Raw genomic sequence first — 144,179 nt, forward strand, 5'->3', positions numbered from 1 at the left:
GTTACAGAAATTATTTCTTTGAATTCTGTTTCTTAGCTGCTAGCTTTTTTTTTTTTTTGGCCTTATTGCAAAAGCAGTGCATATTCATAAAAAAAATACAAGTAGTGCAAGAGAATAAACAATACCTATCATTCCATGCAACCAGATGACTTGGTATATATGCTGTCAGTCACATTTTTGCTTTCGCATAACTATGTGCATTTCTTTTTTTTTTAATCCCCACCCCAAGCACCTTTTAAATTTTATTTTATTTACTTATTTTTAAATATTTTATCTTTTTAAAAATTTATTTATTTACGTATTAATTTTGGGCTGTGTTGGGTCTTCATTGCTGTTCACGGGCTTTCTCTAGTTGTTGCGAGTAGGGGCTACTCTTTGTTGAGGTGTGCAGGCTTCTCACTGCTGTGGCTTCTCCTGTTGCAGAGCATGGGCTCTAGGTGTGCGGGCTTCAGTAGTTGTGGCATGCAGGCTCAGTAGTTGTGGCACACGGGCTTAGTTGCTCCATGGCATGTGGGATCTTCCTGGACCAGGGCTTGAACCCGTGTCCCCTGCATTGGCAGGTGGATTCTTAACCACTATGCCACCAGGGAAGTCCCCATGCATTTCTTTACAAAGGTCATTCTGAGATAGTTTCCTAATCTGGATTTTTAAATGGATAATCTGTCTTGAAAATATTTTCACACAGTAAATACACTTGCACAGCTTTATTTGTGAAGGTAGCATAGTATTTCATTTCTGGGTTTCCTTCAATGTTTTTTGAACAGTTAGATTAATAGCATTTCTTCTGTTATAAACAGTGCCGTTATAAACTCTTAGAGATAAAACTTTGGCAGAATCTCAATTTTTTTCTTTTTTTTGGCTGCGTTGGTTCTTCATTGATGTGAGTGGGCTTTCTCTAGTTGCAGCAAGCGAGGGCTACTCTTTGTTGTGGTGTGCGGCTTCTCATTGCAGTGTCTCCTCTTGTGAAGCATGGGCTCTAGGATTGTGGGCTTCAGTAGTTGCAGCACTTGGGCTCACTAGTTGCGGCATGTGGGCCTTAGAGTGCGCGGGCTTCAGTAGTTGTGTCGCGTGGGCTCTAGAGCGCAGGCTCAATAGTTGTGGCGCATGGACTTAGTTGCTCCACGGCACGTGGGATCTTCCTGGACCAGAGCTCACACCCCCGTCCCCTGCATTGGCAGGAAGATTCTTAACCACTGCACCACCAGGGAAGTCCTCAATAGAATGTTTTTTCTTTTTTTTTTTTTTCTATTACTTCAGGACATCTGTTATTTGGGCTCATTAAGAATTAAATTCCTGGGACTTCCCTGGCAGTCCAGCGGTTAAGACTTCACCTTCTAACGCAGAGGGTGCGGGTTCAATCCCTGGTCGGGGAGCTAGGATCCCACGTGCCTCGCGGCCAAAAAACCAAAACATAAAACAGAAGCAATATTGTAACAAATTCAATAAAGACTTAAACAAAAATTTTTTTTAAAAAAAGAACTAAATTCCTAAACCTTCTCCATTCTCTTTTCTCCACTGTATTACCTTTGCTCCTTGATCAAAGATCAGCAGACCATATTTATGTGGGTCCTTTTCTAGGCGCTCTATTCTGCTCATTGATTTGTCTATTCTTTCACAGTACCACACCGTCTTGAGAACTGTAGCTTAATAGGAAGTCTTAAAGTAGAGTAGTGTCAATTACCCAATTTTCTTCTTCTCTTATAATACTGTGGTTTCTGTTCCATTGTTGTTTTTTTTTTCCCTTCTCTCTGTATAAACTTTAGAATTAATCTGTTGATATTCATGAAATAACTTGCTGGAAGTTTTACTGAAAATGCATTGAATCTGTAGATCAAGATGGGAAGAACTGTCATCTTGACAATATTTAGTCTTCCTACCTATGAACATAGAATATCTTTATGTTTACTTAGTTCTTTGATTTATCGTATTGGAGTTTTGTAGCTTTCGTCCTATAGATCTTATACATATTTTGTTAGATTTATACCTAGGTATTTCATTTTATGGGATGTTAATGTAAATGGTAATATGTATTTAATTTGAAATTCCACTTATTCATTTCTGTTATGTTAGGAAGGCCACTGACTTTTGAATATTAACCTTAAATCCTACAACCTTGCTATAATTGCTTATTAGTTCAGGAGATTTTTTGTGAGTGTGTCAATTCTTTCATATTTTCTACATAGATGATTTTGTCATTTGTGAACAAAGATAGTTTTATTTTTTCTTCTCAATGAGTATGCATTTAATTTGGTTTGCTTGTTTTTTTGCATTAGCCAGAACTTCTAGTACAATATGACAAGGACTGTGAGAGAGGGCATACTTGCCTTTTTCCTGACCTTAGTGGGAAATCTTTGTTTCTCACCATCAAGTATGACATTAGCTGTAGGGTTTTTTTGTAGTTGTTCTTTATCCAGTTGAGGAAGTCTCCCTTTATTCCTACTGTGCTGAGAGTTTTTATCACAAATGTGTGTTGGATTTTGTAAACTGCTTTTCTGCATTTATTGATATGATCATGTGATTTTTAATTTTTAGCCTGTGTATGTGATGGATTACATTAATTGATTTTTGAATGTTGAACCAGCCTTGCATACCTAGGATAAATCCCACTTAGTTATGGTGCATAATTGTTTTTATACATTGATGGATTTGATTTACTAATATTTTGTGGAGGATTTTTATATCTATTTTCATAACAGATATGGGTCTGTAGTTTTCTTGTAATGCCTTTGTCTGGTTTTAATATTAAGGTAATGGTGGACTCATATAATGAGTTAGAAAGTGTTTCCCGTGTTTCTATCTGCTGGAAGAGATTACAGAGAATTGGTGTAATCTCTTTCTTAAATGCTTAGTTGAATTCACCAGGAACCCATCTCAGCTTTGTGCTTGATGGTTTGGAAGGTTGTTAACTGCTGATTAAATTTCTGTAATAGGGGCTTCCCTGGTGGCACAGTGGTTGAGAGTCCACCTGCCGATGCAGGGGACGCAGGTTCGTGCCCTGGCCCGGGAAGATCCCACATGCCACGGAGCGGCTGGGCCCGTGAGCCATGGACGCTGAGCCTGCGCGTCCGGAGCCTATGCTCCGCAATGGGAGAGGCCACAACAGTGAGAGGCCCGCATACCGCAAAAAAAAAAAAAAGAAATTTCTGTAATAGATATTGGTCGCTAAGATGGTCTATTTCTTATTCTGTGAGTTCTGGTAGATTGTGTTTTTCTAATAATTGGCCCATTTCATTTACGCTAGCAAATTTGTGGGAATAGAGTTGTTTATAGTATTCCTTATTATCCTCTTAATGTGCAAGTGATCTGTTGTGCTGTCTCTTAATTTTGATATTAGTAATTTGTGTCTTCTCTCTTTGTTTCTTAGTTTGATTAGAGGCATTATCAATTTTACTGATTTTTCTCAAAGAACCAGCTTTTGGTTTTGCTGATTTTCTCTATTGATTTTCTGTTTCCAGTTGTATTGATTTCTGCTCTTTTTTTTTTTTTTTTTTACAATTTCTTTTCTTCTGCTTGCTTTGAAATTAATTTGCTCTTCTTTTATTGGTTTTCTAAGGTGGAAATTTAGACGATTGATTTTGGAGCTTTCTTCTTCTCTAATATATGCATTCAATGCTATAAATTTCCCTCTGGGCACTGCTTTCACTGCATCCCACAAATTTTGATAAGATGTACTCTCATTTTTATTTTGTTCAATATATTTTTAAATTTCTCTTGAGATTTCTTCTTTGACCCATGTGTTATTTAGAAATATGTTGTTTATCTCCAAGTATTTTGGGATTTTCTAGCTATCTTTCTGCTATTGATTTCTAGTTTAATTCCATTGTGGTCTGAGTGTATACAGTGAATGACTTCTATGCTTTTAAATTTGTGAAGGGGTGCTTTATGGCCCAGAATGTGGTCTATCTTGGTAAATGTTCCAGGTAAGCTTGAGAAGAATGTGTATTCTACTGTTGTTGGATGAAGTAGTTGATAGATATCCATTATATCCAGTTGATTGATGATACTGTTGAGTTCAACTATGTCTTTATTGATTTTCTGGCTACTGGACCTGTCTGCTCCTGATAGAGTCACGTTGGAGTTTTCAACTGTAAGAGTGGATTCATCTATTTCTTCTTACAACAATATCAGTTTTTGCCTCATGTGTTTTGATGCTCTGTCAAATTAACAATTAAGGATTGTTATGTCTTCTTGGATAATTGGCCCTTTTATCATTATGAAATGCTCCTCTTTAATCCCGATAATTTTCCTTGCTTTGAAGTCTGCTCTATTTGAAATTAATATAGTTACTTCAACTTCCTTCTGGATTGCGTTAGCATGGCATATCTTTCTCCATCCCTTTACTTTTAATCTTTATGTATCTTTATATTTAAAATGGGGTTCTTGTAGACAACATACAGTTGGGTCTTGTTTTTTCATCCACTGACTTTTAATTTGTCTTTTAATTGGTATATTGAAACAATTTACTTTTCAAGTGATTTTTGATATTACTGGATTAATATCTACCATGTTTATTACTGTTTTCTATCCATTGCCCTTGTCCTTTTTCCCTATTTTTGTCTTCCCCTCTTTTTCTGCCTTTTGTGGTTTTAACTGAACAGGATTCAATTTTTTCTTCTTTCTTAGTGTATCAATTATACTTTTTTTTTTACTTTGTGTTTGCCCTAGAGTTTGCAATATACATCTACAACTAATCCAAGCCCATTTTCAAATAACATCAACACCACTTCATGAATAGTTCAAGTGCCATATAATAATGGAATATTCCTAGTTTCTTCCTGTTGTCCCTTGTATCATTCCTGTCGTTATTTCTACTTTTATTTAAGTTATAATAATTAACTACATTGTTGCTATTATTTTGAACAAACAGCAACTGTTATGTGTTAGATCAATTAAGGATAAGAAAAATAAGTTTTCATTTTGCCTTCACTTATCCTTTCTCTCATGTTCTTTCTTTCTTTATGTAGATCCAAGTTTCTGACCTATATCATTTTCCTTCTCTCTAAAAATTTTTTTCACATTTCTTGAAAGGCAGGTCTAGTGGCAACCTAATCGCTCAGTTTTTGTTTGTCCAAAAAAGTCTATGTCTCCTTCACTTTAGAAGGATAATTTCTCAGGATATAGAATCCTGGTTAGTTCGTTTTTCTTTTTTCTCTCAAAACTTTAAATATTTCACTCTGCTTCCTTCTTGCTTACATGGTTTCTGAGAATAAGTCAGAGGTAATTCTTATCTTTCCTACTCTGTAGGTGAGGTTTTAAATTTTCCCCCTCTGACTTCTTTTAGGATTCTTTCTTTATTTTTGATTTTTCAGTTTGAATAGGATATGCCTAGGTGTCGTTTTTTTTTTTTTTCTTGTATTTATCTTTTTTAATGTTCTCTGAATTTCCTGTATCTGTGGTTTGGTGTCTGACATTAATTTGGGGAAAATGCTCAGTCATTATTGCTTCAAATGTTTCTTCTGTTTTTTGTTTCCCCCTGGTATTCCCATTATGCATATGTCATATCTTGCATACTTGTCCCACAGTTCTTTGATATTCTGGCTTTTTTTTTCAATCTTTTTCTCTTTGCATTTTAATTTTGGAAGTTTCTATTGACATATTCTCAAGCTCAGAAATCTTTCCACAGCCATGCCCAAGTCTACTAATAAGCCCATGAAAGGCATTCTTGTTTCTATTAGTGTTTTTGATCTTTAGTGTTTCTTTTTGATTCCTCCTTAACATGTCCATCTCCCTGCTTACATTGCCCACCCCCCTCCTTTGTTCTTCCATGTTGTCTACTTTATTCATTAGAGCTCTTAGCATATTAACCGTTAGAGCTCTTAGCATATTAATCACAGTTGTTTTAAATTCCTGGTCTGATAATTTCATCATCCTTGTCATATGAGTCTGGTTCTGATGCTTGCTCTGTCTCTTTAAACTGTGTGGTTTTTTTTTTTTTTATCTTTTAGTATACCTAATTTTTTCCTGATAGCTGGACACGATGTATTATATCAGCTAAAAGGAACTGTGGTAAGCAGCCTTTAGTAATGCGGTAGCAATGTGTGCAGGGGAGGGAAGCAGTCTTTAGTTCTGTAGTACTCACTGAAGCATTGTTTAGTGAGCGTATGCCTCAGGACTGTGAACTTCACATGTGCTTTTCACACATTTTCTCCTCTTAGGTGGGACAAGATGGCTAGCATGGGCTGGAGTTGGGATTTTCTCTTTTCCCGCAAGGAAGGTTAGAGGGAGTTCTTCCCTAAGCCAATTAGGCTCTGAAAAAGCCCCAATAATTGAGGCTCTGGTAAAATAGTTTCTCTTGAAGGCAGGCCTTGTTAAGAAGCATAGAATACTTTGCAGTATTTCATACTCATGCGTAAGTCTCCCCCATCCCCCCATGACTGGATCACTTGGGAGTTTTTGCTCTAGACTTGCCCACACTAAGCCTCCAGCTATTCACCACTTACAGGTTAGGTTTTCCTAGCCCAGCACTGGTTCTCATGCTTTCTGCTCTGGTTAGTTGTGACTCTCTGTATTTGCTTGTCTGTCTCTCCAATTTTGGGGCCAGTGGTTTGCCCCAAATGAAAATGCTATAGGTCAGAAACTTGGATCTACATAAAGAAAGAAAGAACATGAGAGAAAGGATAAGTGAGTGACCTCATTTCTGTGACAAATTTAAGAAGAGGTCATGATTTTTTTCAGTTTGTTCAGCTTTTAAGTTGTTGTGAAGACAGTGATGACTTCTAAGCTCCTTACATGTTGGACCTGAAACCAGAAATTCAGGCCAGTATATTTTTATGTAAGAAAGTTTTATCAATCACTCCATCATATCTCTTTGCAAAAAAATTTGTGAATATATATATATACACATATACACATTATACATATATGTAAATTGAATTAATTTTTTCCTTCTTCTGACTGTAAGGCTTTACGTGTTAAATGTTTATTCTGGATTAAGTAATCATCACAGTTATTACAAGGTAATGGATCAAATAAGATAAACATATTGCACATTTTGATAAATAATTATTAATCATATAAAGTAAAATTTTCTGACTTAACATTTGTTAACCCAGTCATTTATCATTAATCTTCTTAATTTCCAGGAGGTACACCAAAAAGTCTTTACTGAGTCTTATCAAATGGTATTAATTTTACTAGGTACTCTTGTACTGACAGTCACCTTTTATTAAAGCTAAAATTAAAGCTGAACTAAAACGTGAAATCTCACATTTTTGTATTTTATTATAGTAGGCTGTGAATAATGAGTGGTTTATTCATCTCGAAGTTTAATTTTTCATGTTATCTCAAAATATCTTTTTAAATGACAGTCAGACACTTGAGAATTTATACACATAACACATACACACTATCGAGTTCATTTCATGGTTGAAAATGATTTGACAGAATTAGAGTAATATATAAAATTTGAGGAGGAGGAAGTAATTCAGATTAAACAAAGGTGTTTTCTAAACTGTAGGGCCCCAATGGATGCATGTGCATCATTTCGATTGCATGTTGGAACGTGTTGCCTACACATCCATTCATTAGTAGTTGTTCTCACTTTGAAGGAGGAGTTGAATGTACTTGTGGAAATAAACTGCAAATAGAGAAGAGAAGATCTGAGGCCACTAGTTAGCTAGCAAGTGAGGAGCTTATAACAGGCACATGAATGGTTGTTGTGAAGCGCTATGTTATATTCCAATTATGCTAATACAGACCTGAGAAGCGTGTAGTCAAAAGAAAGAAATGAGCAGGTGTTGGAAAACGCAGTTAGCAAAAGACACGTTGCCAAGTAAAAAGTAAATATAGATTTACAGCAGCCAATTGGTAAAAGTTAATGAAATTATTTCTTCCGTGGGCTGAGTAAATAATCAAGAAGATATAATAACATTCTATCTTACTTCTGATCTATTCTCAGTTTACTCAAAGCTACAACATGATCTGTTGGAAGAAACTGAAAGTTTTTACTTCCTCCTACTTGAAATGGTACAAAATATGCACCTGACACTCACTCAGCTTTTTGTGTTTCCCGAGAATGGTGAAAATGCAGAGAAGATGTGCCTGCAGCAGACGGTTTTTCCCGATGCACGTGTGTGTGTATGTGTATATAAACCCCGACTATCACACGTGTGTGTATGTGTATATAAACCCCGACTATCACACGTGTGTGTATGTGAATATAAATCCCGACTATCCTAATAGTATGACGGAGAGATAAAGAGATAAGGCATGGATCCTTGCCCTCAGTTTGTGGCCTTGTGAAGGTAAAATTCCACTGCCTACAGTATTTCACACTGACAGTTTCTTTGCTTTGCTCTCACCAAACTCTCCCTAAGGAGTGATAACTATAGGACTACAGTCAGGGAGTAGAAGAGGTAAAGTCATTAAGTACCAATATCCATCCCTCCTGCTGCCTCAATCTACAATATGTCTGGATTTAGAATGTCTCAACATAGGCCAAAGCACCATGCTTTGACCTTAATAGAAGTGTTACAAATGTAGGAAACGACTCATCCCTCTGAGTGAGTTTATGGTGGCTTGATTAAAAGAAGTGTCTCAGACACTGACATTTAGAATGGTCTGTCCCCTGGGGTATTTTCACACTCTGGGGCACTGTAGTACAGTAAGATTCGGGATGGAGGAGAGGTACAGCTTTCTTTTAAAAAGTGGGTGGGGCTTCCCTGGTGGCACAATGGTTGAGAATCTGCCTGCCAATGCAGGGGACACGGGTTCGAGCCCTGGTCTGGGAGGGTCCCACATGCCGCGGAGCAACTGGGCCCATGAGCCACAACTACTGAGCCTGTGTGTCTGGAGCCTGTGCTCCGCAACAAGAGAGGCTGCAACAGTGAGAGGCCCGCGCACCGCAATAAAGAGTGGCCCCCGCTCGCCGCAACTAGAGAAAGCCCTCGCACAGAAACGAAGACCCAACACAGCCAAAAATAAATAAATTTTAAAAAAAATTTAAAAAAAAAAGTGGGTGAAGGTGACACTGAAAGGGAAAGAGATAAAAGAGATCCACTTGCCAGCTCTACCAGAGGACGTTTTTAGGCAGACCAATTTCTGGGAAGAGTCCTAGTGTAAAAGAGCTACTTTATTGTACCTTATATTAGTTTCCCGTGGCTGCTTTAAACAAATTTCCCCACACTTGATGGCTTAAAGTAACAGAATTATACTCTACCATGGTTTTGGAGGCCAGAAGTTGGAAATCTGTTTCACTTGGCCAAAATCAAGGTGTCAACAGGGCTGTATACCCTCCAGATGCTCTAGGAGAGAATCCATTTCTAGCCTCTTCCAGCTTCTGGAAGTTACTGGCATTCCATGGCACAGGGCAGCACCACTCCTGTCTGTCTCTGTCGTCACAATGCTTTCGCCTCTTCTGCTGTGTCAAATCTCCCTCTGCCTCTGTCTTATAAGGACACTTCTGACTGCATTTAGGGCCCATCCAGATAATCCAGGATAATCTCACCAACTCATGATCCTTTACTTAATCACACCTGCAAAGACCCTTTTTTCATATCAGGTAACATTTACAGGTTCCAGGGATTAGGACCTGGTATCTCTGAGAGGCATTATTCAGCCTACTCCAGTACTCAGTAAATATTTTCCATCTACTTTAAGGAATTTTCTGCTGTAGGTTTAGCACATAAATGGCTAGCTTCTTAAATTCCAACAGTGGTGAATTCTCTTGGGTTCTATAAAAATGTTGCTTGTTTGTCTTCATTTTCACAGTAGTTATGAATTTTAGTGTATGTGTGTGTGCACAGCATGTTCCTAGGGTACACTGGCCAATGCAACATTAGGATATCAGGTGCTCTGTAAAATTTTGGAGAGCAAAATCAAGTGGGACATCCCAGTAAGAGAGACAAAACCCATCAAATTGATCTGCCAGTTTCCAATTTCCACAGAAACTTGAACACTAAATTATATCTCCTGGTGCCTCGGCTCCTTTCATAGACTCCCCGACTCACTCCTCCCTCCATAATCTAGCAAATCCCAATAAATATCAATGACCCCAGATGCCTTGGGATCAATGCCTAGTTTTTCCTTGGGTTATTGTAAACATAGACACTTGGCACCATCTGGCCCTAAATCTGGGGGGGTTCAGAGCCATTTACCACATAAAGATCATGTAGTCCAAAGAAACCAAACTCTCTTGTACATAGCAATGATAAAAACAAAATGAAAGCATTATTTGGGCAGGAGAGGCCTCTGATTAGCTAAGTAGGCCCACTGCATGGCAGATAAAGCACAGTAATGGTTATCTCCAGCCCACAGGCCCAAGATCAACTATAAATGATCCATTCAAGTCCCCCTGGGTGCATGTGGTAAAGGACTTCCAGATGTCCTCAAAGGCAGGCCCTCTGTTCTATGATCTGGGTCTCATCCACCATATGGTGCTAATTTGGTTGTCCTGATACAGCAATGTGGGATGAAACACTGGCTGCTCCACAAGCTACAAAAGAGTTGGTAAATTGTTTAAGGCCTCATCATTCATCAGGTTGGAGCTCCCTATGGCAAACACTTCCTGATTTCCGTGGGATAAGGAGGTGTGTAGGCATACTCTAAGGACAGGTTGTTCGTGAAACATATAAATGATTATGTCAGTGCCCTGGAATGACCCCACATATTTTGGGATCTTATCAAAATGCTCAGTCCATGGCCAGAAGCTTGGAGCTAAACTGGAGTTGTAAAATGCAAAGCAGGGGTCAGAATATTCTGCATGCTCTCATCCTTAGGGCTTTACTTCATTACTGAAGGTGCCTACTCCTCTTGGTTATAGCCGATGGCCACTCCCATGGCAGCCTTTCAGTGACACTTGGAGAACCAGAGAGAATTAGGATCAAACGAGGGTGTTTAGGGCTTCCCTGGTGGCGCAGTGGTTGAGAGTCCGCCTGCCGATGCAGGGGACACGGGTTCGTGCCCCGGTCCGGGAAGATCCCACATGCCGCGGAGCGGCTGGGCCCGTGAGCCATGGCCGCTGAGCCTGTGCGTCCGGAGCCTGTGCTCCGCAACGGGAGAGGCCACGACAGTGAGAGGCCCGCGTACCGCAAAAAAAAAAAACAAAAAAAAAACAAAAAACGAAGGTGTTTAGAGAACATCTATTTCGACACTCCTTTTTTTCCAAATAAGAAAAAGGCATAGAAGAGGGTATGTAGTTCATCCCCAATTGACATATTAGGGTCTCTGCCTCCCAATTTCTGATCCAGTGCCCTTTTTACTCCCATGGATGGCCTCTCTGTCATGGGTGTCATCTTAAACAAGGTCATCTTGACCTGAAAGCCAAAGGGAAGCCCACTGCATTGAAATGCTCGGATCCGGAGCTGCAGGCAGGTTGAGCTGGATGTGAGTGCTGGGAGGGAAAACCAGAGCCACCTGTAGCCAAAATCTTGTCTGCTTTGCTAACTTTCCTGTAATAGTCGTCCTCATCAAATTTCACTGTCAGTTTCTCAGAGGAGAGTCAGAACAAAATTTCAAAAGGGATCAAAGATAGTAAACAAAAGCCTGAAGAGAAGTTTAAAAGGGACAAAAAATACCCAATAAAAGGCGGAAGAAGAGTTTCCTGAATTCTTTTTTATAGGAGAATTGAGACTATTTGGAATTAAAATATGACACATGTGAAACTTACATCCATGCAGATAGATGCAAAACACAATCAAGCTTCATATGCATACTCAGAGATAAGATACACAAAGATAAATTGGTACCCAGCGTCATGAAATAGAGATGTTTTGGCAAATATGAGGATGTACTGTGGCTTAATCTTTACTTCATTTCCTCCTTTCCTGGTTATCAGCCATCAAAGACAGTAAATAATGTTCTGACCCATCTGCCTGCCTCCAGTCAGTGACTCCTCCAGCCTTTTTTCCACATTTCTACCCAAAGGAATGTCCTCTGTATATCAGTCTTCCCCCTCAAAAGCCATCAATGGTTTCCTGTGGCCTGTTGAGTAATGACCAAGCTTCGTCTTATGGTATTCTAAGTCCAGCACCAAAACTGGCGAGTAGGTTTCAATTAGGGCACCCACCCTGATGGATTTTGTCCTCCCTGCCTGGAGCCTTGTGTTGAAAAGGGATCTAAAGCTACATCTGAATTCAATGAGAAGCCTGTGTCTTGATTGATAGGGGATGCCTGCCACGATGTGGTATCTGGGAGTGAAAGTCCAAGGCTACATATTTCCCAGCCCTGCCAGACAGCGTCCGATCTCATCTGTCACTCCATCTCCAACCCAATTCTTTGCTTCAGCAACTCCAGATTGTCTTATGTTCAGTTAAGGGAGGATTTAAAAAAGTGCAGCAATGTCTTCCTCATTAGATTGGCAGATGTTTAGAAATATCCAGTCTATTCCACCTCTTAAAATCTTTTGAATCCATCCCCTCTGTACCATCCTCACTGCCTCTGCCTTAGTTCAGATCCCCCTCCCCAGCTCTCCCCTGGCCTATTTCATTACTCTCCTATCTGATCATTTTATGGTACATTAAACCCTTCAGTGGCTCCCATTTCAATCTCTTTAGCTCGGCTTAGAAGGCCCACCAACCCACCCCTCCCCCCACCCCCCACACACAATGTTTTAGCTAATGCTAACCCTTCCAACAGTATCTCTGCCATACCTGCAAATGTGACCTGTGATTACGATCAACTTTACCAGTAAGCTCCTTGAGGCCACGTCTTATTCATCTTTGTAACCCACATCACCTATTATATTGCTTACAATACTGCTGACATTAAATCAACATTTGTTTGAATGAACTGATTAATGAGTGAATAAAGACTTGAGGATTTGGATTCTAGTTGACCTGTTGTGAGTGTGAAAAAAGTGCTGAAAATATCCTAGAACCTCAGAGACTTGGGAGTGGAGGGGATTTTGAGAACTGTGACCCACAGAGACCCTCTCATCAGGGTGGAGTGAAGTTCTTGGAAAACTACCTGGCTACGGAATCCAGCCCCAGATCTGGCAGCCTGGTTAGAGGAGCTCTAACCCCTGGGAGGAAGGCTCAGCTTTCAGACTTTTGCAAGGCCAGCTTCTTCCCTTCAACCATCTCTTGGGTCAAATGTCACCTCCCTTCACCCATTGCATCACCTTATTTATTTTCTTCAAGGAACTTTTTATTTACCTTTCTTCTATTTTTTACTATTGATGCATTTTCCTTCTTTCTCAATAGCATATGAGCTACATGAGAGCACAGTTATTTTGTTTATTGGGGTGTCCTTGGCTCCTAAAACAGGGTCTGCTACTGTTCAATTTGTTGAATAATCGAATCGATGAATTCTCAGTACTGGTATCCACTCAGATAAGAGAGAGGGGCAAAAGAGGTGATGTAGGTGGAGGCCCAAAACTTGGGGTGGGTAGCAAGAAAATGATAGTCAAGGGAATGAGTCAATGTGCACTTGACCTTATCCTCAGAGAAGAGGGTTGGCAGTAATTAGGGCAACTACCTATCAACTTTAGAGTTTGGGGAAGGGCAAGGATTGGAATGCTATGAAGAGAAAGCGGTAAGAACTCCAATGGGTAAGCAACCATGTCGGGCTAGGGAATGCTCCTGGGTCAAGTCGATGGTCTAGAAGAATTCCAGGGATGGATCCTGGCTCTGGTACGGTGAGTTCATTCCAAAACAATGAGGCTGATGGGGGACTTTAAAGTGGGTGAGGCTATGATATATATCTCTATATATCTCTATCTATCCTGATGTTGATGGTCTTAAATCAGGAATTGAGGGAAGCCTTAGCCCACAAATGGAGGCATTTGTATTCAAGCTTAAAAACTTGGGGAAGGCTTGGAAGGAGAAAAAGAGAGAGGGGATGAGGTTCGGGGAAGAAAACAGGTTGTTTTTAAAGGCCTATTAATGTGCCAGTCACTGTAACTGGTTGCTTGCATGAGCCATCCCATTAAATCCAATCCAACCCTACAAGGTCATTATGATCAATGTCATTTTATAGACGAAGAAACTAGGGCTCAGTGAAAGTAAGGAACCTCCCAAAGTTTACACAGGCCATGGAGAAGCCAGGGTTAAAACCCAGACTAGATGACCCCCTAATTCTTGCATTTTCCCATTCTGCCACAGTAGTTTCCTATAAAGCACTGGTTCCCTCTTTCTTCTGGGATATGTAAGACAGATGATCACACAGTGACCCACTTCTATACAAACATATATACAAACACTGACAATTTTGAGGTGTCATGTATAACTCTCTCTCTTTTTTCCCACTTAGACAGCATATCAGAATGTGAGTGTATTGCTATCATGGGGATAACATGAATTTTGGATTAAAAAGCAAATGATTATTAGATTTCTAAACTTCAGTAAAAAATGTTTGTGAGACACCAGGGCAGGGATGGAACCAAGGCCGGAAGTGGGATACTGAATTTGTTCGTATCTTCTTGGGTTCCCCTACTTGGTATGGAGTTAAATTTTCAGAAGGAGGTTGGAAAGTGCGCTTTACTATCATTAAACTCTGTTTAAAAAGGCTCCGTGAAAAGGGAAATTAATCTGAATTTGGAACTCAGCCTGATAAAGCTGTTGTCCTGGATCAATAATTGGGAAATTAGCTGGACTGAATCCACAGTTTGGAAGGTTAGTGGAATATATCATGGACTTAGAAGAAAAGTCAGGATTCGTTTTGATGTAAAAATGTAAAGACAGACTCATATTGACTCTCCCAGTCTAACTTAGAACAGCTCTAGCTGATAGGAATTGAACTTAGTTCTGAGTGCAAAAGTCTAGAGATTAGTTGATTTTGTAGACGGCAACAGCAGAAATGGCATTTAATCAGCTTCCTAGGACTGCCGTAACAAATTCTCACAAACTTGGTGACTTCAAAGAACAGAAATTTATTCTCTCATACTCCTGGAGGCCAAAAGTCCAAAGTCAAGCTGTCGGCAGGGCCATGTTCCCTCTGAAGGCTCAAGAGGGAGAATCTTTCCTTGTGTCTTCTAGATTCTGGTGGCTCCAGACATTCCTTGGCTTGTGGCTGCCTAACCCCAATCTTTGCCTACATCTTCATATGGCATTCACTTCTGCGTTTGTGTCTTCTCATTTTCTGTCTGTCTCTTATAAGGACCCATGTCATTGATTTGACTCATCCTAGTAGGTGTGAAATGGTATGTCACTGGGGTGTTGATTTACATTTCCCTGATGACTAATTACACTGAGCATCTTTTCATGTACTTATTGGCCATTTTTATATCTTCTCTGGAGAAATGTCTATCCACATCCTTTGCAAATTTTTACACATCCAAGAAATTTAAACCTAAGAATGCTCTCAAAAACAGGAGAGACTGTGGTGAAGGAAATTGGGAAGAGATTCATGAATCTAATGAAGGTATATCCTAGATTATGGGACAGCTAGTGTGCAGGAGAGAACCAAAAAATAAGACACCTGGGAGGAGTACCCTAAGACCAGGACAACTATAGATTCTTTGAAAATTAAATTGAACATAAACAGAATAAGCATTTTGAAACATATTTATATGATCAGTTTTTTAGCCATCTCTTGCTCTATATCTTGTCACTGGTATTTCCCTGGAGAATGTATTTTTCAATGTAACTTTTTTTTTTTTGTGGTACACGGGCCTCTCAATGTTGTGGCCTCTCCCGTTGCGGAGCACAGGCTCAGGACGCGCAGGCCCAGCAGCCATGGCTCACATGCCCAGCCGCTCCGCGGCATGTGGGATCTTCCCGGACCGGGGCACGAACCTGTGTCTCCTGCATTGGCAGGCGGACTCTCAACCACTGTGCCCCCAGGGAAGCCCTAAATCTCTTTTTTGAAGTAAAAGAAATGCCCATTTATTCTGAGTTAAGATTTATTTTAAGTCGGGAATGAATATGGAGTTTTATCAAATGTTAAACCTGTATTATAACATTGTGGACAATCTTTAAGTGAATCCCCTACAGTGATACATAAATACTCAGTTTTTATAAAGATATGGAGCAGAAAGCCAGAAAATCTTTGGTATATTGTTGCTAAAGTAGGAGCGGAAGGAATACCTATGATCTTGGATCTATTCTCAAGGCTCTAAGGAAACAAACTCTCATGGCTTTTGGTGGAAGTGTCATCTTGAACAATTTTAATAGATGGCAATCAGGAGATACCTGTCAGAATTATGAATACAAGCACCCATTGACTAAGCAAATTCTGTTTTATGAATTTATCCTGTCAACATATTCTCAAACGTCTAATGTGACACATATACGAGATTATTCATTTCGGCACACTGAGTGATAGCAAAAGGTCAGGAAACAATCTAAATATCCATCAGTATAAGACGGGTTAAATAAATTATGGTAACATTCATACAGTGGAATAAAGTACAATCCTAAGAAGAATGAGAAAACTCTTCATTTACTCAAGGGGAAAAATTGGCCAAGATACATTATGAAACCCAAAAGGCTGTTTTAGAACAATATACCTAGTATGCCACATATGTGGATTAGAAAGGGACGGGGGAATAAGTACGTAGCTGCTCTACATTCAAAATATATCTGGGATTCGACTTATTGTTACCAACCTCACTGCCACCACGTGGGTCCACATCACCCTCATCTCTTGTGGGGTGACCGAGATAGCTCTCCAGATGGGTCATTGCTTCTGCACTTGCTTCTGGGTTGTCTGTTGTCAACACAGTCAGGGTTGTTATTCTTAAAAGGGGCCTCTTCTGCCCTTCAAAGATTTCCCATCCTCTTCAGAGTCCTTAGGGTGACCTGCAGGACCAGGGCTCCCCTACTCTTACTCTCATCCACTCTACTCCAGCCATACTAGTCTTCATGGGCATCTTCTCTCTTCCAGGCTTTTCCGCCATTAGTCCCTTCCTGGATGGCTCCCCCCGTTTCTTCAAGTCTTGACTCAAAAGCCATTTTCTCAGTGAGGTCTCTCCTTACCTCCATTTCTAATATTTCAAACCATCCCGTATCATTATTTCATATCCATTTCTTTGCTTTACTTTTTTTTCTTTGTAACACTTGTTATTATTTACATTTTTTACATCTTATTCCCCCTGTCTCCCCAACTAGAATGAAAATTCTATGACGGCAAAATTACTTTGAGGAAACCTCTCTCTGCTACTAAATCCTCAGTACCTTGCTCATAGTAGGTGCTCACCAAATGTTTTTTAAATGAGTAACAGAAATGACTAAATGACTGAATGACTATAATTAAAATATTTCTGGAAGATTACTTGGAAACTGATAACATAGTTATCTTTGGGGAAGGGAATTGAGTGGTCAGGGTTAGGCGGAAGACTTTTCATGGTACGTCCTTTTATAATATATTAAAATTTTTGAATATTTTGCCTAATAAAAATATATAAATTAATTCAAGATTTAAAAAAATATATATATTCCTTTAATTGGTAATCACCATTACTCATGCAGCCAGCCTAACTGGCTTTTGTATTGCCAGTCTAGTTATGAATAATGTTCTTTGATTCTAGTTCTAATTTACATTTCTATTGTGAGTGAGGTTAAGGGTATATGAATACATTTCAGAGTCATATGTATTTTCTGTGAAGTGTGTGCACATACTTTGCTCAATTTTCTGTTAGGTTATTGTCTTTTCTTATTGACTTGGAGAAAATTTTAAACATTAGTGACAGGAGTTGGAAATGTGTCTTCCCATTTATTGTTTGTCTTTTGACTTTGCCTACAGTAGTTTTTTTTAAATTCATCCATTTATGATTGTATGTAGTTCAGTGTATCTTTTTTATTTTTCTAAAAATGGTTCAAATTTTTCCTGGGAATAGTTTAAATAAAACAGCAGTTATCTGTCCTTTAAAGATTTGGAAGGTTTCCTCCTTGAAGCTAACCATGTTTAGGTGTTTTGTGGGCTATAGCTCGAGACAACTGTCTCTGATTCTTCTGCCATAATTGATGTGTTTAGACTTTTCATATCATCTGGTGTCAATCTGAATAAAGATTATTTTCCTAGGAAAGTATTTCATTCAAGTTTTCAAGTTTATTTTCACAAAGTACAGGAAAGTGGTTACTTGTAATTCTTCTAATTTTTCTCTGCATTTGTGATTATTTCCTCTTATTTCTTGTTTTTTGAGCTTACTTTTAAATTATAAGTTAGATGAAAATTAATTTATTATTTTTTGCTGTACGCGTGCCTCTCACTGTTTTGGCCTCTCCCATTGCGGAGCAGGGGCTCCGGACGCACAGGCTCAGCGGCCATGGCTCATGGGCCCAGCCGCTCCACGGCATGTGGGATCTTCCTGGACCGGGGCACGAACCCGTGTCCCCTGTATCGGCAGGTGGACTCTCAACCACTGTGCCACCAGGGAAGCCCGAAAGTTAATTTATTTTTATTTTATTTTTCAAAGAACCAGGTCTTGAAATTATTTTTTAATTCTTTAATTTTCTGTTTTCTAATTTATTTTCTTTTTTATCTTAATTCATTCTTTTTTTATTGTATTTGCTTTTTTGTGATTATTCTGATTTCTTGAGTTGAATGCTTAACTCATTATCATTCTTTCATTTAAAATGTTGATTGAAGACAAAAGTTTTCTCTGAGTAATGCTTTAGCTCTATTTCGTAGGGTCTAATATATAACATTTTCATTGTTGTTAATTTTCGGAAGTTTTACAGATTGTTAGATTTCCTCTTTGATTTAAGAACTGATTAGGAAAGGTTTTAAAATGTATGAATGGTAGGGCCTTTTGTTTTATGGTTTGGTATTAATTTATACTTTTCTTTTTGAAATGTATTGATTCAGGGGCATGGAAACAGAAGTGGGATCAGGCACAATACATAAACTCATTTAATCTTCAAAAATAGTGTTAGGCCCATTTTATAGATGAGAATACAAAATTAAGGAATAGTAGAGTGATACACACACACATATTTAGCTAAGAACTCATTGCCAGAATAATAATAAATAAATCCTGTAAATCAAAACCAAACAATCCAGTTAAAAATATGCAAAAAACTCAACCTAACCCTACACAAAGAAGGTACCCAAATTGTCAAACAGCATTTGAAAGGTTGGTGCCCAGCATCACTATTCATTAGTGAAATTAAAACCCAAATGAGATATCGCTGTACCTGCCCACCACACCTGAATGGCTGAAATTAAAAGATCTGACAAGGCCAAGGATCTTTAAGGATGTTAACCAGCTGAAATTCTCATACATTGTTATTTGGAGAGTAAAGTGGTTCAGCCTCTTCAGAAAACTGTTCTTTTTTTTTTTTTTTTTTTTTTTTTTTAGGTTAAGCATTTTCCTACTGAGTCTGACCTAGCAATTCTACCCAAGAGAAATCAGTGCATATGTTTCCAAAGATATTCGCACAAAAACAAGTTTAAAGCAACTCTATTATAGTAGCCTAAACTCAACAACCCAAATGTTCATCAACAGAAGAATAGACAAACTGTTTCATATTTGTACAAAATAATATTACTCGTTAATACAAAAAGAATGAACTACTGTTACACTCAACAACATGGATGAATCTTAGTCAGTTACATTGAGTAAAAGAAGCCCAAGCATGGAAGAATGTATGTTGTGTGATGTCAGCAGAGGCATAACTAACCCATGGTGATCAAACTCCGAATAGTGGTTGGTTTTGGGGGTGGATCGATGAAAAAGGATTCAAGGAACTTTCTGGGGAGATGGAAATGTTTTCTATCTTGCTCTGTGTTGTGGTAACATGTGCATGTTACTGTTTGTTAATTATCCCAATTAAAAACAAAAAGACCAAAGGAGAAAAGAAAAGCAAGTTATCAAGTTATGTGCCAAGCCTATAAGGCACCTGGTAGACCTTGCCTTCCCATCACAGCTTATAGCTTATAGAGATCACTGCAGACTCTGGGGCTTGTTCCCTGGCACTGCTGGTGGGTGTCACAGCACCATAAATCTACCAAATATAGGTGCACATCACTGCTTCTTGGTCTGCAAGAGGCTGAGGCTCATGATGGTTGCCATCCAGCCGTGTCACTGCCTGAGGAGCTGACCTGCTTCCCCGGTAGGGGGACAGAGTGGTGCATCAAAACATCACTGCGATGCACTTTACCCAAAATTAAGTGCTAAGGGATGATAATGGGGCTTTTATGCTACGTGTATGTTTTCCTTTCCATTAAATCTCAGATATGCTGTTTGCTTTAGTATCCTTAGTTCAGGCTGCTTTGAAATGCATAGGGAGAAAGAAACCCTTCATTAAGTTCAGCAGCCCAGCCCAGCAATGCAGCAGTGCTCCTATTTGGTTTTCCTTCTGTAAATATTTGTGCTCTCTCAGGCTAAGGAGTGGCCTGTGCCAGAGACTAAAATATTCCCATTTATAAATCCTCCAGGTGCAGCAGGGAAAGCCTGACCCCTCACCCTGCCCCTGCAATGACCCCAGCCTCACTCATGCGGACCACCCTCTAGGCTGTCCCCAATGCAGACCCATGATCACCTCTCCAGGTTGAATGCAGAAGAGCAGGAGAGGATGAGGCTGAAATTGAACGGTTATTGCAACCCAATTTTTTCAGTCGAAAGGTGAAGGTTACTTTGCTTTTTGTTGCTGCTGTTAAGCTTGTTAATGGAAAGATGGAAAAACAATATTGATAACAGTGAAGTCCAATTTATCCAGAAATGAAGGCTGATTTATTATAGAAGTGAAACAGAAGACGAATAGAAAAGTGAGATATGTAGTAAGACCAATAATAGAAAGAAAACTGTAAAAGTCTTAGAGAAATATTTCTTTTTCTACTGGGCCTATTCATCTGGGTTTTCAAATTTCTGCTTTTCACAAGAGGCTCATGATATGAATGCTAATCCCATATAAGAGGTCAGACTGAGGCTTAATTATCTTCCACTGCTAACTCCAACTGACTTGCAGCTAAGGGAATTTTGTTCATTCATTCAATAAACATTTATTGAATAGCATAGCATTCCAGATGTTGGGCTTATTCATTTACTTTTTAAAGTGTCAATTTTACGTCTCTATAAATTCACTTCCTTTTTCATTTTCCTAAATTCTTATCATGCTAATTCATGTCAAAGCTGTGATATTCCATGCATTTCTAAGTTTTATCTTACATAAATTGCCCCGTCTGGCTTATAAGTCCATGATAAGGAGCAAATGAAGTAATCTTGATAAAAGCATATGAAAATATTTTCCATCTTAAATACATTTCAAAGTATAATCTAAGTCTTAGACTTTTGTTGGAAAAGAAAAACATCAAAGAAGTTAATTCATCTTTGTAATTTTAATAACCTTATAAAAAATGGAAACAGAACAAAAAACAGGGAATGGAAACTGACATGAGATCAGAAATTTTTCTAGTAAAAAATATGATTGCTGAATTTAAAAATGCAGTAGAGAAAAAATATTTATGGAAAGAAACCAAACGTCTACCCTCTTTAAAAAAGGACTAACCACAAACAGTCTTACAGGTCAGTTCTTCACTTTTGTGAAACGTTTATGTTATGAAATATGCGAAATCTTTAGAAAGAAATGAAAAAATTTCATATCTCTGATCCTAGAGCCTAACATATATATTATAGGATAAAAAGTGGAACATAAGGACTGATTCATATGTAAAATCAAATATCCTAAATAAAATGCCAACAAATCAAATATACCAGTATATATACCTGCATATATACATACATATATGAAATAGAGTTCATATTTTATGGCGAGACAAGAAAAATTTAAAAATAAGACATTTTTCTCTTCCCTTTGGCTTCCTTTCTCCCCTTCACTGTGCACTGTGTATCTGCATTAGGCATCGACCAAACCTCCGCCATGGGCAGAAATACCTGCTCAACCACAGAGAACAACATTCTCATCGCACCAATAAGACAACTTAAAAGATAACACTCCTTCTTGATCTTGTAAGGGGTCACGATGACCAACCACTTTATCCTTGCAGATCTGAATCATGTAAACTGTCAATAATACGTCATTTAATGTACAACCATCTGTCTCAAAAACGTATATAACTGTGCCTAGACTCCTAATGGGCGAAAGAGTTCTTTTTTTTTTGCGGTATGCGGGCCTCTCACTGCTGTGGCCTCTCCTGTTGCGGAGCACAGGCTCCAGACGCGCAGGCCCAGCGGCCATGGCTCACGGGCCCAGCCGCTCCGCGGCATGTGGGATCTTCCCAGACCGGGGCATGAACCCACGTCCCCTGCATTGGCAGGTGGACTCTCAACCACTGTGCCACCAGGGAAGCCCCAGAAGAGTTCTTGAAGCTTTTCTGAGATGCTCTTCCCAGGTTACAGTCCTCAATTTGGCTTGAATAAAATTTTCCACTTCTTTCTTAGACTGACTGATTAATTTTTCATCACCATATATTTACTAGTATATACGTGTTTCTGTTGGTAGCAGGGTGGCAGGATTTAGCATGTGACAGGTTTTTATGGTAGCCACTGGCTTGTCTAAAAGCATAGCCTGAAACTGAATCAACTTTCTGGGGGATAGCCATTCTGTTCCCTCAGAACTTACTAAAGCCTGGACCCGGTGTGGAGTCCATATAGTGATCAGTGATTGGCTGAGCAAATGTTCACTTTCCAGCCTCCTAAGCAGAGTTGAAGTAGCTGTTACTGCCAATAGGTAAGGAGGCCATCCCTTAGCAGTTTGATCTGACCGTCGAGATAAATAAGCAACCACACGAGTTAGGGTCTCCAGTTTCTGAGCTAATACCCCAAGGGCTGTGCCCCTTCTCTCATGAATGTAAAGGTCAGAGGGTTTAGCTCAATCTGGGAGGGTCAGGGCAGGGCCTGACATAATTGCTTTTTCAATTCTCGAAAGGCCCCTTTGCATTCTGAGTTCCATTCAAAAGGGTCATCATCCTTTCCTTTCAACTTTTCATATAGAGGCCCAGCTATTAGACCATAGTTAGGGATCCAGATGCTCAAGACCTGGCCACTCCCAGGAAACCCCTAAGCTGTCTTCCAGCTTTAAGAGGGGTGAGGTTGCAAATGAATTTGTTCTTTTCCTGGGGTGGGCTTCCCTGACTTTCTGTGAGAAAGAAGCCTAGGTGGGTCACCTTAGTTTGTGACCCATTGCCGGGCCCACCTTCCCTGTCTCCTAGCTGCTCTGGGGCCCAGGTTGTACCACACAGGACGATGAGATGCTTCTGCAGGATGCACCCTAACGGGCTACCCTTCAGCTCAGTGGACGTTTGGTTCTCCATCCCTTAGACCAGGGGTCCCCAACCCCCGAGCCGTGGACTGGTACTGGTCCGAGGCCTGTTAGGAATCTGGTTGCCCAGCTGGAGGTGAGGGGCGGGCGAGCAAGGAAGCCTTCATCTGCTGCTCTCCGTCGCTCCCTGTCGCGCTCGCACTTCCGCCTGAGCCATCCCCGCCCCCTGCCACCCCGCGCATACACACCGCCCCATCTGTGAAAAAATTGTCTTCCACGAAACGGGTCCCTGGTGCCAAAAAGGCTGGGGGCCGCTGGCTTAGATGCTCTGTTTTGGATTTGTTTCTAACTACTCAGGGGGCGGTTGGCACCCAAATGTCATAAGATTTGACTCAAAGAAGATTTCTGGTTTGGGAAATTCGGACCCAGCAGCAAACTGTTAATAGATTCCTTAAAAGACCCAAATAGGAGGCATCCAAATGGCATGGACTCTGATATAACTGGGGTCCCCCTTGAATTTGTAATGGCCCAAGCTTGAGATAGTCAGTCCCTTCTTAGCCAGAACAACCTGGCCGGAGCAGGTTGGTCCCTTGGGGGGTGGTGCTGCTGTCTGAGGGAGCGGGGGAGGGGGTCTTCTCTTTCCTCCTTTAGGCCGAAAAGGAGGAGTTTTTCAGACTTCCTGCTGGGTGAGAGTTAAAGGCATGAGGGGTTCCCCAGGGTACTCACCCGTTCACTGGAACAGCGAGGATCCTGTGCGGACCCTGGGAGGAGAGCCTGGGAAGTTTGGTCGATGGGTGTTTCCTGTTCTCTGATCTCGCCAGCAGCTCACAGGGCTTCGCTCCCGAGAATGGGGTTCCTGGTCTTGCGAGGGGGCTCTCAGGGCTCCCCAGCTTACCTCCGAGAAACCAGTGCTGCCCAGATGAGGCCACATCACAGGTCGTGTGGCAACCTTGGGACGCTTTTGCCCCCGGGCATCCCTGGAATTCTTTCCTGAACTTGGATCGAGAGTCCTCGTTCTATTTTCTTAGGCATCCTCATTACCTGGGCCTTTCCCAAGTCTCATCCTTTGGCTCACTGGGCTGCCCCCTGACCTCCACCAAACCAGAAGTGACCGTGGAGGATGCTATGGTTGACCCCTGGAGGTGGACGAGGAGGGCCAGACGCCCTGGTGCGGCTGCTATGCCTTGTACTGGGGTCGAGGGGACCGCACTACTGGCGACATGCCGTGGCTCCCTCTTATCCACAGGTCCCCGCCACCCCCGGGGTCGGCACCGCGGGAAGGCCAGCCGGAGGCAGCGGCAGGCACGCGTCACTTTCAGTCTCCGACCCCTAATGATGCCACAGTGTGGTCCCCTCGAGGGGGCGTGGTCCTGATGACTCTGGGGGCCAAGCTGGGTGCGCTCCACACCCGGGTGTCGGGTTGCTGGGCAGAGTTGTTCTGAATTCGGCCCAAGGCTGCCGCGTTCTACCCGGTCAGAGAGTCCTCAGAGATCAGAGTCCCTCAGGCTCACGAACCTCCCAAAGCCTCTACCGTCCTCCCGTTGGAGCCGGGACGAGCCCGGAGCCTAGAGGAGGGTGCAGGTGAGAAAGGCCACAGTCTGTCCCATCTGGGGTGTCAAAATTTTGTTACCGAGCCTCCTGAGTTGGTCTCCAGCAAGGGTCCTTCTGCCGGTGTCATTGGAGCCAAGAGAACGAGACCGAGTTCGGTTCATAAGCAAAGGAAAGTTTTGTTCTGGGATCTGAGAATGCAGAAGCCAAGCTCCTGCTCTAGAAGACACGCTTCCCGACAAGCCGGGGGCAGGGCTGCTTTATAGGGTCTCGTCAGAGGGGAGGGTGGTGGGGTTCTCGCGAGATCTCAGGGTGGGACGCAGCGTCTCTGCGCACGGCCCGCAGCCGCCATCTTGGACCGTCGTGCACTGCACGTCTGCGCACAGCCCCGAGCTGAGCTGTAGGTGCGGGTGTTTTGCGCCAGGAGTTCCGGGTTGAAGGGCCCGTGTGAGGCCTCTGCATGCAGACCCCTGTGAGCAAGAGAGACTGGACTCAGCACAGAGGAAAAAAAAGGTTAGACTTTATTTTATTACCCAGGTTCTATGTTTATTTCTGTGTTTATTTCCCGGGAATTGTTCATGGGCTTTGCCGGTGACAAGGTCGAAGGAGGAGCTCCCCTGTGAGATCATAGAAGCCAAGAGGTGGAACGTTTTCAAGGAGCGAGGGGTCGACTGCTGGGAGGCCAGAAATGAGGAGGCTAGAGAAGCTTCTGGCTTTCACAGCAGGGAGGTTTTTGATGTCCTTCCAGGAATCGTTGTGGAGGACCATCGCGAGAAGTATCTCGGAGTTTTTTGTTTGTTTTGTTTAGTTTGCGTTACGCGGGCCTCTCACTGTTGTGGCCCCTCCCGTTGCGGAGCACAGGCTCCGGACGCGCAGGCTCAGTGGCCATGGCTCACGGGCCCAGCCGCTCCGCGGCATGTGGGATCTTCCCGGACCGGGGCACGAACCCGCGTCCCCTGCATCGGCAGGCGGACTCTCAACCACTGCGCCACCAGGGAAGCCCTCGGAGTTATTTTGTTTTTACTTTTTTTTTTTTACTGTTTTAAAATTGAAGTATAGTTGATTTACAATGTTGTATTAGTTTCAGGTGTAAACAGGTGATTCGGTTGAGAAGCACCTCCTTTTAAGTAGGTTAAATAGTGAATGAAAGGTGAGTTAGTGTAATTAGTAATTGCAGACAGTTGTTCCCAAAGGTTTTAATGTGCAGGGAAAGAGAAATATGAGGATGTGGGGTTTGGGATAATTTTTGTTCCCCCAAGGAAGATACAAAGTAGATCATATTTATTTGCTGATTAAAATAATCTAGGAAGGAATCAATTACTTATGCTGGAGAGAGATCATTGTTGGAGGAAAATATTTGATGATGGAGAAGAGATCCTTCATAAATGGTTAGAAAACTTATTCTTAGATAACAAGATATGTAAATATGCATTGTCATCTCCAAATGAACCTCTGCAGTTAAAAAGTAGTTTTCAATTAAAATCTTAACATTTAAAATATTGTATTTGACCACATTAAATGCCTGAGAAGAAGTGGGATGGTTTTGAAAAATAACAGTCTTGAGGAGAGAGTTGCTTGATCATACAAAGTTTCCGTAATTTTTTATGATGAGGAATAAGCACACTGGCCAGTGGAATAGAATATGATATCTGGGAGTAAGCCTAAAAAAATAAATTGGAAGTTAGTATATGTCAAACCAGTGGAGAAAACATCCTTCATCTCACAGCTTGCTGACTCACAACTACTGAGCCATTTGAAAAAAGAAAATAGCTCATGTTGCCAAATCATATATTAAAATAAATTCCAGGTAGATTAATGCTCTAACAGACACCATAAAATACTAAAAGAAAACTTAATGGATTTCTAAGCATACTTTCAAAGGTAAATAGATATGTAAATGGACTGATAGATGGATTATCTAAAAATTAAAATCCTTATTGTCAGATCCAAAGATGAAAAACTCTATGTGGTCATGAAAACATGCTTTAGGTGAGTATTTAATGAGAAGGGAAAATAATCACAAAAATGTCACATTATTAAGCCCCAAATGAAAAGATTATAAAAGATCTTGTATCGTGCAATCCCTACTTTGCAATAAAAATATTTATATATGCACAGAGCAAAGAGTGGAGGAAAAAATTAATGATGTATATTTCATGACAGGAAATCACCTACAGTTTCAATTTTTTTGGAGCTTTTCTGCAGTTCTCAGTACATCTTTTGTGATAGAAAAGAATTGTACTTTTTCATAATGTTTGAGTCAGTGGTGGCTATTTTAGATAATTTATATTAAAGTTACAATCTTAACTAGCAAATTGCCTTTATAAGATTATGTTTGCTGTCTATTTGCAAAAATTGGGGAAAAACCCCTCAGTAATGTAAGTTAAGTACCAGGTATTTAAACATATATTTCTTTTCATGGCTAGAATTGAATAACCCTGCCCTTGGACAACACACAGGTACTGGATAACTTTGTATTTGTTCTGCTGGATGCATGGGTGGGGAGGGGATTTCTCTTGAAGGGGGTTCGTGCTATTTCTGTGTCAGTCACTGTATTAGCTTCCTGAGGCTGCTGTAACAAATCACCACAAACTTACTGTCTGAAAACAACAGAAATTTATTCTCTCACTGATTCGGAAGCCAGAAGTCTGAAGTCAGTATCTCTGAGCTGAAATCAAGGTGTCAGCAGGGCCACCCTCCCTCCAGAGGCTCCAAGGAAGAATCTGTTTCTTGCCTCTTCCAGCTTCTGGTGTTGTTGGTGCTTGTTCCTTGGCTTGCAGGTGCATCTCTCCTACCTCTGCCTCTGTGATCGCATGGCCTCCTCTCTGCTGTGGTGTAATCTCCTTCTGGCCCCCTCTTTAAAGGGCGTATGTATTGTTTTTAGGGCCCACTCTCATAATCCAGGATAATCTCCCCATGTCAAGAGCTTTCATAACATTTGCAAATCTTTTTTTTTTTGCCATATGAAGTAACATTCCCAGGTTCCAGGGATTAGGATGTGGGTATCTTTTGGGGGTAGAGGGCATTATTCAGTTGATCCACAGTCACCCTAAAATGTGCTCAGTCCTGGGGCAAGACCTTTCATCTGGGACGAGGAGTGGTTTCATAGTCTAGGTGAGACCCCGTCTTTCACTCTCTGCTAGAAGCCGAGGGAGGTGTGTGTGTCAGTCAACAACATCTACTCCCAGAAGCAGTTTCTGGGCAGCTCGCTCTCTCCAGGAGCATGAACTCTGAGTTGCACCTCCACTGGTGGGTGGCCTAGGCAACCAGAACGCAAGTTTGGACTCAAGGAAACAGTTCTGTCCATGAGGACAAAATGGGGCATCCTCCATGGTCTCTGGCAGGTGACAGGCTCATCAGAGGGTCATTCTCCCATGGTGGTCATCAGCCTAGAGTAGGCAGTGAAGTTAGTGAGAAGAAAGCAAAAGTGAAGAAATCCAAAAGCTTTGTTTTGAAGTCCTTGACAGCAAAAGATCAGAAAATAGCTAGGGTTCAATTTGAATGGGGTTAATTTTACCTAATTGACTGGCAGGAGCCCATGCCTTCTAATATAATCCTATTTTTACATGGAGGAAGTTGAGGGTATAGACTTACTGCTTATCTCTCTTTTCTGATGACTTTATGTTTTGTTGCTTTTCATATATAATGTTTTATTACTTTTTTTGGGGGGGTGGGTACGCGGGCCTCTCACTGTCGCGGCCTCTCCCGTTGTGGAGCACAGGCTCCGGACGCTCAGGCTCAGTGGCCATGGCTCATGGGCCCAGCCGCTCTGCGGCATGTGGGATCTTCCCAGACCGGGGCACGAACCCGTGTCCCCTGCATTGGCAGGTGGACTCTCAACCACTGCGCCACCAGGGAAGCCCTATTACTTTTAATATAAAATTTTCGTGTCTTAGGTTTGGATCTTGGAAGACAAACACTGGATTTAAGTATCTTGGAAATGATTGTCTGAAACACTTTCTGTGTCTACTTATCAGCTTCAGTAAGAATAAAAAATGACATGAAGCCAGCATAGAGAAAGGAGATGTCTCAGGGAGCAGGACTCTTCCTGAGAATGTGTGCACCCAGGGCAGTCGTGACAGTTGGCCGACCACTCAGCTAATAGATCCGGAGGAAGTTGAACAAAGGGACTCCTAGATTTTTATTATCTACCCTGTTGGAATAGCCACACCAGCACCCAGAAATAGTTTGTTACCGTGGTGATTTTGCTGCTCAGAGCATGATGTCACCCAAGCCTTATTTCTGCATTCTGAGTTGTTAAATACTTGGTGATTCATATTAATGGAACTACAATTCTCTGTGCCTGTACCACAAGTTATGATATTTCCCTTTTGTCTGTGCCTGTTTCAGGACCTAGGAATTTCTCATCTGTATCACTTGGGGGGTCTTTCCATGTGCAGACATGGCCATGGGTTACCAGAGTCTGATCTCTAGCCTCAAGCTACCATTTAACTCCGTTTGCATAGTTCCTGACTTTGACGTTTATGGATCGCTGTTTTACCACTACTCCAATCTTGACATGTTATTCCCCAACATGATTATTTACACATCTCAATTTTTCTGTTTTCATCAAAGCTTTCTATTGTTCCTTTTGCAACAAGGCTCAATATCTTGGCATCACATTTGATTCTTTATTCTATTTGTTGTCCCTTATTTCCAAGCAGTTGCCGGTTGCAGTTATTTAAAGTATCTCTCCCCTTTGCCTCCCACTGCTCCCTAAAGTTTAGTCTAGAATCTCACTAAGTACCCATAAATAATATTAAAATACTTTGTACTTCTATTTTCCTTATTCCTCAAACCAGCGCTGTGTGTACTCAGGTAGACACATTTTAAGGGCACAGAGGAAGACTCCAGAATCTCTAGCTCAGTTGGCTAGAAAGGTTATCATTGAGGGTCCATTCCCTTGGCTGTAAAATCACCTGTGTGATCACCATTAACTAAAAAAGTTACAAGGTGACTATGTACTCTGGAGAGCTCAGCATGAAGAAATACTCAAATAGAAAAATAGGATGAATTGAGGAACTGAGAACTTCACCTTACGTGGTTTGGGACTGTCATGGTCAGAAAATCACAGATTTCATGCTTTATTCCAACTTCCAAAGCCTTAACACACTTAACTTTATCAGTCATTTACATTTTAGAGTAAGTGGTTGCCTTAGCTTCTTTGAAGGAACTAGTTATGATAAGGGGGAGGAAAAGATAATTATAATTTAGTGTTGGAGAGTAGGAGTTGCAGACAAAAAAAAAGAGTTTGAAGAAAGAGGAAGCATGAAAAAACAGGCTTTTCCTTCTTAAGAATTCTGAATACCTTCAGTAAATCCTGAATGCCATTACGGTTCATTCAACAAGTATCCGATGAGGACACACAGATATTATGTGTCCATCTCTGTGTTTGAAACTGGACACAGAGAAGTAAGCAAAATGGACCACATTTTACTTGCTTGACGTTTATATCCTAGTAAGAGAGAAAGACACTAGACAGGTAAACAAACAAACAATACACAAACTAAGTCAAGAGAGTGATATTGATATGAAGGAAATAGAACAGGGTGCTCTTATAGTGATTGAAAGTGGCTGCCATTCAGATTGGATGGTCAAGGAAGACCTCTTGGTGGAGCTTATTCTTGACCTGAGACCCAAATTATAAGAAGATACCAGCCAATGGAAGATCTGAGAGAAAAGTGTTCGAAAGAGAGAGAAAATAGTCTGCAGAGACCCAAAGGTGAAAAGAAGCTCATTGTGTTCAAGGAACAGCCACTGTGGCTGGAGAATAAGAAAGAACCATGCAAGATAAAATCTGAGGTGGTCAAGCCATTCAGAGTTTTGAGGGTGATGATGGGGGTCTGTATATTATTTTAAAGGAGCTGGGAAGCTCCATTGAAGGGCTTGAAGTACAGGTGTAACACAATATGCTTTATACTCTATAGAGAGTACTTGAGCTGCTGTGGGAGAATAAACAGATTGTGGAGGGAAAGAAGACACCTCCTGAGTAGACTATCAGTGAATTTAAGTGAGAGATGATGGCTTGGACTAGGATTGTGGCAGTGGGGTTGACTGGATATGGTCAAATTTAAGACAAAATTTGGATTTGGGGTGTTACTGCTGCTGGATAAGGTAGATGTTGATTGAGAGAGGAAGATGGATAAAGATGGCTTGATGTTTTTGCCTGAGCAACTGGGTCACTCATGGTGCCATATTGAGATGAGAGGTGGATGGGACAAGGCTTTGGATACACCAAAGCCTTTCGTGTGTGCTGAGCTTTCTTTTTGATGCTGACAGGGCAGTGTGGGGACTGGGATGGTGAGTGAGTTCCCTATATCAAACCCTTTGGTGGGCACAAGACTGAGTGCTTGAGTTTAGGTTTATTTTTTTATGAATGTCCAGATCTGTTTCCCCCTGCCCTCTCAGACTTGTGTGGCCAGTTGGAAGTGTCTGGTTTGTGTTAATCTCTCCCTCATTTCTGGAGCAGGGGCTGAGACCCCGCCACATCTCCTGTGCTCTGCATCCACGCCTTTGGGCATCTTGAGATGCCCATTTGGCATCCCAGTGGAAGTTTCAGATCAGCTGTAGGTCCTATGAGTCTAGAGCTCCAGATAGAATTCGAGTCTAGACGTGTAAATTAGAGCACTGCCGACTTATTTGCCAACAAGAGACTGAGAGACTGGATCTGATTTCCTAGGAAGAGAGTGGGAAGAGAGAGAGGGAAAAGCAGAGTTCATAATCACTTTAGTCTTCTAAAAATACTCTTTTAATGTGCATTTTCCTGCTTTCTTACTCCATGATTCTAAAGCTTTTCCATTTCTCACTAGAATGTAATTCACTTTAATGTTTAAAGTGCTGAATGAAAATCCCATATCCTTTCTAATTACTCCAGTCCACCCTGATCTTTCCATATTCTGCATTTCTGTACCCTTCTGGCTAATGAAGAATTAACCTTATCCAAAGGGCTGCCTGGCCTTCGTCTTCAGCTATTGGGAGGTGATCTCTGGGCATCTGGGATATCCTGCCTCATAGAAGTGTCTTTGTTTGCCTGGGGGCTTTGGCCACTGGACAGTCTTAACAGTGTGATTCATGTTGGGGCCTTCGGTCCATGTGGTGTCAGTTCTGGTCCTTGGAGGGACTGGAGACCAAAGGAAGTGACCCCACCTCAGGGAGAAGCTGGACAATAAAGGTCAGTCATGCAGGCGGTATGGGATGGAGTCCCAATAAAAACTCTGGACACCGAAGGCTGAGGTGAACTTCCGTGGTTGGTAATACACCCTGCATATTGTCACACATAGCAACTGGGAGGAGTTAACTCCTTCCACGTATCCACAGGGAGAGGATAACTGAAAGCTCTGCATTTGGAAATTTCCTGGACTCTGCCCTCTGTGTGTCCCTTCCCTTGGCTGATTTTAATCTGTGTTTTTTCCCTGTAATTAACCATAACTGTGAGTATAACAGCTTTCAATGAGTCCAGTGAGTCCTTTCAGTGAATTATCAAACCTAAGTGATTTTAGAAACCCCCTGTTATGGACTGAATGTTTTTATCCACCCCCCCACCCCCTGCCAATCCATATGTTAAGATCCTAACCCCTGATGTGATGGCATTTGGAGGTGGGGCATTTGGAGATTAGGTCATGAAGGTGGAGTTGTCATGAATGGGATTAGTGCCCTTATGAAAGAGACCCCAGGGACCTCCTTCACCCCTTCTACCATGTGAGGCCACAGAGAGAAGACAGCGGTCTATGAACCAGGAAGTGGGCTCTCACCAGACACTGAATCTGCTGGTGCCTTGATCTTGGACTTTTCAGCCTCCAGAACTGTGAGAAATAAATGTTTGTTGTTTAAGTCACCCAGTCTGTGACATTCTTATTACAGCAGTCTGAACTGACTAAGACACCCCCCGAATTTGCAGTTGGTATCCTGTGTGGTCTGTTCCCTCTAACTTGGTCGTTGGCCCTCCTCTTCCCACCTTCATTTTGGTGGTTAATAACATTCTTATTTCCTTGTTATTCAGATATTTCATGTGTTTCTGTGTCTTTTTCCCCCAAGAGTGGATCTCCTAGAGAGCTTTCATTTCTTTTGTATCCTTCTTAACACTTAGCAGAATTTGGGGGCTCTTAATAGGTTCTCAATATAAGTGTTAAATTTAATTGTCATGTTAAGTCATTTTCTTTCTTTTTTAATAATTATTATATTACTTAAAATCCTTGTCATGAAATTTGGACTTTATGTAATTTTTCTTCTTTGTACTTATTAAAATGAGGAGGTGCTGTATATATGTGTATATGTATTTAAGGGGGTGGCCAGAAAGAAGATGTAAGAGGAAGCAGTTTTTCTGAATGTGATTTTCTGTACTGTTTGAATTCCAGCCAGTAAATGGTGCAGCTGTATCTTCCTCAGGCATAGGGCAGAGATTTGGGGGAGAGGAGGAAACATGCATTACCGATTTTGGGGCGATGTGTCAAGGAGAAAGCTTGTGTCCCTGGTTCTCTGCTTAGCATACTTGCACTTGCCCTGTAAATCGACACTTCCCAATATGGTAGCTACTACCCCCATGTGGCTATTGAACACAGGAAATGTGGCTCATCCAACTTGAGGTGTGCTGTGAGTATAAAATACACACTGGATTTCGAAGATGTAGTACCCAAACAAGTAAACTATTTCTTTAATGATTTTTATAAACTGACCACATGTTGCTATGATAACACTTTGAATATATTGGGTTAAATAAAAAATATTATTAAAATGAACATTACCAGCTTGTTTCTACTTTTATAAAAAATGGGGCTGCTAGAAAAGGTAAAAGCACATATGTGGCTCACATTTGTGTGTCGCATCACATTTCTGCTAGGCAGTGCTGCTCTGATGCCTGGAACAGTCACCTCCTGTCTGTCTCCATCACTGGTATGCGCATCCTTACTTCTGGGTGACAAAGTCTGCAGGAAGCAGGTTTCCTCTTGCCTTGTTTTAGTGCTGGAGAAGAACCCATGGTTTCCCTCCCTCCTTTTTATTTCTGATAGTCATTTTCTTTCATTTTTAAGAGGTGAGGAGGTTGAAGGGAAAGAATGAGATGTTACTCTCAGCTGTCATCTTTCCAGATGTTCTTGACAAAGCTTCCTTAGAAACAAATTTTGGGAAGCAGAGAAATACCTTAGGATAACCAGTCAAGAACTCATCTTCAACACATCAACTCCAATAGTTATTAAAGACAGAAACTTCAAAAGTGTTGGATTTTTTTTCCGTTTTAAATTTTTCTAAAAATGTTTCAGAGCCAAGGAGAAATTGTGTGTGCCAGGATTTGGTGAAAAGGACTGTTTTTTTTCCTTAATATGATTTTTAAAATTTATTTAATTTATTTATTTATTTTTGGCTGTGTTGGGTCTTCCTTGCTGTGTGCGTGCTTTCTCTAGTTGCAGCGAGCAGGGGCTACTACTCTGTTGAGGTGCGTGGGCTTCTCATTGCGGTGGCTTCTCTTGTTGCGGAGCACGGGCTCTAGGCACGCGGGCTTCCGTAGTTGTGGCTCGCGGGCTCTAGAGCGCAGGGTCATTAGTTGTGGTGCACGGGCTTAGTTGCTCCATGGCATGTGGGATCTTCCCAGACCAGGGCTCGAACCCGTGTCCCCTGCATTGGCAGGCGGATTCTTAACCACTGTGCCACCAGGGAAGCCCAAAAAGGACGTTTTATTGCAAAGTTACCAGCTCTGAGAATTTGGTTGTCATAAAGGATCTCCATAACCTTTCATGAAACATCAGGAAGGTGATAGTTTAGTAATGACCGTACATGTGTTCTAGGGCAGGGGTCCTCAACTCCAGGGACCTAAGGCCTGATGATCTGAGGTGGAGCTAATGTAATAATGATAGAAATACAGTGCACAATAACTGTAATGCACTTGAATCATCCCGAAACCATCCCCCACCCCCACCCTGGTCCTTGGAAAAATTGTCTTCCACGAACACGGTCCCTGGTGCCAAAAAGGTTGGGGAACCGCTGTTCTAGGGCACAACTAATGAGAATCTCTGTAACAGAGGAAAGAAAACAATTGAGAATTTACAGTTAAATCTCCTGGGATTAATGTATGAATTGTATTAATGACTTCTTCAAAGCAGAATCTAGCTCCTTGTTTTATCAGAAACTCTTAAAGTGGTTGTCAGTTTTATAAAGGGAAGTAGCTATTCTATTTTTCTGAAAGTATTAGAAAATGTAGAGACAGTGCCATCTTTTTTTTCATAACTGCAATGACTGTCTTTGTGCAATAAGTCTAAAATTCATTACCAGATAACCAGAAGATGGTATACTAGACACAGGTAGCCTTGGATGCTCTGCACAGATCTCTCATGCCGTGCAAATCATTACTTCTTTTTGGGTGGTTATCAAGGGTGAGAGGTCCTGACCCTATCAAACACAGCTAGTTTAATTATATCCCCTTCGAAAAGCAGTTTAATCATTCAAAATACATTTTTAAAGGCTTCCAGTGAAAGGCATAAAAAGAAAAAAATATCTTTTAATCATAATTTAGTGATTCTCCAACCTTGACTTTTGGCTTTCCTTGCTGCCTAAGTGGTCATATATTTTATAAGCCTTGCTAATTTGCTGTTAAATTTGCTATTTATATGATCCTAGATGATTTGTTGGACTTCACTGAACAGAAAAGATTTTTATTAGCAGCCAGTACTTTAAAAGAGGTGGGTTTTTTTCACACCATCAAGGCCACTTTCTCAGCTTATTGACAGCTTTATGAGTGTAGCTGGATAAAGAACAGTTTCCTGTGTCCAAAGCCATTTTGCATTCCATGGGGCAAAAGCTCGGACTTTTAATTAGTATATAAGGGCCTTCCTTTCTCTCCTGGCGTTCCCTGGGGGCACAGGGCCGTTACACTTGCATTTAGATAGTTAATCACTTTTCCAGACTTCAGTCCACTAAAATTAGGGAGGTCTTTAGGGCCCATGTTTACCTGGATCTGGGCCAGCCCAAGATGGTATTTATTTCTGCACATCTGCATTTTGTATATGTATACCCATGGTTTTGCCTTTCTAATTAATTGAAGGTATTTTGCCTACTGCAAAAAACTGTCAAATGAGTTCTGTTTAGAATCTTGTTTGAGTGCCTATTGGATATTTTTCACAAGAGAATGAAATATGCTGTAGACTTTTCCCAGATGAGTTTGCTCTCTGCATCAAGTACCAGGCAAATTCTCCTCATTCCTTTCTCTCTTGTCCTGTCCTCACTATCCAGCAGATTTATAGGAGTTTTCAGGTTTTGTGTTTCTGTTAAAATTTTCCTGATTGTTATAATCCTACCCAGCGAATTCTTTCTCTTTTCAAGATGGTGTTAAGGCTTTGATTATGAAAATGAGATGCCGAAGAGTAAATGAATATTTGGGGGCTCAAAGCGGTAGCTTGGTTGTTGCTAGTATTTGGTGTCTTTTGACCCTTTAGGGGAGGCGTGTGCTTTCAGAATACTCTGGTTGGCTGGCTCTGGTCCCTTGCTCCGTCTTCGCAGACACACGTGGTCAGCAGTCAGAGTAAATGGGCTTCTGCCAAAGGGCGGAATTATTGTTATCCAATAATAGTGATACTAGGACCACCTGAAGCCTATTCACTTATTTAAGTAAAGAGCAGGCTTTTTTTTCTTTTATTGGTGGTACGCGGGCCTCTCACTGCTGTGGCCTCTCCCGCTGCGGAGCACAGGCTCCGGACGCGCAGGCCCAGCGGCCATGGCTCATGGGCCCAGCCGCTCCTTGGCACGTGGGATCCCCCCGGACCGGGGCATGAACCCACGTCCCCCGCATCGGCAGGTGGACTCCCAACCACTGCGCCACCAGGGAAGCCCAAGAGCAGGCTTTTTTTTTAATTTTTTTTTTATTTTTAAGAGCAGGCTTTTGATATGAAGATGCTCCTCAGGAAATTTTTCTGCATTGCCCATTTTTGTTTATTTTGTAACCATGTCAAGAAGATCTATTTCTTGACTCAAAAATGAACATACAACAAACAAAACAAAAAACCCATGGATTTTTATCCATGACCCAGAAATCTGGCAGCTTAGAGATGCTGCTGGTAAACTTCAACCAAATCTCATTGTTTGGGACTGCAAAATAGAAGGCTATCATAGTGATCGCAGGTTCAAGATCTGACTGCATCTGAGCATCCGCAAGTTTCCTCATTCTTCTTAATCTCCATCTTGTCCTCAAGGAACTCATACACATACAAGCGTTTGCAAACATCTACACAATTTACAATTAGCAGCCTAACCCAAACTAATTCTGAATGTGCTGCCCTGTGAGCCATTTGCTTAGAATGTGCTGACCACTCCCTTGAAGTAATGAACAAAGTCACAGAATGCATTAAGCACCCAGCACACATTCCAATTTGGGGCTTTGCTGTATCAGTCATTTGCAGATGGTTTCTAGAATATCAGTATTGGTAGCCGATGGAAACTAGCGCTGAAATTTAATCTGTTCGTTTCTTTGACAGATTGCAGTGAAAACCAGTTCTCTTCTAATTTGTGCAAAATGAATATTTACTTTATGGGCTACTTTATACTAGTAACTACATAGCCTGAACTCCAGCATCTCTGGGGAAACCTATCCTGCTGCTATATTCTTGCTTGAATCCATAGGTTAGCAAAATTGAGTTTTAATATCTTCTATTTCCACCCTCATGATTCTGGCAATTGTATTTATTTTCTCTTCCTAGTCTAGGCAGTCACTCTGCTTGCCCATTTTTAGGAAGTAGTCTCCGATGTTCCCTTTGCTGCTCAAGATTTCTTTTCTCACAAATCAGTGATCCTGATCTAGTGATTCTGTGAAAAGTAAGTCAGCCTGGGAGCTAGGGAGCCTCTACTCTAGCTCGTCCCCTCATAGCGGTGAGAACTTGGGCATAGCACTTCACCTCTCAAAATCTTTGCTCATCCAATGAATAAGATGAGATGTTTCCCCAAGGCACTTCCCAGTTATCTGATTTTGCTGTCCTCAAGAGGCAGCTTTATCCACTAGCATTCTTGGTGTAGAAATATGCCTCAAGGAACAAAACGTTTAGTCTAGTTTCAATGCTTCCCTTTCCACCTTTTTGCTGACAGTGCCCTAGGAGATTGTGGTACCAATCGAATGCATGTGATTTATGGAATATTCTAGAAAATGTCTTCAAGTTCCATGTATGCGTTTCACCTCAGCTCTTGAGCGTTGTGGTCTTCATTATCAAACAGGGTACAGTTTTCTTTCTTCCTTCCCTCCCTCCCCTTTTTCTCCCTCCCTTCTCCTGCGGCAGGACAAGCAATGCTCCTTCTCTGTTTATTCCACAGAAAGATGTTCCTGAGCTCACTGTCCATTGCCCACGCTCCTATACTCAGCCACGTTCTCCAGCTGACCTGCATGCCCTATGGATTATATGGGCACACATGACCCGTGGATTTTCCTAAGGCACCAGAGTGAATGATAGAATCAAAACTGTACTCAGTAGACAAGAGTGCGCTTCTTATATGGGTCCATTTGCCCCATATTTTCTCCTCTTTGTGGTTTTATATCAGTCACACCCATTTTTAGTTAAGAAGTAAGTAATTTTCTTAACTAGAAGCTACCTAGGTTTCCTTAGTGGTTTTTTTTATGTTTATTTATTTTTTTCTTATTAGTCATCCATTTTATACACATCAGTGTATACATGTTAATGCCAATCTCCCACTTCATCCCACCACCACCACCACACCCCCCTGCTGCATTCCCCCCTTGGTGTCCATACATTTGTTCCCTACATCTGTGTCTCAATTTCTGCTCTGCAAACCGGTTCATCTGTACCATTTTCTAGGTTCCACATATACGCATTAATATACGATATTTGTTTTTCTCTTTCTCACTTCACTATGTATGACAGTCTCTAGATCCATCCACGTCTCTACAAATAACCCAAGTTTGTTCCTTTTTATGGCTGAGTAATACTCCATTGTATATATGTACCACAACTTCTTTATCCATTCGTCTGTCGATGGGCATTTAGGGTGCTTCCATGGTCTGGCTATTGTAAATAGTGCTGCAGTGAACATTGGGGTCCATGTGTCTTTTTGAATTATGGTTTTCTCTGGGTATATGCCCAGTAGTGGGATTGCTGGGTCATATGGTAGTTCTATTTTTAGTTTTTTAAGGAACCTCCATACTGTTCTCCATAGTGGCTGTATCAATTTACATTCCCATCAACAGTGCAAGAGGATTCCCTTTTCTCCACACCCTCTCCAGCATTTGTTGTTGGTAGATTTTCTGATGATGCCCATTCTAACTGGTGTGAGGTGATACCTCATTGTAGTTTTGATTTGCATTTCTCTAATAATTAGTGATGTTGAACAGCTTTTCATGTGCTTCTTGGCCATCTGTAGGTCTTCTTTGGAGAAAGGTCTATTTAGGTCTGCCCATTTTTGGATTGGGTTTTTTTTTTTAATATTGAGCTGCATGAGCTGTTTACATATTTTGGAGATTAATCCTTTGTCCAATGATTCATTTGCAAATATTTTCTCCCATTCTGAGGGTTTTCTTTTCGTCTTATTTATGGTTTCCTTGGCAGTGCAAAAGCTTTTAAGTTTCATTAAGTCCCATTTGTTTATTTTTGTTTTTATTTCCATTACTCTAGGAGGTGGATCAAAGAATATCTTCCTGTGATTTATGTCAAAGAGTGTTCTTCCTATGTTTTCCTCTAAGAGTTTTAGAGTGCCCAGTCTTACATTTAGGTCTCTAATCGATTTTGAGTTTATTTTTGTGTATGGTGTTAGGGAGTGTTCTAATTTATTTCTTTTACATGTAGCTGTCCAGTTTTCCCAGCACCACTTATTGAAGAGACTGTCTTTTCTCCATTGTATATCCTTGCCTCCTTTGTCATAGATTAGTTGACCATAGGTGTGTGGGTTTATCTCTGGACTTTCTATCCTGTTCCATGGATCTATGTTTCTGTTTTTGTGCCAGTACCATATTGTCGTGATTACCGTAGCTTTGTAGTATAGTCTGAAGTCAGGGAGTCTGATTCCTCCAGCTCCGTTTTTTTCCCTCAAGACTGCTTTGGCTATTCGGGGTCTTTTGTGTCTCCATACAAATTTTAAGACTTTTTGTTCTAGTTCTGTAAAAATTGCCATTGGTAATTTGATAGGGATTGCATTGAATATGTAGATTGCTTTGGGTAGTACAGTCATTTTCACAATATTGATTCTTCCAATCCAAGAACATGGTATATCTCTCCATCTGTTGGTATCATCTTTAATTTCTTTCATCAGTGTCTTACAGTTTTCTGCATACAGGTCTTTTGTCTCCTTAGGTAGGTTTATTCCTAGGTATTTTATTCTTTTTGTTGCAATGGTAAGTGGGAGTGTTTCCTTAATTTCTCCTTCAGATTTTTCATCATTAGTGTATAGGAATGCAAGAGATTTCTGTGCATTAATTTTGTATCCTGCAACTTTATCAGATTCATTGATTAGCTTTAGTAGTTTTCTGGTGGCATCTTTAGGATTCTCTATGTATAGTATCATGTCATCTGCAAACAGTAACAGTTTTACTTCTTCTTTTCTGATTTGTATTCCTTTTGTTTCTTTTTCTACTCTGATTGCCATGGCTAGGACTTCCAAAACTATGTTGCATAACAGTGGTGAGAGTGGACATCCTTGTATTGTTCCTGATCTTAGAGGAAATGCTTTCATTTTTTCACCATTGAGAATGATGGTGGCTGTGGGTTTGTCATATATGGCCTTTATTATGTTGAAGTAGGTTCCCTCTGTGCCCACTTTCAGGAGAGTTTTTTTTATCATAAATGGGTGTTGAATTTTGTCAGAAGCTTTTTCTGCATCTATTGAGATGATCATATGGTTTTTATTCTTCAATTTGTTAATATGGTGTGTCACATTGATTGATTTGCATATATTGAAGAATCCTTGCATATCTGGGATAAATCTCACTTGATCATGGTGTATGATCCTTTTAATGTGTTGTTGGATTCTGTTTGCTAGTATTTTGTTGAGGATTTTTGCATCTATATTCATTAGGGATATTGGTCTGTAATTTTCTTTTTTCGTAGAATCTTTGTCTGGTTTTGGTATCAGGGTGATGGTGGCCTCATAGAATGAGTTTGGGAGTTTTCTTAATTTTGAGGCGTTTGTTTTTGTAGGTCGTTTTCTTCTCTCCTATTTCCCATTTAGAGAAGTTCCTTTAGCATTTGTTGCAGAGCTGGTTTGGTGGTGCTGAATTCTCTTAGCTTTTGCTTGTCTGTAAAGCTTTTGATTTCTCCATCGAATCTGAATGAGATCCTTGCTGGGTAGAGTAATCTTGGTTGTAGTTTCTCCCCTTTCATCACTTTAAGTATATCATGCCACTCCCTTCTGGCTTGTAGAGTTTCTGCTGAGAAATCAGCTGTTAACCTTATGCGAGTCCCTTTGTATGTTATTTGTCATTTTTCTCTTGCTGCTTTCAATAATTTTTCTTTGCCTTTAATTTTTGCCAATTTGATTACTATGTGTCTTGGCGTTTTTCTCCTTGGGTTTATCCTGTATGGGACTCTCTACACTTCCTGGACTTGGGTGGATATTTCCTTTTTCATGTTAGGGAAGTTTTCAATTATGATCTCTTCAAATATTTTCTCAGGTCCTTTCTCTGTCTCTTCTCCTTCTGGGACCCCCTATTATGTGAATGTTGTTGTGTTTAATGTTGTCCCAGAGGTCTCTTAGGCTGTTTTCATTTCTTTTTATTCTTTTCTCTTTATTCTGTCCCGCAGAAGTGAATTCCACCATTCTGTCTTCCAGGTCACGTATCCATTCTTCTGCCTCAGTTATTCTGCTATTGATTCTTTCTAGTGTATTTTTCATTTCAGTTATTGTGTTGTTCATCTCTGTTTGTTTGTTCTTTAATTCTTCTAGGTCTTTGTTAAACATTTCTTCCGTCTTCTCAGTCTTTGCCTCCATTGTTTTTCTGAGGTCCTGGATCATCTTCAGTATCATTATTCTGAATTCTTTTTCTGGAAGGTTGCCCATCTCTATTTCATTTAGTTATTTTTCTGGGGTTTTATTTTGTTCCTTCATCTGGTACACAGTCTCTGCCTTTTCATCTTGTCTGTCTTTCTGTGACTGGTTTTGTTCCACAGGCTGCAGGATTGTAGTTCTTCTTGCTTCTGCTGTCTGCCCTCTGGTGGATGAAGCTCTTTCTTAGTGTTTATTCCTCCCACCCTTCTTTCTTTTCCATTTCTTTTTCTCTCTTTCCTTCTTTCTCTTTTCCTTTGTTCCTCCTTCCCTCCCTCTCTTTTTCTTTCTTTCTTTCTTTCCTTCTTCCTCCCTCCCTCCCTCCTTCCCTCCCTCCCTCCCTCCCTCCCTCCTTACCTCCCTCCCTCCCTCCTTACCTCCTCCCTCCCTCCCTCTCTTCCTTCCTTCCTTCCTCTCTCTCTCTCTTTCTCTGCCTGAGCTCTTTCCTCCTTCAGTATATCCCATTAAGCTATGTATTTCTATTCAACAGGGTAAGTGTTATGTCCCCAGGCATTTCTTTAAGAATAGAATGTCATGGGGGTGGTGTGGGGTGTAGTAAAATCACAGCTACTTGACCCGCTAGTTATTCAGGCCCTTTATCTTCAAGTACTGCTCAGAAACTCCTCCTGAAATGCACCTGGTTTAGTTCTGTTTCGTTCTACACTGCCTTTCTCACAGCCAGAGCCTCGCTCTTCATTCATTGCACAAGTGTTAATGGAGCACCTACTATACGTAGGTACTGGCACTAAGAGAGTTCTGAGCTCTGCTCTCAGGGAGTTTGGAGTCTACTGAGGGAAACATGAAAATAAAACTGAGAACAGATATAACATTGATGAATGTGATAAATGTTTGACGCCTGAGGGAAACGCATTGTGGGAAAGAACACTGAGGAATGTGCTGCTTATAGATGGGTTCATTGGGGAAGGTCTGAATGAGGGCACGAGTGTGAGGGAAGGAAAGCCAAGCCGAGGGTGTCACGTGCACAACCGGATGCCGCGTTGGAAGAGGTGCTGCATTTGCTAACTCTAGCAGGTTGGTGTCTGGAATATAGAAGCAAACTGGGAGAGTAGTGAGAGTTAAAAGTCGAATGGATGACAGAGTATGATCATGAGGTCATTAGATATTATGCTGAGGAAACTGGATCTTTGTCCTGGAGGTAAGAGGGATGACTTAACCAAATTTATATTTGGTTTTGCGGGGCCTGATGCATATACAGTTTGGCGGGGGTTTCTCTTTTTTTAAAAAAAATGTTGGTATATTATTGTAGCACTGTATTCCAGAAGGTATATAGAATCTATTTAAGATGAAGACATCTGACTTAACAGAAATATTGAACTCATCATCTTTTTTCTCTAACTTTTTATTTTAGGTTGGAGTATAGTGGATTAACAATGTTGTGTTAGTTTCAGGTGTACAGCAAAGTGATTCAGTGATACATATACATGTGTCTATTCTTTTTCAAATTCTTTTCCCATTTAGGTAGTTATGTAATATTGGGCAGAGTTCCCTGTGCTGTATAGTAGGTCTTTGTTGGTTATCCCTTTTAAATGTAGCCGTGCGTACATGTCAGTCCCAAACTCCCTATCCCTACCCCCATCCCTTCCCCCTCAGTAACCATAAGTTTGTTCTCTAATGGGGGGGGGTCTCTCTTTAAGAAATAAATAATATGAATTTAAAAATCCAAAATTAGGTACAAAAGTGAATATTTGTTTAGAATGAGAAAAGAAAGCACAACAAATTACAAATTTAAAAATGCTGAGAAAAATCCGGAAAAATAACATATTTTATTAATTTACTGCCAACATACTTCTGTAAAAGATTTCCTCCTATGTTTGCAGTACTCAACCTTTGGTTCAACTCTTCACATGCATTTTCTTATATCACTTTCTATTGACGGAGTAGGAAGATAGTTTAGTTTATCCTCTAGCATGGTTAATGGAAATTTTATTTATTATTAAGAGTTTAAATGTTTCTTTCATCTTTACAGTTTATTGGTGGTTTATGTAAGTTTTTAGGTTTGTTTACCATATTTGAGAAAACCTCTCAAGGTTATTTCATGTGTTATGAGCCATACGATTTTGACACAGTATATCAAATTTTCTTGTATGGTTACTAATATAAATACTCTTTGAATGGATAACTAATTATTCAGCTTTTCTTTGATGGCTTTATGTCATGATGCTAAGACAGTGGGCACAGAGATAATTAGTAGTATTTCTGAAAGTCATTCTTATATGGGAACAATAAACAATAACTTACCTCTATGTGGAGATGACTACAAACCATGTATGTATATCCTACTAAATTCCAAGTGTAATCCCGGCCTAATTTCTCCTTGGCTCAATGCCCCCAAAGTACCTGACACAAGAGGAAGAGGGGAAGCATCTTACCTTTGCAAATTTTACAAAACACATGGCCATATGGACATACTACTAGGGCTCTTTCCAAGTCTTGGCAGGGGCCTGTGCAAGTGAGGGACCATGAAACAAACTTTATCAGCCTCAGAGAACATCTGCTGCAAGGTAGCCGAGGTGAAGATGGGCCGAAGGGATCCTGCCTGGAAGCACAGAAACCTCAGTGGGGCTGTGACCCAAGGTGGGTCCCTGAGAATGAAAACAAAGGCATATTTGATTTTTATATCTCTTAGTTTTTTAATTAAAAATTTTTTTATTGAAGTATAGTTGATTTACAATGTTGTGTTTCAGGTGTACAGCAAAGTGATTCAGATACATATATATATAAAATATAATTCTTTTTCAGATTCTTTTCCATTATAGGTTGAGCATGGTTCCCTGTGCTATACAGTAGGTCCATTTTGGTTATATATTTTATATATAGTAGTTAAGAGTTTGGGATTAATATATCCATAGTACTTTATATCTCTTCTTTAAGGGGGAATATAATTGATAGGTTTTGGGTGATTTGTTTTTTGGGGAAGGGGGAAAGGGAAGAAACAAGGATGATTCAACTTTCTGGCTCGAGTAACTGGGGGAGGTTATGTCATTGAGACAGGAAGCATGATTAGGAGATAAGATTTGTGAACATGACTGATTTGAGGGGCCTAATGATAACTGAGTTGGCAACATTGGTCTGAAGAGTGAGCTGGGAGGTGATGGTGGGAGCGATGGGGTTGGGAGGTTGGTGGTGCTGTCAGTCAGTGCAGGGCTGGAGCTGGAACCAGGGAGTGGCTACTGCCTCAGCCAGAGCAGCCCTAGAACAGGGTGGTAAAGCAGGTCAATGGCCCTAGCAGTTTGCTACAAGTTTGGCTTGGACCAAACCCTTCTCTTCCAAATGCACTGGCTAAGGTGTCTCACTCACTGTTTCCACCAAGCCTCTCATTCAACTTAATTTGGCATGTTTCATGACAAAAATTCCTGGGCCCAAACTTTATAGGTCTTTAGTTGAATAGCTCTCTCAGTTAACAATCAAGTAATGAATCAGGACTTTTTTTTCCCCCACTCATAAGTTCTAGCTGATTCTTTTTATTATGCTTCATCAGGTCATTGTTGTTAATCTTTTGCTTCTTACTCATGCTTTTTAAAATTCTGTTTTATTTTCACAGTCATTTAAAATATTCTTATTTATAGCTAATAAAAACAACCTCAGAAGTCTTTTCTTAAAAAAAAGAGTTTTATTTTGCATTTAAATAAAATTTAACCACACCTTGAATTTGAAAATATATTTTAATGCAATCGTAATTTTAATTAATTTTCTTCCAGTTCTACTGAGGTATAATCAGCATACAGCACTGTATAAGTTTAAGGTGTACAGCTTCATAACTTGACATATATACGTATTGCAAAATGATCACCACAGTAAGTTTAGTTAATAGCCATCATCTCATACAGTTACCATTGTTTTTCTTGTGATGAGAACTTTTAGAATTTGCTCTCTTAGCAGCTTTCAGATATACCACATAGCAACACCGTCATCATGCTATACATTACGTCCCCAGTACTTACTTATCTTAAAATTGGAAGTTTGTGCTTTTTGGCCACCTTCACCCAATTCCCCCATCTGAAGTCTTTTCAGTTCTGATTCTATGCTTTGTTATATTGCCTTATTCTCACTCATGATGTCTTTTTCCTTATATGCTCTGTCTTTATGTTTCAGTTTATTTTGTTTTTATCTTGAACCTGTATTCACTGAAAATTTATCAGCAGGAAGGTAGGGATTCTTTGAGGTCTACATTAAGGGCAGTTTCTTTGAAAAAGATTGTGCTTGATCCTGCCTGGAGGCATTGTAAATTCCTGGAGTCAATTTAAACCAACTTCTTAGTTTATTGTTTACTTTGCTGGTTTTTAGAATATTCCCACAACATGAATTCGGACCTCTAATCCATGTAAAAGCCAGCTCATAGTTGCAAATTATGAAGAAAGATTTCTGTTTTCTCTTCACCCAAAGACAAGGTAATGATAGGAAATTTTCTTTGGTGTCTGCTTTTGTGAGGCGTTATTTTCCCACCCGCCAATTCTCTCTTTCACTGAAGATGTCCTATATTCACAGGAATTTTTGTATCTAATTCTTTACTTTGTCAGGCAAGGGATGTTTTGTGGGAAGGAGACACTTTCCTAGACTTTGTCTCCTTTCCCTGGGCAATTGTTAAAAGCGAATATTTTAGTAACAGAGTAATGCAGATGCCCTTTGGTTAGTCAGGATCTTCAAAGCTCACGTTGCTGGATTCATGCATTTGCTCTGCAATTGGCCTTTAAGGATTTTCCCTATTTTCTTACCAGTTCAGGCACACGTGTTAAATGACCATTTTTAGATATTCTGTTGCTAGATGGTTATTCAGTTTATTGCTGGAGCTAGAAGCCAACCATGACTTTCTTATCCAGTTCCCAGCCCTGCAACAGAGTTTCTAATTTGCCTTTCTTTCCTCTTGTTGACAAGAGAATGGTGTGGACTTACATATTCTCAAATTTTCTAGCCTATCCATCATATCTTTATGGAATCTACATCCGTCACAGCAATTCCCTGGAGATTGCTTGAACCTTCTGCTCCATCACAGACCACTGACTCATCACCTGTCATCCTGAGATCTCCCATCTCTGCTTGCTAGGGTAAACCTACTATTTCCTAGATCCAATGACTTCCAATATTTTGTTTATTTCTGTACTTTCTCTATCATCTCATTAAAGAACTCTTCCAATTATTGGACATTTCTCAGTTGACGTATGTCTAAAAATGTCTTTAGCTCTCAAACTTGATTGATGGTTTGCTTAGGTATTGAATATAGCTTCAAAATAAATGACCTGGACTTCTGGTTTCAGTTCCAAAATTTAAAGAGCTCAGAACTCATCACTCTTGTCCTTGCAACAGGAAAAGAGCTGAACACACTGAAAATCATGACTTTGCTTGGGCCCATTAGAGAATTGAGGTCTCAGGGCAAATTGCTACTCCCAGATCTGGAGAGAATGGTGAATCCAGAGAGCTAAAATCTGTTTCCATAGAGCAGGAGCCACTAGAGCCTTAAACTGGTAGAAACTATTACATAGTAATTTTGATGAGTTGCTAGAGATTGAATGTAGAATAATAGCATGGAAGTGAAAATCACCTAGAGGCTGCAGTTTTAGCATGTTCTCCACAATCATGGATTTTACTTCCAGCCACCATACCAGGTGCTCATCGTGAAGATCTAAGAAAGATCCCTTGGTGACTGGCAGGGGGAAGGAAAAGTAATCTTTTGAAAATGCCCAAAGCACTCTCTATCACAAAGACTTACTATCCAAGGGGAAAGATGTCACCAGGAGCCTTATAAAGCCTAGGGGAAAGGCATTTACCCACTCCTGGCCCAACTAGTCTTCCGGTCTCATGTAAGGGGGTGGGAGGAAATATTAAGAAACATTTGTGAAAGTCACAACCCAGGGACATAGACCACTGGAAGACAGATTTAATCATAAGATTATAAAATTCTTCTGCTACCCCACACCTGACCACCACCTCAGTAGGGCTCTAGTATAATAACAGTATATTAGAGCTGAAAGACCTGCAAGGTACCGAAGGTACCTTTATTTAAGGAGGAGTGCCTAGGGAAACCCCAGGACAACAGGGGAGATGAAAACAAGGACACCAGATGAATTCAGAGTCTCTGGTGCCTACAGCTAGGGTAAGCAGTAAGCAGTCCAACTCCAAGTTAGAGTAACATAAAACCTCATACTAACAGATTTTATCTCAGTTCTGATCCATCATGCCTGGCTTTCATCAAAAAATTACAAGGCCTGCTAAAAAGCAAAAAAATGACACAGTCTGAATATAGAAAGTGCTATGGTCTGAATGCTGATGTCCTCCCAAATTTGTATGTTGAAATCTTAACCCCCAAAGGTAATGGTATTAGTAGATGGAGATTTTGGGAGGTGATTAGGTCATGAGGATGGAGTCTTCATGACTGGCATGAGTGTTCTTATAAAAGTGATCCCTCAGAGCTCCCTGGCCCCTTCCACCATGTGAAGATACAATAAGAAGTCTACAGCCTGGAAGGGGGCCCTTGCCCAAGCATGATGGCACCCTGAACTTGGACTTTTAGCCTCCCAGAACTGTGGGAAATAAATTTCTGTTGTTCATAGGCACCTGTTCTATTGTATCTTGTTATAGCAGCCTGAACAGACTAAGACAGAAAGCAAGCATCAGAACCAGACTCTAATATGACACATATTTTGGAATTATCAGACTAGGAATTTAAAATAATCTATGATTAATCTGTTAGGAGGCTTGCATTAGTCAGGGTTCTACAGAGAAATGGAACAAATGGGATAAGTGTATATAGAAAAGCAAAAGACCTAGAATAGTCAGACTAATGGTGAATAAAGAACACAGCTAGGACTCACATTATCCAATCTCAAGACTTACTATAAAACCACAGTAATTAAGACAGCATCTCTTTGGTGAGAGAATAGACACAGAGAACAATGGAACAGAACAGAGAGCCCAGAAATGGAACCACTCACATATATTCAGCTGAGCTCTGACAAAGGAGCAAAGGCAATTCAATGGAGAAAGGAGTCTTTCCAACAAAGGATACTGATACTGGAACATTAGATGCCATATGTAGGAAAAAAAAGGGAAGGTAGACACAGACCTTACAACTTTCACAAAAATTAACTCAGAATGGATCATAAGCTTAAATGTGAAATGCAAACTATAAATCCTGTAGTAGAAAACATAGGAGAAAATCTATATGTCCTTGGATTTGTCAATGCGTTTTAAGATACAACACCAAAAGAATAATCTATGAAAGAAAAATTTGGTAAGTTGGACTCTATTACAATTAAAAACTTCCGCTCTGCAAAAGGCACTGTTAAGAGAATGAAAAGACAAGCTACAGACGGGGAGAAAACACTTGTAAAACACATATCTGGTAAAGTACTTGTATTTAAAGTATATGAAGAACTCTCAGAACTCAATAAGAAAACAAACCAATTAATAAATGAGCAAGAGCTGAACAGATACCTTATCAAAGAAGAAACATATAAATGTATGAAAAGATGCTGGATAAAATTTGTCAATAGGGAATTGCAAATTAAAACAATAATTTGGTAACAGTATACACCTATTAGAATGACTAAAATCCAAAACACCGATAATACAAATTCTGGAAAGGATACAGAGAAACACTGCTGGTGGAAATGCAAAATGATGCAGCCACTTTGGAAGACAGTTTGGCAGTTTCTTACAAAGTTACAGTTTTACCATATAATCCAGCAATACACACAAATGTTTATAGCAGTTTTTTTTAATCTATAAAAACTAGAAGTAATTAAGATGTCCTTCAGTAGGTGAATGGATGAAGAAACTGTGTTACATCCATACAGCAAAATATTATTTAGTATATTTACTGAATAATTAAAAAGAAATGATCTATCATTTTCTTTCATTAAAAAGAAATGCTTGATTAAGCTACAAAAACACATTGTGGAATCTTAATGACATATTGCTAAGTAGAAACAAATCAGTCTGAAAAGACTATACACTGTATGATTTCAATTACATGACATACTGGAAATTGCAAAACTATAGAGATAGTAAACAGATTACTGGTTGCCAGATGTTTAGGGGGAAGTGAGGAGGGTTGAATAGGTGAAGAACAGGGGATTTTTTTTAGGGTAGGTGAAACTATTTTGTATGCTCCTGTAATGGTGGGTATAAGACATTACGCATTTGTCAAAACCATAGGATGTTACAGTACAGAATGAACGTTTATGTAGGCACATGAAAAAACAATCCAACCGGAGGAGAAGGTGTTGCTCTAAGTAACTCTGGAAATGAGTGGAGTCTGTAAAATTAAAGGGAAAAGGAACTGCACGTATTATATTCTAATTGATAAAGTTCTTTCCCATGGCTGTATGAGTGAACAATTCTGATACTGTATACATGTGCATATACTGGAATTGAACAATTAAGTGGATGAATGGAAGATGGGGGGAGCCAGGTTTCTTACTGTGAGAGTGGTAGTTTGCGGACAAGCGAGGGAAGGAGGAGCTGAAAGACCTGCAAGGTACCAGTCCTTCTGTTGACATTTTTTATTATTCTGTGGCATAGAATAATCCATGTGGTAATGGATTATGTTTGGAGACATCAGTGTGAACTCATGTTCAGTGTAATATAGACCCAGATGTCTACATATAGAACTATTTATAGATATGTATATATACATGTTTTAGTAAACACATATATATTTCCTCGCATCATCAGCTCGGAGAGCCAAGAAGCGGTGACACCTCAGTAGATATGAACACACCTCACACTCAGATTTTGGTTTCTAATCCCATTTCCAATAAAAGGGGCTCCTTGGAGAAATGGCTGATTCTAGGACTAGGGCAGGACAAAGATGAGCCTGGAGCATCTTGCAGTGACAGAAAGTTAGGAAGAACTCAAAAAATACAAAAATAAAACTACAACCCATCCACATTATGTCGAAGGTACACAGTAGCTAACTGAAAGAACTTCTGTGCCCAAAGGTGGAACAATCTGGGCCACAAAATAAAGTCACATTGAATTATAACCCAAAGTATAAAATAAACATCCATGAATCCATAGTGATATAAAGAAACGATTGATTGATGGGGTAAAAGAGACAAAACCCCCATACAGAAATATTCCAAAAAAAATCTAGATATTCTGGTTTCATAAAGGTGGATCGTAAGTCCCCACTCCCGAAGTGTGGGCTGTGCATAGGACAGTATGGAAAGGGGGAGCTTTACACTAGAAAAAAGTGGCAATCATAACCTCAGCCATATGATCAAGGTCAACATCAGTGGTGATAAATCACATTGATGGTATTTACCCTTGATATGATGTGATGAGAATGGCACTTTGCTTCTGTGATCTTCCTCCCCTGAACCCCTAACCCCAGTCTAGCAGAATAACAGAAAAGAAGTTCCAATAGAGGAACACTCTACAAAATACCAATCAGTACTCCTCAGAACTGTTCCCATCAGCAAAAACAAGAGAAGTCTGAGAAACTGTCACAGTCAAAAGTTGCCTAAAGAGACGGGACAGCTACATGTAATGTTGTACCCTGGGTGGGATCCTGGAACAGAAGAGGGACATTAGGTAGAAACTAAGCAAATCTGAATCAGTATATATCAAGCCTGGTTCATTAATTATAACAAGTGTACCATATTAATGTAAAGTGATTTATGAGAACTGCTTATACTACTTTCTCAGTTCTGTAAATCTACAAGAATTCTGAAATATACCGTGTATTTTTAAAAAAATTAGCCCCAGGGCTTCCCTTGTGGCGCAGTGGTTGAGAGTTCGCCTGCCGATGCAGGGGACACGGGTTCGTGCCCCGGTCCGGGAAGATCCCACATGCCGCGGAGCGGCTGGGCCCGTGAGCCATGGCCGCTGGGCCTGCGCGTCCGGAGCCTGTGCTCCGCGACGGGAGAGGCCACAACAGTGAGAGGCCCGTGTACCGCAAAAAAAAAACACACACAAAAATTAGCCCCAGAAGCTGGAAGGCAGTATCTTATAGCCAGCCAGTGGTCTTCGTGAGAAATCAGATTGTTGTTCCTTTGTGGGAGATAAGATTTTTTTTCCACTCCTCTGGAAGCTTTCAGACTTTATTTATTTTGTTAAATCCAGAATGTTCTTAAGTTTCATGGCAATCTTTTAGATGTGGTTTTCTGTCATGTATCTTGATCATCACACCATTGCCTTTTTATTCTGAAGAATGTTGTGTTTTTTCATGTCTGAGTTTCTTTCATTCTATATTTGTTACTTTTTTATGCATTCTCTGATCTCCTTTTTAGTGACTTCCATCAGTAAGGTGCTGAACCACATGGAAACTACTTGTATCTGTTTTCTTCATTCTGTCTACCTTTATCATTCTGCTCTATGTTTAGGAGAGGTATCCTACTCTTTCTTCCAGTCCTTCTATTGACATTTTTTATTTTGGCAATCTTATTCTTAATTTCTAAGAACTCTTATATTTTCTGATTAACCTACTTTTCAACATCCTACTTCTTAATGGATAAATTTCCTCTCAAATTTTGCGGTTAAAAAAATATGTCTATCTTATTTGTTATCGTTTTACTCACCTGATTCATTGGTTGCTTTTTCTTTTTTCCATGCTTCTGGTTTTTTATCATATCTTTTTTTTTAAATAAATTTGTTTATTTTATTTATTTTTGGCTGCATTGGGTCTTTGTTGCTGCGCGCAGGCTTTCTCTAGTTGTGGTGAGTGGGGACTACTCTTCGTTGTGGTGTGTGGGCTTCTCATTGCGGTGGCTTCTCTTGTTCCAGAGTGCGGGCTCTAGGTGCATGGACTTCAGCAGTTGTGCCACACAGGCTCAATAGTTGTGGCTCGTGGGCTCTAGAACACAGGCTCAGTAGTTGTGGCGCATGGGCTTAGGTGCTCTGCAGCATGTGGGATCTTGCTGGGCCAGGACTTGAACCCCTGTCCCCTGCATTGGCAGGCGGATTCTAACCACTGCGCCGCCAGGGAAGTCCTGTCTCTTATAATTCTTGGTTGCCTATTTATATTTAAGAATGAAGGTCATGTTGGTCATTGTATGGAGCTGATGGGAGATTCCTGTGTACTTTTGCAGGCTCTGAGAAGCAGCAGCCTGGTTTTCCTTCAGGGTGTCTTAGAAGAGGACTGATTACCTGTGAGATTAAGATCATCCAAATACAGAATCAGAAGGGCTTTATTCTGTACCAGGAGCACCGAGTAATGCAAACACTTCCTAGGCAATTTGCTTTACTTATTTGGAGGAGAGCCGGAGAGGCTTTTATGCTTTTTACTATGGGAGGAAACTAGGCTTCCTAGGCTCAGGGCGAGGGTGGGGCAGGTGGCACTGCCAATCTTGCTTAAACTTCCCAGTTGTCCCCATCTATCTCTTCTGTGTCTGACTCTAGCCTTCCAGACCTGCCTCCTCGACACTGGGAGCCTGTCATGCATCTGTCTGTCGGATGGACTCTCACTTACCTTGAAGCTTTTTCCCTAGCACGCTCCCATCAGTTTCCGACATCTGAAACTATCCTGGATGTCCCTCGATGACTTCCATTCTCTTTCTCTATGTGGTTATGAATTTATTTCCTTGTAGTATAATTCTACCCACATTGTCCCAAGCTTTGAGAGAGAAGCGGGGGAAGAGGCACATGACAGGTCTGCTACTTTGAAATGAAAGCCTCGAGTTACTTTTTAATTAAGAAGACTTTATAAATTACAAACGTATATTTTCTGATTCAGAGATAGTTGGGAAATCACTTGAGGATTGCATTTTATAATTAATTAATCTCCTCATGTTTTGTAGAAAGCCTTTTGTCAATTGTTCTTCTTCATACATGAGGGGACCAGGGCTCTGAGCAGAGAGCCCCTAAATGACTCAGGTATTTAGGTTTAGGAATGAGATGGGTCCAGTTTGGATTTCAGCTTTCCCACTGGCTAGGAGGTTCTTAGCAGGTACTGAATTTCTCTAAGACCCAATTCTCTCATCTATAAAATTAGAACAACAGAACGTGATTCGTGGAGTTGATGTGAGGATAGAATGAGATTTTATACGTAAAGTGCTCAGCACAGTGCTATAAATGGTCTAACCTAATAAATATTGCCATTATCATTAATTATTACCATCATCCAGGTTGACACTACTTGTACACCCAGTAAACATTTGTTTTTGTGGTTAATAATGATCATCTAATTTGATACCCTTTCACTTTGTGACATTTTAAGTGATGTTAAGGTATAAAAGGAAAGGGAGAAAGGAGTTTAACTTTGTTAGGAAGAAAGATTAAGAGGGAAAATTACTGCTGCAACAAGACAGATGTAGAAAAAGAAATTATGAGAAGGCCCTGGGAGCAGCCCTCACGATCCATATACGTTTTGTTTGTTTTGCCTCAGAAGTTGGTTTGTAAATGACTTTTGTAAATGACAGTTAAGAAGAATAACATTCTAATGTTTGAGGACAGCAGAATCTGGAACTGGACTTAGAAGGGACCAGACCGAAGCAGATACACTGGTCTTTGGAGCAGTTGGATGGGAGGAAGAGAAATATTAGGAGGCATTTTACTTTTCATTATGGGTTTCGATAATAGTGTAATTCCACAAACAGCCTTCTGAGCACAAACAGCCTTCCCACTTCTGCGTGGGAAACAAAAGAAGCTTTAGGGCAAACATAAATGAAATAATCCGGTGAGATGGGAGAAGAAGCCATCAGAGCCAGGATGGAAAGTGGGGTCTTGGGAAAGGACACATTTAACCCCAGTATCCAAACCTGGAGATTAATTCTGTGGTTATGATTCAGGGGTTGTGGGAGTGGTGTGGGAAGAAGACACCGGATTCCCTGTTCTCAGTGCTGTATTAATTTTAGAAGGTCTTTCTACTGAGTGTGCGCTTTTCTCATTTGTTTGACCAACACAGGCGGGGAGTGAGGAAGCTCCTCCTGGCATATATTTCCCCACTTACCGGGGTCCATGTTTACATTAATCACACCCGGCCCTATACGAGCTGCTCTGTGTGTTAACCCCACACGACTGCTAATTAGCAGGTCACTTGCAGGTTAGAGGTGTGCCTGTGTTGTGCTTCTTGGCTGGCTGTTGTGTTATTATAAGAACTGTAAATGCCATATGCAGCTGCCATACGGGTTGTGCTCAGAAGGCTGTTTGTATAATTATAGGCATTAGCCAGAGACAGAGCCTGCCAGCTGACATTCAAGAGGCAATAATAACTTAATTTCCCTCACAACAAATTGGCTCTCTAATAGGGAATTTAGTTACACTTCGAACTCAGGGATGGCTTGAGAATTCCAGCAAGCACACTTCTGTCCAGTTATTATCATCAGGGGTGGGGTAAGCACACCTAGACACGTCCATCTCCTCGGCTGCCTGAGGATAAACCAAGGGGTGATATTACTCCATACCTTTTCATTTCCAAAGGAAAGATGTCTCGTCAGAGGAGCCAACTGGCCTCAATGAAGGATTTGTCACAATATGTAGTCTTAAGTGCGTCGTGAAAGGTTTTTGCCCACCTGGTGTCTCTTACTGAGCACAGTTCAGGAACCTCTTTGCTTTGTCATGGTGTTTGGAACTAAATCAACCAAAGACGTCATCTGGGAACTAGTTCCCTGGGACTCTAACTTCACCGTGTCTTTGCTCATGCGTTCCTTCAGCCCAAATATTTTTCCTCTCATTTTCTGCCCACCAAACATTTGTGCAAAGCCGTTTCCTCTGTGATAACTTTCTTGATCCTTCTCTCTACCTCCAGAGGATATGGTCGCTTTCTTCTTGTGGTTTTTCTAGCATTTGGTTTAATAATTATAACATTTTATCTCTAAAAAGTCTTTGTGCCCACACCTGTCTCAGAGTTGACTGGGAGACCCTAGCAGCATCTGTTTCTGATCCATCTTGGTAACACCTATAATGTCTTTTACCCAGCAGGTGCCAAAAGCAGTTGTTAAATGGATTTAAAATATATTCTAAAAGGCATAATCATTCTGTACTTTAAAATACACAAAGAACTTTGATCACAATGGCAAACAGACATTATAAAAGATTAATGGTTTGATTATTTAAAAATAAAGTATTTTTACACAGTATATATAAGAGATTTGTCTATATATGCATATGTTAGGTAATATTTATATTTTGTACCTATATATTTATACATATATGTCTTCATATACACATACATGAAGATCTCTGCACCCATACCTCAATCTATTATTTTGGTATTCTGTGCCGTTTAAATGTGATTGCAAACTTTTAATGACCTGGAAAGACTTGATACCCTCTGAAATGATAAAAGAAGGTTACAAAATGTTGTATATATTAGGAATGTAGATTTGTGTAAGATAATCTAATGATAAATATTTATTCACCTGAGGTCCAGAAAGATATGCATACACAATAATATTGAGTGTTTGTACATGACAGGATTTGGATTACTTTTGCTTTCTTTATTTTGCTAATCTGTATTTCCTAGAATGTTTACAATGTATATGGAAAGCTTTTGTATTCAGGAGGAAATGGTTATTAATAGATAATTTTATTAGTGTATTTTCAAAGTTTTTTTTTTGGCGGTATGCGGCCCTCTCACTGTTGTGGCCTCTCCCGTCGCGGAGCAGGGGCTCCGGATGCGCAGGCTCAGTGGCCATGGCTCACGGGCCCAGCCGCTCTGCGGCATGTGGGATCCTCCCGGACCGGGGCACGAACCCGTGTCCCCTGCATCGGCAGGCGGACTCACAACCACTGCGCCACCAGGGAAGCCCTCAAAGTTTTTTAAGAGGAAGGATTTTAGCCTCTCCAAATTCTCATTAAGTAATATGCATAAGTGATGTCTGGAAGTTGTTTTCTTATGCTTAGTGAGTAGGCATAATTTATTTTGTATGAATTAAATGTTTCAGGGTTAAGGTATATAATGTGCTTCTGGGTTCACTTGTGCAATGGGGGTGGGAAAGGAAATTAAGACGTTTTGAAGTGAGAAACACCAGTGCTGGGGCTGAGACGATATTAAATTCAGCACACAATTTATTTAGTTATTTGTTTATTTTGTGTTTATTTTATAAGAAGTTTTAACTTAGTTGGATTAGGCAGCAGCAAAGGAACAATTAGCTAAATCTTGCTGAGCTTCTATCAAATTCAGCTAATATGCTGTTTATATTGATACACAGTCTCTTTTAATCCTTACAGCTATCGTATAAGCTAGGATTTAAAAAAATAATTATATCCATTTTATAGAAGAGATAATTTAGCCTTAGGTTAGATCATTTTCCCACATCAGCGTGGCTGAGCTGGAACTCAAAACCAGTCTATATGACTCGATAGCCCAGACTCTGACTGCCTTCCAAATAGCAAACATGTGTGACTAAAGTGCCTAAGTGTGTCTTAGACTTATAGTTCTTTAATTTTTGCTCTAACGCTTTATTTTCTATATAATGTAATGAGCAAAGGCTGTACTTAGTGCAGTGGAAGCACTTGGTGCCCTATCCAGAACCCTTCTCAAGGACAGCAGTACCCTGTCTTTATCCCCTGTGGGTGGAGGCTCCTAATGGCTCACATCAGTCGTTTCTCCAGGGACATCCTTCAGTGAAGGGGAGCTCCCTTGATCAGGAGATTGCATCCTCCTTCCCGGGGGCGGGGGGTGGGGGCGGTGGGCAGAGAGGAGAGGCAGCCAGAAGTAAAAGACTGGCTGACACAGGGACATGAAGAAGGGGGACCACCTCCTTGCCTTGGGGTGGGATCAAACCATTGTGTGACTTGTGCTCCAGGGTTCTCGGATCAGGCAGAAGCCAGTCTAGGGCTGAGACCACATCCTTGCTCAGTTTGCTTTCTCTGCCCCATTCTCCTCCCCACACTCCTTCTCCTGAGAGCACTTCCTGCCCAAATCACTATCATGAGAATCTCCCCGTCTCAGGCTCTGCTTCTGGATGCCCTACACGAAACATTTAGATATGTAAATAATTGAATGGAAATTGTTTATGATGTTTTAAATTCCACTTCTATGAATAAGGTTGAACATCTTTTCATGTGTCCAAGAGTCATTTGTATTTCCTATTCTGTAAGCAGTCTGTTCATAAACTTTGCTAATATAAAATACTATATTCAATACTGAAGCTTATAATATGTTTTTATATCTAGTATGGCCAAAACTCCTTTCCCCGCTGCCTACTGCGTGTCTGCTGCATCACTCTTCTTTTTCAGAATTTTGTCCACTATCCTTGCTTGTTTATTTGCATATATTAACTTTAGAATCAGATTGTCTGTTTTTCTCATAAGATCCTGTTGCTGTTTGTGTTGGGACTGTAGTAAATATATAGATAAACTAGAATGAATTAACAGTCATTCTGTTGGGTCTTCCTAGCTAAAACATGGAATGACTTCATTTGTTCAAGACTCCCTTTGCATTCCTCAGGATTGTATTAAGGTTTTTCTTCATAGAGAGGTTGTATTTTCTTTTTTAAAAAATTTTTATTGGAGTATAGTTGATTTACAATGTTGTGTTAGTTTCAGGTGTACAGCAAAGTGAATTGGTTATACATATGCATATATCCCCTCTTTTTTAGCTTCTTTTCCCATATAGGTCGTTACAGAGTATTGAGTAGAGCTCCCTGTGCTATACTGTAGGACCTTACTAGTTACCTATTTTATATATATTAGTGTATATATGTTAATCCCAATCTCCCAATTTATCCTTCCCCCTGTTTTCCCCTCTGGAACCATAAGTTTGTTTTCTACATCTGTGACTCTATTTCTGTTTTGTAAATAAGTTCATTTGTACCATTTTTTTAGATTCCACATATAAGCGATATCATATGATATTTGTCTTTGAGAGACTGCATTTTCTTAAGTTTCTTCCTATGTACTTTATTTATTTTTGTTTTTATAAATGGAACATTTTATTCCAGAGGGACGACTGTCATATCTGCGTCTGGGTGACAGGAGGGTGGAACATAGATGGAATGCAGCCAAACTCCAGGCTCCAGCATATCTATGTCCTACCCTGGGCGTTAAGCCAAACTATACTTTTTAGGGAAATCAAATTTTATGACTTAAATGACTTTCGAAAACTGATTTATGAAAGATGCAATATTAATATGGCCTCACCACTGGTCCCCGTGCTTCTGGGGCACTGGAGCTCACACTGAGCAAGGTTTCTCTGGCACTGATCTGTCCACTGGAGACTGAGAATCTGGCTCTGCCTTAGGATCACTCAGGAGAATCAGTGGAAAACCCAGCTTCCTGGGCCCCACTCCAGAACCACCGGATGAGAAGATTTGGGAGCAAGGCCCACAAATGCATATTTTCAAAAAAATCTCTCCAAGGGATTCTTCTATAACCAGCCCACAAACTGGCATTTTGGAGCACTAATTTACTTTATAGAAACACAGTTCTGGGGCAGAGAGCAAGGCAGTAGCGAGGAAGGACTGGAGTGAATAAGGATGGATAGTAGGAGCAACTCCTTCCCAGTGACCAGAAACAAACCTCAGAAATGTTGCAAAGTGATTCAGCATCTTTTCAAGCGTCCTCGGTACCTTTCCCAGGCTCAGCTCTGATCTGCACCATGCAAGCTTCGTGCTGGGTTCTTCTAACTGCGTACATTCTAACGTAAGAACGATATTTCCAAGACTGCTTTGTTGCACTCCTGGGTGCTGGGATTTTAACTGGGAATAAGAATGTTAAAGCAAAGACTTTATTTTTCAATTATGGATCTTCAGATGTAGCATGAAGGTGGGGACAGAGGGGAGCAGACAACTCAGGGACCTTCTCTGAGATGTTAAAATCATACTTTATAAATTGTCTTCTGTGAATAAAATGCACCTTTCCTAATACTAAGGGAGGTTAGGTAAAGACTGAATAACATAGTGAAGATGCTTTTTCCTCTTATTTCCAGGAGACCAAAGTTTCCCCTCATTCTTATTTCATTGAATGAGATACAGTTTGTTGAATATCCAGGCCTGTTCCTTGCACTCAGGACAGGAGAATTCCCTTCCCATTCCCTGTGAATCCAGTGAACACTCAGACAACATAAACAGTTTGCAGTAGCTTAAAGAACAAAATTAATCTGGGGATGTAAGTATGCAACCTAATTCACAGTTGAACTGTGTTTCCAATCCAGAGGTGGACTGTACAGTTGAGTTCTTAACTTTAAAAACAATGGAGGATCTCACTGAAGTACTCAGAGTAGGTGAGGGGGCTCTTTCCACATTTGGCTTCAGTTTTAATATTACTGGAAAATAATGTAGAGAATTGTGGTTAAGAGCACAAATTTCAGAATCAGAGAGCGCTGGATTTGAGTCTTGAGGCATTGTGGTCTTAGTCAAGTTACTTAACCTCTCTGAGCCTTAGTTTCCTTGCTTTATAAGATTGGTATGTGTGTGCGTGTGTGTGTGTGTGTGTGTGTGTGTGTGTGTGTGTGCACAGGCATGTGGGTGCATGTGTGCACGCTTGTGTATGCCTATATATATTGGCATATATATGCATATATATTGGTGTGTGTGTGTATATATGTGTGTGTATATGACTTCACAGAGCTGTTGTAAGTAATACGTAATCTCATTCAAGAAGAGTTCTTAGTACTGTTCGTCAGTAAAAAGAATTGCTGCTTATGTTTTATTGCTTTCTGAGTATACACTTAGTAAACCTCTACCATCCATAGATTAGCAACAAGACAGGTAGATCCTTATGAACTTATTTTGAGCTCCAGATGATTGAAGGCTGTTAACCAAAAACTGATGGTTTTCTTCTTTCTCTGCAGTGTTATATTATTCATTAGAAAATTATGTCCTCATATTATTTAATTGATGATTGTATGCTTGTGAGTGCGTGTGTGTGTGTGTGTGTGTGTGTGTGCGCGCGCGTGTGCGTGAGTGCGCGTGCATGAGTGCACGTATGTATCACCTGAAAAACTCAGAGGCTTGAATTTCCTGTGTCCCTTCTCTGTAAGGGGAAACACTGCAGAGAAACTGTAATTTTAGCAGGCCTCCTTGGAGATATTTTACATGATGTTTCAGAATCACTCTGAACCCAGTTCCTTTATGTATTCATTCATTTGACCACTATTTATTGAGTGCCAACTCTGTCCCAAAGGTCAGAAGGGTTAAATATTACAGAGAGGGTCCAAGTTCGTGGAGACGGTTCCCTAACCCTCACGCATCTTGAGTTTATTGCTCTGGAGGTAAATCCTAGGTCCACCGCAGCATTCTCTGCAGCAGGCCTGTCTGCTGGGAACAATGACCATCTCAGTGTACATGGACAGTAAGATGTGCTGGGCTGGGCCTTAGGGGAGGGACAGAGTCTTGAGAAAGGAGCCTGGAGAAGTTGGGTCGGGCAGGCTGTAAATAATGGTCTGATTTAGACAGTGCCCACTCTCTGGCACTTTGCTTTACAAATGTTATTTTATTTAATCAGCATAACAGATAGGTATTATTCTAACCTGACATTAGCACATCAAGCATCTACTTTTAATTCCAGCTGGGGCAAAGAAGCTTGGAAAACAGAAGCGTTCCCAGCAGGCAGCCACACCGGTCAGCAGAAAACTGTACAAAAGCAAAATGCAGATTCCAAGTCTGAAGTGTCAATTATATTTCTAACAATTGCATATGGACTTCATTAGCCAGCTAAATGGTACCTATTTTAGCATCCCGCCAGCTGGAGGGGTTTCCAGTAGGAAATGTGAGAAGGGAAAATGTCTAGGAATCTCAGATTCCCCAGGGCCTTCTGGAATTCGTACAGATTAAGCAAGATAAGGTCAGCTCTAACCTCTTTCTCTTCTTCCTGCACCCCTCTGCGCACTCACCTCACGGGTGAATAAGACCAGAGCACCTGTATCTGTCCAGAGGGGGCCGGGGCTGTTTTATTTGCATCCCTTCGGGCCTCTGAAGCTGTGTCCCCCCTCAGGGATGGTAGGCAGAGCAGAAAGAATTCATTCAGCAGCAGCTCTCTGTGGGAAATCTGTATCTCTTTGACACGAGGCCTCTTTATTATATGCTTTCTATTACATCTTTAGCACAGCTTTGTGTTGGCTTTTCCCATAGGTTAAATATAATGGTGGGTAACCTAATCCTGAAGGTAACAGAATAATCTTCGAAGACACAAGGCTCTATTTAATTCTTGCCAAATGACAGAATATACCCAGACTTTGAACAGACCTCTGCAGAACTCCAATAAGTTTTTGTGTCTTGCTGAGCTTGGAGCCAGATCGTCCCTTTCTATTCTTTTTCCTGCTCCCAGGCTGGATCTGATTTCACACCAATCGATCCATAAGAGGATAATGGTATCACAGTTCAAGACAGGCAACCATGGAGAATTGTTTTATATGCTTCTGATACTCAAGAAGTTTCAGTGGCCTGGGATACGTCTCAGTTTTCAAGGAGAGTCAATTCCAGGGCAGAAGCAGTGTGGCAAAGACAAAAAGAAAAAACAAAAAAATACCAACATGGACTTTGGAATCAGGTTGACATGGGTGGAAAGCACAGCTCTGTTTCTTATTAGTGATTATCTTAGTCAATGCCTGGGCCTCAGTTTCCTAATTAGTAAAATGATGATAAACCCATACCCATCTTGGAGAAATTTTACAGGAGCAGAATTAAAGAAATAAGTGGAATGCCATTGAGAGGGATGTATGTGTGTGGCAGGAGGATATTTTCTCACTTGCCTCATTTTGAAGGTCATTTGAAAACACTGTAGAGTGTTGTCCAATTAATTCTCCCCCTAGCCAGGAGTGGGTGCCATGCTGTCCTCTGCACAGCCCACAATTATAGTGCTTGATGTTGGGTTGTAGCTGGCATTAATGTTGGTGGACATCTAGATTCTCTACCTGCACTCTGTTTATATATGTAAAAAGCACTACTAAGGACCTTTTATATACTGAAATAGGTATTGTTTTAGGTGCTGAGGATTAAGTAAAGAAACACATGCTCCCTGTCTCCATGGGAGACAGTAGGAGAGGTAGGTACCACCGCAGGGCCTGACAGATGCTTGAGTTGCAGGGAGTTCACAAAGAAGGTTCAAGTCAATTCTATCAGGGATAAGGAAAAAATCAGGAGAGGCATCTAAGAGGAAGTGACCTTTGAGCTTAGATTTGAGGCTGAGTAGGTGTTTTCTAAAGGAAAAATGGACTTGGGCATTATGCTCAGTGAAATAAGTGAGACAGAGACAAATACTGTATGATCTCACTTATGTGTAGAATCTAAAAAATACAACAGACTAGTGAATATTACAGAAAAGAGGCAGACTCACAGATACAGAGAACAAACGAGTGGTTACCAGTGGGGAGAAGTTGGGGGAGGGGAAATACAGGGGTAGGGGAGTAAGAGGTACAAACTATTAGGTATAAAATAAGCTACGAGGATGTATATTGTACAACATGGGGAATATAGTTAATATTTTATAGTAACTATTAATGGAGTATAACCTTTAAAAATTATGAATCACTGTGTTGTACAGCTGTCACGTAATATAGTACAGCAACTATACTTCAATTAAAAAAAAACAAAAAACCAGTGGCAGCAAATTCCAGACAGAGGGAGCTATTTGGGCAAATCAATGAAACTACCTGGGGTGGATTAAGAAATGATTAAAAGTTAGGTGGCTGGAGCGCAGAGCCGGGGAGAGTGGACAGAGGGGTGTGGAGAGATGATTGGGTCCAGGTTCTGAAGGACGCTATAAGGCATGTTAAGGAGTCTGGCTAAGCTTCTGAGTATTTTTTATGGAACCAGTGAAGGCTTCTCCATAAGGAGGTGCCATGATTAGATTTGCACTTTAGAACATTACTCTGCTACAGCGAGGAGGATGTCTTAAGGTGACTTGTCTTATTTGTATCTCCTGCTTGGGGTTTGTAGTATCTCTTTGAGTCTTTGGCTTGAAGTTTTCCATCCATTTTGGAAAATTCTTAGCCATTACTCTTCAAATATTGCTTCTGCTTCATTCTCGCTCTGTTCTTTTTCTGTCACTTTTTATCATGGGCCGTAGGTCTCTTAGAATCCTTCCTAAAATTTCCATTCTTGTTTCTTTCTGTGCTTAGGTAATCTGTTTTATAAATAAAGCTTTATTAGAACATGGCTATGCCCACTCATTTGTGTATTGCCTATGGCAGCTTTTGTACTCCAGTGGCGGAGCTGGGTAGTTTTAACAAGCCTATTGGCCTGCAAAGCCTAAAATATTTACTATCTGGACCTTTACAGAGAAAATTTGCTGATCCCTGGGCTAATTTATTGTTAAACATATCTACTGAGTTCTTTACCATTATTTCAGTTACACAATTTCTCACTGATTCTTTTTAATAGGTTTCAGATCTCTGCTTAAATTCCCCATAAATGGATTTTTGAATGTGCCAGTCACAGTTATTTAAACTCCATGTCTGAGCGACAGCAGTATCTGGGTCTCTTGGTTTTTATTGTCTTTCTCCCCACCCCACCCTTAGTCTTTGGCCTTTTGCGTCTGGTCTTCGGGTACAATAATGTTTACTGAATGGTGGCTGGTTTATGATATATTGTAGAGACATTTAGAAGCTTTTGTCTAGATGGGGTTTCTTCACTCCAGATAGAATTAACTATTGTTTCCAGCAAACAACTAGCTCAGGGGCAGATCAGCTTAAACCAGTCAGGGGTTGAGCAGATAGGAAGCTGTTTTTCAGTCTTTGTGAAGATTGGTATATTTCTTATTTACCCATAATTTGGGGGAAGGTCTCTGTGTGAGTTGCAGTGAAATCCAGAGTGTTCCCCAGACCTCCTCTTCCTTGGTGGGCTCTGAAATCTATTTCCCGTTACCCATCCACAGTAGATTAAGTTCTACTCAGCTTCTGAACCATTGCTTTCCACTTCTCAGCTGCCACCTTTGAATCAGCAAGTACTCTGAAAGGAAAATAATGCTTCATATTAGGCCCATATCTTTGCTTTTCCCTTCTTTCCAAGATCAAGGTTCTTCAGGACCTCTTGACTGAGTAACTCTCTCAAGACTTCCAACAGGTTTCTTTGTGTATTTCAGGGGGGCTTTTATGATTATTATTGGAAGGGGGATTTATCTACAGCTAGCTATTTTGCCATTACTGGAAGTAGATTTATGGATTTTAGGTAATCTGGAACAAGACACAGAAAAGTGGGACTGGTTCAGGAGAAGTTGTATCCAGTTAGGAAATAATGGTGATTTGAACTAAAGGCTGCAGGATATGCAGATGGCAAATGAATATGTGAAATATGTTCATAAGCCATCAGGGAAATGCACACTAAAGCCATATGGCTAAAATAGAACAGTGACAACATCAAATACGCGTTAGTGTGTAGAGAAACTATCACTCATACATCACTGGTAAGCACGTAAAATGGTGTTGCCACTCTGGCAAACAGTTGGGCAGTTTCTTATAAAACTAAACATAGAATTATCATCCAACCCAGCAATTATACTCTTGAGCATTTATCCCAGAAGAATGAAAACTGATGTTTATGTACAAAACCATGCACATTGAATGATCATAGCAGCTTTATCTGTAATATTCCCAAACTGGAAACAACCCAGATGTCCTTCAGTAGGTGAATGATTAAGTAAATTGTGGTCCATCTATACCATGAAATACTACTCAGCAGTATAAAGGAGAGACTATTGATTTCTTCAAATCAATGAGTATCTGGGGCATTATGCTTAGTGAAGAAAATCAATACCAAAGGTTACATGCTGTATGATTGTTAGTATCCTGGTTGTGATATTGTACTGCAGCTTTGAAGATGCTATCTTTAGGGGAAATTGGGTGAAGAGTAGAAGAGATCTGTCTGTATTATTTCTTACAGCCCTATGTGAACCTATAATTATCCAAATAAAATTTTAATGAAAACCAGCAAAACAACAACAAAATCATATCACTCAGAATTCTACAAGCTTTTAAAAATTTTCATTTTTCGCATATTTTGTTGCACACACATTTAAAAAAAATAAAAAATCACAGTGTTAAGCAACTGTTGTACATTCTGCTCATATAGTGCATAACCAAGTATAATATATACAGTTCAGGTCTTCTATTTGTAGATGAAATAATCCTCTATGTTTCGTTTAAGCAGACGTGTATATTAAAGGATTTTAAGTAGCTTTTAGAATCTCCAGGAGAGCCAGAGTCCCTTTTAAGTGAAAATACATAACTCCAGGCTGAATGCCAGGAGCTCTGAGACTGCTGCCCTGAGGAACTAGACACCTCTGCCATCATGCCTGCTAGGAGAGGGCTGCATGGGCATGAGTTTTGACTTTTCTTGATATTTGCTTTGGGGTCCAAATGTCTTCTGGATGATTCTAATTGGTAAACCTAGATACCCCCATCTCTGTCCTTGCTACAAGAGAATGTGAGGATGCAAGTTGTCTGGCTTCTACCTTAGGAAGGCGCATCACTTAATGTGGAAAATGAGCAAAAGCTAGCATGCATGTTCAAAGATGCAAGATGGACGTAAGTTACATATGCCCACTACAGTCAACCCCTTGGCTTACATTTCCAAATAAGATGAACAATGCTCTTTTCTAAAATAATCCAACGGTTATTCTTCATATCAGTAAAAATACAATCAATTGTCTTTCCCAAAGGGGGAAAGGTCATAGACTTTCTGGGTGATGGTCATTCTTCCTCTGGCTCCATCACTTTTCTTTATTAATCGTTTGTAACCAATGTACTAAGTTGTGAAATTCACCACCACCAGGCTATGCTGTAGGAAATGGCAAAGATTAGGGACAATGATCACGAAACCACAGTTTGTATTTTTTGCTTCCTTCGTTATCCATTTCATGCTTCTTTTCCCTTCTTCTGTTCACTGTGATTCAGCAAACCCCAGAATTAGACTCTGTATTTGTATTTTGGCTACATTCATCCTGTATTACCAGGGTTGAAATTCTTTTTGACTAGTTAATGAAAATCCCTGCTAAGGTTCTCATGGATGCATTTGTATGCTTATACCTTACGTTTAGGTTGTCTGAGGTTGTAAAATCTTGCCTCTATTTTGGGAAATGTTCAAAGCAGAGGGAAAGAGGAATGTGCGTCTGATTTGTTTTGACTCTATGTAGCACTTAGCCCATAGTGCTACAGCTAACAAGCTAGAACTTCTGATGCGTTTTGTACTTCAGTGCAAAGGGAAGGAAGAAGAGGCATAAGAGGTGAATAGGGAATAAAGAAAGATTGGAGTCCAGGAGATTATTCTTGATAAAGAAGTTTCCCTTGGGTGGTACCTTCATAAAAACAATCTGAGGCTTCATAAACAGCGAAAATGGCATTTGCTTAACAAGAATTCACTTAGTTTCATTGTAGGGGGCTGTCCAAGACTTTGGTAGGGAGTTAATGCCTTTCACCCTAGCAGCAATACCCACTTATTCTCTTATCAGTTATCTTCTAGACCCTGAGAGTTTCAAGTTTTTTTGAGGCTTGTAGGGCTGGTTTTCTTCTAGCAATTAGACATTTGTGTTATTATCAAATTTTCAAAACTCAGATTTAGTGACTGAAAAAATCTTGATGTGGCTGAATAAAACTGCCTACAGAATAACATCACTCTCCATAATGTGACGTCCACAACCCATGTTATCTCTCCTCCATCCTTCTACAGACCTATACTGCAGACAAATCAGATTTTCCTCCCTGAACAGTTTACTTTTAAAAATCGACATGTTTTCGTCAATGCACTTTCCTTCTCCACCCTGCCATTATCCACTTTCTCCTGATTAACATTCTTTAAATCTATAAGATCTCAGAAAACAATGCCCTTTAGTAAATGTGTTAATGCCTATGAAAATATGTAGCATAGATTCTTGCACATACTCAGTAAAATTGAGTTACTTCAGCTCTTCCATTCCTTAGTTATTGCATGAAACTTTTCTTGATCCTTCCAGTTGAAATTAATTAGTCTTTCTTCTCTTATACCATAGTAACAGCTATTGTGAATCTGTCCAGTCCGTTTTACTGGATATATATGTACATTTAAGTGATATATTATTTTTTAATATTTTGCAAATGTACCTAAATCCTTTCCCCTAGTCATTTATTTCCAAATTCACTCAAATATATGTTTTTGAAATCTGATTTGATTTCTAGTTTTCTATGCTAGGTATATTTATTTTTTCTCTCTTCAAGGACATTTCTTCATTTTTCTTCTCTTCTCTTCCTCCCTCCCTCCGTTCCTCCCTCCCACTACCTCTTTCTTTCTTTCATTCTTTTTCTTTCTTTCTTTCTTTCATTCCTTCTTTAACTAGGCTGAAATTAAAACGTATATATTGTATCTGTCAGGATTAAACCAGAAAAACAAAACCAGTAGGGGATTGGTTGTAAAACATTGGCTTACATGATTGTGTGGCTAGTTAGGCAGGTCGCCAGGAAAGGCAGAGACTAGAACACTCAGCTATAGGGTGACACTGCTGTCCACAGGCAAGGGTGACACTGCTGTCCACAGGCAAGGGTGGCACTGCTGTCCACAGGCTAGGGTGACACTGCTGTCCATAGGCAAGTTTTCTTGCTTTTGAGGGAAGCCTCAACTTTGCAACTGATTGAGTCAATCCCACCCATATTATCTAGGATAATCTCCTTTACTTAAAATCAACTGATTATGGATTTTAATCATATCTACAAAATATCATCATAGCAACACTAGATTGCTCACAAGAGCCTTCATAGTGTCTCAGGACATTTAGAGCCACCTCCTCTGGTTATGCAGGAGTCAAGGAATCCAATACATCTCTCACATACATTTCTGCATGGCATGCCCACTATCTACTCTAAAAACACAGTTCTACAGTAGGAGGAGTGCTCTTCAAATACAATGAGTAAAAGTCACTGCCAGATAAGGTAGGAGGAGGGGACAAACCAGCCCCCAAATAATTTCTCCATTAGTTCTTAGCCACTTGTCGAACTTCTAAAGATGATGAGAAGAAAAAAGGCTGAAGCTTGCAAGAGGCAGCAGACAGAGGTCCTCCCCTCACACTCACTACCTATAGCTCCATCACAAATGTGTCTAGGCTATCTCCCAGATTGGGGTGGAGGCCATCCATAGCCAGGTCCCATTTGCAGATAAGAGACCCAGAAGGACTGGCTCTTTTAGGAGCCCAATTACAAAGACAGTGGTCCCCGACGCGGTAGAGAGGTGGACATTTTTCCTAAAGCCATGGAGGGAAGTGACACGAGGCCATCATGGAAACAGCAGAGGGTGATGAGCAGCTGGAGATGACCAGTGCCATATCTGAGCCCAAGGAGACAGTCACCTTTGAAGTCTATTAAATAGGAACCAGAACAGGAAGTTGCCATGGGGACATGGCTCAGGGAAATACCCCTTGAGAACCATCATGACTAATGCAGTAATAAAGAAAACCATACAGTCTCAGAATGAAATGCTATCTTCTTCTTGAATTTCCATGTCACAGGACCTAGTAGTAATCTCATTGTGTCTTCTGTGGTGTCAGCTGCTGCAGCCTGAGACCCCTTCTCACATCGAGCTCAACACGAGTGCTCCTACTTGCCTGCACCCCTTGCTGCTTTGGTTGTCCACGGCTATGGCTGAAAGTCATAAATTGCCATCTGTGTTTCTGCTGGAAAGCACCAACACCATCATCGTCCTCTCTTCTTCCTCCTCTTTTCCTGAAGATCCTTGAACATAGTGAATGTTCAGTCCTGCCCACAGGGAAAGCAAGGACAGGACCTGTGTCGCATGGGAGTATTCAGGGGAGAGAGAAGAGGTGCAGTTGCTTTTGCATTGGAATAGGAAAGTCTATATCATATTATACATTTAACGTATAGTTTATTTCCCCCCACATATTTGGATTCTCCTGCTTAAGAATTCTTAAGTGTATTTTGTGTGTGTGTGTGTGTGTGTGTGTGTGTATGTTGGGTAGGTTGGGGTGGGGAAAGGACAAGTGATTTCATCACCACCTAATGAGCCAGAAGGGGCGTGGTTGTCACATTCTTTCTAACCAACACATAAGTCCAGAGAGCTGTCACTTACTACTATCAAGGGCTACTTGAACATCCAGCTTGAGCATGATAAAATTTTCCAAATAATGATTTAAGAAAATAATTGTTCACTTGGTAACTATAAAATTACATTAAGTTTTCCTGTGTTAAAGAAAAACATATAGCTCTAAGGAAACGCAAAACTCAGAAGCCAAATAAAGATCGAAGTGGAGGTCCAGAACTGATTTCCACTGGGGATGATTAAACTGTAGAATATCAAGAGTACCTATATATATAGGTATTCTTGACATATATATATATTACCAACATTTGGTATGATCAGTCTATTTAATTTTAGTAATTCTAATAGGTTTGTAGTGGTTTTTCATTGTGTGTTTACTTTTTTTTATATCTCTTTAATTAATGATGTTGAGCATTTTTTCAGTTGCTTATTTTCTACCTGTATTTCTTCTTTGGTGAAATGTCTGTTTAAATGTTTTGCTCAATTTTACCGGACTGTTTATTTTCTTATTACTGAGCTTTGAGAGTTCTTTATATAGTCCAGATACAAATCTTTGATCACATATGTGATATGTAAATGATTTCTCCCAGTCTGTGGCTTGACTCTTCATTCATTTAACAACACCTTTCAAGGAGCAGAAGTTTTCAGTTTTGATGAAGTCCAATTTATCAATTTGTTCTATTATGGATTGTGCTTTTGATATCTTATCTAAGAAATCTTTGTCTAACTCAGAGTCTCAAATATTTTCTTCTAGAAGTTTTGTAGTTTTAGATCTATGATCTATTTGGAGTTAATTTCTGATTATAGTGTGACACATTTTCATAGAAGCATATATGTTATGTATTTGTGTATATTTAAACAGTTTTTCATTATATACATTACCAATGTCTAATTGTTTTGAAAAATGTATTTTTTTAGCTCCCACTTGATTACTCTACTCTCAGTTTTGAAGCTAAAGATTTTATCAGTTACCAGGATGACACCTGGTATGTTTACCTCAGTAAACCCACCAAAAAAAGAATTCCCCAGTTGCCCCAGAGATCTCATCAAACTGTTGTGCTTTTTACCACAGAAATTATTCCCCTTATCTTCATGGCTGCTGGAGGCAATCATGGATTTTCTTTAAGCTGGAAAGCAAACTAGTATAATATTACAACTCAGTGTTCTTTTGATTTTGTCTACGTTTTTTAAAATGATGTCCCCAACTTTTGGTGAGAATCAGCTTCTATAACCCTAACATGGCCCTTGTAGGTAGTTGCACAAACTCCATTTTTCATTACAGCAATATCCAAACACAGAATTTGAAGTATTTCGTAACAGTGCCAAATTCTTGATGTATCTTCCATTTCCACAAAGGTACATTTGCAAATGGCATTTCAGAGATTGCCTTAGGGAACTACTCACTGGTCTCCAACGTAAATGTAAAAATGTAGCTCTCCAAACAATGATTTGTGGCATGTGTTTGGAAAACGAAGCATTTAGGCACTCGCCCAAATATTAAGTGGGAATCAGTGCTGCGAGGCAGATGTTTACCATCTCTAAACAAATGGACCACAGGACTTCATGGGTCTCCCAGCTGTTAATTTGCTCTAGTTTCAGCAAGAAGAGAGTCATTTAAAATGAAATCCCTTTGCCTTTGTAAAAACACAGTTGTGGGTGAAAATGATGTTTTATTTTAGAAACATAATCTGCTGATGACTTGTTTAGAAATACATGGAGTTCGTACAGGATGGATGCAGGCAGTGGGACAGGATAAACGTGGTGACCAATAGTGCAAAAATCTCAAAAAGTAAAACCCACTTGATAGAGGGATGGCCACCTGGTCTTCTGATTGGTATGGCCCTGGATTTACCGTCTGTTTGCAGGAGGTCTGCGCTTCATGTGGAAAAGCCAGGATTTGTCTTTCTCAACCCAGTTCTTCATAGTGAGGGAATAATCCTTCAAGTTCCAGGCATCATGTTGCCTAGAGCTTTCAGGCATCCTGTTGACTATCATTTCTGCTGTGGTTGCAAGTATTTTTTACTTCCGAATTTTCAGTTATTTTGGGGGGCTGCCTTAGGGATATTATTTCAAATTGGAAATCTCCTCAAGAAATATTTATTGAATACTGATTCTAAAAGTGACATATTACTAACCTCTTTTCATCAAAAATGTAAATCAGGGGAGTTCTCTGGTGGTCCAGTGGTCAGGACTTGACACTTTCGCCGCCGCGGCCTCGGTTTAATCCTTGGTCGGGGAACCGAGAGCAAGCAAGCTGCGTGGCGTGGCCAAAAAAAAAAGAAAAGAAAAAGAGTAAATCAGAAAAGAGGGGGAGAAAAGAGAGGCACAAAGCTGATTTTATATTAGAAAATTATTTTGAATAATATGGTAACTTCTTTCTTTGTCTTGGAGTTGTTACCAAAGGCGCGGGGGGAGGGGAGTGAATTAATTTCCTCTAAAATATCTCTTACTTTGATTTTTCAAGTACCAATGAACCGCCTACAAATTCATTCCACCAGCATTCAGAGCTTTTTGCTCTCACAACTGTCCTGCTGGAATCAATAAGCTGTTGATTAAAAACCTTGTTACTTAATACATTTGGTAAGCTTAATCTGTTTTTTAGAAACCTAATCACTTTCATGTCACTAGCTGCAGGGGTAGAGACAAAAGCTGTGGCTAATTATTAACAACTTTACAAAGCTGATATTGAATTTCTAATGTATCCCAAATGCCCCTTTTTTCTGATTAGTTCCTGTGTCCCACTAGCTAGCACATTGTTAGCTTGGCAATGGCTTTCAGTTTAAGATCCTAAGGTTTCAGAAAAACTTGAAACAGTAACAGATTCTCTGGTCATTTTGAAACAGTCCTGTACTGCAGCAACATCTGGATACAAAGGGGAATAATTGCTGGCTGGGAGAGCGCCAATAGCATCCTTCCATTCCACCTGCTTCAAGATGCTGACTCCCAGCTGCTGAGTAAAGAGAAGGAAGGTGGTCAGAATTGCCTTGTAAAACAGGCCAACCTGGTTTAGATGTGTTTTAACTCTCAGATCTCTGTCCCTTTCCCTGCAATCTCTCCTGAGCTTCAGAATTATATTTCTCCCTGCCAAATATACAAATATTTCCTAAATTGCAGAAGACAATAACTATCTGTCTGAAAGACTGTACCTGAAAGTTGGGGACCAGAGACTGAGATTTTGAACCAAAAACTAGTCCTTGATCTGTCCCTGGGGGTGTGTCCTGGGAGGGAAGGTGACATAATTAAGGCATCCAATTAAGCTGGCATTTATTGGTGAAAGCTCCGACTTCTGAGTAGCTCGCCCCATGTGCCATATAATGTTATACTCAGAAAGAACATGCTGGAATCATTATGCTTCAGACATGAGTCTCACTGGTAGAACAAGGTCTAAGGCCAGGACAAAAAGATCATTTTCCCCTGAAATCTGCCTATCTCATTAGCCTTTTCATGGGTGATATAACTTCTCCTTCCCTCCAAACTTGCAGGGGTCCCCTGGCTATCACTGCTAAGCATGCCATTTCCATTATTGTTATAAATTATGTGCCAAGCCCCCAGAGGCCCTTGTCCCAAATTACAGATACTTATTGAAGATGAACTATTATATGACAGCACAAGGAAAAATGAACTTTAGGAAGTAAAACTAACAGATTTTTTATAAACCATTAATCCATCCAGCATGTGTGATATAGGTATTTCCCATAAAGTGGAGTATATAGTTCACATGGATTTTTCCTGAACTTAGAACACACACACACACACACACATACGCACACACACACACGCACACACTTTTCAAATAAACAAGGCCATCAGTTTAATATTCTAATTTTTATTAATGATTTAATTCAGTTTTTCTTACCTTTTCTAATTTTTCCAATTGAATTTCTGAGTTATATTTACTTTTATTATTATTAGGTTTTGGGTTTCTCTTGTTTAGGATCTGAAATGCAAACAGAGCTAAGAGGGGACCCTGTTGGTTATATAACGAAGATATTGTGAAATTATGTTCTCATATTATCTGTACGTATTTCTAAATGTAGAATGTCTCTGAGGTACCTGGTTGAAATTTGATTAAGTTGCCACCAGATGAGATTGGTGCCTGAAAGTTTCTGAAAAATCACGTTTTGGTCAAATAACTAAGTCAGCTTTGCGATTTTACACAAAATATTCATTTCAGAATACTTATGTACATAACTAATCTCTGTCACCATTTACTGTATTGGAAGTGTTTTGTACAGAACACTGTATTGGAAGTGTTTTGTATAAATATTGGTATAAATTAAACTAATACATAGATAAAGTTAATTTCTTTCCTAACTAAAAATTAGCCATTGCAGAGACTAGTTTTCTTTCCTTCTATGTAATTTTAAGAAGAGAAGCAATATTCCTTGACAAACAGTGAATGAAGGAATTTGTTGCTAGCAGACCTGCCTTAGAAGCAATACTAATCCTTCCAGCTGAAAGAAAACAATATCAGATGGTAATTGAAATCTGTATGAAAAAAGGAATAGGGCTAAAGGAGGTTAACATAAAAGACTGTATAAATATACATTTTACTCTTTTTTCTCTTCTTTAAAATTTATATTAACTTGTATAAAACAGTAATTATGACATTGTACCTTTGAGTTTATAACATAGATGTAATATATATACAATAACAATAACACAAAAGAGGGGGCAAGCTATATTGAGGCAAAATTTCTGTATTTTACCTGAAATAATATTAATCTGAAGTAGATTATGATAAACTAAGATGCATGTATAATTCCTAAAGAAACTACTAAGAAAATAATTAAAACTGTATATAGTTAAAAAAAGACAAAAGAATAAAATGATACACTAAAATGTAGCTATTTAACAACAACAAAAAAAGGAAACAAAAAGGAAGGTAATTCTTTTAACATGTAAATTAAACAATCCTACCAAAAGGCAGGGATTATCACACTTGAACAGGAAAAAATCCGAGATCCAAATATATGCTCTCTATAAGAGATACCTTTTAGATTTAAGTAAGGTGAAAGTAAAATGATGGGAAAAAGATATACCATGCAAATACCAACAATAAGGGATCTGAAATGGCTTTAATAATAGCATACAAAATAGACCTAAAGATTAGAAATATGACTAGCGACAATCAGGGCCATATTTGATGGATGAAAGGATCAGTTCATCAGAAAGATAAAGCAATTTTAAGTTCATGCACATCTAAAGCAGAGCCCCAAAATAATTTAAACAAAAATTAACAGAATTGAAAGGAGCAATAGACAATTCAACAATAATAGACTTCAAACATCCCACTCTCAATAGTTAATAGAACAGCTAAACAAAAAATTAGCAAGGATATAGGAGATTTGAACAATGCTGTCAATTACCTTGACTTAACAGACATCTATAGAAAATTCCACCCAACGAAAGAAGAATACACATTCTTCTCAAGTGCAAATGGAGCATTCTCTAGGATAGATCATATGCTAGGTCATAAAATTATTAATAAATCTAAAAGAATTCAAATAATAAAAGGTGTGTTCTCTGACCACAATGTATTAAATAGCAATGGAAAACAATAATGGAAAGAAAACCGGGAAATTCTCAAACACTTTAAAGTAACACATGCATAAAGAAGAAATCACAATGAAAATTAGAAAATGTTTTGAACTGAATGGAAACTAAAGCACAATATATCAAAACTTAGAGTTTTGATTTGCACTATCCTGATGATTGAAAACATGTTGAGCATGTTTTTATGTGTCTGTTGGCCCTCTGTATGTCTTCTTTGGAAAAATGTCTATTCAGATCTTCTGCCCATTTTCTAATCAGATTGTTTATTGTTGTTTGTTTTGTTGTTATTGTGGTTTTTTGTTTTTGTTTTGCTGAGTTGTATGAGTTCTTTATATATTTTGGATATTAACCTCTTATCAGGTATACAATTTGTAAATATTTTCTCTTATTTATTAGGTTGTCTTTTTAGTTTGTTGGTTTACTTTGCTGTGCAGAAGCTTTTTAATTTGATGTAGTCTCACTTGTTTATTTTTGTCTTTGTTGCTTTTTCTTTTGGTGTCAGACTCAAAAAATCATCTCCAAGACCTATGTCAAGGAACTTACTGCCTTTTTTTCTTCTAGGAGTTATATGGTTTCAGGTCTTATGTTCAAGTCTTTAATCCATTTTGTATTAATTTTTGTGTATGGTATAAGATAGGGGTCCAGTTTCATTCTTTTGCATGTGGCTGTTCAGTTTTCCCAACACAATTTACTGAAGAGATTGTTCTTTCCCAATTATATATTCTTGACAACTTTGTGGTAAATTAGTGGACCATATACGTGTTGGTTTATTTCTGGGCTCTTTATTTTGTTCCATTGATCTATGTGTCTGTTTTTATGCCAGTAACATAGTGGTTTAATTAATATAGCTTTGTAATAAAGTTTGAAATCAGGAAGCATGATGCTTCCAGGTTTGTTTTTCCTTCTCAAGATTGTTTTGACTATACAGGGTCTTTTGTGTTTCCATACAAATTTTAGAGTAGATTTATTTCTGTGAAAAATGCCATTGGAATATTGACAGTGCTTGCACTGAATCTGTAAATTGCTTTGGGTAGTATGGACATTTTAATAATATTAATTCTTTCAGTCTATGAGCATGGACTATCTTTCCATTTATTTGTGTCTTCTTCAGTGTCTTTCCTTAATATCTTGTAATTTTCAGTATGCACATCTTTCACTTTCTTGGTTAGATTTACTTCTAGATATTTTATTACCTTTGACGCAATTGTAAATAGGATTGTATTCTTAATTTCTCTTTCTGAGTATATGCTGGCAGCCATCTTTCGTCAACAGCAAAACTGAAGCCAGTTTGTCTGAGAGCAAACCTGATATAGAGACATTCAGAGAAACAGCACCAGGGGTCCTGATCAACCTATACCTGAAGCCAAATCTATCTTTGGACATTTCCTTACCATGAGTAAATATATACCCTTTGTCATTTAAGAGCATTTTCTGTTACTTGCAGTTATAAGTACTCTACCTGGTAAAATGGCTATGCCTTAATATCTAAGCCCTGGGTTATTAGAATCTTAGATCCGAAAGGGTGAGGAGAGGAACTTGTTTTTCCAAACCTTGTTATTGGGTTTGGCTCTCTTAAGTGTGACTGCAAAATGGTGGGCTGGGTGAACTTCCTCAGAGCTAAAACCAAATATTTTGGACATATTTTTAGATGACAGACTCTAGAAGATGGTAGGGATTTTACACATATTTATTACCTTACAGATGATGAATAGTTTTTAAACCCTATTTAGTACCTGACTGGCTGGCACCTGGTTCACTGGAATATTAATAAATATTTGTTGAATCAGTGAATGAATGGATGAAAGGAGACAGCACAAGAGAATGGGGGAATGGAGGAGAGCGTATTTCAGTATGGTAACTGTATCGATGCGGCAATTTTGTAATGTAAAAGTGTGCCACACTAACCTGGACATTCTCCAGAAATCCACTGCCACCTCCAGCATTTGTAAATCTGAGACTTCCATCTTCAAAAACAAGCTACACACATTATGAAGTGCTAGCCAGTGGAACAACCTGATTACAAAAATTAGGAGAGGGAAAATTTGGACTAGTTAGTCTTTCATGATGTATTATTCAGGTAATTCTGCAGTGAGCCCTCCACCCCGGCACACATTGCATTCCCATGAGATTGTATCACACGACGGAGCGCCTTCATCCAAACGCCCACCTCGGTTTCCACTGCAACTCTTAGCATGATTCATTCAAGAGCTCGAGGTCTGTTTGCTGACTCTGATCCTCTCCTCTTATAAACAAAAGGCCCATTTGCTTCAGAAATTTCCCATTTGGTTCTCTAGCAATATGTACGCTGTGAACTCACAAATGCGAAACGCAACTTTTAAACTGTATTTTAAAAAGAAGACCACATGGGTGCCACTGGATATGAAGATAAAGTTACAGTTTTAAAGGACATGACAACGATTTGCCAAAACACCAGGCCCTAAATTTAAAATCTCAGGAGGAGGAGAGGGATATAAATGAATTATACACATTAATGGAAACTTTGGTATTGCTGAAATAAAACTGAAGAACATTTTAGAGCATTTGATCCTATTTTTCTTCACAGAAGCTATGTCCTGAGATATCTGGAACCTATAATTTTCATTTTGTCATTCAGGAAGAGAAACACAATGCTTCAGTATCCATTCTTGCCAAGGGTTCAAATGAAGTGTTTTTTGAAATGTTAAAAAAAATGAGTCCAATGTAAACTTGGTATTCATACAAATAATTTCTTTCCTTGGAATGACCCTTTAACCTACATCATCTCATCTTACTTTACAGCATTGCATGATAGGATATCGTGTAATAAGGCTGTAAAGCTCAGAAGAATCACATTTCAGCTAAAAATGGAAGTTGGTAATAAACAAAGCTGGCTGCTTTCACTGGGAATGGAGCAATATACTAAAATGTAAACACACTGTAAACTGAGCCTGGGGAGAAGGGTTGGAAATTTTCTCAACACGAAGACAGTGAATCTCCCACCCTTCCACTGGAAAGAGAGCGAAGCCTCCGATTTGCTGATGATACTTGATATCCCCAGAATTAGTATCACTATCACCATCATTGCCACTCACCTTGGAATGACAAGACTTGGCCAACTGGCTTCTATAGAATGAGCCAAACACCATTTTGGAGTTTTATTTTGCAGCTGCTATAAACCCAGGGGAAGATGCCAATCCCAACTGAAATCCAAGAAGAAGGAAGAGAAGAAACGAGATCTCGGCTATAAACGATTCATCATCCGTTCCGGAGGGGAGATGCTGGCAGAGGTCACTCGGGTCAACAGAGCGCGAATCCTTCATCCCTTAGGAGAAGTCTGCTGGCTGGCATTGCGTTAGCTCGCTGCAAATGCAAAGCCTTAAGCCTTCCATCAGTAGCACCTGGTCTGCTCCTGATGGATGAGCAGAAATAATTAAAGGTGTCAGAAGTTTCTGGAAGAAATCCAGGTGACAAAATTCTCTGGGGTGAATACAGAGTGAAAAGAGCTTAGGAACTTGCTTTCACTTTACGTCTCTCTCCGCATCTCCCCAGGAATATGGAGTCCTTCGCAAATCACTTGCCATGGCAGGAATGGGACTGAGCTGAAAGCCTAGGGAACAGAACTGTGTGGATATGGCCTGCTACACACAGCCCCTGCTCTTTCTACATCTGAACGGCATGCATCCCCTCAAATAAGACACAGTATATACAAGCTGTGAGAGGGGATGGGCAGGGCCAGGTAGGTCATCGCTAAACCAAACCTACCTTATGCCTGAAATTGAAAGCAACCAGCATTACCAGGCTCGATTTAGAACCACCAATTCTTAAACTCTACAGATATCTGGAGATGAGGAGAGATTGTACTCTTCTGACCCTTTAAGGAGACTACCCTCTGTGGACAGAGGGAATACTTCATAAGTGGTGAGGGGGCACATGCCTGAGGGCATGCTCTGTGAACTGCAGAATTGACTGAATCTACTAAGCAGCAGCAGGAGACGTTTCTCAGCAGGTAGATCCTACCAGCCTTTCCCGCAACGCAGTGCCCAGCCTCTTCTCCAAATAAATGTTGAACAAATAGTAAATGCTATTGGCTTGAAGTGGTGCTACATTGGTGGTCCTGAGTACCCACGTCTCTCTCTCTGATGGTACTTGATATCATCCTCAACCCAGAAGGAAGGGTGTGTGTCTCTTAGCATGGGAGGACACAGCATGAGAACAAACAAACAAGCACATTTAACAACCAAAAATGGTGTGGGGCTTTAAAAAGGCCTTGAGAACATTCTGGCCCCGGAGAGTCTCTCTTCACATGAAAGGACCAGAAGGTAGAGAAAGTCCTACTTCAGACAGACTTGAAAATCTAGACTCATCCAACAGTAGAGCAGGAAGAGACCAGAAAGTCTTCAATCTGGTGTTTTGGAAACATTTTTTTAATAGAGCCCCTTTTTTAAAATTTTGTTTTTCAAACTAATCCTGGAACAGAGGACTTGAAATGCCTCTAGTGGGAGTTAGCCTGGAGTCTGGGGTCTTGCCTGCAGAGCCCTCCTGGGTGACCCTCAATAGTGGAATTCTTTTGTAACACATTGTTAATAACTTTAAACTGTTAATTATTGGGCTTCCCTGGTGGCGCAGTGGTTGAGAGTCCGCCTGCCGAGGCAGGGGACACGGGTTCGTGCCCCGGTCCGGGAGGATCCCACATGCCGCGGAGCGGCTGGGCCCATGAGCGATGGCCACTGAGCCTGTGCGTCCGGAGCCTGTGCTCCGCAACGGGAGAGGCCACAACAGTGAGAGGCCCGCGTACTGCAAAAATAAATAAACTGTTAATTATTTTCAACTGTGTTCTTAGAGGTCTCAAAGTCATCTAGAAAGTTTTTTTCTTTTTAACAAGAAACTGTATTTAGTAAAATTTTAAAGAGAACATATTTTCAGATTTTATGGAAATGTTTTGTATATTGCAGACATCAAAGTAGAAAAAAAAGCAAAAAGCAAAAAAAATTTAAAAACCAATAAGGTGGAATTCCACAAGACTGGAGCTTTGGAGAAGCACAATTTGAGCACATTATTAGACGAGGAAAAAGTGCCTCAGGACATTATTTATAAAAGGTCATCAATTTGTTAAATAAAAATAAACAGAAAAAAACAAATCCTATTTAGTTTGTTGAGATTTTTCAAGAGACATCATATGTGGATCCTGGCCTCGAGAAGCTTTTCAGGGAGGGAAAGATGCATATGGAAACATAATACGAGCTATGTGGTGATATCAACCATGAGAGAAGCAGATAAAATGTTCTGGGGGCTTATACTAAAGAGGTTTTTCATTCCACCATGGAGATTCTCAAGGTGACCCTTAAACAAGTTCTGATATCTTGGGACAGTTGGGGGTATAGGGACGTTTGGAAGCCAGGTGGAGAAGGACCTAGCAGAAGAATCAAGAAACAGAAACTCAAAGTGTGTACAGCCTCCAGGAAGCAGTTGGAACTTATATTTTGTGTACAGGAATTCTCAGGAGGTGAGAAAGTTGGTTCTAGATAATACTAAACCTTGAGTCAGTTTAAAGATTTAGACTTTTTTAAAATTAATTTTTATTGGAGCATAGTTGCTTTACAGTGTTGTGTTTCTGCTGTACAGCAAAGTGAATCAGTTGTATGTATACATATATCCCCTCTTTTTTCGATTTCCTTCCCATTTGGGTCACCACAGAGCACTGAGTAGAGTTCCCTGAGCTATATAGTAGGTCCTCATTTGTTATCTATATTTTACTTAGTGGTGTATGTATGTCATTATCTGTTTTGTACATAGTGGTGTATATATGTCAATCCCAATCTCCCAATTCGTCCCACCCCCTCTTACCCCCTTGGCAACCATAAGTTTGTTCTCTACGTCAGTGTCTCTATTTCTGCTTTGCAAATAAGTTCATCTGTATCATCTTTCTAGATTCCACATATAAGCAATATTATGCGATATTTGTTTTTCTCTTTCTGGCTTACTTCACTCTGTATGACAGTCTCTAGATCTATCCACATCTCTGCAAATGGCATTATTTCATTCTATTTTATGGCTGAGTAATATTCCATTGTATATATGTACCACATCTTCTTTATCCGTTCCTCTGCTGATGGACATTTAGGTTGCTTCCTTGTCTTGGCTATTGTAAATAGTGCTGCAGTGAACATTGAGGTGCGTGTATCTTTTTGAATTATGGTTTTCTCCGGGTAAGATTTAGAGTTTTATTCTATCAGTGAATTATTGTTTCGAGGTGGGAAGGGACAACAATCCGAGATGAGCATAAGGAAAATTAGTTTGGTAGATGTTTTTAGAACAGCTGATGGTAGGGACAGAACATTAAGTAGTGACAGAATGAAAAGGAAGGGGCACATGTGAGATTAACAACCATTGAGTACAGTCCATACAATGTGATTGTGATCCAGTGAGATGCCACATGAGAAAAAGCTCCATCAACTCTTAGTGTTAATCAAAGTGCAGGTTGCCATTAAGGGAAAGGGCACAATTTCAACTCTGAGACCCTAAGTGGGTACAAGCAACAGTTTTCTCATATGGTTAAGAGGTAAGACAGTATCTATCCCTCAGGGTGCTTGGGAGGAATTCAGATAATAACACAGTATACCCTGAGTTTCCCAGAAACTCAGACTGGATACAAATGAAGTCTGAGTTGTACTGACACCAAAATAAAAACCCCTTCAAGGCCTCAAGGCTGAGTCCCCAAGTGCAAGACTATTGGGCCTCCACTCCTTCTGAAGTCAACCCCAATTATCCCTGGCACTTTTCAGGTAGAATTGCCAGATTTAGCAAAAAAAAAAAAAGAAAAAAAAAAAAAAATTACAAGATGCCCAGGTAAATTTGAATTTCAGAGAGACAATGCACAATCTTTTTAGAATAAGTGTATTCCCGGTAGGACATCTGTTTGTTTGTTTGTTTGTTTATTTATTTATTTATTTATTTATTTATGTCTGCATTGGGTCTTCGTTGTGGTGTGCAGGCTTCTCATTGCAGTGGCTTCTCGTTGCGGAACACAGTCTCTAGGCATGCAGGATTCAGTAGTTGTGGCGCGGGCTTCAGTAGTTGTGGCTCGTGGGCTCTAGAGTGCAGGCTCAGTAGTTGTGGTGCACAGGCTTTGTTGCTCCGCGGCATGTGGGATCTTCCCGGACCATGGCTCAAACCCGTGTCCCCTGCATTGGCAGGTGGATTCTTAACCACTGCACCACCAGGGAAGTTCTGGGACATCTGTTTTGATTGTCTCTTCTCCACTGTGTTGGGGAGGGAGAGATGCCCATTCTAGGGGTATGAGCATGGCCAGACACTTGGCATCTTAACACTGGACAGTTGAGCTTGGCAGTAGTTTATTAGTCATATATACTCATAGCCTGGGGCAGGAGGACATCACACACCATGCAGGGCCACATGGGGGTTGAACTCGGGAACAGAGTGCACAGAACAGGGGCTATAGGAGACAGGCTTTGTAGTATTAAGAGGTGGTGGTGGCCCCTGGTTCCTGGGGGAAGATGGATGGGCTTGTTGAAGCCCCTGAATGGTCAGCCCCTGTGGTCAAGGAGCTGAAGCCCATTACTGGTCCCCATGGTAAGGAGTGTTGTTTGACTAGAGAATGTTACCTGCAGGAGCCTAATGGGGAGGGGGATTTGCAGGTAGGTCATTTGAGACCCTCTCAGTTTTAAATGTCCAGGCAGCACATAATATTGATTTGGGACCTTTGTACCACAATATCATTCATTGTTTATCTGAAATTGAAATTTAAGTGGGTGTCCTATATTTTATTGGGCAACCTTATTTCCAGAGGTTGCTTCACCTGAATATCCATCAACCTCAGTCTCTTTGGGGACAGTTGGCCACTTGTAAGTCTATGCTCCTTGTGCTGCCCGTGCAAATCTGCTCCGGCCCTGCTCTTTCCCACCACGAACCACAGCTTCTCTGCACGTGTGAGCCTTCTGCTGGCATGAGTTTGTTGAAGAGGCACACGGACTTTTCTGTACTGTTCCAGATGGTAGAACTAGGAACTGTGAGTAGCAATTACATAATAGAAGCTCTCAGCTTAATGTAAAGAGCTTTGCAATGAAAATCCCTCGGGGCTTCAGTGTGTTACATCACAAAGTAATTAGTTCCTTGTTATTGACAAACATCTAAGCAGAGACTGGGCCATAATTTGGTAAAGATATGGAAGAAGGGTTTCCTCAGATCCAGCAAAATCATTTTGCGGGGCCCAGTGCAAAGTGAAAATGTGGGGCTCCTGCCAGGTCAGGGAAGTCCATCTTCCACAGCCCTGGCCCACTGCACTTGAGTGACCCCCAGGGGGTTGCAACCTCCAGGCCAGGACATGCCCGATGTCTGGACAGGGGGTGAATGAGAGACTCCTAAGTGTCACCGGGGTTGGGGCCCGCTGTCACCTTGCCCCTTCTCCAGGAACAGCAGGGCACAAGCATGACCCCAACTCTTTCCCGGGGGCAGAGGGTCATGGCAGATGCGGGCCTCCCTCTGCTGATGTGACCCAGCTGCCATTTGGGTGGCAGTGATCCATGGGTGGAGGGGTAGGCAAGGGGGCAGGGCAGGAACCCATCCTGGGGAGACTGGGAGGTGGAAGGAGTTGAGACCGGGTATGAATTGAAGCTCAAAGTCCCTGGAGCATGTCCCGAGGTCCCATCAGACTTCACTTACAAAATACCAATTTTGCGATAGACTTATTAAGAATGTCAGTATGACCACCGCAGAGCTCAAAATGGCAGGCGAGCCCTTCTGAGCATGGCAGGCTGCCTAATGAGCCCAATGGCTGTTGGCATGAAGTTCTTTCAGGAAAAGCAAAGGGGGTGGCTTCTTCTTGGGTCATTGGCCAGTCTGGCTTGGAACCAAACACAGAGCTAGGAGGATGAAGATGACAATGAGAGGACAGTGTCAGCTGCAGCAGAGAAAAGACTTCCTGCTCAGACAGGTGACCAGGCGCTCCAGGGAAAGGGATGGAGGCCCTGCTGTGTGAATGATGAGAGCATGAGAGCAGTCCAGCGCAGCCCAGACACACGAGGCCGGGAAGAGGGGAACCGTCTTCCACTGAGCTGCGAACCAGCAGGTGAGGTGTCACCTGATCCTGGACCTCGATGTCATCTCCAGTGACATGGACTCCTCACATTTGTGAGATCGGCTTCGTCCCTAACAGCACCTGAGCACCCAAAATACTTTTCTTTGTGCCCAAATCAAGTCTTTTGTGCTCCTGCTTTCTTTTCCTCTAACTTCTCCGTGGTCTCTCAAGTATTTGCCCTTTGATTATTGAAGAATTACTTTACGTTCATTCTCCTGGGAACACGAAAAAAAAAATCACACGAGATTCTGTTGTCTGAACTTAAGTTATAGTCATTGAAAACAGAAATGTCTTAAAAGGCAACCAGCATCACCTCTATTTGGTCATTGTGATATAGAGCAAATAGCTCTCTCCAAACTAGCTCTGACATGCTTATACACTGTTACTTGTTTCTATTTATTATTAAAATATTTTTCTGCTATCTCATATGGAACAGCTTTTGAAGATTCCTGTGAGCCACAGCTGGGAAATTCCTTCTTTGAAGTGCTCCATTTATTCATCTTTTGTCAGTGGCAGGCTCTTTATGCTCCGACATTTTATACTTTTCGCAGTTATTTCAAAATCTATTTCATTTGACGTAGAGTCAATTTATCATTCTGCACACAGTCCCATTTCTTTTTTCGCTCATTTCTCTCATTTTGGCATTCTGCTAAGTTCATCAGAGCACTTTTTCCCCCTTCTTCTTTCCGTTTCAAGCTGAATTGTGGAGCCTAGAAAGACACTGAAAGCCCACTGCCTTAGAAGGTTCATACCTCCAATTTTTCCCTGGACCCCCAGCTAGGCCCAGTGTTTACAAAAGTTGGAGGCTGTAACTTATCAATCTGCCTAATAATAAGACCAACGGCTCTCAGACATAAATCTGAAAGTGGTTCATTGGAGAATATTGGCTTGACTCCATTTAGAATCAAAAAGAGCTTCCGTGGTTGGTCCATATGGTTGCTAAATATTGTTCTCCCAAGGTTTTCTCAGTGGGCCAGTTCTGCACATGGACGTGATTTGTATGGAGTTGTCTAGGTGTGGAAGAAAACAAGGTGATGATCCCATGGTTCTGAGACTGTTTCAGTTTCAGCAGAGTATTCCCTTGAAGCAGTACACAAAAGGGCTTTCCCCCCACCCCAAACTCATTTTAGCTGAGTATTACCACTTTTATTTGACTTAATCAGGAAAAAAGGCAACTTGGCACGATGGAAATCCAGATAGTTGATATCTTGGGATCCTTCTCTTGGTATGATAGCAGACATAATGTAACTAGCAAAAATTGCTTACCTACTCACTGACTTATGGCTACTAGCAATGGAAATGACACCAAAGTTGCATGAATATTAGGAGGTGATCTTCATTGTGATTTGTGCACATCAGAACTCCTTTGGGCTTTTTCTTTTCATTTTGGAAATCTTGTAAGAGACTCATTGGCCAAAAAGAAAGAGAGAGAGGGAGGGGGAGGGGGAGGGGGAGGGGAAGGGGAAAGGGAAGGAAGGAAAGAGGGAAGAAAGCAAAGAAGGAAGAAAAGACCATTTTAATAAATTAGATAGCAAAATAATATCACGTAGATTTTAATTTATTTCTAATGAGTCCATTTCCCATTTTCTCCATTAAATTTTCTGGAGAATCTTAGGCTAATCAACCTTCTATGCTTTTTATATTCTAATTTACAAAATTCAATGTTTATCTTTAATTTTCTTTCTCTGCTAAGTTTAGAATTTTTTTCTGGTGTTTGAGTACTCAATCTGTCCATGCTGATTTTTCTTGTTTAACTGTGAAACCATCTAATATTTTGACCTGGCCTTTGAATACCTTTTTGACCCCATGCTGTAAATTTTAATAAGTACTATTTCCATTCTCTATAGGTTCTATATTAATGTTTTCTTTTAATTTTTTTCTCTTATTCAGTAATTATTTAGGATTTTAATCCTTCATTGGTTGCAGCAAATGTAATTAAACCTTTGTTATGAATTTATATTTCTGTTGTATTTAAAGGAATCTATTTTCACTTTTTGGAATTCATGAAGCTCCTATTAATGTTCTCATAGATTATCAATCTTTATAAATGTTCTACAGATGTCTAAGAACAAGTTATAATCTTTACGTGTAGTGCAGAAAATTAAATATATTAAAAAATGTGATAATCCTTAAATTATTAAAATCCTTTATTGTGTTCATTTTTTGTCTAATTCATCTGTCAAGTCTAAAAAAATATAAAAAGCCTCATTAGAATTGTGTTTCTGTTAATTTCTCAGTGTTTGCTTTATATTTATAGTGATTGTAACTTGCCATCTAAATACTCATAACTCATATCTTCATTGTGGGTTATGTTTTGATCGATATTGTAAAATCAGCCTCTTTCTTTCACTTAACGTTTTCTACTTTGTTGGGCCACATCAAAATGTAGCTCCTGTGCTTGAGGTAAAAGAGTAGTTACATTGACTCTTGGTTGTAGTCAATGTTGGGAAAAACAGTGGTGTAAGGTGTCACTACTAGCCACACTCGTGTCACCTCTGATTTATTAGAAAGACACTTGGTGGCCCTTGAAATGAATCTTAGTATCTTTTGCTCAAGCCAGCTCCATTGATTTTATTTTTAGAGCTTTACTTTTTCTAAAAATTGAAGTATAGTTGATTGACAATGTTGTGTTAGTTTCAGGTGTACAGCAAAGTGATTCAGTTTTATACATAATATATTATCTATATATACTTTTTCAGATTCTTTTCCATTATAGGTTATTACAAGATATTGAATATGGTTCCCTGTGCTATACAATAGGCCCTTGTTATTTAATTATTTTATATATAGTAGTGTGTATCCGTTAATCCCAAACTCCTAATTTATCCCTCCCCCCATCCTTTTCCCCTTTTGGTAACCATAATTTTGTTTTCTGTGTCTGTGAGTCTATTTCTGTTTTCTAAATAAGTTGATTTGTGCATTTTTTTAGATTCCACATATAAGTGATATCATGTGATATTTGTCTTTCTCTGTCTGACTCACTTAGTATGATAATCTCCAGATCCCTCCATGGTGCTGCAAATGGCATTGTTTCATTCTTTTTTTTTTGGCTGAGTAATATTCTATTGTATATATGTACCACATCTTTATCCATTTATCTGTCAATGGACATTATAATTTGCTTCCATGTCTTGGCTATTGTAAGTAGTGCTGCTATGAACCCTGGGGTGCATGTATCTTTTCAAATAAGAGTCTTTGCCTTTTCTGGTTATATGCCCAGGAGTGGAATTGCTGGATCATATGGTAGCTCTATTTTTAGGTTTTTAAGGAACCTCCATGTGTTCTCTATAATGGCTGCACCAATTTACATTCCCACCAACTGTGTGGGAGGGCTCCCTGTTCTCCACACCCTCTCCAACGTGTGTTATTTGTAGACTTCTTGATGATGGCCGTTCTGACCTGTGTGAGGTGGTACCTCATTGCAGTTTTGATTTGCATTGCTCCACTGATCTTAAACTTGGTAGAAACTTCTCTAGAAGTGCTTTTCAGACACAGTTTCCGGTGTTGTGATTTTTCTTGGTTCGCTATAAAAGGAAATAAATATATGTTCGATAGGATGAAGTATGCCTTCGGGATCCAGGAATGAGAATAATCGTATCAGGTGGCAGGATGTTATATGGAAGCAGCAACTAGACCTAAATGTAGGAAATAAAATCCTCTTAGTGGGACTTCCCTGGCAGTCCAGTGGTTAAGATTCCACGCTTCCACTTCAGGGGGCACCGGTTCGATTCCTGGTGGGGGAACTAAGATCCCACATGCCATGGGGTGCGGCCACAAAAACAAAAAAACAAAAAACAAAATTACCTTTTTATCTTAAGAATGGGGAAAATAATTCATTTAGTCTGTACATGGAACAAGTTGGAATTTAAAAGCTAGGTAGGCTGGCTAAGCTTCCCTCAGCAGTACTCTGTAATTATGAAAGTCCAAATTTCTAATTGGTATGAAGGTGAAACCCTGATGCCCCACAATAACTAAAAAGAGTTTTGCTTTTAAGATATGGGTCACAGTATTTGGGGAGAAAATAAAGTGGTCAGGCAGTGTCCCCGGGAGTGAGCATCAGAGTGGTACATGGCACTTGAGTTACATGAGTGGCATTTTAATCACCTACAGCAACAAATGCATAATTCTGACTTCCACAAATTGCTTTTCCTTGGACAGAAACACCTTAAAAATTCCCTATCAACACCATAAGCCTATTGCCATTACTTTCTAGAAATACTCTAATTTCTTTTTTCTAACCCAGAACTTTTCCAAAGTAACAGATCTATCAAAAGAACACCTGAGAGTAGAAAGGCAATCATCTATCAAAGGAGAATCAACTAAAATTGAGAAGAAATGAAACATGAGTCCACCTCCTTTCTGATGCAGTCAGATCTGGAGACCATCTTAGCCTTGGTATTTGAGATATTTGGGCAATTCCTCCTCCTTATCTTCATCCTTTGTACAGTCAGGTTAGAGGTCTGCTTGGTGCATGCAGCATCTACCATCCACACTAAGGAAACCCAGTTCTTTGCAGTACTATGAGGAGAAAGCCATCATCTTGACATGCTATTTGTTACAATGAAAAGCCTTCATACAACCATCTGTTTCTTATAAATGTGTTTATTTGTTCACCCTGGAGGAGCAGGGTCTTGGCTAAGCGGTCCCCAGTCACATAAGGAGAGTTGTGATTAACATCAGTATCCTCAAGAGCTGATAATGAAAGTCATGCTGTTTAGTTTCTTCACTGTATAAATCAAGACACGTACATCTCGCTAAATGTTTGTTCAATGACTCATGTCCATGTATTCAATGTCTTCGATTTTTTGTTCAGTCTCGTAAAGTTCCAAAGATGAAAACACGAATATTTTTTAGTGTAGTGTACATCTATGCATTGTCAAAATAACTGATTTAAAAGTGAAAATTATAAACATCTACTAAAGGCCAGGGCACAAGAGAATGATATTTTCAAACATTGTCTTGGGGACAGTGAATTGGTTTGGCAGTGGAGGAAAGTAATCTATTAATATCAACAGCAGAAAAATACACATCCATTGACACAGCTTTCTACCTATGCACATTTATTCCACAGGAATAAGAGATTTAGGATTTAAAAATATTTAGCAGAGTGGTATGGGGGGCTGAGTAATTTTTTCTAAAGATTAAAACTGAGTTGAGATAAAAGGGGCTAAGTACTCCCACTTTCTCAGTTCAATGTTGGCATTTCACTAGAGACACCAATATTCTCAGTATTGGGGCCTGGGGGTGGGGAGGGGAGGAAGCAGAGCTTCGACACAAACATAAAATTCAAGTTTTGAAACAAATGAGATTGAATCTTCTGAACTCAAATGAGGCTATTTTTTCAAATAAAAGCTACCAAATTGTGATGGGGTTTTTATGGAAAGGGGGATTTGACAGAGCATAGTTGGAATCAGTTATTGGAAAAATAAAGTTCTTTCATGTTTATTTATCTATTTTTAAAAATTATTTTTATTTATTTGGCAGCATCAGGTCTTAGTTGCAGCACTCGGGATCTTCCTCGTGGTGCGTGGGCTTCTCTCTAGTTGTGGCACACGGGCTCCAGAGTGCATGGGCTCAGTAGTTGTGGCACGTGAGCTTAGTTGCTCCACGACATGTGGGATCTTAGTTCCCCAACCAGGAATGGAACCCGCGTCCCCTGCATTGGAAGGCAGATTCTTAACCACTGGACCACCAGGGAAGTCCCTTCTTTCATGTTTATATCTCAACAAGTTGATATACCGCATTTATGATTATTATACCAAAATGCACATGCATATTTTGGGGAAGAAAGTATTTTTCTTTATGTATTTTAATCATTTCCATGGTTGCAGTACATTGGTAATTTTTTTTTTACTTTGGAATAAAAATTAAGCAAAAAATGATATACTAAATTTCGCAAAAAAAGATATACAAAATTAGTCAAAAATACGGAGAACATAAATATAAAAATCAAAAGGAGAGCTGGAAAGAGGCAGAAAATACTGCTTCATTAATTTGAGGTATTTATTTGTAAAAGGTTTAAGTAAATGTCTATGGAACATTTGTTATGTGCCACAAACATGAGATGGCTACTTTCACGTTTATCTCATTTAATATATCTGGTGCAGTCAGAGACGCGTTACTTGATTTCATGGCTCTTTGTAGACAAAGTTTTCAGTGATTGCAAACAAGAGAATTTGGAATATGTGATATCCTGAGACTTTAAAACTGGTTTCTGTGAATTTCACAGAACAGAGCTCAGAAAAATGTGGACAGGAAGGAGGAAAAATAAGTCAAAGAAAACTGGGAACTGAGAAACCAGAGTCGGTTCTGCCTAAAGACACATTTAAAATTTTTTTAACATATTTTTAATAAAATCTCTGAACAGGGCTGTTTGCGTCATATTGCCAATAGTCAGTTATATCACTTGAAGATTATCCAAATTCTTTACCACCTTTTCCTCTCCCTGTCCTTGCGTGCTCACCTCAAAGTGAGGTTCTTTCCCTTAAAAAAAAAAAAAACTAACTAAAAAATAGCTTATCAGTCACGATCATACAGTTTGAATTCACATGGGCCCATTAATAAATTATCTACTTTAGAACATAAATGTCCTTGTTTGTCCACAGTATTGAGTCTCTACAGAGGCCAAGGCTGGTTGTATTGCCAACTAGCTTTGTTTATTGAGGGGTCCAGTTTTAACATCCCTGGCAAGGATGGACCATGATCACAGGTCACGGAGTTCCCGAATCTAATGAGATGGACCCAGACTGGGGGCTGAGAATGCCACATCTCTCGTCTCGCCCTGGCCGGGGACTCCCTTCAGTGTGAGTCTTTTTTCTGCACCGTGATCATCAAGTCCACCCTTTGCCCGATAGCCTTGGGTAACCCGAATATTTGTTGTCTGGATATTCTCAAGCTTCAGCTTTCTCTTGTCATCCTTTAAATGCTAAAGCATTTGAAGTATAGATGGCTTGGTATATGTCAGCATTTCCCCCAAATCTCTAGAGTTAGGCAGATGGGGGTGGAGGTTGTCATATTTTCAGATCTACTTCCTGAGTCCCCAGCCCTCTGAATTTCCAGGTGCCCTGCCTCAATCACAGCCCGTACACTGAGGCCCCACGTCTGCACTGCTCCGCCCCCCGCTCTCCTGCAGAGCCCCACTCACATGGGGCTACCGTGTGAGTGAACATGGGAGAGTTTTAATGACGTTTAGAGTGGGAGACTTGAAATTCAATTATATTACAGAGAAGAAAACAATTTCCAATCAAATGCCAGACATGCTAGTTCTATAAATGCATTGGCTGCTTCCTAAAACAGGGACACTCTTATTGGCTGTGTCCCTCTGTAGAGCCTCCTGTTACCGTCTTCCTATACCAGTGGTTCTCCATCTTGACTCTACATTAGAATCGCCTAAAGATCTTTTAAGAATCCCAATGCCCAGGCTTTACTCCAGACCAAATTAAATAAGCCTCTCTTGGGGTGAGGTCACGTTTAAGGCTCCCCAATTGATTCTAGCATTCAGCAAATTTTGAGAACCACTGCTCTAGATATTTTTTATAATTCCGTCTTACATTTTGTCAGACTTCTAAAGTCTTCTCAAGGTCCCAAAGAAACCACAAATTTCTCTCATTTCATTAGGAGCAATTCAGATATTGTATGTATGTATGTGTGCGTGTATGTGAGCATGTATGTGAGCATGTATGTGTGTATGTAAGTATGTGTGTACGTATGTATATGTAAGTTATGTATGTATGTGTGTATGGACATCTATACTTTTTGTCTCCTACTAACTCATCTATGCTGTACCTATGGGTCTTCATTTTTTCCTCCATAGGGTGCCCCAAAATAGGCTGAAACAAAAGAACCATTTCACCCAAAGACAAATTATGTCACTGGCTGAGAAAGTGGACACATCTGCAGTCAGTTTTTGTTTAAATGGCATTTTTTTTCCTTAACAGTATACATGGGAAATTTTCTTTGAGCCCCTTGAAAATAAAAGGGCTTTGCACATCTAAAACTCTTCCTCTTTGTACAGTGCCCACCTCTCCTTACTTGGGAGATCAGAATTTCCTTCTGCCTAAGCAATGCGATCTCAGAGAAAGCTGTTCTCACCCCAAACTCACAAAACCAGACCCTCCAAAGTGAGACCCAGGGCATGCCAGCCTTGGTGTCTGGGGCTGGATCCAATGAGCTGTGAAGTCTTTTTGATCTTTAACTCCTAAGAGTCTGATTTCCCTGCACGTGGAAGGAGAACCCGGAGTGAGCTGACCTACAGGTGTTAACTTGACTAACCTCTGCTCTCCACATCTGTTCTCTTTGCATTGGTGTTATTTGGTGTTTTAATAGAGACTTTTATTGAGGATTGGATGAGAAGAGATGCCAATGAGAAAGTATGCTTTTCTATAGCTTCATCTATCCAAACTTGTTCCGTCACCCAAGATTTGGCCTTTCCAGAACAAAGAATATCTTCAGCTTCTACACCCAGGGGCTTTGGAGGTCTCGTAAAGATGCCAGAGAGCGGCTGTGGTTGTGGTTTGGGGAGGCTAATTACTAAAGCAGCTAGGAGCTATCCAAGACGCAGGATTCCTCAGTCAGTGGGACAGCCTGTGCCTTCCATGTTGGCAGTATAGGTGGTCTTCTAAAATCTCAGGAGGAAAGCTAGTTTCTTTTTTGTAAACCACCAGTTCTCAGCTCTGGAGTTGCAAAACACTGTTGCCTTCATCACCTGTTACATGTGTCGCTAATAATAGCACTTTAATGTTAATATGTGGGATCATTTACTTTTTAAAATATACTGGGTTGGCCAAAAAGTTCATTCAGTTTTCTCCATAAGATCTTACGGAAAAGCCCAACGAAGTTTTGGCCAACCCAGTATTTGAGTAGATTGGAGGTTCTCTCTATATTAAAACAAAATCCATCTCTCACTTGGATTCCAATACGCTTCCCTGAGCCTGACAAAGTCATGGAGTTACAGCGCATGCTTGGGAGTCCTGCATGACTCAGAGCCTGCCCGCGGTAATGGATCACACATGACATCCGTCATGTGTGGGAGCTGTTGGGAGCTGTTGAGATAATTAATGGAGTAATAGGCGGTTAAGTTCAAGAAGACTTCAGTGGAAATTACATGAGTGATCACCTTCTTCCCACCACAAGCTGTTTCCTTGCTTGGGTTAGAATTTCTGTACCTAGGAAATTGTACGCTTTGTCTTCTCCATTTAATAGTCATTTACCCACCATCCTTTCAGATGTTTATTTACTTTGGGGCACAGTAAGTTTATTTACTTATTGTGGAGCTTGGGCATGGCTCTAAAACAAAACCACCGATGAGAATTTCACAGAGCTTAATTGATGATCAGGTAAATCTTTCCCAGTCAGAACCGTACAGCCAATAGGAAAGGGTTTTGCACAATTCGGACTTAAATATTTGTTGATGAAATAGCTAAGTGAAATCACCTGTGGCATATAACATAAAATGTGACATGAGTAGGTTACCATTTTCTGAAAGCAGTGTATTCTTTTTTCCTTTTCATCTTCCCCACCTCCCACCTCAACCCCTTGGGTCAGTTTTCTTACATTTCTCCTACTCTCAGAGAAGAAAGAGAGATGCTTTGATAAACTGCTAGGCTACATGGTAAGGGCAAGTCTCTGCAGTCAACCTGAGAAAAGCTGCCTTGCCATTGCAGGCATGGAGTGAGCGCCCCCAGCCCAGCACTGCATGGGTGTAGGTCAGCCAGGCTGCCTGTGTGTGCCAGTTCCTGCGTGCCAGGGCACCCCTGGCCTGCACAGTGGCTGCTTTTGCAGAGTCAAGTGTTGGTCCTCTCCCGTGCACTGCAGATTCCGTTCCTTGACCGCTCTGAGTCTTCGAGGCTACCAAGCCTTTCCTCCTTAATCTCACCTCCACTGCTTTCACGACACTTGCTCCCCTAAACGGGCACCCCATCTCTGACTTGTCCTGTGTCCCACACTGATGTCTGTCTCCCTGCTTCTTGCTATGGAAAGTCCCCAGGGTTGTGTTCTCAGCCTTCTGCTGTTCTGCCTTTTCTCTCACAAGACCCATGGCTCTTTGCTCATCCTTATTCTTTTTTTTTTTTTTTTTTTTTTTTTTTTTTGCGGTACGCGGGCCTCTCACTGCTGTGGCCTCTCCCGCTGCGGAGCACAGGCTCTGGACGCGCAGGCTCAGCGGCCATGGCTCACGGGCCCAGCTGCTCCGCGGCATGTGGGATCTTCCCGGACCGGGGAACGAACCTGTGTCCCCTGCATCGGCAGGCGGGCCCTCAACCACTGCGCCACCAGGGAAGCCCTCATCCTTATTCTTTATGTCGGTGCCTAAGAAGCCTAAATCAGTACGAAGAGCTCTTACATCCTGGAGTCTCAGCCTGCCATGTCCAAATGGACAATTCACCTGGAAGAATCACTGTGATTTTAAAATTAATATACCATGATCAGAGGTTACCACCTGCTACTGCAGCAATCAGTCTGAGTGCGTTATCCAGGCTCTGTCAGAGGGGCAGAGGCACTAGGCGGGGATAGAAGAAGGTGTTCATTATGGGGATTTGACTTCACACGGTGAAAGCTGGGTAAGCAGTCTGCGGACGTCTGTTGCTTCTGTCTCTGGTGTTGGAGCTTGAATTCAGTAGAGCAAGCAGTTGGGAAGGAATGATGGATGGTGAAGTATGAGGAAGAGGGGGCAATGATTGACATGCTGGAGCCCTGTGCCATGATCTAAACACACAGCTGGTCCAGCAGTTACAGAAGCTGCAGGAGGAGACGTAGACATGTGCGTTCAGCTGCCACAAGCCCCTGAAGCAGCCAGTCATAAACACGGGTGCTTCATCATTTCTACCTTCCAAATCTCACCCAGGACTCTCTCATTGCATTGCACTGGGAAGAGAATTCTGAGAAACATAGTTCTAGCTTAGTCTTGTTGACACAGTGCAAACACTTCCCCCTGTCCCCCAAGGGCTATTACTGTCCCGTCTACATCATGAGTCACCCTTCTACCAAGTTGACTTTTTGGAATGTTGAGTATTTAACCACCATGCTATTTAAGAACTTGTAATGGCTTGGCACTGCCCAGAGTGGTGGTGTTTTTCCTTTTTGAGGGATTTTAGGTGTTCTGGGGTAGGCACACTGGGAGTCTCAGCAGAGTAAGCTCTGGGTTCTCATCCCGGCTTCAACCAGAGCAGTTTTGCCTTTATCTGCCGTAAGTATTGGACTTCTAAGTGAGATTTCATTTGTAGAAAACCTACCTGTTGGTGTTAAAGAAAAAGAAAAAAAAAGGAGAGAGAGACAGAGAGAGAAGGAAGGAAAGAAGGAAGGAATGAAGGAAGAATGATCGATGGAAGGAATGAAGGAAGAATGATCAAGTTTTGACCCTCCAACTGCAATTCTTATTTACCCAACTTTTACTACCGCCAGTGGGAACCATCTTCGGTAGTGTGACTGGGTCCCTTAGCCATCTCTCAAAAGACTGTGTTCATTACCAATTTTGTGCATTGACTCGTACTTTTTTTTTTTTTGGCTAGATTGACCCAGATCCCTTGGTTTTTCCTTAAGCAGCTGTAGACCAATGTTGTCTCTGAGTCAAGATAGAGATGTGCAGACTTGTCTCCTAGGAAAAAGGGGAGGATGCTGGTGGTGGTGTCATTTCACTTAAACACACACACATATGCACTATGCATCAGTATAAATAATATAAATAATTTTATTTTAAGAATTTTGTGTAAATGACTGTATCTGTAAATTTATATGTAAATGACTATGTCATCAAAGAAGATAAAGATACATATATGTGAAAAACCATTTAGAAGAAAAGAGTAATGTTAGTAACATCTATTAAGTGCCTCCTATGTACTAGGTCTCATAATTTTTCCCTCATTTAATTTTCAAAGTGATCGTAAGATGTAGGAGTCGTGAGCCTCATATAACCGGTTTCTTGAGGACTCTAAACTTTGTGGGACAAGCATGAGACAGTTTTATTTTTTCTAATAACCTCCCCAACCACATTCTCTATTCTGGGCAGCGAGGATGTTTAATGACATCTCAGTTAGATTCCGTGCTTTTCAGCCTCTTGGGTTTTGAAGTGTCTCATTTGAGCTCTGAAGAATCAGTCCTGTTTATTTAAAGCCTTCAATCTAATGCCTACTAACCTCTGTCTTTTGCCTCCTGCCTGGGTGGGCTAAGCCTGTGGGCTGCAGGGGCTTAGGCCGGAGAAGGGATGGGCCGAGCGGTCTGCTCTCACACAGCTCCCCTTCCCTCTCTTTCCCCTGCCCTCCTCCTTCCTCTCCACTTGTGGTTGGAAGGAAAGAGAGAGAAAAGACAGGAGTCTTTTTTACTGAATGCTCTTAATGAGCTCAGAGTCCCTGTCTTGGAGAATTATATATGCTGTTTTTTAAAATTTTTTATTTTTAATTAATTTATTTTTGGCTGCACTGGATCTTTGTTGCTGTGCGCGGCGAGCGGGGGCTGCTCTTTGTTGTGGTGCGCGGGCTCTAGGTGCGTGGGCTTCAGTAATTGTCGCACATGTTCTTAGTAGTTGTGGCTTGCAGGCTCTAGAGCGCAGGCTCAGTAGTTGTGGCGCACGGGCTTAGTTGCTCTGCAGCATGTGGCATCTTCCCAGACCAGGGCTCGAATCCATGTCCCCTGCATTGACAGGTGGATTCTTAACCACTGTGCTACCAGGGAAGCCCATTATATATGCTGTTTTAACACTTTTCTTTAGACTCTACATTTATGAGTGGTGGCTCCAACATGCCTATTTGACAAGGAACTCATCCCAGGCAATTCTCTTATGTATTTATGGTTGCTTCTAATGAGAAAAAGGGGGATGGGATGAGATGTTGGCATTTACTGCCCTCTATAATGGTATACCACTGGGTCAGCGATGGAGTTTGCTGAGTCATTTAACAAATATTTATTAAACATGTATATAGGATGTATATCATTCTGATATCGGGTGTTAAATAATGCCGAAAATAAAAACCTTACCGGTATGCAGAGAGGTAGAAAATTTGAAAACCCCACGACTCAGATTTCAGATATACAAAAAAGGGTAGCTGTTTTTGATTTCTATAACGGATAGAATTTTCTAATAAGCCCCTACCTGCTATCTTCTGGCTGGAGCCAGAGAGTGGTATCTAAACTTACCAATTAATATTTCAGTATTTGGGGGCTTAACGTCTTTTTATACTTATCAGATCTTTTGGGGGTAAATGCTTAGTCTGTCAGTTTCATCTCCCCTCCCCCACTTCTGTCCATACATATGGGGACACTTACATGACCTCCTGGCAATGACAGGGGAGCCTGAGAGCTGTGTGCTGACCTCGCACCAGGCTGGTCTAATCTATTGATGAGGACTGACCATTTGTGGTACCTCGTGGGGACCCATAGCTGCAGCACATGATCTTGGTTCTTAACCTCTGGTAACTAATTTCCGATGTTCTGTGTCTGCATTTCATATCCAATGGACCTCAGTCCCCTGATGCTTTTGGCATGTTGGCATCATCGTTGGGGATGCAGAAACATCCGGATTCCCTGCCCACCATGTCTAGAACATGGGCTCCTTTCAATAGTGGTAGCTCAAGTCCATTTTTCTAATTGTTTCCATCCATCAATGCTGCACCTTTGATGATGGCTCCCCTAGAAGCTTATGGTCCTCCGCAGAGCACAGTGGGAAAAGCAGGGCCCTAATCTTGACCTTCCAGGGTTCCCTACACTTTTTTCTTTTTGACCACATCACATGGCATGCAGGATCTTAGTTCCCTGACCAGGGGTGGAACCCGCACCCCCTGCAGTGGAAGCGTGGTGTCTTAACTGCTGGACTGCTAGGGAGGTCCCTCGCCACACTTATATGGACATTTCTACAACCTCCCCTCCTTATGAATCAGCCCCAAGCGAGTGGAGGACTGGCTTTATGTCTCATTTCCTCCCCCTACCTCATTGGTCTTTTACTTCCCATACTCCTACCTCACATCCTTCTTATTCCTGGGGACAGTGGGCTCCGTGACTCAGCGGGATGATGTGGTACAGGAAAAGAGACCAGCTGACTGATAAAAAGGGACAGGTTAGCTGAGACTTTTTAAAATGTTGCTCTTCTTTCTCATTATAAAGAACTTCTCATGTATGATCTCATTTGCAGGTCTTCAAGACTTCAAGAAAATATCAGTGAGTTTAATAAAAGGAATTTTGGAAAGGAAGACAGATTTAAGTTTTTGTAAATTCTGTTGTTCTAACACTTCAGCCAACTCTGGAGAGGACCTAATATCTCAAACCAATGAAGCACTAAGTTAGATGTGTTGCTTCTTCCTGATACCCAGACACAGATGCATATACACTCTTAGTGCAGAAATCTATCCCGAGGTGCGTTTGAACCTTCCTTTTTGAAATTAAAATTTACAGGTGGTTCAATAAGCATTCCAATGAAGAACAAATTCAAGAGGTTGTATAAACAGGAATTCAAAGTATATCCTTAGGTAGTAAATGGTTAAATAAAGGCACAGTTTTCTTTCTGTGTGTGAGATAGAGACAGAAATCCATTATTAACAGTGTATGCTGCTCCTGTTATACAACAGCTAAGATTATGGATTAAAACGGAGGGATGGAAACTTCATATTTAAAGGTTTACACTATTCACAGGACTAGGATTAAGAGATTGATAATGACCCAGGTTTAACAAATCCCAGAAAATTGATGTTACAGTGAATTTACATGCTTGAAAGACTAAACTTACTCCTTTTAAGTATCCGTTACTTACAAAGGTGTGGTTTGCTTATGGCTGGTAGGAATTTAGTTAAATTCTGAGACCAGCTTCCTTACCAACATTGGAAATATAAATACAAATGCTTCTGTGTAGTTTTATTATGTAATAGTATTTGCTATGTGTTGCCATAGTTTCCTGTCCTGGAAGAATTTCCAAACTTAAGGAAGAGACAAGTCGTTCAACCAAGAAACTGTTAAATCACATATTTTGACTATTGCATGTCTTATGCTGGTTTCTGAGGATTCTATGGGGCTGGGTCATCAAGGGCTTCCAAGAGTGTGGCATCTTAGATTCACTAAGAGCAAGGTTTGTTTGGGAGACATTATTCTAGATTGCTATTTTAATAATGGAGATAAAACTACCTGCTAAAAACGGGAGAGGGTGGAACTGAGTGCCAATATTTTGTGTCAGTGAATGAGAGGAGAGGCAGATGTGAAGACCCTGTCCTGTGATTAAGACCCAGGATAGGAATAGGGAGAAAGTTTCAAAGAACACACTGCAATGGACAGTGTGATGGGCCAGTGTGGAGAAGCTCTGAAGTACAGGTCAGTATCTATTGTAGTGTCTGCTTGACATATCAAAGGCATTCCAAAAGAAAAACAAAACTCTGGAAAGATGCCAGCATTTTTCATTTAGGGTTTGTCACAGATTCTGCCAATTTTCATGCAAACATTTTTTGACCTAAATTTTATTCTATTCTGGCTACTACTAACTTCAATAAAAAGCACACTAGTTCAAAGCTATAAAAATCTAACTAGAAATGTCATGCGATTCTTAGCAGGACACTGGACTAGTGTGGGGAGAGTTTGGTTGTAACTGAGGTGAGCAAAGGGGTAAATTGGGAGGCGTTTCAAAGGCAAAGTGTCGGGTCTTAGAGGACAGAGAGCATATAGGGAATAAAGAAAGCATATTGAGTTTTCGAATAACACTACGACTCCAAAGCTGTGTGAAAGGCATAAGAGAAAGAAAATTTGGGTTGTGGGACAGATTTAGGGGGAAGAGAAGATGAGCTCGTCTGGGACTTTTCATATGAAGTGATGTCAGCGTCAACTTGGGATGTATGGTTGATGACATGAACTGGGAAGTGAGGGGTCAGGACTCAAAAAACAGATTTGGGTCCTAAGGCTCTGCGGTAGGCTGAATAATGACCCTTAAGGTGTTTACATCCTCATCCTGGGAACCTGAGAATATTACCTTATGTAGCAAAAGGGACTTTGCAGGTGGGATTAACTTAGGGGTCTTGAGATGCTTTATCCTAGTGCGCTCAGTATCATCATAGGGGTCCTACGAGGGGGATAAAGGAGATCAGAGGGAAGTAAGAGATAAATGATGGAAGCAGAAGATTGAGTCACGTGAGGAAGGGGTCAGAAGACAAAGAATGCAGGCAGCCTCCAGAAGCTGACAAAGGTGAGGGAGCAGATTGCCCCGTAAAGCCCTGGGCGGGGGAACCAGCCTTGGTAATGTCTCGACTTCAGCTCAGTGAGACTGACTTCAGTCTTCTGGCCTCTGGGACCGTAAAATAATAGATGTGTGTTGTTTTAAGCCGCCAAGTTAGTGGCCATTTGTTACAGCAGCCACAGGAAACTCATGTAAGACCCTAGTTAACCGCAGAGGGGGAAGACCCTACACTTGAAAAATGTCCTTTCCAAGACTTGGAGAATCCTTTGGTTTCTGTTTCAAGACCCACAATGAAGTGGGGAACCATGTAATCCCACTAAGGTGACCCAAATGCAAAACCATACACAGGCTTCATAAGAACACCGAAGACCTTCTGTGATCCTCTTTCTCTTTTTGGAGACCAGGGCAGTCCTTAAAGAGCTTTGTAGGCCCAGGGCCTGTTATGGTATCTGTTACATAGAGAGCATTTAATACAACAGCAGTTTCTCAAACTAAAGAGACTTTTTAACATTTTGTGTTGTCCATTTTATTAAAATATTAGAAAATATTTTTACCCCTTTAAAAATGAAAGTTATTTCTATTTTGCATTGATTATTCTGCATTATAAGATATTTTCATAGAATCACATTTTAAGTTCTTAAGTCAGTGTTTCCCAAACTTGTCCATGTATATCCCTGGATGTGTCTGTGGATATATTCTTGGGAGTTTTAAAGAGGTTTATACATTATTCAGGTTTGAAGGACATTGAAATATGTACACATTAAATGAACAAAGGGATGAGGAATACGTGTTTCGGAAACAACAATCAGGTAGTGAATTCAGTGGGAAAAAATGTACAGCAGGTTGCCTGGTGATGTGGAAATCAAAGACTTAATGGGCATATTTAATTTTCTCCATCTCAAACTGTGGCAATTATGTGGCCATGGCCTTGTAACACTTTTTTTTCTTTTCTCTTCTGAGTCTCTTTGATTATACAAAGTGCAGGGCAGCCGCGAGGACTAATATCCCAGCACCAGACGACATCTTGCACCTATTATCTGTCCTGGCTGACAGCAAGGAGTGAATGGCGGCATCCCCCTTCAGGCCCCTAATAGATAGCACAGTGCTGTTTGAGAACACCTGAAAGAATGCCTGGGTGCCTCTCCCCGCACCTGACAAGGCAGGGGTGGAGGGCCCAAGAATAATTGCCTTGTCACTGGCATGTGATTTATTGCAATGCTTAATTATGTCTACAGGGCACCATCTGGAGACCCAATTTGGGTTCTTTATGAACAAAAATTAAAGTCAAAATGTTTCTTCTTCTGAACTCAACTGAGTCCCACTTTGGACTTCTCACACCTGGAGAATATTACCCTATGCTTAGTCCCCAAACCACATCCTGACTTTTCCAGTCTAGAGGGTCCCAGCCACACACAGCAACTCTCACTGTGGAGACCATGGGTTTCCCTTTCTTAGACCATGCTATCCAAGGGATAAACATGTGGAATGTTCTGTATTATACCAAAAACTCAACAGTAGAGTGAAATCACCTTCAGTGTGTTTCTGAATGGTTATTGGCCATCGGCCAAAAGCAGTATTGCATTTATTGCCATTTGATTGTTTTTTTTTCTAATTACCAGTTGGCTGGTAATTGTCCCCAAAATATTTGTTGAAAAAGGATGCTACCGCATTACACGGGGAGATCAGCTCGGTGCTTTGTGACCAACTAGAGGGGTGGGATAGGGAGGGTGGGAGGGAGATGCAAGAGGGAGGAGATATGGGGATATATGTATACGTATAGCTGATTCACTTTGTTATAAAACAGAAACTAACACACCATTGTAAAGCAATTATACTCCAATAGAGATGTTAAAATAAATAAAAAGCATGCTAGCAAATCAGTACTCAGTGATGAAGATTGGTTTTTAATATTACTCAGTTTTCAAATAAATGTTTAATCTACTCTAGGAATATTTTTTTAAAAAAACATATTACTATGAAGAGTTGATTTAAGAAATGCTTATTCCTTTCAATTAAAACCCAGAGCATTAATCAAATGTTTGACACTGTAAATGTTTCCAATTAACATCTAGCTTAAAACCACATGTGTTCCAAGTGAAATTCAAAAGATCTATCTGTACAGGTGACCTCAGAGAAACCATTAACACATGGCTAGAGATAGCAAGAAATATTCTCCATTTGTGAGACTGAGATAAAAAATCAGTTTATGACTGATTATTACTTCAAACATCCCTTTCAGATGTGGGCTTCCTCACTAGAAGTTGGGTATTTCTCACGGTGTTAAAAAGAAGAAGGAAGTAAAAAAAAAACTGTGTGTGTGTATACAGAGAGAGAGAGACAGAGACAGAGACAGAGAGAAATGGGATTAGAAACAAACAGTCCCATCTGGATGAATAGCTAGTATCTAAGACAGTGGTCGGTCACAACATGAACCTCATCGATAATCTTACAGCCAAGAGAAATTTTCCAAGCAGTTCTTTGTCGCTTTCTGCTGCAGAGGTAGCAAACTCAAATATTTCCAGGGCCCAAGCAGATAGCAGAAATGGAAGAAATGGGGTGTCAGGTTGTAGTGGCGATCCCAGTAACCTGGAGGGCATGCCTCCTGTCTACACGTGAGAGCTACCACCCAGCTCCAGCTAGATACTGTCTGTGCAAATGGAAGCCAGGTTGGACCAAACATACTGATATTTCAAGAGAAGCCAGAACTGAAGCTTTTAAATATGATCACGTGAATTTTACATGATGGCTATTAATTCAATTGAAAACAATAACATAGACCTCTTTGCAGCCAATTCGTAACCTTCGTGTCTGCTGCATACAGCATGGTCAGAGACAGTAAAGGGCACAATTGAGAGGAAAGCGAATCCCTTTCAGAAATACGTCAGCACATCACCAGCCTTGGAGAGTGGGTTCTGGCTTGCTCACTGTTGAATCCACCAGGTCCTGGCAGAAGAAGAGAGAGTGCATACTTTCCCAATAATTTCTCAACTAATCGGTCAGACTTAGATAAATTATTCCAGGTGTACTATGCAGGGGGTTATTATGACCATAAGGAAAATGGTAACATTAAGACATGCCCATTTGCCCAGGGTCCTGATGAATTGCATTCTCTCTCTCTTGTCTTTCCTGCAGCCTATCAACAGCTGGGGTTGTCAATCGAACTGTGAGGGCTGCCAGCAAACACCTAGGGCTGGTCTGCGGTGGATGGAAAGGTACATATTTCTCTCTCTTTTTTGTTCTTCAAATATGTTTCCAAAAGAAAAAAATCAGAAGGCAGAAGATGACCATAATAAGATAAATGCCTGGCAGGTTACAGAGTGAAATATTTGACATTCAGAAACAATTGCAAGATCCAAAGAGCCATTACATTCACGCTTGTGCAATGATTTATTTTTTCCTATAAAACACAAAACCAAGGTTTGTCTGTCTTTGGGGGAAACTGTTCAATGGCTTTAGAAATAAGAAAAGATGATAATTTTAGCTTATCAAAGAGAGAGTTCAGTTCGTAACTAGAGCCAGAAGGCGTGGATTCTAGTTCTTTGTTTTGCTTCCTAACTAGCTATGTGACTGTTGAGGAAATTGCATTGAAAGGATCCAGAATAAGCCACTGTGGCACGATTATTTTGAACTGAAGGCGTTTGAGTTCCTGAAATCCCTTATCTGCCTGAGAGCAGAGACCCCCAGAAGAACTCAGTTGTCATAAATCCCCTTTTTTGGGAGCAAGTCTGATTTTCTCTTCTCTGCGAGAAGAAGTCAGTATCACACCCAAACAGACATTGTTACAAAACTAACATGTCTCCCACCTATTCTCCTAAGGGCTCCTTTATTTTCCCAGTAAGTCATTTGTTTTCTCAGAAGTGCCCTTCTTACCCTCTTCCTAACCTACTGCGATGGTATACAAGCCCCCAGTTCTAACTGTCCTTTTGAGTCACATTTTTCTGTGAATTCCTGCGTTTATACACATGTGAATAAAAGTGTCCTTTCCCTTGCCAATCTGTCTTTTGTCAGTTTAATTTGCAGGACATCAGAGACCAATCTAAGAAACAGCATCCTTTTTCTCATTGTGTTTTTTTTGTTTGTTTGTTTTTAGCATCTTTATTGGAGTATAATTGCTTTACAATGTTGTGTTAGTTTCTGCTGTATAACAAAGTGAATCAGCTATACGTACACATATATCCCCATATCTCCTCCCTCTTGCGGCTCCCTCCCACCCTCCCTATCCCACCTCTCCAGGTGGTCACAAAGCACGGAGCTGATCTCCCTGTGCTATGCAGCTGCTTCTCACTACCTATTTTACTACTCTCAATGCTACTCTCTCTTTGTCCCAGCTTCCCCTTCCCCCTCCCTGTGTCCTCAAGTCAATTCTCTATGTCTGCGTCTTTATTCCTGTCCTGCCCCTAGGTTCATCAGAAACATTTTCTTTTAGATTGCATATATATTTGTTAGCATACGGTATTTGTTTTTCTCTTTCTGACTTACTTCATTCTGTATGAGAGACTCTAGGTCCATCCATCTAACTACAAATAACTCAATTTTGTTTCTTTTTATGGCTGAATAATACTCCATTCTCATTGTGGTTTTGATATGCATTTTCCTAACGATTAATAATGTTAAACACCTTTTCCCTTGGCTCATTGGCCATTGCCTGTCTTCTTTGGAGAAATATTTATTTAAATACTTGGCTCATTTTTAATGGGGTTATTTGTCTTTTTTTTTTTTTTTTTTTTTTTGCGGTACGCGGGCCTCTCACTGTTGTGGCCTCTCCCGTTGCGGAGCATAGGCTCCGGACGCGCAGGCTCAGTGGCCATGGCTCATGGGCCCAGCCGCTCCTTGGCACGTGGGATCTTCCCAGACCGGGGCACGAACCCGTGTCCCCTGTATCAGCAGGCAGACTCTCAACCACTGCGCCACCAGGGAAGCCCCTGTTATTTGTCTTTTTATTGTAAGAGTTCTTTATACATTCTGGATATGAGACCCTTATTAGATACATTATTTGCAAATATTTTGTCCTATTATTTGGGTTGTTTTTTCACTTTCTTGATAGTGTCCTCTGAAGCATGAAAGTTTTTATTTTGGATGAAATTGTTGGGAGGAAAACTTTTCCTCTTACAACTTGGGCCCAGTGGTCTGGGGTATGCAAATTAGCTAACAATAGATTAGCAGGAGGAAAATCAAGGTTTTTTTAATGCTCTCTGTGGAGAGTAACTCCCTCAATAGCCAGAGGTAAAAGTGTTGTATGCAGAAGTTAACAAAGGTTTGTTTGTTTGTTTGTTCTTGTATTTGCTTTTAGGACTTCAGTGGGAAGGTATGAAAGGTTCTATTGGACTTTTAAGTGCTAATGAAATGGGGTAGTCTGTCTGCATCTCAGCTGAACTCACAGGAAATGCCCTAAGAGTCGGGCAAATGGCAGCTGAATTTTCTGGAGGCTCTGCTTCAGTCAGATAAGGTAAGTTCAGATCAAATTTCTTTCTGCGTCTTCTTAGCTCAAATGCTTTCACTTACAAATAATTTTTATACTCTGAGTGGGTCCCCATGAGGTTCAATTTATCTTTTTTTATTTTTTATGATTTGGTTGTTTGTGCTTTTGACGTGATGCTTTTGATGTGATATTGTTACCGAACCAAACTGGGGTCTGCTCTCCCAGTCTGCACAGTAAAGCCAATGTACTGACAGTGGGTTGTGGTGAAGGAAAGTGCAGTGTTTATTGCTGGCTCCAAGGAAGAAGGAGTGTAGGCAGCTAATGCTCGAAAGACCTGGCATTGACCCACGGTGCTTTTGACTTTTGTGGTAAAGGAAACAATGCACTTGCATTGGCAAGTTGAGACCTCTCTGGTAAGTAACAGAGCTCATATGTGACACCAGGGTATTCTTCCCTATTGCACTGGCTTTGCCTATGGCAGACCATTGGTTGGGGTTTTCCCTTTTGGACTCAAGCTTGGTCATTTGGCTTTGTCTGTGATGGGGCATTGTTTGGAAATTTCCCTTTTGGGGACTAGGGCACTGTGACCCTGGGAGATGATTTTGCATTGCATTGGTTTGTTTTCTAGGTATTTGACAGCATGGGCTGTGAATAATTAAGTATGGGTGATCAGAGGTCTGTTCTATCTGGTAGTCCCCTATGGTATATTTTATAAAATTGGTAAATTTTCAGCTGTGTTCCTATGAAAAGAAAGAAAGATGGATTTGAGATGAGTATATGTCTCCCATCTTCTCGGTGGGCACCTCCTTGACTGATAAACCTTTCTCTGCTCCAAACTCTGATGTTTCGGTGTGTCTGGGCTCACTGTGTGTTGGGCACATGAACTTGGGTTTGACAACAATATCTATGAAGACATTGCTTAATCCAAGACTTTCACCTGTTTTCTTACAAGAGTTTTTACGATTTTAGCTCTTACCGCTAAGTCTTTGATCTATTTTTAGTTAATTTTTGCATATAGCATGAAGTAGGGGTTCAGCTTCATTCTTTTATTGTGAAGTCTATTCTCTCCTCGTTGAATTACCTTAAGGCCATTGTTAAAACCAAGTGACCATAAATGCATGAGTTTATTTCTGGACTGTCAATTCTACTCCATTGATCTCTAGGTCAGGCTTTATGCCAGTACCACACAGTATTGATTACTCTCTTTTTCTATTTATATTTTTCAAATACTGCCACAGTGAACATTTGCAATAAAAATTCTAAAAGTCATTATAGTAATACAGTGAATCTCTTGAAATATGTTAGTTCAGAAAGAAGTAGCGTAACAGGGCTTTCCTTTCCAAAAGGCTACCAGCTGGGAAAATCATCATGTAAGTTATTTCACACAACATGCTTCAGTCTGAGAAGGAAGCAAATCCTGAGAAGCCCTTTATGTTCATGGACAGTGATGTTCACTCAGGGATCCTTTTCTTAGTCTTTCTTCACCTGAGCCAAGCACATCCACCTTCTGCTTGAGTAGAATGATTTCTCAGCTGGGAGCACATAGGTATATTTAAAAGATGACAGCAGTACTTAGAATGAGACTTGGACGGATTTTCAGAGAACGGGTAATCATTATTCTATAGCTAGTGGCATTTGAATGGATCATAGCTTATAAGGGATGAGGGACCCTTCAACGTTCTGGCTACACAAATGACAATAATTCTGATGAGAAGGAAAACAGAAGGGTGTCTAAAGAAACCAGTGGTTGTCCAAGCATCGTTTTCAGTTTTGTAAAGATGTTGACCAAATTTGTCTTACCTATCACTATATTTACATGGCTAGCAGAGACCCTGGCATAGAAGGCATAGAATTAGTGCTGATAAGTATTTTTTAAACAATGAGCCTACATTTTAATATAGTAATATACATATATATATAATCAAATGGAAAGAAATGACTATAAAATAGAAGGGGAAAGGGAGGGGAGGCATTGAATAATTGGAAGAAAATAACTCAGAACAAGATACTAGAAAATATTAAATGAAAATTAAATTAATATTTGTTGGAAACAGAAGACTATCACAAAAGAAGTAGTCCCACTCATACTACCCGTTGGTCATGGGTCGATAGGCATTTTGCTCCACAGTCACTCAGGGAGCCAGGCTGATGGAGGCTTGGCATCGTACACCTGCATCGTCTGGACCACGCAGCCTCATCAGTCACTGTGGCTGTAAGAGATAACTTGGGAAGTACATGCAGGCTCCTGAAGGCTTCTGCTTAGCAGTGACACGTGACCCCACTGCACTGCAAGGAGCTGGGAAATAGGAGCAGGCACCCACAGCCTAATCAATGTTTTATTTAATCTTTTATACATTGTAAATTTTTCAGCCGTACATTGCTTTATCTTCAACCTAAAGGATAATATCTAGGAAATCATGGGTTTGGTCTGCTATAACATTTTCTGTAATACATATTAAAATGAATGACTTTTAGAAATATGGAAGTTCATTCACCTAAAATTATTTCACGTATTACAAAATGTGTCACTTTTAGAGACAGATGAGCTTGTTGCATGCAATCAAGTACAGTAAAGGGAAGAAGGGAACACAGCCTGTATGGGGGGGACAGTGCACAGTGGCTGTGAAATGCTACAGGATTCCTGAGTGATCAAACTGAAGAACAACTATAACAATGGTGCCCCCGGACTAGGACTATTATTCTGACTTGGAAATATTGAACAAGATGGAAATGCATAAGAATTAAGCCATAGGAGATTAATAATAATAGTAGTAAAGAAATGCAACATAAAAATGAGTTATAGGGGCTTCCCTGGTGGCGCAGTGGTTGGGAGTCCGCCTGCCGATGCAGGGGACACGGGTTCGTGCCCTGGTCCGGGAAGATCCCACATGCCGCGGAGCGACTGGGCCCGTGAGCCATGGCCGCTGGGCCTGCCCGTCCGGAGCCTGTGCTCCGCAGCGGGAGAGGCCACAACAGTGAGAGGCCTGCGTACCGCAAAAAAAAATAAAAAATAAAAAGCTTAAAGAAAAAAAAAAGAGTTATAAAAATTGAGTTTTGACTTTCCACACTTGCTTTTTTTTTTGGTGACTTGTATTAGTCATTTAATGACTTATTTGAAGGAAAAGTAAACTGGTTCCCTTAAAAATCACTTTGCTTTGATCATTACAATCACTGGTATTGTTACCGCCTGCTGTGCTAAATGCTTTCCTCACCTTATCTCACTTAATCTTTTCAATGCAGCTATACACATTGGATTCTATTAATATTCCCGTTTTTAAGACATCTGAGGCTAATTTACATTAAGATGCTTGCCCCAGATCACAGAGCCGAAACTGAAACCCAGGTCTTCATCTAAAATCCAAACCTTCGAAATCAATTCTCATTTTCCATCTTGTCTTAGGGTCCTTCTTTTTAATTCTTCCGTCATTTCTTTGTCTCTTACTATTCTTCTTAGAGGTAGGCAAGGTGTAAAAAACAATAGTTCAAAGAGGACTGTTAGATAGATTTTCTGAGTAGTTATTCTGTCTCATTTCATTTTCTTATTTTCATATTTCTTTTTTCATCCTTCTTCTTCTTTTTAACAACTTTCCCAGTCCAAAGGCCAGAATCAACAGGATCAAAAACCAAACAAAAATCTTGAGCTTCCCTAAGGACACACATGGGGGATTTGGGAATCTCAGCTGTGCAAATATGACGCCATCTTTAGACAAACTGTCTGGAAGGATAGGGGGGACCAGTCCCTGTGTGTTGCATGCAGATGTCATGTAGCCATGCCTCTAGCCAGCTTTATTATCTGACAGATAGGGAGCACAAATATTGACTTTTGCTATTTTTACTGTAACTGCAGCCATAAACGTTGATTACTGCAGGAGAGAGCAGACTGGGAAGAAAGCAGCAGTGTCTTCACAGCCCAAGAGAGCTTTTGTCTTTGCCCCAGGACAGAAAAAAGTAGGAGATGAATAAGGTCCTCATGGAACGATTCAATACAGGAATAATAAAATGGTGATGATGTGAAAGATCCCACAGCTTTGACGGACTTGGAAAAAAAAATCCCTATTGATTCTGCACTGTCATCTGTGTTCGTTTAGCCCAGGCAAATTCTGAAAATAGGAAGGACAGGAACTTAAGAGAACTCAGCCAGCCCCCCGCCCATGCTATACACTCTTATCTAGTGGGACTTCTTCTTCCCATGGCAACACACAGTCACTGATGACTACGTTTTCCAGTCTCTTCCCATCCATATCCCAGTACGGCACTCGGCAAGGGAAATGACCAACACAAACCATTTCCTTGGTCTTTTGTAGGAAATGAAGAGATTCCTCTTTTGGTGGCAATGTGTTCATTTGGCAAATGCGCAAGAGCAAGGGGATTTTCTGATTTAGGGCTTGTTGTTGTTGTTTTTTAGATCCATATGTAAAACTTAGCTCGCCAGTGTACAGTAACTCAGATTTCCTGTGTGATTAGATTTATGTGCTTTGCATGAGCTTCGGGAACCAGCAAGATCAGAGCACTCATTAAAGTCATTGACACAATGGAGGCACAGGCTGCCCTAAACCTGGGAGTGGGTACAGATGACTGGCTTCCAGATGCAAGAAAGCGGGACTCGGCAGCTCAGCCAGGCACTCAAAGGCGTGGCGTAGTTCAAGGCTGCAGAATCTCCACCTCAAGGTACATCTATCTCATGCCAGCCTCTCACCCCAGGCACAGATCAGCCCCGACCGAGCAAACAGATCTGTGCCTTCTTGAGAGTTTCAGGGATGTAGGAATAAAATCCACCGAGTCACTGTCAGGGGTCAAAAATCACTCAAACAGATGCAGAGGAGCAAAGTAATGAACGTGGTCTGGAGGTGGAGGGGTGCCTGTGTGTTGAAGGTGGGAGTCTATGTTTGTGCATGCTAAGGACAGACCAAATCCTATTTTCCCTTTAGAGTCACCGTCAGGAGACATAACGCCTTAGTCCATCGCAGCAGCGCCTTCCATGGTCAAAGGTTGCTGGTATCTCCCTTGAAAAGAGTCATTCATGAATTGTTCTAATGAGCTTGACTGAGGGGTTTCTACGCATGAGGGGTGGGGCAGAACATATGAACATGTCACATCCAGGAAAGAACGTGGTTTTCAGAGTCAAACAGAGTTGGATGCAATTCTGGGTCCCAGACACATACGCTTTGTGTGATTCTGTGAAAGTTTCTTGGGTGTTTCTGAGCTTTCTTTTCATTTTCTATTAAACAGAAACATGGCCTGGTTATTGGGAGGCTGGAAATAAATGACATCTGCGCAGTGTTTAGCATATAAGCTGACCCCTCTTTGTTACCATCCCCCACCCCTGTAAGAAACACCAGTCAGGAGACTATAGGGTGGTCTCTATCAGGCAGCTTATAGTATAATGCAGAACTGAGCATCAATTCAAGGGAATTCAGTGGAACCAGTATCTTAGAAAACTGGCTGATATGTCCTATCTGGAGAGCAGGCTGCAGAAGTACATTTGTCTAAAATTCACATAAAATATTAATCTCCTGTCCACCTTTGTATGTACCTTATAGAGCACCTTTTCTTTCAAGCTTTTGTAAAAAGAGTGAGGAGTGCCATTGATTTAGAGTCCTTCTCCACCACCCAGTTGTTTAAGCCATTATAATGGGGAGGTCTTTGCAAATCCCCAGCCTTTAGAGGTCTTCTCTAATTTCACACTTGGTGACATGAGCTTGTTCTCTGATCATCAGTTAAATTTTTTTTTTTTAACGAATTGTAATCTCTAGGATTTTCAGGTGAGATTGCATAACACCATTAATCATCCTAGATCTACATTTTATGTCTCCACTTAGAATCATGAAGTTCTTGAAGACCAAAACACGTAAATCCCCATTCATTGTTATAAATACAAAGCAAGCCTCTCATTTTTCTTTACCAACATCCACCAAACTCTCTCATTTTGGATAATTATTATCCGATGACAATAAAACCATTTTTGTGTTCACATTATATTTTATTTATGTATTCATTTTGATGATGAAACAACAAAAATGATGGCTGTTTTTAGTGAGTTTGTGGAGTAACGTTGACATCAATCATTAAGTCAATTGGTTGTAGTGAAAATACGTTTTTTTCTAGTCCTGCTCTTGGCAAAATCAAAGTAACATAACATGGTATCCTTCGATTAGATGGGCAGATGGAGGGGCCAGGCCAGTGCCAGGATATATAATAAACTTATATAAGCTCGGCCAGTAAGGAACCAGGACAAGGGCCCACCCTAGCAGGGAACATGCTGGCATAGGACAGTCATGTGGGCTGCTTGGACGTGCAGTTCATAGGATTCTTGGGCCTAAGTTCATGTTCAGCTTTATAGAATAGGCAACGATTTGTAGACCCTTTCGCTCCCGCGGGGAAAGAGGTATTGTTTGTATTATTTCAGGGTCTAGCAGGCAAATATAACCCTATTATGGTGGCTTGACTAGGATAGTTGTGTCCTAACACTAATACAGGGCTATTTAAATAATCAGGGAATAAACACTGCATTTGAAATCACAATATCTGCCTCTATGTCATGTTCAACTATTTGAGCGACCTCAGCCAAGTCACAGCTCACTCAGCTTTGGTTCACTTATCCATAAAGTGGGGAAGGACATTTCCGCTTCACAATGTCGATAGGATTAGGTTAAATTATGTATGGGAATATTACAAATTAATAGTACAACAAAACATCCGCTTCTCTGTTCTCACCCTTCTTACCTTCACCCACTTTTACTAAACATTCAGAAGTCTTTGATGACTTTCTGGTGAAGCCAAAGACATGAGCCTGCCATTTAGGGTCTCAACCTGCCTGCTGTAATTCCCCAGTATTTCCTTATACACATTTTTAGCCCACAAGAGCAGATCTGTTTTCCCCTACGTGAGTCCATTGTAGTTGCAAGATCTCACTGGGACATCCACTTGTCCAATTTAGCAGGACATCACATCTGGTAGCATTACTGCCGTGGAAGAGAGGATTATTGGTTTTTAGGCATGGAAACTTCATGGTCAGAATCCCGGCCCAATCCCTGGGCTTGGGGTCGTGCTCAGAAGTTCACAAGAGCCAGAATGCCAGCTTATTAATTACCAAGTATTAATTGCCAACTGTTTATATTATGCTAGAACAACATCTTCATAGAATGTCATATTATAGTCATACGTTTGCTGGATGACTGTGAAATCAGAGCAGGAGGAATTCATTTGATTAAATTATTAATGAGAGTGTCATTAATGCAAAGAGGTCCAGGTCCCAGTGAAAAATAAGGTTGTGGGCACCCCGGAGAGGCTTGGGCTCTCCTGCAGACCTCATGGAGGTGCACGGTTGTGGCTGGGTGATGGGGCATGAATTCTTGGGACCTGGACCTGTTCTCAGAGGCAGGGTCTGGTGGACAAGGGAAATGCCTGAAATTTAGTGAGTGTGTCTGCAGAGGCTCTTACTAACCCAACCGGCGGCGGACTTGTATTGGAGAGAGATCAGCGTTATACTTAGTGGGTAATTATAGAAATGGAGGCTGGGAGAAATCCATGCAAACCTTTCCTCAGTTAGCTCATGAGTCATTTCCCCCCAATAAACAAGAACCCCATCTAAAATAAATTAGATCAGCTTGCTTTTCTTAGCATCATGTCGTATGTTTTCTTCCCCTCTTGCCCATGTTCTGTCAACGATGAGAAATGGTCTTGCAGGGTCCCTGACAAAGCAGAGCTCACAGTAGAACCAGCCTGACCCAATAAGCTGACCCAGAAACCTCGTGGGAGGTTCTTCTTGAAACATCCCAGTCCCATTTCAGGGCCTCTTTGGTTAATCTTCAGATAACAGGCCCAGCTCCTTACAGCATGTCCATCACCTCATCTGTAGTGTTTGCCATTCTTAGTTTGTGTCAAACTCTAAAGAGTTGGGGGAAAAGAAACATTTTCGGGCAAGCCGTTCAAAAGTCAAGGTGATTGGTGACTTCCGCTCTTTCCCACATGGCACACCAGAGAACTCAACGCAAAACAGCAACGTGCACAAAAAGAAAATCACACCATCCCAGCTCCCTTACTGCGCTGAGCAACCATGGGGAATCTTGTAGGGTTTTCCCGTTAATTCTCGGGAATGGCCCACTCTAGCCTTCCTGATGAGTTTATCAGTCTGTGTTGTATTAGCGGTTCTGTTATGTGTGCTCCAGTACTCTAAAATGCAGCTGTGTGACTATCAGTGTATGTGGAGTATAAATGCCTAGTCACCTCTGAGCCAGAGACTAGAATATTCCCCAGGCATGTCTCGCTGCTGGGTAAAAGGGGCATCCCTACGTGGAGGGAGAGCTGTCTGCTATGTCCAACAAGCAGGGGCCGGGGAGGAGCAGTGTAGGGGGGTGTGGGGAGTGTAGTCTGAATGGTGTATTTCGTGCTGCAATTGCTTATTTGTTTTCATTTGTAGCAATTATTTTGAAATCTCAAATAACACTAAAAAAGAACTCAGTGTCTTATATTTCCAAAGGAAGGCAGAAATTAAAATGGCTGGGAAATACAAGTCTAAACTAGTCTCAGAGCAAATACAGAGACAAGTCTTATACAAGTGCTTTACCAATAAACAGCCCTAAAACAGAGAGAGTATAATGATAATAAGATACAGAACATGGAGTTTTACACAGGAAAAGCTCACTGATATGCTCAAGGTCCTTTTTAATTTTTTTAACTTTATTGAGGAATAATTGACAAATCTAATTGTATATATTTAAAGTGTACAATGTGATGCTTTGGTATACATATTCATTGTGGAATGATTACTAAGATCAGGATAATAAACATATTCAAGGTACTTTTTATTTTGACCATTTTTGTATTAATGCCCCACAAAGGAGTACTCTAGATTTTTAAATACGCCTAAGAAGGAGCCTGAAACTTCCACTGTATTTAAAAAAATTCTTTCTTTATTTTTTATTTTATTTATTTTTGGCTGCATTGGGTCTTTCTTGTTGTGCGCGGGCTTTCTCTACTTGCGGTGGCTTCTTTTGTTGCGGAGCTTGGGCTCTAGGTGCACGGGCTTCATTGTTGTGGCACATGGGCTCGGTCGTTGTGGCACGCGGGCTCAGTAGTTCTGGTACCTGGGCTCAGTAGTTGTGGGACGCGGGCTCTAGAGCACAGGCTCAGTAGTTGTGGCAAACGGGCTTTGTTGCTCTGTGGCATGTGGGATCTTCCCAGACCAAGGCTCAAACCCGTGTCCCCTGCATTGGCAGGCGGATTCTTGCCCACTGCGCCACACCAGGGAAACCCCCTCCCACTGTATTAACAGTAGTTTCCTCCGTGGAGGAGGCAGAAGACTTAAGAGGAAGTATATTTTTAGACTGTTGGACTATTTGTTAAATATTATCCTGTTAGAATGTATTCATGTGTTGCTTGCAGAAATTGAATATTAATAAAAGTTTAAAAAACTGTACAATAATCAGATGACCTCGCGGTAGGGCTCAGCCTGCCTTAGTTGAATACTTGAGGGCATTTCCTCAAGGTTTCTGGAGGTAGTTTCTCGTCAGAAGGAGATGGTGCTTGGTCAAGATGAAGGAATTCCTCTCAGGGTCTGTGGTTTCCCCGGGCTGTCAGCCGAGACTCAGTGTCTGGGAATAGAGGGACAAGGAGGTACAGGAAGCCTAGAGAGGAAACTGAGTGTGTGCGTGTGCGCGTGTGCGTGTGTGTGTGTGTGGTGGTCCGAGACCCCAGCCCCGTTCAAATCCTTCCCAAGGGGGATTCCTGGATGTCCTTCTACATTAAGCCAAGTTTGAAAAATGCAGAGCTAAATAATTCTCTACTGATAATTCTAGTTCTACAAAAAGCCCAAACCAAACCAGATAGCCAGTAGGAGGAGCTTCTAGATCCACAAGTCGTGTGATCTGAGCTGGAAGGTGCGTGGAAGCACTCAGCTCGCATCTGGGCCACGTTCTGCCTGTTGAAGCAGGTGGCAAAGAAAGTGAAGGGAACCTCCGTGTCCAGCCACCTTCTCCCTGGTTCCTCACGCCACCAGGCTGTGGGGCCTGTGCAGGTCTCACCCCGACGTGTTGTGATTCTTTAGTTTTAAAATTCAAACTTAGCACTTTTTTTTAGCAGTTGGAACTCTTCCCGTGACAAATGATAGAAAACCCAAGGAACTTTAAAAAGAATAAAAAGGATGGTGTTTTTTCATGTACCTGAGAAGCTGAAGGTTTTAGGCTTAGATGGGTCTGGTGCCTCAGGTGATACAACTGGTTTCGTCTCATCTCCGTGCTCCCTGTTGTCCTGTTCTCAGGTTCCAGGTGGTGACCAGGTGGTTGCCTCTCAGGTTCAATGCAGCATAAGACAGATCATCATCCCTTTCTGGTCTTCTCTCTCTGGTCACACCCATGAAAGTCCAGGATTTACTGATTGGGCCAGCTTTAGTCGGTGGTCCTCTAGTTCCCAGTCTCTAGGGAGGGGAGATTTGGTGCTCTGACTTAGGGCACTATTTCCTGACGTGTAGAAAAAAACAGTAGGTCCGCTGGTAACATCCCTGCTAGCTCCTCTGACTACTTATACACAAAGTTCTGAAGACAGTAGGAAATACGGTGCCTTGGGTGACCCCTCCTGCAGCCTCCTCTGTCCTTTGTGAGTCTAAAGAAAGAATCAGGGACAAATGTCACCTCTCTGCAGCTTAAGTTTTCTAACATAACTTAATTGTAATCAAGGGTTTTTTTTAAAGCAATACACCTTTTTATTTAAATGTCAGATATTTCAAATCATGCAGAAATATATCAATACTGTCTTTAGGAAACCCACATAAGCAAGCCCTGAAGATGGCAGAGGCTGCAGATTGAATCTCAAGTAGAATAAGAAGAGAATCAGAGACTCAGGGAGTTACTGCATGAAAAATCATAACTATGCCAGTTCACACAATGGAAACCTCTAAGCATGTTATCCTTAACAAAGTGATTTTATTAAGCAAAGTCCATCTCTATTTAGCACAAGGAACGCATTATTTTAGTTCGTTAATAATCCCAAACATGTCTTTTTAATATTTTGACAGTAATTTCAAATAGAAACACTTTCATATTCATACATAGAAATGACTATTTCAAAAGGTATATATATATAGATATACACACACAGACACACACACACAGACACACTCACTTGTACACACATAATTATTATTACTAGTTGAATCATAGCCCGAGGTAATGAGGAAAGAAAAGGTCAGTCTTCAAAACACAAGACACATGCATGTTGAGAGCACCATAAGCTGAAAGGAAAAAACAAATTGATTCTCATATTTTTCATCAAGTTTTTTAGAGTCACGAATAGCAGAAACCCTTGTGATTGATTAAATTTCATAATTCTGAATTTGATTCAATCATAAAACACCAGTCAGACTGTAGTTTTTATAACCATTATAGATAATGAGGGAAAGATGGATTTAATAAGAGTTCACTAAGAGTATTAAATTATCCCATCTTTATCTTGTTAAGAAAAATTAGAAATTGTGCATGCATGTGTGTGTTTTCAATCACAAAGAAGCCTTTCTTCTTCTAAACTCGCAGAAGCCGTTTCCCAGCAATCTGAGGCAGCATAGTTACAGGCGAGAAGGATATACTCTCTTTTCCATGTGTTATGGAAACACATGTGTTATGCCCTCCTGGAGGACAGGGCTGTGTTTCCCTATTGACTCTTTGAAGAGTCCAGACCAAGCCAAGACCTTCATCACATCCTTGGGCTCAGACCTGAAGAGTTTCCCTGAAGTGGTACTCAAATTCCTGCTGGCAGTCTCCTAAGAAATGCTAAAATCTTCTTAGGAATTTAAATTAACCAGCTCTTAGAGAGGTGTCTAGCTCCAGCTGTGAACTTCTCAGCTTTACTCAAAGCCTCATCAGTGCAACAGGGGAGAGATTCAGCCAAGTACCAGCGGGTCTTAGTGCTCTTTGCAGAACCAGCAGGGGGAGCCAGAGCTTAAAGGTATCTTAGGCATTCAGACTTTTTAAAAATTGATTGTGTCTTTGGATGGATGATACACAGCATAGGTTACATAACTTGTGGCACACCACAAATGAAATCAGTGCCATTAACACGAGATTCTGGGATGAACATTTGGGTAAAGGTGGCTGTCTTTACATTACCATTTATGTGACTAAGAACGAATAGAGAAAAATCTTCATCGATCTTAGAAAATGCTGATGGTTGCCATCAATATGTCAGAAATCTTAAGGTGCTTTTTACAGCACAGATTGGAGAGGAGAATTTATTGGCTTGTGGACTTCATTGCTTGCAGCCTGGCTGAAGAATATGCTAGGACTCCCTGAAAGGACCCCATGTATCTGGCAGTCATGCGTGCTCATCCACCTGGACAGGTTAGCATCAGGGAAAGATGAGCTTTGTTTCTACCTTTGATGAGCTCAAAGCACCCAGAACCATATGGGGCAGAGGAACCAGCTGTGACCATTGTTCTTGACCTACAGTAGCAGGGATGGTACTAGTCGTGAAGGCAGGCGCCGATCCAGCTGATTTCTGGTTCTACAACAAACCCAGAAGTACAGCCTGAGGCCCACAGGCCATGTTGCCACTGGCTGTTTCCTACTCCTTACAGAAAAGTGGACCTCAATTTCAGCACAGCAATCCTAGATTTTTCATTTTTCCTTTTCCTAAGTCTGAAGGAGTTAAACTATTGTAGTTAAAGTGGTTCAAACTAAACCCCTGTAAGGTAGACTCACTTCTATAAATGTGAGCAAACAGAGGGAAAAATACACACACACACACACACACACACACACACACACACACACACACACGATTCTGCCAAAGAAGAGAAACAATCTGAAAACTCCAGCCGGTGAAATGAAATTCTTCCATGAGATAGAATAAAGTGGGCGGAGGTCTCTATTTGGTATTCTGACCAATCTCGAGAGGCAGTGGCACCTGTGGACCTAGAGGAGGTTAGTCATGAAAAGGTACAGATCTGAAGTCAGGCAGATTGTTTACAGACAGAAAGCCAGCTGGTTAAATGTTAAAACCTCATGAAAGAAGTGAAATGAAGATCGCTGCCATGGAACACTGGAGTGCTCCAGTTGAAGGAGGTTTAAGAAAGTCTCTCAGAATTCAGAGGAAAAGCGTACTGACACTAAATGGATGAAGAAAATAAGAGAAACATGTTTTGTGCATCATGAGTTCCAAAAGTACACAACAGAACAGATTAGGGAGAAGAAATCACCAAAAGAGTGATGGAAGAGAAAGTTGCTAAAATGAGTAAGGGCTACCATCTTATTTAAAAGGTTTAGCAAATCCCAGGAAAGATTTATTTAATAAAGCCGCTCAATGGATGAAAATGATCGAGCACATTTATATATTAGCTCTTAGCAAGGAAAAAAAAATTAAACAGAATGGGCATGGTCCCTCTTCCAATAGAGCTGAGTCTACTTAGGCAAATCACAATGAGTGGCGTAAAGCATGGAAAGTGCTGGGACAGAGGTGACACGCTTACAAGAGGTGAACTTTAACTGGCTTAAAGGGATCAGGGTTGACTTTCCAGAAGAAGTGATATTTTAGCAGACTTGAGGAATATGTAGGCATTATCTGATTGAATAAAAACGGTCTTAGTAGGGGAGCAGGAACGTAATCAGCCAGGTTAAGGTCTTGAAACTGCAAGAGAGCATGGCACATTCGAATAACTAAAAAATTCCTGTAAGCCTGGAAAATCAAAGAAAAGATGAATTAGTGAGGCTGACGGAAAAACAGAGGCAGTGTTACAAATGATCTTGTATGTATGACTCACTTTAACCCTTTTGCTAGGACTAAGGATGTAACAAAAAGATAAGGACTTTCGGTAAATAATGATTGCATGTGTATTTTAAAAGGGTTCTCTAGGGACTTCCCTGGTGGTCCAGTAGTAAAGAATCCGCCTTGCAATGCAGGGGACACGGGTTTGATCCCTGGTCAGGGAACTAAGATCCCACATGCTGCGGGGCAACTAAACACGTGTGCCACAAATACTGAGCTTGCGCTCCTCAACTAGAGCCCACGTGCCCTGGAACCTGCATGCTGTAACTAGAGAGAGAAAACCTGCATGCCACAGCTAGAGAGAAACCCGAGTGCCACAACGAAGAACCCGTGCACCACGATGAAAGATCCCGCATGCCTCAACTAAGACCCGACACAGCCAGAAATAAATAAAATATATAAATAAATCTTTTTTTTTTAAAAAAAAAAAAACAGGTTCTTTAGTGATGAAGTGAAGAATGAGCAGCAGAAGAGCCAGATGAATAGTGGAGGCCATCACGGAAATTTAAGGAGGGAAAGGGAATCTAAACTAGGGGAGTGGCCAATGCGAATGGAGAGAAGTAGGTAGATGCAAGAAGTTTTTAAGAGGTAGAATCAACTTTAAATTAATTGCATGTGGGTATCAGGAAGAAGGAGTCAAGGATGACAGCCAGGTGTCCTGAGATGGGAACTTTCGTAAAAGGTTGTATTATTTGTTCCACTTTGAACTTGCTGAGTTGATGTGTCAATGAGATATTAAAGAGGCAATCAGATCTAGAAATGGGAAGAGGGATCTAGGCTGGAGGTAGGACCTTGGGAGTGCTTGGCGTATAAATGATAAATGGTGCCATGGGAGAGGATGACACTGCTTACGAGAGTGGAGAGTAAAAGAGAATGATATTCAGAATGGAAGAAAAACTCATTCTCAATATCATTCTTTTCTTGCTCCTCCCCTCACCCTCTTTACCAATGTTATCCTCTCCCACAGCATCATTTACCATCTATACACCAAGCACTCATAGGCCCTCCACTAAAAGGATGCACATGATCCCTGCAACTGGAGTCTTAGGGAAGGCTCTGCACCTGTTTTTCAGCAATGAGGGGGTCACAACCAGGAGACTAGGCAGATGGTAGCTGCCAGGATGTGGTTGAAAAATTGAGGCTTTAAATGACATGAAGTAAAGTTTGCCTCCCTGCCCCCAACCCAAGTATTTGGAAAAACAGCAGGGAAAGGTGTTCTAAGGGGAGAACTGCGTTTCAAACATGGCATGAAGGTGAAGTGACAGAGGATTTAGAAAAGTCCATTTCTCATTGAAGAGGAGCTCCAACTGGCAAAGTAGAAATTCCTTGGAAGAAAGGGGAGAGATTTAAGAGAAAGTATAAAGAAGTACTTGGAAGGGAGGTGATTAATGAATGGCAAAGTGTTACATCTCATGCCTTGAAAAGAGATATGAGATAGGAGACATGATGGAGAAAAAGGAGAACCACGCTGAGTTATATTATAGATATATATATTAAAACGTCATGTTTTGTAGAAAAAATACAATAAGTATCTAAAAAGAAGGAGATCAACAACTAAAATGGAAGCTAAAAACAGTTTGTCACCAGATGGTGACTCCAAGTATCAGACAGCTGTGGGGAAACACTGTTACAGATTTTGAGATGGAAAGATTGTGAGACCAGAATTTTATACCCAGCTGTTGTTTATGTGAGAGGGTGCTTAAAAATTCTCAGAAATGCAAGGATGCAGAAAACATAGCAACCAACATACACTTCTTGTGAATGTACTCTGAGAACTCTAATAAACTAAGAAATATTAGGAACATAACTTCTATACCAAGATGGAAGACTAAGCATGTATATATCTCTCCATTTTCTCTTCAAATCCCAGGAAAAGGACTAAAGAAGGATAAGAATGAGGTTAAATCTTCAGCAGTCCTGGAAAACAGAGACAGTTTTATCTGCAGAAATTTTAAGGAATTTTGGAAAATTATAAAGTAGACTGGTTTGACAGGGAAAATAGAGCCAAGAAAATCACAAACAAATAGAGACATCTGCAATGGATCACTGAAGAAGCAAGTACCAGTCTTCCCCACAGAGCCCTGGAAAAACTCCAAGGTCATCAACAAGAGCTGGAAATATTTGTTGAATGATGTTGAATGAATGGGCAGCCTGTGTGGCAATTAGCAGCATAATTAATTGAAGGGTTGCCAGCCCAGCTGGACTGGTCCTCAGTTCTAGTACACAGAGGGCTGGCTGTGGTCTTTTCTCCTAGGAGGTAGCAGATGAGATGAATTCTGTAAATAAAGGGAAGGCTGTGTCTCCCAGAAAGGGAAAAATAAAAGGAAAGCAGCTCTGTAGATGAGTGAAATGCCCTAAAGCTTTCTGCTCCCAGAGGAATATCTGCTTGGCTTGCTCTGATTTACTGAGATGAGTCCTTAACCTGTGCCTATGCTCTCTGCTTGCCCAACCTGAAAAGAAGTCCGTTTGTGGGAACATCACCTCCCATCCACCCAAAGAGGACTGAAGCACGCTCCCATTCAGGGCAGAGGCCTGGGATAGGAATGGTCCCCCCACAATTGCTGGGGAAAGTCAGTGGAGTGACCAACAGTGGTCACTCTCATCTTTGAATAATAATTACAGATGGATAAGCAGGCATTGAGGAAAAGCAAACCATTAAAGAGAAGCATCTATAGGCACAGTGGAGCAGATGGTCTCTGAGAGATTAACAAAGGCACCAGAGGATAACTTAGCTACTCAAGTGGAATCATCAAAAATACATGATAGAATACTGAATAGATAGATAGATGATAGATGGATGATAGATGGATAGATAGATGGGTAGATAGAAAGAAAAGCTTCTTTTGAAAACGAATCAAATGATGAATAAGAATTTGAGAAATTCTAAAAATTAATTTAAAAATTGCTTAAATTGTTACAATCATGTGAATGCCACTAAGAGCTGAACCTAGTAAATGTGGATAATTTTCCCTTCCTGCACAACTTTTTACATTACCTGGAATCAGTAATTATCTTTTTGTTCATTTGTTTGCTCAGGTTTCCATATATTTATCACCAATTTGATTCATATTCTCCAGCAGTTATCTGGATCTTTTCTCAATAAATTCGTTCACACTAGGCATTCTAATACTTTCACCTTTTTGAAGAAGTTTCTCCATGACTTGTTGCAGTGTGGAAAGGTTTTCATCTGCAAGGGTTATCCTAGCTTCTCTGATCTTCTTCACCCTTCTGGGGATTTGTATTCACTTCTCTCTTGAGCTGGATACCCTGTTTCTTCGATCTCATGTCTTCTTTCTGGGTTTACTCCTTTGTTTTGGTGGGGCATGTCTTCTGGTGACTTTCCTTGGAAGGATGTATAAAAGGTAAATATTTTGAGACCTTCAATTTCTCAGACTGTTTATATTTTTGCCTGACACTTGATTGACAGTTACGCTAGGTATCTAGTTTTAAGAACAGAAATAGGAACAGGAAAATATTTTTTGCGTTTCTTCTAGTTTTCAATATTTGCTATTAAGAAATCTGAAGCTACTGGGATTCCTGATGTGTTGTATAAAACTTGTTTTTCTTTTTTTTTTTTACCCTGTCTGGGAGACTGTAGGATTTCCTCTTTGTTCCCAGTCTTTTGAAGGCACACAGTGAAAAGCCTTGATGTGTGTCTCTTTTCATTCTCTTTCTTGGTCACTCAGATGATAGTTCCTTTGAATCTGGAAACTCATGTACTCTGTTTTGCCAATGTTCTTCAATTATTTTGTTGATAATTTCCTCCCCTCTATTTTATCTGTTCTTTCTTTCTAGAATTCTCATCATTTGATTATTGGACCTCTTGGACTGTTTTTCTCAATTCCTTATTATTTTTCAATTCTTATCACTTTGTCTTTTCCATCTTTTTTCTAGGAGACTATCTCAACTTTATCTTCCTATCTTTCTGTTGATTTTTTAAATTCTATTTTTAATTTCCCAGAACTTTTTTTTCTGAATATTTAGTTTTATAGCCTTTTTAATGATTGCAATATGTTCTCTTATCTATTTGAGGATATTATGATAGTTTTTGAAGATTTATTTTTTTCTATGTGGTCTCAGTTTCTCCAATTACTTTTGTCCATCTGTCTGTTTTGGTGTTTAGTGTTCATCCTAGGCTCACATTTGAGTGGGAAACTTCCAAGTTGATTGGAAGCTCTGAGCTAGATACCCTGTTTTATTGAAAATCTCCAATATCTTTCTTCTTGAACTAGCCAAGCTCTTTAACAAAGACTCTGCCAAGTTTTGAGGCCCAGGGTGATGGATGAGGAAGAGGTTGTGTCTCTCAGAATTTTCTGTGTAAGTGCTCAGTTAATCCATCTCTCCATAGTCCAGAAGTTTCATTTATATTCCATTGCCCTGAGACTCTTGGTTTACTGTCTTCAGAACATAACCCTCTAGTCCTCCGCCAGAGAAGAGAAGAGCATTTGCCCAGTCACAATGAATAGAAACTAATTTCTAAAATGCTTTCAGGGAATTGCCTGGGGTACAGTGGTTAAGACTCCGTGATTTCACTGCCGGGGGCCCAGGTTCAATCCGTGGTCGGGGAACTAAGATCCTACAAGCCACGTGGTGCAGCAAATAAATAACATAAATAAAATAAAATGCTTTCAACCCAGCCTTTTTATTTTAGCCTCCTCCCCTCCCTTTACATCAACTTCCAGAGTAGCAGGTTTGCATGCTCACTTAGACTTTTGAGGATTCTGTGTTATAACCTCAGTTTTCTCTACTGCTGGCTTAGATTCAGCCTTCTTAAGTAATATGTCCCTCAGTACTTATCCACCTGCTTTTCAGATTCCAAAATTTTGTTGCTGTTGTCCCCCCTGCTATATCCTTGTGAGTGTATGTCTTATAAAATCTCCCTTTATTTGCCTTTAAAAATTTTTTTGTATGTTTTCTTCTATCCACAGATACAAATGGTTTAAAGAATTATGGGATATGTTATTGTTACCAGAATTAGGTGCCATCGTTTTAACTAATCAAAGTATGTGTTTCCCCGTTGTATTCTTGATTCTCTTTCTGTTTGGAACATGTACTCTCTTTGCCTTTTAATGGGGTTTCTGGAGGGAAGAAAAGTACCTACTTATGTTAAATATGCCATCTTTACCTGGAAGTTGATTTTTTAGTGTATTTGCTAATTGCAATAATTATGCAATATTGTACCTGATTATATCTCTCTAAATAGTTGAAGTCTTGAGCATCTATTTTATTTTTTTTAATTTTTTCATCTTTATTGGAGTATAATTGCTTTACAATGTTGTGTTAGTTTCTGCTGTACAACAAAGTGCATCAGCTATATGTATACCTATATCCCCATATCCCGTCTCTTCTGAGCCTCCCTGCCACCCTCCCTATCCCACCCCTCTAGGTCGTCACAAAGCATCGAGCTGATCTCCCTGTGTTATGCAGCAACTTCTCACTAGCCATCCGTTTTACATTTGGTAGTGTATACATGTCAATGCTACTCTCTCACTTCGTCCCAGCTTCCCCTTCCCCGCTGTGCCCTCAAGTCCATTCTCTATGTCTGCATCTTTATTTCTTCCCTGCCAGTAGGTTCATCAGTACCGGATTTTTAGATTCCATATATAGCCGTTAGCATACGCTTTTTGTTTTTCTCTTTCTGACCTACTTCACTCTGTAAGACAGACCATCCACCTCATTACAAATAACTCAGTTTTGTTCCTTTTCATGGCTGAGTAATATTCCATTGTATATATGTGCCACGTCTTCTTTATCCATTCATCTGTGGATGGACACTTAGGTTACTTCCATGTCCTGGCTATTGTAAATAGAGCTGCAAAGAACATCGTGGTACATGACTCTTTTTGAATTATGGTTTGCTCAGGGTATATGCCCAGTAGTGGGATTGCTGGGTCATATGGTAGTTCTATTTTTAGTTTTTTAAGGAACCTCCATACTGTTCTCCATAGTGGCTGTATCAATTTACATTCCCACCAACAGTGCAAGAGGGTTTGAGCATCTATTTTAATCAATAGAGGCTGATAATGTGCTACAACCATAGCAACCCCAAAACTTGAGTGGCTTAACAGAACAAAAGTTTGATTCTCACTTTGTTGAATGTCCATCATGAGTAGGGAGTGGTTCTGCCCCACAGTCTCTGGGGTTGACAGAGGCTCAACCATCTTGGGGTTGAACGATCTGAAGCATACAGCCTTCTTCATTCTCATAGTAGAGACAGAGAAAGAAGGAGAATCTCACATTTGCAAATGAATATTCCAGCTTAAAAGTGATATGCTCACATTTAGTTGGCCAGAAGGTTTCATGATCTTGATTTACTGAAATATCTAGGGAAATATAAGCCCCACTGGTGATTGAAAGGAAGAGAGATTAAGGGAGCACAAGAAGTCTCCACCCTGGCACCAATTACACATTTTAGATAAATGTTGATGTAAGAAGGCATATTGGTTAGGATAGTACCAGACTGTTATAAAAAGTAGATCCAACCCCCAACCCAATTCAGTGGCTTAAAAGAAAACATGGTTTGTCTGTCTCTACTGTCTATCTCAAAGTTCCCACCAGTGTAATCACAGAAGCATCACAGTTTGTGATGAAATCCCTGCATGAAATCTTTTTTATCTTTTCCATGACTAGGCTTCTACAATGTTCTGTCTCGTCCCTTACTAGCAGTTTTCATTTCTTTTCCATAAACACCTTTTCTGGTGTTTTCAAATATAATGGCGCATCTCCCCGTGGAAGAAGGGTGGAAAGGTGTCAGAGGAAAGGTTTGGGACTTAGTGTTAGAATCTTTCACACTTAGTCATTAGTGTAAGAATTCTGTTGCTACACTTCCTACTCAACATGGAAGGGACTCTTGGCATGTTACATTACTTCTCTGAGTCCTAGAAGCAGAAATGTACTAACACAGGAAAGCATCTGGTATGGAGCACAGCCACCTACCAACACTGGATGCTCACCTTGATGTGTTACAGTAATACTTTCTGCTGATTAAACCTATTTCTAAAAAAATTAAAAAGAAGTGGAGTTCCCTCCTGACTGTAGTTGATATTTTGTAGGCAGGAGGTCAGCCGCGTTCTGCACATCCTCCCCATCCTCTTCCTGGCCCCACCAGAAACTGCCTGCGTCCATGGCCAAACAGCGATCTCAGAGCTGAGAACGGTCTGTGGAGGCTGGTCATGGAAGCCAAACTCCAAAACTGTTCTCTGTACTTGTCTGTGTGATGGAAGTTTCCCCACAGTGTCCCCTCTCGTCTGGGAAATAATTTCTGTTCTTAGCAAGAACACTGATTCTGGAGTGGATTACAGGTCACTTGCCATGAAAAGGGTAGGAGATGAGAGGAAAGGGACATGCATGCTTCTTTACTATGTAACCCCATGAAGATGTGCAAGGCTTTGTGCGGTGGTTCCAACAATATCTTAAGAGAACCTCCTTGACCTGTCCAAGTACTTCCTCCACTTGAAATCAACTTAGGGCAGGAAGGTCAGCTTTGGTCCCTTGCACGTGATACTGAGTAGTGAATGAGAGACATCCAAGGACTTGCTGATATAAATACATGTGAAGATATTTTTTGTTTTACCATGAAGCCAATTAATATCTGTGACAGCATTTTGGATACTTTAAAGCACTGCTCAAGAGTGAGGTGGAGATGTGATTGTTTTCTTTATCTCTCTTTCAAAGGCCTGCATCCATTGGTTGGCCTCAATCATATGTCCATCCTAAATTAATGTTCCTTTCTTATTCCAGTTTGGTAAGGTATTGACAAAGCCAGCACTGTAATTTTAGCAAGCCAGGGTAATTGCATAAGGATCAGCCCTTTGGAAGATCCCAGCTTTGCTAACTAATAGGTAATATCTCAGAAAAGTGATTCTCCAGCTAAGGCTGAAAAATCTTTGGGTTTCACGCAACCTGAGGAGTGGGATGGAGAAGTAGCCCCCATCATCGCCACTAACCTAGCTTTCACAGCTGGACCTCAATATTATTACGTTTTAATACATTTATTTATTTATTTTTGGCTGTGTTGGGTCTTTGCTATGCACGGGCTTTCTCTAGTTGTGGTGAACGGGGGCTACTCTTTGTTGAGGTGTGCGGGCTTCTCATTGCGGTGGCTTCTCTTGTTGTGGAGCATGGGCTTTAGGCGCATGGGCTTCAGTAGTTGTGGCACATGGGCTCAGTAGTTGTGGCTCACGGGCTCTAGAGCACAGGCTCAGTAGTTGTAGTGCACTGGCTTAGTTGCTCCGCGGCACGTGGGATCCTCCCAGATCAGGGCTCGAACCTGTGTAGACCTCAGTATTATTATAAGCTTGTCTGATGTTCACAGCAGGCCATTTTGTTTACCTGCAGCACATAATTTCATGGAACACCAACCTCAGACAAGGTTACCTTAGACCATGATAAAAAGAAACAAAACAAGGCCACTTCATAATTTTGTATTAGCATAGATAATAAAAAGGTCGCAGTGACACTTGCAAGATGCCCAATCATAGAATCAATTGCCGCACTCTCTGACAACATCCAAGCTAGAAGGAACCCCTGAATCTTTAGAACGTTCCCTGAGTCACTCAACCAAAGCTAGTTCCTGTAATGGGTTCTTTCTAACACCCTTCTACTGAGATACCTCCAGTTTTCTGTGGTGCGTGTTCTCCCTTGTGTAATGAGACATAAGCCCAATTCTTTCAACTCCAGGTGTTTTCTTATTGGACATGGCTCAGGGCACTGACAAACCTTGTAGTTAACCCACAACTCCACCACTGCCAAACCAGAGTGATTGTCTCCCTCTCATCATCCTTCTTCATCCCCATCCAGTGCCTGTGCTATTCACAGGTGGAAGGGTTGAGAGGTGCGACATACAATTTCCCCTGCACTCCTGAGGACAGCAGTTTTCTGCATCCTGCGGGTCATTTTAAACCTTTAAACCTTTCAAGCAGCCAGATGGTCAAGTGCCTTGCTTACCAATGTGCAGGATCTCTCCCTTGTTCGTCAGGGGGGCTCTCGTGTGGGCCTTGAGAATCATGTTCATTCCAGAAGGCATATATAGCCCCCTCTAGACTCCATGATGAAGGGTTTGTACACAGCTGGCTAGTGGAATAACGGGGGTACAGGCTATCCAGGTGCTTCACACACGTATAAATGTGTGTAGTTGGGCTCAGGCTTAGAAATTCAGTCATTGCAGGGGCAAAGCTGCAGGTATGTGCATGAGGGAGACTGGCCAGGTCTAAAGCAGTACAAAGTCATGGAGTGTTTGGCAAACTGGCAAGGATGTGTTCTTTCTAAAGAGGGGGCAGTTTAATTGCTGTTCATTGTAGCCATAAGGCAATGGGGTCCTAGTGTGGCCAGACTTTTTGATTTTTCACGTGAAGTGAAAATGCAGATTTAAAATCATGAAGTCTCCTGGTTTTCTGATGCTGGTATTAAATTCAAATGTTTAAAAATACTATGAAGTATTTTAAAAACTATATAGCAAAGCAAATTCAGCTTATTTGTTTCTGGTTTGTGACACTGTGGTCACTTTCTCCTCTTTTACAGAGTGAGAATAAATCATAATAAGAACACTTGAATGGTTATTTTTACCAAATCTACTTTTCTTTTCTCTTTCTTTCTTTTTGGCTACAGAAGTAAGTTATTCTTTGTGGGTTTTCCTAAGAAAATAAAATTTTAAATATTTGGCTTTCCTTATAAATATATGCAATTCTTAATGATAATTATTTCCATCAGGCTAATCTGCACAAGCAATTCTATGATAACAAACCAGGAGCTCAGGGAGCTGAGCAGAATCGCTACTTCTTAGATTGGAGACTGCAGTTTGAACTTATGGTGAATTATTGTAACCAAAGGGATATACTTTGTTTTAAAAATATTAAAAATATCAAAATCATATTCTTTGTTCAGTCAGGCCCTTTAATTAAGTTATTTGTTTCACAAGAAATCCTGTGAATTTATTTACAAAACATAAATTTATAAATTAAAGGAAATTATAAAACTATAAGATAATGATTTATGAACATCTCATATAATAAAATGCAACAAAAAGAGTTTTTTTCTGTTTCATCATGATGTTTATCTCTTAAGGTTATGACGCTGTCTGATGATGAGTCGAGATTTTGCTGACTTGATTGTCAAATCCTATAATGCTCTCATATTTCTTTTAGGAGTTTCTCTTTTTTATTTGAAACTAATTGTTTAGAACTTGGCAAAACTTCAGTGCCCCAAGGATTCAAGGAAAAACAATCTAGCCATAAATATCAACCCACTGTTTTATATGCTAAAAGTGGGGAAGGGTCTCTAGAATATAAAAATACATTACATAGCACTTTCCCTCTAAGGGCTTATAATTAAGACTCAAACAATCATAAAGAGAGCAGCTGTAATGGCCATTAAGTTCAACTCCAATGTCTGAGCAACTATCACCCAGCCTATTCTTAGATCCTTCCAGTAACATACAAATCCCAACCCCTAGTTTATCTTGAATAGCTATAATAGAAAGTTCTCTCTTACATGGACTGACATATCTCATTATTTTGACCTAGTTTTTCACTTGAGCCATAAAAGTTAAGTACAATCCTCCTTCCACATGGCCACCCTTTTAAATTGTTGAAGACAGGTTTCACGTTCTCTACTGGCTACACAAAACACCTGAGTTCTACAGCATCTTGGCATTATGCTTCCTTCAAACATATGCTCTGGTATTTGGGAGTCATCACTGTATAGTAGTACTGAGCCATTAGCCTGGATGAACAGAGATCTGAGGACTGAGCCTTAGGATCCTCTCTTCCTTAAGAGACAAAGGAGACTAGAAGGAACCAGAGAGAGAGAAGCAGAAGAGCTGTCTTTAAAGTAGGATGAGAACCAGGAGAGTAAAGTGTTCTAAAACCCAAGTGAAGCAAGTGTTTCAAAGACTGTGTCAGATGGTAGTGCTAAGACAAGTGTGAGAGGGAAAAGATGATGCCTGAAAATTAGCATTGAATACAGCAACAAGGAGATTATTGATCTTGATGAATAATTCTGGTGGAATAGTGGTGGTGAAATTCTACTGGAGTAAGTTTTGGAGAGAATGAGAAGAGCCAGCTATTGGACAAAGTCAGTTTAGACAGCTCCCTTGAAGAGATTTGCTGTTAAAGGGGGCCAGAAGATAGGATGGTGGTGATTAGTGTGATTAGAGAGAGGTTTTTTTTAAACGATGGGAGAAATAACAGCAAGTTTGTGTGCTGATTGTCATGCTTTCACAGAGAGAAAATCATTAGTGGGGAAAGAAAAATTACTGAAGCAATGAGTGTGAATAGGAAAAACAGAATAGGTTGCTGTTTGTTTGTTTAAATGCAGCAGAGTTTGCCTTAGAAAAGGAGCTTGGTCAGCTTATCTGTAGTTAGAGTAGTAAAAAACAAACAAACAAAACAAACAAACAAACAAACAAAAAACACATAAGCTCTGTTTTCACCCTTCCGGTCATCCTTCCTTCTTTGTGCTCTAGCAATGATGAAACCAGTGAAGAGTGAGACTGTGGCCTCAGTTTTACTTCTATATATCCAGCATAAGGTTGTATTAACTGTTTTAATACCACTCACCAATAGTTGACTAAAACTCATAAAATTTCCATTTACGTTATATTCTCTTTCCAAGATGCACCTAAGTGATGCTGCATTTGTAAAATAAGTCCCTTGGATCCAAACAGAGGATCTTAGCTCTAGCCCCGGTGAGTTTCATCTTGTTAGTCTTGAAACACTCAGAAGTGTTGCTTGGAGCTTAGAGCTTAGAGCTTTGTCTTCAGAAGGAATATAGTGTCATGCTAGAAATTAATTCGTTTATGAAAGCCCCTCTTTTGAAACACCTACATTTTTCATACTCTTGCTATTTTTCTCTTTTTACTCACCTTACACATGGGAGGTTTATGTTTGTCTTGCATTCAGAATTAAGGGGAATTCATTAAAAAACTTGCATGAGTCTCTCTTCAAATATTGAAGGTCCAGATAAAGACAGTACCCTTTTGCACTGTTGGTGGGAATGTAAATTGATACAGCCACTATGGAGAACAGTATGGAGGTTCCTTAAAAAACTACAAATAGAACTACCATATGACCCAGCAATCCCACTAATGGGCATATACCCTGAGAAAACCATAATTTAAAAGGACACATATACCCCAATGTTCATTGCAGCACTATTTACAATAGCCAGGACATGGAAACAACCTAAATGTCCATCGACAGATGAATGGATAAAGAAAATGTGGTACATATATACAATGGAATATTACTGAGCCATAAAAAGGAATGAAATTGGGTCATTTGTAGAGTTGTGAATGGACCTAGAGTCTGTCATACAGAGTGAAGTAAGCCAGAAAGAGAAAAACAAATATTGTATATTAATGCATATATGTGGAATCTAGAAAAATGGTACAGATGAACCTATTTGCAGGGCAAGAATAGAGACACAGACGTAGAGAACATACATGTGGACACAGAGGGGAAGGGGAAGGTGGGACAAATTGGGAGATTAGGGTTGACATATATACACTACCATGCATAAAATAGATAGCTAATGGGAACATGCTATAAAACACAGGAAGCTCAGCTTGGTGCTCTGTGACAACCTAGTTGGGTGGGATGGGGGGGCAGGAGGGAAGTCCAAGAGGGAGGGGATATAGGTATGCATATAGCTGATTGACTTCATTGTACGGCAGAAACTAATACAACATTGTAAAGCAATTATACTCCAATTTAAAAAAAAAAAAAGACAGTAGGGAAGTTCGGACTTCTGCTAGCTTTACTTTGCCAGATGAGGGTATCATCTGTGTGTGAGGAGTCAGGATGAAGCTACAGCTGGAGCCGGCTGTAGGATATCACCGCAGTGACAAATAGCTGATTTCCTTTGTTTGTTGTAGCAACGTGGACTGAGCTGGGACAGTGCCTGTGGTTGCTAACCAGCAGGACTTCCAGGGATTCTGAAACATCCCATGGCCTTCGAGAGTGTTCAGGGTCCCCAGTGCCACTGAATTGCTCTCTGCATCAATGGGTACCTTCTCTTATTTCTAGAGAACCTCCCTTTGGTGATGGTCCCAGTCTGCACCTCTCATCTCAGCTTTGGTCTGGGAGAGTTTTCACTTGAGCCTCTAGAGTCTTTATATTCCTTGAGTTGTGAGAATCAGTTTCTATTGGTGTATCAAACTCTCATTAGGAAGCTTTGTTTATTATTATTTATCCTTGTTTATGATTGAGTACCAAATGTGCTATTTGAAAAGAGCAGGACAGAAGAAAATAACAACAGTATCAAATGTACTTCGATAAGTAGACATAATCTAACCATGTAGAATAGTTAATTATTAAAATATGTTGCCGAGAGAGAGTCATTAACTAATCAGTGGGAGATAAACACTCTTTCTGATGGCACTGTAGAAGAACAAATTTTGGTCATGAATCAGGACTGTACTAGGAAAACATCCTGCCATTTGGAACTCATCTGAGATCTGGTTCAACTAACTCCCTGTTCCTTGGGGAAGACGATCAGCCTGACACCCCAGCTCAGCAAGGCGTGGTCCATGGACAGATTTACACTGTGTGGAGTCCTAGGCACACAGAACCTGTTGTCAGATACCTTTTCTTAGAACTGAAGGGATCTGACGCACTGATCAGTTGTGCTGACGGACAGCTGGGCTCCTCTTCAAAGTGCTATGCAACTATCAGCCTCCATGTGTTAGAGATTTTAAGATATAAGCTCTTCTTTTTTTCTGGGGCAGTTAGGCCAGCGATGATATTCTTATCAGAAGGGAGACATAATCCATGGTGAGCCGTTCTCATACTCCACCCCGTAATAGTCCCACCTCAGGGACTAAGATGTTTGACTTTGAATCAAACCAGGTGTCCTGGAGCCCAGAGAAGAGCTGTTATCTGAGAATTCAGAAGCCAAAATAGTATCTTGCAAATGAGAAGACGATTTTCTTGTGGTCAAACAGCACTAGTTGAACTTTAGGGAAAGTCGGATATTTAGTATTAATATCTTGTGGTCAAACAGCACTAGTTGAACTTTAGGGAAAGTCGGATATTTAGTGTTAATACCTTGAAGCCATGGCAAAGGCTTGTGTTTGTGGTGGTGTTGTGGTTTTTTTTTGAAATACAGAAATATTTATTTTGGCTTCCTTCATTGTTTTTTGGAAATTCTGTTTTGGTTTATAAAACATAGAAATAGGCAACACTTAAAGCAAACATTCAGAACCCCAGTGTGACAAATCATTGACTTCTTGTGCGATTAAGAGTACACGTATGAAGCTAAGTACAAAAGGCTAACATGAAAAATGGAAAGGTGAAATTAGTGCAGTAAAGGGAGGAAAGGAAAAAGAAAAAATCTTACTTGAAAAGATAAAAGCAGTGAAATAAACTTCTATGATTGAAGACAAAAGTAGAAAAACAAAAATATCTGTAAAGAGAAAGGAGCTATAATCACAAATAGTAATAATAATAATAATACTCTTAACACTCAAAGAGCATTTTTTTTGTGTACCAAGCTCTGTTCTGGTTTTTTAAATATATTAAGTCTTTCAATCCTCAAAACAATTCTATGATATAAGTAGTATTCTTATTTTATAGGTGAAGAAATAAAATAACATATAGGTGAAGTATAAAATACTTCTTATTTTATAGGTAAACTCGCCAAGAGGTTACATTAATATCTCATGGTTTTAATGCCGATACATTTCTAGTCTTAGATGCAAATGCTTGTTTCAGGACTTATCACAATTCTGCTTCTTTGATTTGTATCCTTCCCTCAGTGACCATATCTGAGATCTCAATAAGTCCTGCAAGTTCTACCTCCAAAATATATGCTAAATCTGTCCCTTCTTTCCATCTCTCCATTGCTATCCTAAGCTAAAGCACCATTATTTCATCTAGATGATACAACCACATCCTAATGGGTCTTCCCCTTGCTGCTCTTTCACTCACAATCTATTCAGCAATTAAAATACACTTGTGAAATAAATCAGATCCTATTTCTTTCTTGTTTCAAACTTTCCAGTGGTTCCTCATTGTACTTAGAGAACATTTTAAACTCTTTAGCATGATTTATAATTCTTTATATGATTTGGCCTCAACCTACCTCTCCAACATCATTTCATTCCATTGTCTTTCACTTTCTTAGTAGTAGAGAGTTCAAGTTCCAACAACTTGTCCTTTACCTTAGGAGAAATATATCCATATGCCCACAGCATTGGATCTGTACAAGGGTTCTGGGAACTTGTTACTTCCTGCACACCATGACTGATTAGCACGATATCAGTATGGTGGATCAACATGCTGTTCTATAAAATGTCAAGACAGTCAAGGTCCCTGAGATGATATTATGGCAGAGAGCAAGAGAGTAAACATAACTCTGGGCAAGAGAGCAAACATGTACTGCTCTCCTTCTCAGATAAAAGCAAATTGCTTTTTCAGCACTATTCACAATGGCCAAACATGGAAACAACCTAAATGTCCATCAACAGATGAATGGATAAAGAAGATGTGGGGTGTGTGTGTGTGTGTGTGTGCGCATGTGTACACACACACACACACACACACACACACACACACAATGGAATACTACTCAGCCATAAAAAAGAACAAAATAATGCCATTTGCAGCAACATGGTTGGACCTAGAGATCATCACACTAAGTGAAGTAAGTCACAAAGAGAAAGACATATTATATGATGTCACTTATATGTGGAATCCAAAATACGACACAAATGAACTTATCTGTGAAACAGAAACATACAGACGTAGAGAAGAGACTTGTGGTTGCCAAGGGGAAGGGGTTGGGGGGAGGGATGGAGTGGGAGGCTGGGATTAGCAGATGCAAACTATTACATATAGAATGGATAGATAACAAGGTCCTACTGTATAGCACAGAGAACTATATTCAATATCCTGTGATAAACCATAATGGAAAAGAATACTTTAAAATGTATGTACATGTATAACTGATGCACTTTGCTGTACAGCAGAAATTAACACTGCATTTTAGATTAACTATACTTAAATTTAAAAAGAACTGAAAAAAAGCAAATTGCTTTTTACTTTTTTTTTTACTGAGGGGTATTGAAAAGGACACATTCACCAAGTTAATAACCCACATACCAAATGCTAGAAGCTGTGTTGCTCGGTCCCAGTAAAGCTCTCTCGTCTGGCATGGAAGCTGGAACTGGGGCTGATTTTTGGTTTACAGCAGTCCGCTTTCACCCACTATGATTCATTTGATGTTTGCTGGGGCCAGACAGTTTAATTAAAAGGGAAGGGGATGAGACCACCAGCCCTGCCTCTTTCAGTGTCTTTGATGTTGGTAATAAGCGCTTCAGTTCTTCCTAGAATGCAGTATTCCTCTGATTTACAGTCTTTGCTGGGGGTACTAGGGCTTGGGTAATTTCTGGGTCTTTTACTAGTTCTATTATCATAATGACTTTCATTGCATAACTCAGAGAACCAGTGTGAGAGTTTTGCTAGTTGCTAAATATATTTATCCCAGTTAAGCACGTGGGGATTAGAAAACCACTGAGGACTCATTGCAGGATTCCATTTATATCAGGCTTTCATATGTGCTGGAAAATACTTTAATTGGAGGCCCATACTGGCACTTAAGATTCCCTGATGTCAGCATCAGTTAAGAGTCCTTATTCAACTGTCCTTTTAAAATCTGGGTATTTTCCTTTCCCCAGCATACAGTTACTCTGTTGAATGACTGCAGTTTATTTGGGGGAAGTATTAGGGAATGTTTACTGAATATGCTTTTGGTGATGTTGTAAAATTCTTCCTCAAGGTTGGTATTCACTTTAACAAATGATTCTGGGTTTGTGATCTGACTTAGTCTGGAAGCTGGGTAAGGGATTGCAGTTTTCCATTGCAGCTGATGTCGTACTTCTTTTCAACACTTCCTTATTTATTTTCATTTTCCTTTTCCAATATAAGTAAATTTTCTGGTTGGCAGTCTATGTATCTTGTCCCTCTAGTCATCATGGTCTGCTAGCAATTGGCAGAGATGGGCACTCCTGTTGCCACTCTTCCCTTGCTGCCCACTACAGTAATACCATTCACCTTGTCTCTGACAGCTCAGCACCATTATTACCTGGTGCTGCCGTTATGGAAGCCTGTCATCCCCACTGACACAGAGGGCCAAACCTGTTGTCAGCTCTCATGACAAAGGACTGACTCCCCTCTCATGGCCTAGAGATGGAAGTGTCCTCTGAACTCCCTGGAGTATATTTTCAGTTGGTGAACTTTCTGACCTCATACAGTGACTTTGTTCTAACATCTCCACTTCCCTGCTCCTTCTGATATCTTCTTTAACAGCATTTTAAGGCAGTTCTAGAATCTCTGCTTCATATGTTGTAGGTCATTTTTTTGACCAAGTTTCATAGAGTCTTCTAAGATGTTAAAACTGACTCACAGGAGAGCACATCCATGTTAATAATTTCCCCTACCTGGTCTTACATTGCACTACCTGCTTCCCCAGGCAACCCTCTGAGGATCTCCTCTCACCAGTTCTCCCTCAGTTCTTGCTGGTGGGTATTAACCAGGTGCTGTAATTGCTTCAGTCACTTTCTACAGGAAGCAGGAACTGCAGCAATCTTGTTGAAGATGCTGAGCACTGACACTTGTTAAATATAAGCCTAGAGGCAATAAAAGATATTAAGTGCAGATCTTGAACTAGACAAGCATTATCCTGCGAGACACCTGCCTCAGGTGATGTCTCTGCAGAATTGCTGTCGGTGGGGTTTATTTTCTAGGAAGGGAGACTAAGAACTTCTGTCAGCCTGTAGGTTTTAGAGGAATCTAGAAGTTTGATCAGTTTAGGCTCAAGCGTCCCGTGTCTTAGGGTCCTGTTCATTTCCTCTCAGGAAATCCATTCAGAGAGACTTCAGCTTTCTACAGACAGAATAAGAGAGACCAGATTTACCTGTTAGCCTTAAAAAAAAAAAAAGACAAAGTGTATGAAACAATGATATTCAAAGCACTGTAAATCAGGCAATAAAGGAGAGTGGTTACAGAGAAAAGGGAACAAGGGTCCAGCCCTATAATTTCCCAGCTTGCTGCTTTGAGAGGGTTTTCAGGTTATAGTGCAGGGAGTAGGACCAAAGAGTAGCCTGGTAGACTCTGTGAGTTGAGAAAGTGAAAATAAGTTCATGAAAACCAAGGCAGCTAGAATTTGCCACACAAAGTGTAAGAGCAATGGACAGTGTGATTTTGCATTTTAAAAATATCATTTTGAATAGCATCAAAAATATGAAATGGTTAGGGATAAATCTGAAAAAAAGACGTGAAAGACTTATACACTGAAGATTGTAAAACTCTGTTGAAAGAAACTAAAGAAGATCTAAATAAATGATAGATACATCATGTTCATTGGCTGGAAAATTCAATATCACTATGATGTCAGTTCTTTTAAAATTAATTCTAGATTCAGTGTACTCCCAAACAAAATTCCATCAAGCTTTCTTGTAGAAATTGATAAGGTGATTCTAGAAGAGGCAAATCAACTTTAAAAAAGAACAAATTTGAAGGACTACATTGATTTTAAGACCTCTTATAATGTTAAAGTAACTGATCCATGCAGTATTGGAGGCAAAATTAACAAATGGACCGATAGAACAAAAACAGAAAGTCTAGAGTTAGACCCATATAAATATGGGCAACTTGTTTTTGCCCCAAGTCAGTTTGGCAAAGAAAGGATCATCTTTTCAACAAACTGGAATAATTGGGTAACCATATGCAAAAATTACACTTGGATCTATACCTCACACCATATAAAAAATTAACTCAAAATGGATCATAGATTTAAATGTAAAATGCAAAACTGTAAAACTTCTAGAAAAACATAGAAAAAAAATCTTAGAAACCCTGGTATAGGCTGAGATTACTTAGAAATGACATCAAATGTACTATTCATAAAAATATAAATTGAGAAATTGAACTTCATCAAAATTAAGAACTTCTGCTCTCCAAAATATAACATTAAAAGAATGAAAAGACAAGCCACAGACCAGAAGAAAATATTTGCATATCATATATCTAAAAGATACTTTTTTCAAAAAATATAAAAAACTCTCAAAAACCCAATAATAAGAAAACAATTCTATTAATAAATGAACAAAAGATTTGCATAGACACATCACCCAAGAACATATAAGAGGGCAATTAGTCACATAAAAACATAGTCAACATAATTTACCATCAGGAAAATGCAAATTAAAGCCATATTGGGATACCATTACACATCTGTTATAATAATTAAAACTTAAAAAAGGATTACTCACATCAAGTGTTGATGAGGGTGTGGTGCACCTGGAACTCATACTGTGTTGGTGGGAGTGGAAAATCATATGTTCACTTTGGAAAAGAGTTTGTCAGTTTCTTAAAAAGGTAAACATATCCCTACCATATGATGCAGCCATTCTATCTACATATATTTACCCAAGACAAATTACAGCATATTTCCATACAAAAACTTTTAAAAGCTTGTATGCTTTTGCCTTTCACATATAAGTGTATAATCCATGTGATTTAACTTTTGTACATGGTGTGAATTATGGGTCAAATCTATGTTTTTTCAACAGTGATACCCAGTTGTCCCAGCACGATTTATTGAAAAGGCTGTTGTTTTCTCATTGTTCTGCAGTGCCATTTTTGCCATTAATCAAGTGTTAGATATCCGTGGGCCCCTTTCTAGGCTCTTTGTTATGATTTTTGGGGGTCTGTTTTTTCCCTCTTCGCACTAATACCATACCATGTATACCGCATTTCTGTAAACATTTTAGAATCATCCTACCAGGTTTCACAAAACAGAGTTGTAATTTTCATTGGAATTGCACTGAAGCTATAATTAATTTGGAAAGAAGTAACTTTTTTGTAATATTGAATTTTCCAGTTAATAATTATGATATATTGTTTATACATTTAGGTGCCATTTATGTTTTCTTAATAGGACTTTGTAATTTTCTGCATTGAAGTCTTGCACATCTTTTGTTAGATTTATTCCCAGTTATTTGATTACTTCTGATGATAAGGTAATTTTTAAAAAAATTCAGTTTCCAGTTATTGGTATATAGAAATTTAATCAATATCTTACTGTTGACTTTGTATCTAGCAACCTTGCTGAAACTATATTATTAATTTTAATGGTTAATTTGTAGGGTTTTTTTTAGATAATTGGTATTTTATTGAAAGGTGGACTCAACTAGATGTACATAATTGAAACCTAATTTCAAGATGTTTTTATCAAACAGAAAAGAATGCATAGAATAGAAATATATCTTTCATAACTCAGGGACACCTATGATACTTAGATCTAGTTTCTGAATTGTGGGCCTAGTGAAGTTCTCCACTAACAAACAAAATAAAACAAGAATAAACAATAATAAAAGACTAGGCATTCTTAGAGCAGAGATAATTTTCGTATTTTGAATATCTTGTTGCTAGGGAGCAAAGATGATTTCTTAAGTTCAGAGATGATGTTAAAAAGGCCCAAGACATCAAATTAAAAGGTGTTTCCACTGGTCAATTTGTGACAATTTGAGTGTCACTAGAAAATTAAAGCAAAAATTATAGTTAATTAGACAAGCTTAATTTGTAAAACATGAACTAGTCACGGTTCTCAAAGAAAATTTAGCATTTTTTCAATTAGCTAGTACCATATTCAAGTTAATTTGTTTAGGAAAATATGTTTATGTGAAAAGCTGACTGTCAATGGAATACTTCTAAAGGAGTTAATCCTCAAATTTAAAATGTCCTTATCTGAATAGCAATAGGGCACATACTTTATAGGACAAATTGCAATAAAAGTATATGAAGCTTTACAGAATCAACAACACTGTGACTGCTCATGATGTCACCTAGAATTAGATGAATCATTAAAACCTACAAGTGGAACTCTTTTTTTTTTTTTTTTTTTTAAATGAGCATTTCTGAGGCCTTGAGACTTTCTGTTAAAACCAGTCATATTCTTACAAGGACAGTCATCTATTAAATAATATTTAACTAACTCTTTATAAATCCATAATGAGCTATGTTAAGATGCTCTATTAAAAAATACTCCAAATGAATGGAGTCATGATCTGCATTGTGCCTTGGAGGATAACTCTATCTCAGACTTCACCCCTGCCTGAGGAAAATGCTTTCAGTCCCCAACTTGTCATCTTCATGAGCTGCTCAACTCTCTACCAGACTTTTACTGGACAAATCTCTCAGGGCGTTTCATATCCCAGCATCTTCACGTCCATTTCTAACTGACCAGGATGACATTTACCACTTGATCTTAACTCTTAAACTGGAGCAACTGTGCTGATCACCCATTTTCTGCCAGGAGAAAAACAGCTGAAATGCTTTTTATCATCTGAGGGATGGAATCTTTCTTAAAAACCTACCCAGTAACCCTGTGACAAAGTGACTGCACTAAGAATTTTTCTTTTCTTAGTGAAAGGACCTATAAATTATAATCACTCAAAAGCTTACTGGCCACCACATTGACAACCTCTAAAGACAGTACCCAGTGTCCCAGATAGTAGGTAAAGAGTGAATCTAAATTCTAAGGGTGGAAATTTATCACACACACACAAGAAATGGACAAATTCTTAGAAAAGCACAACCTTCCGAGATGGAACCAGGAATAGAAAATATAAACAGACCAATCACAAGCACTGAAATTGAAACTGTGATTAAAAATCTTCCACCAGGGCTTCCCTGGTGGCGCAGTGGTTGAGAGTCCGCCTGCCAATGCAGGGGACACGGGTTCGTGCCCCAGTCTGGGAGGATCCCACATGCTGCGTTGAGGCTGGGTCTGTGAGCCATGGCCGCTGAGCCTGCGTGTCTGGAGCCTGTGCTCCACAACGGGAGGGGCCACGACAGTGAGAGGCCCATGTACCGCAAAAAAAAAAAAAAAAGAAAAAAAAAATCTTCCACCAAACAAAAGCCCAGGACCAGATGGCTTCATAGACGAATTCTATCAAACATTTAAAGAAGAGCTGACACCTATCCTTCTCAAACTCTTCCAAAATACAGCAGTGGGAAGAACACTCCCAAGCTCGTTCTACGAGGCCACCATCACCCTGATACCAAAACCAGACAAAGATGTCACGAAAAAAGAAAACTACAGACCAATATCAGTGATGAACATAGGTGCAAAAATCCTCAACAAAATACTAGCAAACAGAATCCACCAGCACATTAAAAGTATCATATACCATGATCAAGTGGGGCTTAGCTGAGGAATGCAAGGATTCTTCAGTATACGCAAATCAGTCAATGTGATACACCATGTTAACAAACTGAAGGTTAGAAACCATATGATCTCAATATATGCAGAAAAAGCTTTCAACAAAATTCAATACCCATTTATGATAAAAACTCTCCAGAGAGTAAGCACAGAGGGAACCTACCTCGACATAATAAAGGCCATATATGACAAACCCACAGCCACCATCATTCTCAGTGGTGAAAAACTGAAACCATTTCCTCTAAGATCAGGAACAAGACAAGGTTGCCCACTCTCATCACTATTACTCAATATAGTTTTGGAAGTTTTAGCCATAGCAATCAGAGAAGAAAAGAAAGAAAAGGAATCCAAATCAGAAAAGTAAAAGTAAAGCTGTCACTGTTTGCAGATGACATGATACTGTACATAGAGAATCCTAAAGATGCTACCAGAAAACTACTAGAGCTAATCAATGAATTTGGTAAAGTATCAGGATACAAAATTAATGCACAGAAATCTCTTACATTCCTATACACTAATGATGAAAAATCTGAAAGAGAAATTAAGGAAACACTCCCATTTACCACTGCAACAAAAAAGAATAGAATACCTAGGAATATACCTACCTAAGGAGACAAAAGATCTGTATGCAGAAAACTATAAGACACTGATGAAAGAAATTAAAGACGATACAAACAGATGGAGAGATATACCATGTTCATGGATTGGAAGAATCAACATTGTGAAAATGACTATACTTCCCAAAGCAATCTACAGATTGAATGCAATCCCTATCAAACTACCAATGGCATTTTTCACAGAACTAAAACAAAAAATTTCACAATTTGTGTGGAGACACAAAAGACCCTAAATAGCCAAAGCAATCTTGAGAAGAAAAACGGAGCTGGAGGAATCAGGCTCCCTGACTTCAGACTATACTACAAAGCTACAGTAATCAAGACGGTATGGTACTGGCACAAAAACAGAAATATAGATCAATGGAACAGGATAGAAAGCCCAGAGATAAACCCACGCACATGTGGTCACTTTCTCTTTGACAAAGGAAGCAAGAATATACAATGGAGAAAAGACAGCCTCTTCAATAAGTGGTGCTGGGAAAACTGGACAGCTACATGTAAACGAATGAAATCAGAACACTCCCTAACACCATACACAAAAATAAACTCAAAATCGATCAAAGAGCTAAATGTAAGTCCAGACACTATAAAGCTCTTAGAAGAAAACATAGGCAGAACACTCTATGACATAAATCACAGCAAGATCCTTTCTGACCCACCTCCTAGAGAAATGGAAATAAAAACAAAAATAAACAAATAGGACCTAACGAAACTTAAAATCTTTTGCACAGCAAAGGAAACCATAAACAAGATGAAAAGACAATCCTAAGAATGGGAGAAAATATTTGCAAATGAAGCAGCCGACAAAGGATTAATCTCTAAAACTTACAAGCAGCTCATGCAGCTCAATATCAGAAAAACAAACAACCCAATCCAAAAATGGGCCGAAGTCCTAAAAAGACATTTCTCCAAAGAAGATATACAGATTGCCAACAAACACATGAAAGGGTACTCAACATAGCTAATCATTAGAGAAATACAAATCAAAACTACAATGAGGTATCACCTCACACTGGTCAGAATTGGTATCATTAAAAAATCTACAAACAATAAATGCTGGAGAGGGTGTGGAGCAAAGGGAACCCTCTTGCAATCTTGGTGGCAATGTAAATTGATAGAGCCACTATGGAGAACAGTGTGGAGGTTCCTTAAAAAACTAAAAATAGAACTACCATATGACCCAGCAATCCCACTACTGGGCAACCTAAGTGTCCATTGACAGATGAATGAATAAAGAAGATGTGGCACATATATACAATGGAATATTACTCAGCCATAAAAAGAAATGAAATTGAGTTATTTGTAGTAAGGTGGATGGACCTAGAGTTTGTCATACAGCGTGAAGTAAGTCAGAAAGAGAAAAACAAATAACGTATGCTAAAACATATATATGGAATCTCAAAAAAAAATGGTACTGATGAACCTAGGGGCAGAACAGGAATAAAGACCTAGATGTAGAGGAGAATGGACTTGAGGACGGGGGAAGGGTAAGCTGGGCCGAAGTGAGAGAGTGGCATGGACATATATACACTACCAAACGTAAAATAGATTGCTAGTGGGAAGCAGCTACATAGCACAGGGAGATCAGCTCGGTGCTTTGTGATGACCTAGAGGGGTGGGACAGGGAGGGTGGGAGGGAGACACGAGGGAGGGGATATGAGGATATATGTATACATATAGCTGATTCACTTTGTTTTACAGCAGAAACTAACACAACATTGTAAAGCAATTATACTCCAATAAAGTTGTTAAAAAAGTAAAATAAAAAAGCCAAGAGGCTCCACATGCCAATATATAGAATAAGTAATCATAACATGAGTAAAAATAGAATTGGAAATAAATTGAGAAGAAAATTATGAAACTTGTACAGATTCAGGTTTTTGAGGAGATGGTGCATATGGGGGAAACACCAAAATCAGGAAATGGGAGGTCAAAATATATTTTCCTTTCTTTCAGAAAGAAAACATAATATTAGAAATATAGGTTTCTACTTTAAGATGCCAGTT

This window comes from Leucopleurus acutus, assembly GCF_964270905.1.
Source record: "Leucopleurus acutus genome assembly, chromosome: 19".
Taxonomy (NCBI): domain Eukaryota; kingdom Metazoa; phylum Chordata; class Mammalia; order Artiodactyla; family Delphinidae; genus Leucopleurus; species Leucopleurus acutus.